This window comes from Notothenia rossii (assembly GCF_949606895.1).
Source record: "Notothenia rossii genome assembly, chromosome: 4".
Lineage (NCBI taxonomy): Eukaryota > Metazoa > Chordata > Actinopteri > Perciformes > Nototheniidae > Notothenia > Notothenia rossii.
In genome coordinates, this window is record NC_136902.1 from 23,721,140 (window position 1) to 23,865,318 (window position 144,179).

The 144,179-nt window shown below is 40.2% G+C and overlaps 1 protein-coding gene and 1 long non-coding RNA gene across 16 annotated transcripts; one reads left to right on the top strand and one right to left on the bottom strand.

The window, feature by feature from the left end:
- Window positions 1–9,099: 9,099 nt before the first annotated feature.
- On the top strand, window positions 9,100–56,977 carry chl1a (cell adhesion molecule L1-like a). Of its 15 annotated transcripts, none has more exons than XM_079676759.1 (32): window positions 23,727–23,880; window positions 26,040–26,220; window positions 26,702–26,810; window positions 26,957–27,141; window positions 27,260–27,382; window positions 29,356–29,526; window positions 29,813–29,851; window positions 30,055–30,169; window positions 30,743–30,924; window positions 31,031–31,165; window positions 31,634–31,774; window positions 32,411–32,522; window positions 33,133–33,296; window positions 33,839–34,004; window positions 34,540–34,664; window positions 34,863–34,967; window positions 37,237–37,434; window positions 37,854–37,924; window positions 38,024–38,246; window positions 38,443–38,478; window positions 39,171–39,286; window positions 40,994–41,198; window positions 42,142–42,264; window positions 44,102–44,284; window positions 48,274–48,312; window positions 49,553–49,615; window positions 50,052–50,165; window positions 50,434–50,595; window positions 50,935–51,114; window positions 52,332–52,404; window positions 52,592–52,661; window positions 56,505–56,630. In XM_079676759.1, exons 1-31 carry the CDS (start codon window positions 23,866–23,868, stop codon window positions 52,659–52,661), a joined length of 3,924 nt encoding a protein of 1,307 aa, XP_079532885.1. In that variant the 5' UTR covers window positions 23,727–23,865; the 3' UTR covers window positions 56,505–56,630. The 15 variants fall into 15 exon arrangements, with proteins under 15 accessions (XP_079532898.1, XP_079532885.1, XP_079532887.1 ...); XM_079676761.1 differs by having other exon boundaries at window positions 50,935–51,066; XM_079676772.1 differs by lacking the exons at window positions 23,727–23,880; window positions 52,592–52,661 and adding an exon at window positions 9,100–9,421 and having other exon boundaries at window positions 56,505–56,977.
- Window positions 56,978–78,296: 21,319 nt separating this feature from the next.
- On the bottom strand, window positions 78,297–78,772 carry LOC307036800. Its single transcript, XR_013807467.1, has 2 exons — window positions 78,521–78,772; window positions 78,297–78,432 (listed from the first exon to the last, which is right to left on the bottom strand). It is a non-coding gene; the product is annotated as an uncharacterized lncRNA (long non-coding RNA).
- Between the last annotated feature and the right edge of the window lie 65,407 nt (window positions 78,773–144,179).

Genomic DNA, 144,179 nt, shown 5'->3' on the forward strand with positions numbered 1-144,179 from the left:
TTGTGACCACTGCTCCTTTTTGGTTTTCCCATGTGTGGAATATTGTGGTTGAGAAGTGACCTTTGTGTTGTATTATTTCACAGTTTTTGTGACTGATGCACCAGCAATTTGAGCAGCGATGACTGTCAAAAGAAAAAGGCAGCTTCACAATAGCGAGTAATTTCTAAATTGAATACCAACCAGCACTATGTGCCAGATTAATTGTACCAGATCTGAGAATCACAGTTTTTACAATTAGTTTTCAAGCCAACATATGACAGCTGAAACAGTCCAAATGGTCTCCGACTTTTACGCTTAGCAGCAGAGCATGTCCCTCGCAGTAATTTGGGGTTTAGTATCTGACTCAAGGGCTCTTAAGCAGTGTTTCTGGTCTGTCTCTGCAGCCTTCTTGCAGTTGATAGCTTGAAACGTTTAATGGCTTACTCTCCTCACACAGCACCAGGAATCAACCCAAGTTTCTTACAGTAGTTTGTTGGTCAGTATCTCTACCTATGGGTGAACCTTGAAGTTTTGATAAGATTAAATTGCAATAACATCATCATCTCCCGACGCCTTTATGGACCCGGTAAAAGGTCCCTAAATCTCGAACTCGCAGTGCAGACAGAATTAGACTCACTGCCAGTGGCCTTGCACTGCTGAGCGGAAAACATTGAGAGAGGAGCAGGTGGCAGCAGACATTACTGCCCACGTCCTCATGTCATCGGAACAGACATTTTCAGCTCAGTCAGTCATAAATTCATCCAATGGCCACACATAAAGTGATAACGAAATCACAAAATTGCTTTAATATTTGGGTTTCAGTCAGGCTGGGGGGAGGGGGAGGTGTTACATGTGGTAAAGTGTGAAGAGGAGATTGGTAAATGGAACAACTTGCCACGTGTAATGTCCTGCTGTCATATTTTGGGATACTTTATTTGGCGGCATAAAGGAGAAGCACAGATTTATATAATTTGTTTCAACAACTGAGGGTCCTTGTATCCATAGAGACCGACAAGCCTCATGGACCGCATTTTTAAACTCACCAAGGCATCCCCAATGTTTAGGTTGTGCAGCTGTTCCATTTATTTAAGCAGCTATAAATGTTTTAACTATAAAACTGTTGTGGGGGATGATACCAGAGTACTCTCACCTGAATATTCATTACCTATAAATATTTGAGCTCACGTTTCACCAGCTTCCCATTGACTATCTGGTATGTGTGTGTGTGTGTGTGTGTGTGTGTGTGTGTGTGTGTGTGTGTGTGTGTGTGTGTGTGTGTGTGTGTGAGTATGTTGTTTGCGGGGTTCAATTTTGCGGCCCAATATTAGGTTGTCTGACATCGGCAATCAATAAAGCTATTGAACCAACAAGGTCAGCCTAGCTCTCATGAGATTGCCAATTGTTCTCTAATGTGAAGCTGCATGCATCTACACAATCACACATGGTCCTTGGTCTGCTGAAGTATTACATTTTCTTGTCTTTAATGTTTGTGAAGATGAGATATGGACAGGAGAGAAATATACTATTGTGAATATGCATTTCACTTAATGAAAACAAATGAACTGAGCGAATGAATGCATTAATATTTATTATGTAATATAAAATTAGATTACATTATTTTAGTACATGCAGATACCTCTCTAATACCTTGCAACGAGATTTTGCTTATTTAGATTAAACCCAGAGCTCTAGTAACAAAAACAAAACACACCTAAATAAGTGAAAATATATAATCTTTTACAATCTATATCCTCTTTTGAGCTTGCCCCAACTTGCTAAACCCAACAAGGGCCATCTGGGTGTGCAGGTCCTTAAATTAAATGTTTGCCTCCTTCATAAGAAAAGGAGGCAGTTGGGAGTCGTGTTTACTTTCATTTTGAGAGCATTAGAGGCTTATAGGTGAACCCTGCAGTAAAATGGAACAAACAATGGGGTTGTCACACAAATGGGTTGTCTCATACTTTTCCTCTCAAGAGAGGGCTCCTAGCCGATGCTGCTGGTATTGTTCACACATTGTTCTCAAGTGTTCAATGATGAGATCTATCCTAGGTGATTAAGAATTTGATACGGACAGGTCCAAAGTATAGACCACTGTATGGATTTTTCTCCTGTAGGCTAGCTCTTCCTAATGAATTTTTTACCTCTCTACGTGTCAAAGAGACAACGATCCTCTGCACTTAGCATACATTAAAAGCTACAAGCATATAAGCTTATGAAAACAGAATTTATCTCGGCTGATTATGAAAGATGTGCTTTAGTTGCAATTATACACCAACACAAAACATGCAGTACAAAGCACCTCTCATCAGCACACTGAAGAAAGTGCAGACACATAATCAACCTCAAACAGCTGGTTACAAAAGACTGCTCTGCAGTTCTCAAGCGTTAACTTGCAAATTTTTTGGTGACAAATGATGCAGAAATAGTGTGAAATGGCAATGTTTTTTAATTATGGCCACCAGGAGCAGCAGTACATCTGCTTGGCTCTCATTTTCATGGGTGATCATTAGCTGGTTAAGGGTGAACACATCTGTCTCCTGATGCCTTCGTCTAGCTTAGCATTAAAGATGTCAAACACATGAATTATTCAAACATCGCAATTAACATAAAGGATCACTTAATGGTCCACATGCTGACTTACGAGTGTACATGTTATAGAAAATCTATATGCACTGTTAGGGAACTGGTGTATTTTTGTTTTATAATAATCATTCTTTCTGTATCCTCCACAGATTTTATTAGGAGAAACTGCATGAATGCTTGCTAGGCCTTGAATTTGCACCAATCAGGACAAAGCTTATATTTTTTGGAATAATGTTTTTTCTGATAAACGGCTATACCATTTCAAAAACTGTGATTTTAAAAAGGGAAATAATTCAGCCGGAAAGGGCTTTTGTACCAGTTTAGAGAAACTAGTTTTGGCTCTTTGACCAACACACAGTTCTGCAACAATACACTAACCTATTTATATGTGTATGGCAAGTAAAATATGCAAAATAGGTTCTTCCCTTGTGGTCCTAAAGTGTGCATGTAAACACACACAGCAGAGCAATGCAACAAAGCATACATTCAACCCTTAGTCACACATTCCCATTGTGCACATGTATTAAAGTAATTTAACATTTAAATTCCTTTTTTTCCCTTGGGCGAGCTCCCTTTTAATAGTGTTAAGTGGTGATGATGTAACATCTTGTATTCCACCGCAACCCTGATATTACACACATTCTCAAACACATTCACACCCCTGGGTCTTGAGTCAATACATGAAGGCAGCTGGCTTTGATTGCACTTATCAGTCAACTTTTATTCCCAGTCCATGTCCATTTAGCGCCCATCGCAATGCTGTTATCTTGTTGGGCAGCATACATGCCAGTACAACTGAATTTGAAATCTTGCACTAGGTGTTTGATGTTCCCAGTGAAGTCTACACCATGCGATTGGCCATAGAATAAATGCATGTTGTCTTATCATTCTCCTCTGACACAAGTCACATGTAGGTTGCAGTCGAATAGTCCACATTTTTTTTTTTTACATATAATTGTAACGCAATACATGATTGTCACTAAAAGCCTTGTCTCTATTAAAGGCATAAAAAGACAGAAATGTCAATTTGTTTCTTTAATATAAATGTTTCTTGTGTTAAAGTGTCCAAACTAGGCTTTTCTGGATAAGCGCATGTTTAAAACATAGTCATTGTCCATGCCGGTTTCAGTTGGATTATTTTTAACAGTTGCTCCGATCAGATCGGTCTCCTCCATTTTGTAGATGATTTACTTTTGAATCCACATAAACACATCGGCCAAATACGGCTTACTTTGAGCATGTGTTTAGTTTAATCCCTTTGTGAATTGTTTCCACTTGCACCATCCTTTAATTTCTTCATGCAGCGGGAATCCAAATGAATTAATCCTGAGTCCAATAACCATCAAAGTCACTCCAATAGTGCTCCTTAATTACACTTTCATCCTCCTATAACAAAATACTTCACATTCATCCAGTTTGTGACAGTTGTTGTAGCATTTTTGAGGAAATTCAAAAGGATTTAGGAAAAAGAAATTGCGGTGCTTTGAGAATCCGACTGCACTTTCACTATCCGACATATTTATGATGTGCCAGCGGACATCATGAATGTGCGTCTGCTGCTGTGGGGAAACTACAGTTTTCTATACAGCGGACTACATGATGTAGAATAAGAACGAGGGACTACTGTAAACTCATCTAGAGACTCTGCACCGCGCTCTGATGCTGTTGTTTTATGCTTTACGAATGTGGACAACAGAGAAACATATTCTTCATGACAAAAGTTGTAATTGAAATAAAAAAGGAAAGTGAAACTTATGCTCGTCACCCTCTCCCTCCGGTCCACATTAATACAATGACCCCAATACGTGTTATTGTATGAAAAGATCTTAAAATAAATACAAATGTATGTTAGGAAGGTTCCTATGCAAAATGGACTATTCGACCGCAACCGTATCTCTGTAGGATTTCCTTCAGAGAGAGCACAGCATTGTCTCCTCCCTTTCAACACCCATTTATTTCATTCTGGCACTCTTTTATGAATTTGACACTTAAAAGTAAGGTTGATCAGATTGGATACGGCAAAGAACACCTGTGCTCTGTGTTCATAAAGTGAAAATGGTATACTGAAGAGAGAGCATGCAGAGAGAGATCCCTGTCATCTTCAGGTCAATGCGCCCACATGCTGCTGGTTGAAATCTACTGAAATACAAAGAAACAAAAAAGATTGACAATTTCTAACGGTGAGCAGAAGTTCAGCCTTGCACTATTGGTAATCCTTGAAGCACTGCTAATATTCTCAGTCTGAATTATAGCCTTGCAATGGAATAGGACTTTCAGTCAAAATCAAATGGCAATGAAGAAACCTGCTAAAGTGTTGGTACACAGCTGAAATGAAACATAGACGATAAGATGATTCAAATGTATTTTAAACCTTTTTGATCAAGTTAGATATCTATCACCTAGAGAAACCAACATGGTTCAATTTCATGCTCAGTTAATATAGATTAGTTGCACCAATCATCTGATAATAGGTGTCAGAATCAAACGGAATAACAACACAGAAAGAAAAAAAAGCGAATTGAAGGTCACCAAGAGTGTTACATTACATGTCATTTGTTAGACGCTTTTATCCAAAACTTACATACATTCAGTACTGTGGACAATCCCCACAGGAGCAATTTGGGGTGAAGTGTCTTGCCGCAGTCGGACTCGTACTTGCTATCCCCTGATTCAATGTCCAGCACACTACTGAGCCACAGCCTCCCTGTCACTTGTTTGATAAGCTCCACTAAGGCACCAGGGAGCACAAAGTCCTCGCAAGACCATGGTGAAGACTAGGACGAATTGTTAGTGTCCTTAACTGCATATGGATTTGGTGATTGAATATGTAATGTTACTCCACGACAAATTGAAATGCACTCAGAAGCTCCCTCTAGTGTTTCTCTCCAATAAATAAAATATATGCACGACAGATCCAGTATAACAACCGTAGAATATTTATTGCAATTAAAAAATCCACACTGATCATTAGGATTCAACCAAATCTAAACCCTGGGAGAAGTAGTTATGGTGCAGCTGGTAAACAATGTGTTGCATGCTCAAATACAAAAGAGGAACACTGTCTTCAGCATGTGATCCAAACTGTGGCACAGTATCTGTATAGTGGACAACATCTTCGGAATATCAAAAAAGGATAAAGGTTGAATTTTGATATGGCTTAATCAGTCAATTTACACATCCCAGCTTTTCTTAAATCGGATGTAATGTTCCTATTTGCCCAATATTTACTAAGATTACGATCGTTGAATAATCTCGAGCTTTCTGAGTTTGCTAGAGAAAGGCTGTGAAGAAAATACTCCGGGTATGTGTTTTTGCTTCCCTGGAGTGCAAGGCCATCGGGGATGGCACTAGGGGGCATCGTTATACCACAGGAGGAAAGACCTGCCACCAATCAAATATACATCCATTACTATGGCAACTAGGTTTCTGCACTTCTTTCTCTGTGAAATAGATTTTGCATGTTTCTCAAAACACAGGGCAGAGGGCAAAGTGAACTACCATTTGGCTTGTACATTTTGATACAAATGAATTGCTTTGACACTTGAATGAAGAGTTTGGTTGGTTCACATTCATTCTATACACCACAGAAGTACCTCTGTTAATACTTTTTGAGACTAGAATGTGAAGAGGAATTTATATATCTGCACTTACCAGAACTCAAGTGCTTTCAGCCAGAGAGAAAACACAACTTGGGGTCAAGATTACAGGTCAGTGCATCACAATGGTCTTTTAATGGGTGAAAATATGTGATCTCCAAGCTGTGCTATACAATGTCTCTCTCTCTATGGAGGGTAATGTCAAGGTTCAGGACGCAGTGTTCACTGCTGCATTAAGAGTTGTTTGAAATGTAAGCATTTTTTCTATAGCGGTGCAATTAAGATTGGCCCTGGAATGGAGCATGGCATAGACAGCTTGACAGTGAAGAGCTTTATCTATGATTTATAGTGACATTTATTATTTGGTGTTCTAGTATATTCACAGTCCATAAAAAGCCCCAAAAGTCACATCAAGGACTTATGAGATTGAATTGCAGGAATGTAAATGTTTTTGTCAAACATATCAAAGCACATAGCAGCTGTTCTGTACACAAAACACTTAAATATCATAGGGCCTTGCTACAACAACAAAAAACGAATATTAACCTTGATTGCCGCAGTATACCTGGAAATTGCAATCTTAAATTGTAACTCCAACTAAGAGTACGTGTCAACAAAGTTCTATTTTTACTCCAGAGTTTATAGGAGAGGGAGTCTCCTTCACTGTGTGATTTCAATCTCTGATTACACAGTACGTTTCAACAAAGAGTAAATTGCTACTCTACATCCAAGACAAAGCTAAATGTATTGTTGCACACTTGAACATAAAAGGGGACTTCCATGCGTCCATACGTTTAAAATAAATTACTTTTACGTCATTTGTTTGGGAAATAGTCTACAAAACACAAGCATGTCACTGCAACGTAGGCCTATCGGCATACTGTCAGCTAGGTGTAATTAATTATGCTTCAAAAACATTCATATACATTCTTAACCTGCATAAAACTTTAAATATCATCCGCAAAACACATTGTACGAGGATATTCATCACAAACGGAAAACTTGTTAAAAACAAGCTACAGGTGGTTGTTCAAGCACTGTTTCAAATGGCACGTATTTATCGAACAGGTAAAACTACGGTAAAAATGCGATTAAAAAAAATATCATGTCGGCAATACAGTAGTCCGTTACACTTCCATTAACTATAAATCTGTGCTACTATAAATAGCTTCAACCCTTCTGCTCACCTGGAAACATATCATGACGTCTCTACCGCTTCTGCGTCATACCTGTAGGACCCCGAAGCTGACCACAGATATTTGTAATAAATGTGGTTTATTATGTCACAATATCATCCAATATACTGTGAGTATTTTACAGCAACAAGGTTGACTTGTGAAAATGAGATATCAAATTATGATTTTATCACCTTCTTGATGTCTTTTGATGTTTGCCTTTATGCATTATTGCCAGAGATAGGCCTCCATGAAATAACTATTTTAACTATTTTCTTGAGTTCTTAATAAGTGGCCTTTGAAAATGTCAAATGAATAAACCCAATTTAAAGTTGTTATATTGAAACGTTTAAGTTTGTTTTGTCTATCAAACTGTCCATATAAATATAGAGCAAAATGTAATAAATATTCATGTTTCAGAAGCCTTAACCAGTGATTTTCATGAGACAAAAAATACTGACTGAAATGATTAGTTGACTATGTTAAATAATGCACTAATTGTTTCACTCCCTCCATCAGATAGAGACTTAAAGCTGCTGATGTCATCAAATGGTCTGGATTTGAATCATTCAATAGATTTTTTCCTGAACGTTTTGCATGTATAGTCAAGAACAGCTGAATGGTATGTTTCTCGTTGTATAATTCTGTGTTTATCTCCAAAAAGGCTCTCCCTCCACATTCCTGTACTTATCACTCTTCCAGACACCTGAACAAGCACTTCAGGTAACAGCATGTTTCATCGCAGGGACAGTTAAGTACACAACACATTTTTCCTTCAGTTGGTAAAATTGTGTTTGTTCACCCATGTAGCTGATATGATTATGTGAGTGTGAAAGTAAATGAACTAAAATGTGTGTGTGTGTGTCTTTCGGTACAAACACTATACATGTTTATAGCTTCTCCCTCTAAAAGTGCATGATAAATATCATACTCTACAGTAGGATACTTGTCCATGGAACATATCAGAGGTGTAAAATAACTAAGTACATGTACTCAAGTTCTGTACTTAAGTACAATTTTGAGATTCTTGTTCTTTACTTGAGTCTTTGCATTTTCTGCTACTTTGTACTTCTACTCCATTACAACGGTAAATTGTGTACTTTTGCTCAACTACATTTATTTAATACCTTTAGTTACTTTACAGATTTGGATTAATGATGTGAAATATAATCAACACTTAAATAAGACTTTAGTTAACCCTGAAGTAAATTCACAATCTACCCTGCAGTAGTATTCAAAATCATTAAAACTGTACCTTTACCAGCTCTGATAACACTTTAATGCATCAATAATTATAAACGAAACATATCATATTTATTATTCTGAAATGGAACTATTTGTATAATGAGTACTTTTACTTTTGGTATTTTCAATTGTTTTGTTATGTTAATACTTTTTCTTCTTTTACTTGAGTAACATTTTGAATACAGGACTTTTACTTGGAACAGAGTATTCCTACTGTGGTGCTTCTACTTTTACTTAAGTACAGCATCTGAGTACTTCTCCCACCTCTGGCAATTATTATTGTTGTACACTTTTACAAAGAGAGGATAAAAGAATGAAAGTCCACTCAGCAGACATTCCTCCCTTTGAGATGTAAAAAGTGACAGTATGAACTGACTTAAATAAGGAGGCGCTCTCCAGAGATGACGCGCTCTCGTGCCTTCCCCTTGATTGGCACCCGACATGTTAGCGCACGTACACGAGCAATGAAATATGCCCACACGTTTTTGTATACGCGCATATTTTACTCAAAGCCCGTGGGTGCCGGCCGCTTATAGTGTATGACAGCAGTCATTCCGCGCGCACCCTCCTCGCAGCCACTGCGTGTCCTTTGACCTCTGTCGCTTTTAAAATAGAGAAACGACCTTGTGGAGACTTCAGTCATTTGCAGTTGTTGACTGATAAGTTTTAGGCTACACTCAAAGAGTTACACACGTTGGGCTTGTGAGGTTAAAAAATAAACGAAATAAGTTTATCCACACCAGTTGTGATGTTTGTCACATCCGGGACTGAAACTTGTCATCACTTTTTCAATTTGGACGCGACGAGCTTCTCCTGAGGGAATTGAAGACGACACTTCGATAGGTAACACACTTTTGTTATCACTCCAGTTGCTTGTCTTAGGGTAAGCTGCACAACACAATGAGCTTCTAGACAACTTAATTGTGTTTTTATTCAGGTTTACGTAGAAAAAATACGAAAGCGTAAAAATACAGGCACATGGTGAGAAGTCAAAACTTGTAAAATGCAAGTAAAATACTTTCATCATGCAGCCTGAACTTTAAGGAAGTATGTTGAACGTTTTGTTTATCAGTTGAAATCAGGGGCAGTTCACAGATGAAGACTTTACCTGTCAGCAGTCAGATCCCTGTGCAGCTCAAAAACAAAAAAGAGTCTCTACCTCATGCAGGTTTTGGGAACCCAAGTATGAAATCCTGCAGTAAATGGTATCAAAAAGCCATAAACAAAAAGTATGGACAAGTTCTGACTTTTATCTAGACTCTTCATGTCTGTGCTTTAGTATTTTCACTGTGTGCCTTTCCCTCCCTCTGGAGGCATTTTATATACACAGTTATTTAAATTATATATTTTTTGACACACATACAACTTAATAACCTATTTATTTGTAATATCCCATCACTTATTTGATCTAATCTCATTTGTGTTTATAAATATGTTCTGAAATCACCATAATGTAGCTATTTCAGCTGATTTTTTTACAAGGATTTTCAGGTTTAAACCAAATCATTTTCACACCTCAGTCAAAGGTTAATGGATTTTGTGACCCATGGTTTGTTAAGGGGTCAAAAAGTTAGACATTTACAGAGTTGCACCAATTTTTACTCCGGTTGTTTACAATTGAGATGTTCTGTCTTATTCCAGTCCCTTACAGAATGTGCAATTAATTTGTTTTATAAGACTTAAGCTTTTCATTGACAGTGTTTTTGAAGTTGTGAGACTTTTAAAAATGACATAAACATGAGGCTCTGCAGTCCTGTGAAACTAATTTGCTCACCTTTCAAAAACCACCCTGCCTTACATGCATGCAAATGCTTCATAGTGGGACCACATCTCTGTGTGTCTGTTCTCCCTGCCTGGCCACTCAGAGTGAAGATGAGTAGTGGCGGGTCAGTTGCCCAGAGCATTGGCCACGATAGTCCTGTGAAGCCGGCCCATTCAAGTCTCTGTAGCTTTGTCATAGCCAAATGGGTCGAGCCTCTCATCTCTCTTTCTTTGTGTGTCACAACTTGACTGAAAAGTGGTAATTGGGAAATCCTGGGATCCTCACTCCCTGGGGTGATGTCCGGGGCAAGCTTTCAATAATTACATTTACAGTACAACAAGTTGTTACATGAGAAACAGGTCAGCTTTTAATTTCAACCGTGGAAAACATCCAGTATTGTGTTCATTCAGGCGTGGTGTGATCTCGCTCAGATTTCCTCTCTCCACATGTTCAGGCTCAGTCTGCTAACTCAATTATAGCTGAGGATATTTTATCATCAGCCATTTAAAAAGGCAGGGTTGGCAGTATTGATGAAATGCCATAGTTGAGCCGTTGAGTGACAGAAAAGTAATCAGCAACAACTTTGATAGATGATTCAACGTTTTAGTTTGAGCTTTTTGAATGTGAATTTTGATAGATAATAAATACTTCAAGTAATCCCAACTATTGTTTGCAAAATGTCGACAAATTAAAAATTCATTGTGCATATAGTTTCCCTGAATTCAAATTGATGTCTGCTATTCCCCAACAGACTAAAACCCCCACAGATATTCTGATTAGTTACATATACAACAAAGAAAGATTTAAACCCTCAAAGTTTAGTAACTGGAACCAGGAACTTTTTGAAATGTTTTTCTTAAAAATTACAATGAGGTTCTTACAATACTGTAGCTGCTGATGTTTGTTGTTGTTGATTTTTGCAGCTCCAACAGTCCTCTTTAACACACTGATATTTCTGGCTCTTCGATTGATTTGATTGATTGATTGATTGATTGATTGATTGATTGATACATTTATTTCGAACAAGTAAAATAAATAATTACAAAACAAATGTTGCAGTGCATAGTCATGTAAGAGAAATCAAAACAAAAAATGACATTTACAACACCAAAAACAGCATTAGCAACATAAACAGTGCCACATCTACTGTTCGAAAAGGAGTGAGAAGAAGTATAACTTATTTAATCTCACCCCCTTGTCCCTAAATTATTTATTTATAATCTATAATCTGCAATAATTATCATTTGTATGCATTATTATTGATATTATTAGTATTATTAATATGCTTTACCTGTTGATTGGCATATATACATATACATACACATACATACACTGATATACATATATGCACACATACATATACACACCTACATACTCACACATATACACATACACATAGTCAAACACCTTCCCCATCCTTGTACCTCGAGAAAATAATTTCTCTGTATTTCCTCTTGAATTGGTTAATGTCTGGACATCGCTTTAGCTCCACATTCACACTGTTCCATAATTAAATCAAAAATTCCATCTTCTTATTCATCAGTACTCTGACCCCGGGCAACCTGAACAAACCCGCAATAAAAAAAACAAGCTAGCTTTATTGCGTCTGCGATTTTTAAAATAAATTCAACCTTTACAATCTACAAAGTGCCAAATTTCTCTGTTGGATTGGAAATTAGAGCGTACAGCAATTGTCGCGATGAAGATGATATTACAGCAGTTTCATGTGGTGTCGCTATGGTGATCAGCTAAGAATCCCACCTACTCTTAGGGGAAATATCTGCAGTGGAAAACCAAATGAAGAAGGACTTCACTAAAAGTGAGTCAGATTGAGTAGAGCGGCAGCATTCAATGGAAATTATGCACAAGAAACGCAGTATCATGCAGGTTGTTTTGACTTAAGGGTTCAATATGTATTGAATTTCCAAATCCATGGCTCACCTGCATTTTCTGCTTTATTAGAGTCAGAGAAAGGATGTTAAAATCTAAATGTCAGATGGTGAGTGGTTTGTCTGAGTGCACTTATACAGAGGCAATCGAAGGCAAACTGACTCGAGATTCACCCTGGAAATGTTACAATGCTTTGACACTGAAATGGAAATCAAAACGTTCCAAAGCAAATAGCTCCCCAGTGGCAGCCCAGAGAGAACATACATGCAGAAGTGTCCCAGTAAATCACTTAACACTGTTTTCAGAGGCTGTAAACAGCATCAACCTGTGACAGGTATGTCCTGCATGTGTTGCCACATGCCAGGCATGCTGTCTCCTCCTCTCCACTTCGCCTTGCAGAGGAAAAATAAGATATATTAGTCTCACAAAAACCTCTGTATTTGTATAACTGTAGTTTGATGGTATATTTACTGAGTTCTGCTCTAGATTAAACACTGGTTTTACAGGAGGGTTAAACTAACACCAATCTAGATAGATAAATAGATAGATATACTCTATACATTATTGATTCCAATTTTGGAAATTATTTTGTTACAGAAGTGTCAGTGTGTTCAGACATTAAAAATAAAAATACTTAAAAAGTGGAATAGAGAATTAACAACTACAAATTTAAAGTAAAAATAAAATGAAAAATATTATATAAAATATCAACAATATAAACAGTATAGAAAGTCTGGATAATTAAAATGTTCTAAAAAAGTAAAAAATACTTCCGTTAGTAGCAGGAATATATGCTTACACTACAGGAGCAGACATACTTGTATAAACATAGGATAGTATAAAATGTAAAGATATACAGAACATTGCAGATTGTTCATAGTTACTACAGTAGGAAGGAGAAACTCAAACACAACACAACTTGAAATTTGGTTAAATAAAGCATGAATATGAAATATTGTGCCAAGCATATGTATGCCACATTATGTTATTGTATAATGCATTAAATGGGTTTGAAATGCAGCTAAATGTGTTGTGTCGGAACACAGTATATTTAGCTGCTGTCAGCATCTGAGCAGCTCATTGTTATCCATTAGGAGCAGCTAGTGCAGGGTAAGAGTCTTACCAGGCAGGGGGTGAGATTCTCAGCCACTTAATCAGGGATGCGATGGGAAGAGTAAAACTCCATGCCAGTCACTTATAGCCAGCCACATTATGCTGTCAACATGCCACTGCATACAAAAATATAACCTAACCTAATAATCTAATTTAGTGGTGCAATAAGCCCTCGATCGCAAATGACTTCCAGAGGGTTTTTAGATTATTAAATGTTTGCATTTGCTTTTATCAAATTCTCAGAGCCACTAGGAATTGATTGCTGTGTTGGAAGTGTATTGACGAGGCTGACACAGTTGGGGATTCTCTTAATTAGAAAGTATAGGAAGGGGAGGCAAACAGACAAGACAAACACAAAATATAAAGCAATTACAGTCTTCTCATCCCAGCAATGCAAAAGTCGTTAAACAGCCTTAAAATGCTCCATTATGCCATGTGCAAGGCTCTCTAATTGCTGCAGGAACAATTACTGAGTTCAAATATACATATTCTTCCTAACACACTAAATGTTTACCATGAAATCCTTCATGCATTACTACACTCGATTCAACAAAATCGTCTGTGGGAAACAAAATGCAAAGAGTGCTTCAAAGTAGAGGCAGAGGCAAAGGCTGCAAAATATCTCTTACTCCCGAAAGCAAAATAATGATTTTGAAAGAAATGTGATTATGTTTGCTTTTCTAGAGAAGCACAATAATCACATATTTTACATATCAATAGCCTCGGAGAAAGCATTCATGTGAATGAACTGTTTAAGGACTGTTTAAGAAGATAATGTGAGAAAACTGCATACATGAATTTAGCAGCCTGGGCTTGAGAATGTGAGATAACAGCTGTCAGAAACAGAGTGTCATAATTGTTCTTTGCATGTTTAAATTATGTTGTAACTGATTTAACTTTTTGTATTTGTCCAGTCTTTAGTACCACAGTGCAATACACATTATACCAGCCCACCCCCAAAATAAATAATGGTTAAGAAAAATCCAAATTGGAATTTTTATGTCTGGTAGGTAGTTTTGCTGTGTCGTTCCCATGGTCTTTCCTGCTGTGAGTTTTAGTTTGTGTTGTAGCCTAACTCCCTGCTTCTGCTCCATAAAAGGACACATAGGAATCTCACTCCTCGCTCGATAGTCTAATGATGCCTTGTTGGCTTTGATCGGAAGCTGACCATGAAAGAGAAACTTAACGGGTCGAGCACTGATGTGTGTATTTGGTGAGGGAATTTATTGCTCTCCTCCGAGGACAGCCAGTCCACATTTGGAATGCTCGTGAAATATTCACAGGAGTCACTGACACAGGAACTCGCTGCCATCAACACTGTGGTTTTAAAATAGAGGAGTCACTGTCAGACACTGATTGTGTCTTCAGCCTGTCTCTCCTGTCCGCCTTTTCACATTTGTTGACGGATTTGGTAGCATCGAACTCTCCCGCAACAAGGGCTTGTATCCTGTGGAAACGTCTTTAAAATTCCCAGTAAATCTTTCCAGCATAGATACCAACACTCTTGTTACCATGGTGTCTGGCTTTCTGCCTCACAGCTCTCGCGGCTCCTAACAACCAAGAGCAAAGGTCATGACCCCTCCAGCAGACAACTGTTTAGTGAAATCAACGCCTCACACAGGGGGCACAAATAACTTTGCACCCCAGTCCGAATTGGAGCAAGTGGAGTTTCTTTAAGCGCAGGAGGTGCAGAGGATCTGGCTTGGAGGGCGGTCATGTATGCTGTCTTCAGCCTCCCTCCACCCCCTGTGATGCACTTCCAAGAGCTTTTGTACCAGCTCAATTGACAATAGGCACACATTCCTCCTAGCAAGTGAGGAACATGGTTTGCTGGCATTTGAAATGCTCTTCACGGCATTCATATGGACTCTTGCTTTTGAACAGTGCCCTCACTGTTGAGACCCCTCTTTCGGGACAAACGCTCACTTTGAGATAGAAATATAGAGAAAAGACGTGACATATCCAGCGCATCATCTTGTTGACAGTGACAACGTGTCCCAGTTGCAAGACTATGAAGTAAACATCCTCTCCATGTGTGGTCACCTCATGCAGATTTCTGAGTGGATAACTTTGTTTTGTTTTGGACCTGTAACGACGGAGCAACTTTAGATCAAAATCAAGACCTGTCTCACAATCAACACCTAATCTGAATTAACAGGGAGAACCATTTCTGCTGAAAATATAATGCTAGGAGAGGTCTCCTGTTTTTGAAAGGAATAAAGAATTTAGCTATGACTCACAGTTTTCATGTCCGTACCTGTTACCCTGCTTTTAGGCTGGGAAAAGACACCACTGATCAGAGACTAATAAAACATGTCTATACGTTGTATTACATGTAGGATTTACAGTGTTGGAGAGTATTGTTATATAACTGCTGCAGCTGACTATATTAATTAAACATGTTGTCTATTAAATGTTGTAAGGGTGAGATCTTGTAGTCTGTCATCTATGAATATAATACAGTTCATCTAATTTCAGATGCTTTAAGAAGCATTTATTTGGAACTTTTGATGAAAATAGCTTTTACATCATCAATCTAAAGAGCAAAAATGGAAGTCGTGCTTTTAATTGTATTGAAAATATTATCATTAAAGCTTATTTTATAACCAATAGAAGCTGCATCTGCACAGTTTCACCCTTATGCTGAGCATGCAAGTGTTGTAAGCTTGTTTAATGCTCACAGTGTGTCATGGTAATATACAGTAAGGCAAGGCAAGTTTATTTATATAGCACCTTTCAACACAATTCACAATTCCCAAGGCAATTCAAAGTGCGTTACAAAAATGAAAGACATTAAGAGCATTAAGAAATAGTGCAGTGGAAACGCATTATAAAACGGCATTTAAAAACAGTCATTAAAAATCAAAGATAATAAAATATACATCAAAAATACATGAATAAAAGTTAGTGTAAGTAAGATATGAATAGTTCAATTAAAAGCAGCAGCAAAAATAAATGTCTTCAGCCTGGATTTAAAAGTTGTAGCAGCCCTGCAGGATTCTGGGAGTTTGTTCCAGATATGTGGAGCATAATAACTGAAAGCTGCTTCGTTGTTGTTTTATCTTGATCATGTTTCCGCCAGGCCTTTAATAGGCCATAGCTCTATTTTTGTGGCACACCATGGGAGGATTAACTCTGACCCTTGCACTCAGCCCAATGATTTTGCTCATCTACTTCTGTTATTCCAAACAACGTTCTCTGAATTGAATGTCTGTCTTTCCGTGCTGCTGGAATTTGATTCATATGCTAATGAGCCAAATTCCCATGGATTTCGCTCTCCTGTGCCGTAGATATCACCCTCAAAACTCCCTGCCTCCCCCCTCTCCCTTTTCTGTCTGTCATTGCCCCTCTCACATTCCCTCACTTTCATGCGTTCACAAGGTCATAACCTCGCTTACAATAATCTTACACAAGACTCTTGTAATCAGTTCTACCTTAACACCAGATGTGTATGTCCTAAAATGTAAAGTATTTTTAAAAATAGCAATGAAAACAGGATAGTTTAAAAAAAGAATAATATACATCCACTTTTATTTGAATGCAGAAAGAAGTGATTTTACTTCTAAGCAAATACAAACAAAAATGCTTGGCTTATGATTGATGATTATCAGGCCATGTAGAGATTCAGGCAAATCAGCATGTCTACATGTCTGAAATTCTCTTTCCAATCAATAGATAAAGGTGAGGCAGTTTGAAAATTCCCTTGATAAACCTTTTGTTTTAGGGGGGACTTTGATTCCTCGTAGACAGGATCTGCACAAGTCTTTTCCAAACAAATAAAGGGCTATAATTTTACCCTGGCCCCAGAAAATAGTAACAGAAATACGTTTTGATTTAATTGTTAAGGAGAACATTGTGATCCTAAATGTGGCATTCATCTTTATTTTACAGTGTGGTAGATGATCATTATGATGCCTTTAGCTTCAGATCGCTGTTGCAGATTTAGGAAAGAGGTTAAACAAGCATTGTATCCAATATGCACACCCTCACACACAGTCTATATGTTGGCAACTTCTTTGATCTCTATAATGTCTTTATTATGTATTTAACCAACAGCCAAAAGTTGGAAAACACATTCACACACAGTCTGTAGTATTACTGATAGTAGAATGGACGAAGGGTGTGCTGCAGCTCTCTTCCGAGTGTCCTCCTTTATCCTGAAAGTACCTGTGTGTGAGAAAGTAGGTATTTAATAATTGTTTGCCTGTGGGGATGTTGCAATCTCTGGCTTACAGTAAATAGGCTTCTGGTGATACTTGGCTCCACGTGTGAGACAATCCTTAATGTGTTTAATCACAATCTGCCAACAAGTTCCTTGTCTATATGGATACATTTCATAATCGTGAGTGATGTCTTTTAATGTGGCCTACCTTGAAAACAATGTCATCTGCATGCAGACTGATCCGGGCCACCCTGGCCTCCAGAATATTTTTTTCTTTGCACTGTCACTCTTCTCCGTACACCAGCTCCCAAACTTCCGACCCAACATAGTGAAACCCCTAAAACACTCTTTAATGGACCCTTTCATTTGGGAGCCCAGACCAGAACAAACACTTTTATTCATGATGTTCCAAATATTCAAATGAAGCAAGGCCCTGACACTTTCACAGGGGTACTTCTGTCGTGGGCCTGTGTTTGGCGGCATTGGGGCTATCACTCTCACTGGGAGATGCAAGGTACAACTCCTATGTTTCCTGTCCCAAGAGTCATTTAAACACCAAGCGGATGAGTCTCCTCCAGCGCCATTGGCTCTGTGCCATCGCATTGATGTGACAAATTAAGGCCAACTGGGTGAAAAGTTTTCAGGAACGTCACATGAAATACTGCTTTTAGTGCAGTGATAGGAGCACATTTGATCCACCATCAGTGCCTATTCTGATAGAATTACCTTGATTGTGTTTTTTTAGTTGACCTCTCTCGTTGATCGAGATAACAGGACTCTGTGCATTATGTGTAATTGGTCTATTTTCTTCATTACCATTCCATTTAAAAAAAATGCTAATCAGGTAAACAATGTGTTTTGAGTCGTTGTCAGAGCTTGTTTGGCTTGTCATGATGTTTAAGGAATAGCTTTTAAGAGTACACTTGGGTGAGGTGACTCTTGAGCATTATTCTTTTGACATGTAGCAGATGATTCATAACTCATTTATTGATAGGGCTTTCTTTGGAAATCATTTACTAATTTAAGAGTAACGTAGCCGCAGTAGATGCCATGCTAGATAATTGGCAGCATTCCATCATTCCAGCATTTGACTGTGTATCACTCGTAACTCCACTACCGAATGCCAGGTATCATATTTGTTTTAATCTACACAGATTATACACGGTACCTCTTAATGTCACCCACACTTATGGGATTGGAGCCTTGGCTCAGAGTCCTTTTATCCAGAAAAACAGATATTAGGGTATACTGTAAGTACTACTCTTAATCCTTTTCTGACTTGTTTTTGAGAAGATACTAAGCTGCAGGTGCAAGCCATTTGAAAACAACACATTTGGGTGTTTCCTCCAAGTGACAGGGAAATCGCTCTTTTCTTCTTTCCTTTTCTTTTAGTCTACTTTATACTTGAGTAATGACATCCAGAAAAACGCGTTTTTGGTTGTTAAAAGGAAGAGTGGGAAAGGACACGTGGGAGAGAGAGAGTGTTCACAAAGGTGTGTGTGCTTGACACAAGACCAGGCAGGTCTCACCCTGAGGTGGGGCTTCATTACTTTCTGCGTCTGAGCCCTTTGGAGATGAAGGTTAATCCCCAGGACCGAACAACAGCTGTCATTTCTAAACATCCTAAAATTACATTTATCGAAACCTGTCCCTTTACGTACATGAAAGTCTCTGGGGATTCACGGCTGGCTGTTATTGTCAGTCAGAAGAGAGGAGTTTAGTGTGTCATCGGGTGTATTTACTGTCCGTTGTCTCAACTGGAAACAGAAAATGGTCTGCCATTATGTGGGGACATAAGAATTTAAATTGGGGGATATATTCTATTGATTGGTATAGTGTATGTTTTTAGCTAAACAAATAGCTGGAGGGCTGATGGCATATTTTAAATTAGTTCTCTAGGAGGAATGCATTGTGTTTAAAAACAGATTCCTCATGTCTTGTGTTATTGTAGCTAATCCATCACACAAATAGACCCACACATAGTCTAAGCACTTTATTAAAAGGTCCTATAATAGATAATCTGGCTTTAACACACATACATCTTCTTAAAACAAATTAAAGTATTTATTCATGTGAAAATAAACCAAAAAAGGTTTTCCGTCCAACTGGATTCAAAACACAGGAGTGGAACCTAAAACAAATTAATTTGAATACATGGTCTATAACTATTGGGTTCATTCTAAAGTATTGTATCATTATAACTTTTAATAATATCTGTATTATGTGTAATCACAGACCTGTAATCCCATAAAAGTCAAACTTTTGCAAACTTAGGTTTGGTCAAAAAATACTGAAGCGATGGAGCTATAGAAATTGTTGATTTGAAGCAAAGATTTTTTGTTTTTGTCTTTTAAAAAAAAGACATTGCCCATCCAACTAAATACCACTTTAGGCCTTCAAGATTATCCCATCAACTAATTACCAGCTTAGTTCAGGCCACAGAGCACAGCACTGCTCCCTTATCCGCCTCTCTGCAACAGCGATGAACAATGTGTCGGGGTGAAGGAAGGTGTGAAGAGGTCTTCTCCTGGCCTGCAGTCTCTAAAGGGAGGAAGCTGAGTGTGACTGTGTGTCTCCACACTGTCTCTCCCTGTGCTGCTAGCTGTGGCAAACTGATTAGGCTCCTGAATGCCACTCTTTGTCACTCAGCACTTTTGCGAGGAACGTGTTTCTATAGTGATTCATGTTGTTAGCCTGTGTCTCCCAACAGATGGATTTAAATTAAAAAATAAAGTTTTCGATTTAATCCATTATTGTATCCCAGTGTTTTCGGTAAGGGGGAAATCTTGAGAAATGGAAAAGGTAGAGTATCTTTGCTGCTCAGGAAATGCCACACCTCATGGTCTATGATTGGGTAACTAGTATTTAAGGTTTTAGTAGCGTGTCAACCGTTTGCGTGCCAGGATGGCTTCTGTTTATAGTGACACTTCACATGTCACTTCACAAAGCACCGTGTGCCAGCGCAGGAACCACTTAAGGCTTAATGGCACTTAAATGAGCGACACACTTCGACAAACCTCCACACAGCACATGTGCTCTGCAAAAGTGATATTCACATGGAAGGATGGAGGAAAGAAAAAAATCCAGTTTAGGTCTCTATAACATCATAATATGAACATTACTTAGGAAATGAAAAGTTATAGAAGCAGCAGTGCAACATTTTTTGATGTTCAGAGTCACAACAGGCTTTTGACTTGAACCTGTTTTGCTTGTGTACAAGTGTAGAGCTTCTTCTTTTAACATAATACTGGAAGCACAGGTTTTGATGGACGCGTTGGATGTGTGTCAGAGAGATGTTTGTGTGAATTACAGGCATACATAATTACTAGCTTGCTGTAGAGCTCGGGGGACCGAAACAGAGACGTCTTATTGCGCCATTAGGTAATGACGAAGACATGTTGACCTGAGGTAAGGGAAGTTGTTATGTTATGACCTTAACTAGCTTAGAACTTTGGCGTCTAGAGGGTCTTCCCTAATGTTGGCATTACTTTCATGGATTGATCTATCAGTGTCTGCAAATATGATACATGTGTAGTAAGCGAGACTCCTTTCATCTACGGATAAGCAGGGCAATCATACAGTATTGTTAAAGAAGCCTGGATAATACGCCTAGCTAAAGAGTTGGTATCTGCCTCGGAAAAAGTAATCAGTCAAGATCTACAGAGATCTAATGGTTTATGTGTCAGCCAAATGACGTTAGACACATGAACACATGAGGGATTTCCTGAGGCAGCCAGGATATGTGCTTGATTACACTTTCTTTACAATCACATTTGTTTAACATCATGCATTTAAAGAATGTTACCTATGGTAGCCCAACCCTTTGAATTTAAAGTGTGTACATTGGTAAAACACAGTCCACATGATTATAATTAAAGCACTCTAGTATTTGTACATAATAGAGTTTGTCTGGCGGCTGGTTTATCTCTGTCAGTCCCAGCTGATGTTCTGACTTCTGAAACCTCCTCCATCATTGCTGGCGTTGTCTGCGTTGACAGCATGCTATGTTGAGTAGTTTGTCTGCAGTCGTATATCTGACTGTGTGGAGCGGCTACACCTAGTGGAGCACTCTCTGAAATATTTTCCTTTGTGATTTTAGACAATGTTTGAGAATGTAATGGAGTCATGAATGGGTCACAACCTTAGCTTCCGTTGAAATAGATTTACTGTACAGGTGTGTCACGGTGCCCTTCCGGCCTTTTCTTTGATTATACTCATTACAAACTTGCACATATATGTTTATAGATATTTTAATTGCGTCATATGCTATCAAACATTTCCTAAGTTTGTATGGAAGGCATTTGGTAATTGGTATTTTGTGCACTTTGCATAAAGACGGTGGCGAAAGACCAGAGGCAAGGACTGTTGGAGAGGAAATGCCTCATGACAAAGGCATGGGGCTGGGACACCTTTTCAGTTCGTCACCACAGGGGGGTGAGATGTAGATTTGAAGTAGGAATTCACAATTGAAGTTGTGTCTCGTTCGTTTTAACATTCATGTTAACTTGACAAAAAAAAAGAATCTGGTCATGAATAGAGATCCTTAAAAAAGTCATATTTATCCTCTATAAGTTTGTGTATGTGTCTGGTTGTCATCTGACTGCGGTGATATATAATTATATATTTTTTAGTAGTAAATATTTTATTTCTTTCATATAAGCCTAATTAGGGGGCTTAACGTTTGCTTTTATTAATTTAATCTACATTCTTAGTCTTAACATTCTTCTCGTTTGTCCATAGAAGAGAAAGAGACACTGAGCATGAAACATATCAAAGGACAAAATAATTCAAACTGTCTTTTTTGAAACTCCTAGAGATTGTCATCAATTGTCTGATTTGGCAGAAATACATATTTATGGAATGAACCCCCCCCCCCCCCCCCCCCCCCTTTACGAGGACATGCAAGTTGCCTCTTACTGTAGGTTTGTTCCTCTGTGTTTACAGAAGCTGTGCGCTCTTAAACATGGAATAGGTCCATTTGAGGTGATGACAGCTTAGATGGATGGCATTATATGTTATGTCAGGCAATCAATCACTGGTTTAAAAGGAACGGCTTTCTAGTCAATGCAGTGTTCTTATACGCAAAGAGATAAACCGAAAAATAGTATCACGTTTTACAAGACTGTTTGATTTTCTTTATTAGGCAGTGTAAATACATTGTTTTCCCTTGAGAACTGCTCCCCAAAGCTTTTTTTCTAAAACCATTAGTATCCCATTCTTCACTTTAGAACAGTTCATCTCAGCGTTAGCAGGGAGCGTGCACTACCTCATTTCAGGCTTTAATATACTGAGCCGTGAATGTCAACACGTTTCCTGCTGGTTAGATTGCCCTGCAGGGCAGTGTGAGCATTGCTTATCGGTGCGGTCATTATGTCTCCATTAGGCTTAGAAAATGATGTTGTAGAAACACTCCCCATTATTCCTAAACACAATGCAGATCTGCTAACACTTTTAACTCACAACGGTGTTTGATAAGCCACCTACAGTATATTGCAAATTCCCTGCTTTACTCCGTGGAATATAAATGAGGCCTATTGAGAAAATAACATGACCTTTTTGGTGGTGACCTTTTTGCATGTACGAGATATTTACCTTTACCTTCAGGAGAGCTACTTATAATACTCAATTATTTCTTGACATGTTTTCAGATAAGATTCCAATAACAATCTTTACAAAAACTTAAATAGAAAGGAAAAGCCAAATCATAAAGCTCCTAGTGGGCTGCTATCAACAATTGTGTGTCTATTTCTGGCATGTACTCCCATTCCTCTCTCTATCAATACCCCGGAGCACTGTGTGGAAAAGAAAGTACACAAAAACCGTGGTCCTCTGAGAGAAGATGACTCCCGTCCCTACCCTTTAATTGGATCCGAGACACATTGCATAAAAAATCATCGAGATGGAACTGGGTGTAAATGGGCGTGCATTGTTTGTGGAAGGCAGGATGGAGGGATCTAGGAAAAAGGGGAGAGATAGTGCAGAGAAAGAGATGGCGAGACATGCCTGAACTTCCTCTACACCAATTCTTTAATGCTCACTGAGAAGCCCCGCAGTGCAGGCTTTGTCCCCTCATTGTCACAGGCTTATAGAGCCTCTTTGCCAAGTGAGAGGCTTTGGCGACATATGTCACTTCAGTGAGTCTCCTGTCGCTCCTTTAGCCGCTTGAGTGTTGGGGCGGGCAGGGAGGCGTGCCTGTGCACCATGAGAGGAACGACGTGAGGTTAAGGAGGAAGGACAAGTCAGATATGTTGGTTCAGAGAGAGTTGCTGGAATGATCTCTTGATGGTCCTGCCCTGTAAAATGTTTTGTATGGACTTGTAGTTCAGCTGCACTCTGATAGAAGTGGACTTAAGATGTAGAATGACTCAGAAACCAGTAAGTAGAACTGTTACTTCATGTAAAGTGTTCTGCCATTTTTACTCCCTGTTCTGACTGTATATGTATTTGAGTAGTAGTGTTGTATAATAATACGTGTTCAGATGATTTATGCTTTACTTTACAGTCTTTAATTTGCAACGATATATCGTAGTCTGTAGGGGTGTGTGTTTGTGTGAGGCCGATTGAACTAAGTTTGAGTTCAAAGAAAGGGAGGGGGTCATTGTATACAGTGTGTGTTGGCAAGGATTAGTCATGTAGTCTCACTCTTCGTGCCCTAGCCAACTATTGGTTTGACACAATCCCTGCAGATTTGTGGCTGTGATCTGCCATGTGTTCAGGTAACAGATCCCTCGACTTCCCAAACAAATGCTTTGTGAACTGTTTATATAGTGACTCCACCCCATTTTATGCTCTAAGGATTTTGCCTTTCAAACAGACTGTTGGTTTTGTTTAATTTATGATTAAAGTGATTTTGTGGTTTTCAGATCTCCACGTGCATGTGGAGTAGTATAATCTGTCTAACCCACAAAGTTGCTTAACTGGCAATACACTATGTCTGCTGTGTTTGTATATAAATTGACTGGTTGTTGGTAGGATTAATACAAATGTGGATAAAAGGTCCCACTTCTCAAGTCACTGGTGGACTGTGTACCTCCTGCCTATCAAGGACTCTGCATGTCCTGCTGGGCTTATGTGATTTTCTGTCTGTGATTATGTGCAGGCGTGCTCATGTGTGGGCCTGTGTGTGTAAATTATAGCACACAATAGCACCAGACAGAGAATGACAGAGGCTTACAGCTTTATTACAACATGAACATGCATGTTTACCCCACTGTGACAAACATCTATCCAGCTTTGTTTACCATTCAATCCGATTGAGGATAATCACAAAAAAGTCCTTATTGCAAGTACTACTCTTCCACAATCTCTGAATTTGTTTAATTGATTCTAAATTGAAGCAGCTTAATCCTGCATCTAGTCCACAACAATTACCAAATTAACCTTGCTCACTGAGAAGGGGCAACGCATGCAGCTTTGCGTCCTTAGAAGAACCCAGAGCAGCACTCAGTCACTGTTAAGCAGCGTACTGTATGACTGCCGGGGCTCCCTCTTTCATTCAGCTGATAGCAGGATTAGCTGGAGGCTGGACCCATTTGGCATTGCCAGTGCTGCCGTCACAGTCTCAGCACTGTGAGAACTAAGCCGTGAAATACTAACTGGCTTAGACCAATTTATAGTGTGCCATCTTGGATCTAGCTGTCGTAGCAGAATGCAGCTTTGTGCCAGGTGGGTTTACTGTAAGCATGCTATGCCATGTCACCAGCCAGGCTTTACAGTTCAAAGGGTAATCTCCAGGCAAGTGTCGGGCTGTGTTGTGCTACGAGATCACAACAATGATGAACAAATCATTCTTAATAGTACAATAATATCCTCAATGGGACATTTTGAATACATTAAGGAAATGTTCTTTAAATGGGCCTTTTATTATAGAATATACGTTTTTCTTATGTATACATGAAAAATCCAAATGTATTTATATACAAAGTACTGATTTTGATAACTCTAAAAACATAATTTCCAATATTATGTATTTCCTTTCTCTCTATTACTACATTTGAGTGTTAACCCTTCCAATCCATTTATAAATGCCTTAAAGTTACATTTTCTAGCAAGAATAAAGAACATGTTTTTTTTCCTGAGGTACAGCGAGTTGAACAGGAGTCGTTCAAGTATTTAAAAAAGGATAGGTATTGAGTAAGATTTTGTTTGTGTATTTGCGTTGTGGTTTTCTATACTGTCACTTGACAAACACAGTATAACGTTTAAAGTAAACAATGCTAACTTAAATGGAAACTTTGACCATTGTAAACCAGGTTTGTATCGTTGCAATGTTGTTGGTATGTACAACTGAACCATGTTCAGCTTCCTCAGTGTTACTGCCGGTGTTAACTCCCCTCAGTGACAGGCACAGTTTCCCTATGAGTGTGTTTGTTCACAGCTCATTTAGAGAAAAGCATCTCCCCCTCTGTGACGTTCATTAAGTGCAGCATCTCTGTGAAAAGAACATATGCTTGTGATCAAACTGTTGTTGTTTTTCTCCAACTTTAATCAGTAGATTCATCTTTTAAAAATAAATCTTACTCTGACTCTTTCAGGTCCTCTTCCATGTGCCTTACAAATCCCAAGTGACGCCAGTTGATCCATATCAACACGTTCTCCTGATCTCTGCTGTCTCCATCCACCAGTGGAGGGTGATGAGGCTGGTGGGGAGCCTGCAGCTTGTTCTGCTTTTGGCCTTCACCTCCACAGCCACAGGCCTCAACATCCCTCTGGAAGGTAGGAATGTCATGATACAAATCTTGAATATATTATCTTATTTATAAATCAAACTGGTTGCTTAATGTTTAATGTTTAATTTCATCTTTCTGTTTTGGCATTTGTCAAAAAAGTGTGTGTTCTTTTTTTTTAGCTGTCCATCACGCTTAAGTAAATGTTAGCTGCTTTTAAAAAGATGACTAACAAATAACACCTTGGAGTAAATTGTTTAACTCACGAGTGTTGTAGCAGAGGCTTCTTTGTTTAGGTCTGTGAATGCTTTGCAAATGCTGGGATGCTGTTGTAGTTCAGTGTCTATCTCTTTATTTTTCCAGAATGTAGCATGGTTTGCATACAACTTTACCACATTACTGACTTATCAGCTTTATGTAGGGCAGTAGCAAATAATATGAAACAACAGAAGAATATGTGTGTTCTTAATCCGAAATGTTAACGTTCAACACTTTTGTGATCATTTTGTCTTTATGTTTTGTTTTTATAGTGGAGCAGCCACCAACCATAATTAATAGCTCATCTGGTCCCATTATTGCACTTCCTTTTGACAAGTCCATTACCATCCAGTGTGAAGCCAGGGGCAACCCACCACCAGAGTAAGTGACATCAGCATGATCTCTGTCGTAATTAAGCAAATGGCTGATTAAGGATGATCTGTGAGAAAATACCACAGCTTTCAACTTTGTCACATATGCTTCTGTTTATCAGTGATAGATTGATACTGTGTATTTTGCTCCAACAGATACAGATGGACCAAAGATGGCAAAGACTTCATCCCTCCCCACGTCACGACAAACAGACATCACCCAGTTGGTACATTCGTGCTTCACAACAAGCAGGTTGTCGAGTTTCGTGGTACATACCGATGCTACTCTTCTAACAAGTTGGGAACTGCCATGACGGAGGAGATTGAACTTAGAGTTCCCAGTGAGTAACCTTTACACAACAAGCTCACAAATTACCTTAAAAGGATGACTAATGCTTTTCACTGTCACCGGATACGTTTTTTCGTTTTGTTTAATCACTGTTTTTTTTTTTTAATTAGATGTGCCCAAGTTTCCAAAAGAGGTCAATTCCCCCCTCGTTGTTGAGGAGGGAGATCCAATCATCCTGGAGTGTAACCCTCCAGAAGGTGTAGCCCCAGTTAAGATCTACTGGATGTCTATTGGTAAGCAAAGAAGGAGCTGCTGTTACTTGTTACTTTTATGGTGGATATATCTGTTGGTTGATAGTTTTGGACGGGTGACTTTCAAAATGTTTAACATATCATTTACTGTTTGTGTAGAGAAATGTTTGAGTACTCTACTTTTGTATTACTTTCAAATTGACAGCACAAGTACAACTAGGCATTATAATAATACAGAGGATGATAATGCTCATAGCAAAGAAGCTCAAGAAAATTGCAATTATTAACAAATCGGCATGTGTGTCGATATACCATTCTCTGCCGCGCTGTGAGGAAAGGCTACATGTGTTTTTTTTTAAACAATATTATAGTATCACCACTCTAAATGCCATATATGATAGACTATCTTTCCGGTCGGCTTTTAATGATCTATTTGGTCTACAATTGTTTTTGTTAAACCCTCCTTGGAAAAGAATGTTCACCATGATCACCGTGAAAATGCTTCTTCTCCTTTTAATTTGTATGGATGAGCTAGCTTGTCTCCGCTTCATCTGAAAGCCGTAACGCAAAGAGGATGTGGTTGACAAAATCCATCAAACACAACAATATGCATACGTATGATGGATATCATTTGCTCATAGAAAAGCCTTAATGTAAGATGTTTCCCGATTATAGGCCCATTCATTAATTCGCACCATTTGTAATAAGATCAACCACTAGGTTTTTCTGGTGGTGAATTTGCGGAAGTAGAACAGTGTACTTAATTTTCGGGTGACATAGTTAATGTAATAATATAACCAACGTTGTGTTAGTTAAGCATTATATATCTTTTTTCTGCTAAAAGAAACATGTACTACGGTAACATGTTACCCCCAATACAGACTAAAAGCAGTCTGTATTGGGAGTCAAATAAAGACTCTTGAAGCTCCTGGGACACTTTCAGTTGTGCTTCACCTTTGCTTTGTTAATGGTGCAGGTGGTATATTGATGGAGGTCTGTCTACGTCACTTCTACTGAAAGTTTATTAGGGATACAATCTAAAAGCTGGCACTGAGTTTGGGAGAGCCATGTGGTTGTCCTCAGTCTCCACTGGCCATCAGTGAAGTTAAGAGTGACAATAAGAAGGAAGACACACTCGAGGCCCACAAAGTTTCTTCACACCAGCGCCAGAGACAGTGATTTTAAAAAGTCACCTCAGTTCAGTCTGAAGTGGTTTGTCAATATTTTTCTGTCCAATCCCTTGAGAGCTCCTACAACACACCTGTCTGATGTCAGAAAGAAAAAACGGGTTTTGAAGTGGATAGGGCCTGGAGGCATGGAGCAGAGTCAATGAATACACTGGTGCACAATTCTTGTTTAAAAATCTTTAAAAAATAGAAAAAAGTTTACTTTCCTGTGGGTCAAAGAATTGATTTCAAAATACTGCTGCTGGTTTATAAAGCATTGAATGGTTTAGGCCCAAAATACATTTCTGACCTACTGCTAAATTATGAACCATCCAGAACTCTCAGGTCTTCAGGGACTGGTCAGCTTTCTGTTCATGTTTCATTTTTGTTGAAAGGTGCTGTATAAATAAACTTGCCTTGCCTTACATTTTAGTTTCACATGACACATTTTCCAGGGATTGTCTTAACATCCACAGTCCACATGCATTATAAAAAACAAATCTTTTTTTTATGAACATTGACCAAACAACCAATGACTTAAGGCTTTATTTTACTTGAATAATGGATCTGTGGAAACCAAATATGCTGTCACAGTGCACTTACAGTCTTACAGTACCAATTCACCGACTCTATACAAGGAAAAAACGTCACGGCATTTCCATTAACGTTCCATTAATGACAATGATGCAATTTACTATCATGTGACCTAAGTCTCATTAGGAAGCTCTGGTTAAAATCACGCACACTTGGATGCATCATGAATAGCTCTGGTTCACCTGATGGATATATTTGAGATGTTCTGTCTAATTAATCTGCTGAAATCATTGATATAAATGTTCTCTTTTTCAGGTCTTGAGCACATTGAGCAGGATGAGAGGGTTTCTGTGGGCACTGATGGCAACCTGTACTTCGCTTATGCCTTACTGAAAGACAGTCGTCAGGACTACTGTTGCTTTGCCTCCTTCACCAAAATACGCACCATCGTCCAGAAAACCGCCATGGCTGTCATTGTCAAGAGCTGTAGGTTAAACACAATACAGCCAGCAGTACTTCTGTCACATTTTCTATTTGTATAGTACTTGATAAAATGATCTGGGAGCACAATGTATTTTCCATAGACTATTACAAATTGTGAATCATTCCATAAAGGACAGATCCCTGATATCTTCACTCTCTAGCAGGGCTTGTCTTGTCATGTTTATTGCTCAATGATAATCTGTTATGACTACTGAATTCAGCGATATATATCGGTGAAAACAAACGATCACTACCCGTATAATTCTCAAGATGTTTGTTTTTGTTCCAGCGAAACCTGGCAATGAATCTGCTGACAGCGGGGAAGCCAGTGAGTGATATTCACACATCAAAGCCTTCACAGTAAAACACATTCCATATCATGTGAACAGGCAGCGTTGCAGGGTTGATTTGCATGTTGCAAACACTCTGCAGATAATAAATTGACTCCAGGCGTGTGTGTAGTTAACTATTATTTAAACATTGATTAAAAAAGGAGAAATTACTGAAGGAGACTGTTTTCTATGTCTAAAGCAGCTGAACCCCCCCCTGTGAGGATGCCCGGCCTGCTGCTGCCCTCTGGTGTTCAGACAGAGAAGGTGCTGCTGAGGGGAAAGCATCTGGAGCTGGAGTGTATTCCTCATGGATAGTACGAATATGTGCAATATCATCACTGTATACTGTATTATATATTATACATAAATGGCAGATTAATAACTTAATTTAAACTTTAATGTTAATAGTTTCTATACTTACGTTATTTTCATGTATAATATGATCAATGCATTGATAAATTATATATTGTATCGTAGCTGATGAGAGGAGATAACAAATACAAATATTTGTTAATATTACCAGACAAACATTTAATTACCATTAACAAATGATGTTTATACATGCTTTGCAAAGTATTTATTAACTAATTACGAATGCAATATATTCATCAACTTGATAGCCACCTGAAGAGTGTTTAAAGACAGATTACAAACTAATTATTAGCCTTAAATATAATGTTACATCCATCTCCATATTATGTATGCATCAATACATTGTTAAAATAACTTACATTTCAACATTTATAATAATCTGTAAACATTAGTAATTCATATAATAACTATTGACTACTTACTCAACTATCAAATACCATTTGTTTATAGATTTTTTTATCAATCATCCTATTCATCTGCTATTGTGGCAATTGACATGTTTTTTCATGTCGTAGTCCGACCCCGAAGGTAACATGGATGAAAATGGGAGACACGCTGCCTTCACGGAGAAGTGAAGGCAAACATGGAAAGCTGTTGTCCATTTCCGCTGTAGATGAGAGTGACGCTGGGAAATACATGTGTAAAGCCCAGAACTCTGTTGGAGAGGCTGTCCACTACTTTGATGTAATAGTGGAAGGTAAGAGCTAATTATGCATGTATTTGTTGCTGCATTTGGTTTTGCTTGGAGGATAAAGCTGTTTTTAGTTTGTTAATTCAACAAGTGTCTTGTTAACGTCTCCCAGAGCCTCCAAATTGGCTGTCAGAGCCTCCTCAGAGCCAGCTGACCGTGATCGGGACTGATGTTCACATCAAGTGCTCGGTCAGTGGAAAACCATCGCCGGACATTACATGGAGGAGGAATGGACGACTGTTCAAAGGTGAGTGGAAATGATTCTAGCTGTAGTTTTATGCATATTATAACACTGGGCAGGAGGGCGGTGCAGCAAGCAGCTATACACAGCTTTAACCACCAATATTATATTGTTTTATACTGGAAGAGTTTGAGTATTTTTGTAGTATTTTATGTATTCTTACGGTTGTTTTTCTTTGTAGCATATACATTTTAGTTAATTTCCACTGAAGTTTAACTGTGCTATGTGAAGGTAAAGTTTTGTATTCAACTGTAAAATGTCCTGCCTGAGTACACAACTGTCTTTATGTAAAGGGTTTGTGTAAGAAGATTATAAATATTTCTGGAGAATAAGAACAAGGCTTAACATTTCGATATTGAGAATGTTTGTCATATTAATCTAAAAAGAGTTGTTGACTGTAAAGCAAAACCTACACTGATGTAGTCCATTGTTAAAGACTTTGATGATTTATGTATGACTGTTTGTTCCTGTCAGACGACCCAGTGAACAACAGGCGAGTGCTCGATGACACCGTGGTGCTCCACAACGCCAAAACAGAGGACAGCGCCGTCTACCAGTGTGAGGCCTCCAACAGCCACGGCAGTATTCTGGCCAACATTAACATCATGGTCATGAGTGAGTATTACTGTCAAATTTAAACCTTACACAGCCAGTGAGGAAAAATGTATTGTCTTATTAACACAATGGCCAATTTATCAGGTACACCTGCCACTGGTAAATGTTGTATAGTTAGTTTGAGATCAAAAGCATTCCACAGCTCCTTTACATTTTGAGGTGGTTTTATTCTCTCTACAAACATTGTTTTTTCTGATCACAAAAGGTACACATTATCCTCAATCAGCCTGCATTCCATCCATAAAGCCGAGTTTGACTTAGCCATGGCCACTCATAATGACTCAAGTCTTGAGAAAAGAAAACCCTCTCAGCTTCACCTTTTTTTGATAACAGTTATGATTCAGTTCTTCTTCTTAATGCAACCGACATTTGTAAGAAATGTGCAAATGTCTTTTTTGAATGAAAAAAAACCCTCGACATAACTGAAAATGTCAAAATAATTCTCAGCACTTGGGCCTCTATAAGAGATCATTTATCTCTCAAGTATTGCAAGAGGTGTGATGCCTGTTCCTGCATCTGAATTATATCTGTGTTTTCAGTTATCTGCTCGCTTTCTTTCTTGTGGAAAAAAATCACTCATGGGCAATAACTTGACATTTGAGCTGCTGTTATCTCTCCTCCTTACCTTGCTCTTAGATATGGCTCCTTTGATACTGACAAGGGACTACCAAGAGTACGCTGTAGTATTAGGAGGGGACATCCTCCTGAACTGCAGTGTTTTCAGCTCTCCGCCATCCAAAATCTCCTGGTAAGTAATCACCCAGAAGAACAGGTATATTAGTCTGTCCTTTTGAAACATATAGTGATAAAACAGAAAAACTCTATACCTTTTTCAATGTGAGAGGTTTTCTCCAGGGGACAGTACATACCGCTTTATCAGTCAGTTTGAAATCAGTTCATCAGGAATAAACCGGAGCACATGCTCACTGCAGTGAATCACGCTAGCAATGACACACTGCTTCAGGTGTTGGCATGACATAGATGTGACATTTATACTTGTTTAATGAGATAATCCTCCCCCTTGCCTTGAAATTGAGCTAATTGTATCTGAGAAATATCACTGCAGCTCTGCTACAGATCCACAGAAGGGAAATTGGATCTCAGACGATCCATAATACGATAGCTTTACAAGAACCTTTTATGTTTAGCAACATTCAATTCATTGAAATCAAAAGGAACAAATAAATTAGGGCAAAAGAACAAGGTAGAATAAGATACTTAAGATGATATATTGTATGTATGTAAATGAAGTCTTACACCTAAATTACAATTGTAAAAATGAAATGGGCATGATTTACTGAACTTAATCAAATACCTGGAGTTGTTGCATCTTAATTGGCTAAAACGTTCTCTCCTAGGGCCAGAGATGACACGCCGAAAACCATTGATGGGATACACTTTTTCCCTCTAAACGAATCTTTGAAAATCATCAGTGCAGACAAAAAAGACAGTGGGAGATACGAGTGTGTTGCCTCTAACAGCGAGGGCATGTCTGCTATCACTGCTGTGCTGGATGTTAAAGGTATTTCAGTGACAGGAGAAAAAGTCACTGCATACAATTATAAAATATAAAGATATTCACCCAACTGAAGGAGTTACATTTGCAAACCACATCATAAATACAATTTAAGCTTGATTGTTTTTAACCAACGCTGCTGTGATGAATAAAGTGATAACAACTAGGTGGTCTGTAAGGTCTGTTGAAACATGCTTGTGCTAGAAAGCCAATAAATATCTTAGCATCCAGACCAAAAAAATCATCTTTTATTGATTGGCAGTATAAGAAGATGCTGCATAAATAATAATGTGGTGGAACATATTTTGAAATCTATTTTTCATGAATGAAAATCACCATGAAATGTATTGAGCAAAATCCGTACATTTCCATCCAGGAGGCAGTTACTGCGAGAGGGACACATTAATAAACTACATAAATTGGCTGAACTTCAAATACATGCATCTCATTTGTAGCATGCAGGCATTATAAATCATTATTCTCTCTGGCTGCACCCTATCTTATCTTTTTTATGTGTTTTTCTTCTTGGGATTTGTTCTTATCTTTAGACCCTACACACATAGTATACCCACCTCAGGACGTGCAGGTCATCAGTGGCACCACAGCCCAGCTGATGTGCCAGGCAGAGTATGATAAAAGCCTGCAGAGCACCTTTGAGGTGGTATGGAGGAAGGATGGTGAAGAGATCCCACTTTTGTCTGAAGAACATTCCAGGTAGGCTCCTGAGGTTCGATAGTGTTTCCATTCGTTTTCAGGTGTTTTTTTTCTCCTAAGATGGGTTTGTTCTGAGTCTTTATCTCTTTGCTTATCCTCAGGAGAAAAAATGCATAAAAGGTCCCGAAAGCTTTGTGTTTATCCTACTCAGTAGATGGTCAAAGACAGGGGATTTTGCTATTTTTTGTCTACTTAATAAATAGCCTGATTACTCTGCCAAGTCTTTGCTGGCCTGCTTAGTACGTAGGTTGTTATCTAAGAAAAAACAACACATTTTTTGTAAGATTTACTAGAAATTTGGAAAAGCTCTAGCAGAAACTATTGCATTTCAAACAACCTAGAACATATAATCTATAATAATCTAGCACTATGTTCATTTTGATGTAGATTAAGAAAAAGCTTTTCCTATTTTACTTCATTATTAACAATGCAGAGGATTGTGTAGCTTTGCCGGAGGTGCAAGATGCTTTCTGACTGCTTGATTGATTGAACTTGAATTCTATCTATGTACTAACAAATGGGATTTTATGTTCAGATACTTTGCGGACTATGTCATGCTGCAGATCATGAGTGTGAACCTGAGTGATCAGGGAGTGTACACGTGCGTTGCCAGAACCAGCCTCGATGAGGACAATGCCACTGCACTGCTCACCGTGCTGGGTAAGGTGGTTGTGTAAATAATATAGTATGGAATATCATTCATTATTGACTAGACATTCCTTGAAAGGGCTCAGAATATAGACAGTGTTATAAATATTTGAAAACAGTGGGTTGTGGTTTTGATGTCATTGTAATGTTTCAGCTCTCCTCAGATTATAAATTGACTTTTGATCCTGTTGTATTTGTTTTGTTTTGCAGATGTTCCCGATGCTCCCAAAATTGTAGAGATTTCAGAACTTCCGAGTCCGAGGAATATTAGCCTGTATTGGATACCCGGGAGTGATCACAGCAGCTCTGTGATAGGTGAATAGTTATATTAGTGTAGAAGAAGTAGAACAGCTGATGTCTGAAAATAGGTGTTAGTGGTGCTAAATAATGCAACAGAAAAACAACATGTTCTCAGGGGTCATCAACAGCTGTGACCTGCTGTGACTATTAGTTGTTACAATTAAGTGTACAGCCCACATAACGATGTAATTACTTTTTTTTAATGATGGTATTTCAGAATAATTAGAGTGAGGAAAAAAGTTGTGTAGGTTAAGTGAATGGAATAGAATGTTTTTCTGCAGTTACTCTAGAAAACAACATAATAGGATATTAGCAGATACATGATTTCCATGCACACACCCAATTATATTTTACTTAAGTAGCAATAATATAATGTAAAAATAAATGTCTGTTAGAAGTACTCAAATTCTGCATTAAAATTATAATTAAAGTAAAAGTACAATAGTGTTTAAAATATATCTCAATTAGTTCATTTAAAAGTACTCACAACTGGAATTCAGAATCATAAATATAATAAGATGCATTCATGTGTTCATTACCTAAATATAGTAGCTGGTAAGGAGGACATTTTAACTACTCTACATGAAGCTGATTAGCTTATTCCATTATATTTCATCAGAATTTCTGAGAGTATACTTTGTATTATGATTCTGAATCTGAAAAGTAGTAACTAAAGCTTTAAAATATATTCAGTGTAGTCACAAGTACAAAAAAATATAAATGTATACAGTATAACAATGGAAATAATTAAGTTGGAAACAAGTAGCTTGTACAAGTACAATACTTTAATACTGTAATTGTAGTTAGTTACTTTCCATCCCTGCACACCTACTGGCACTTTCAGCTAATTTTGTTCAGTGAGTGCTGTCTGGATGAACAATCCCTAACACGTAAATAAGTTGAACTTTAACACCTAAAGTCTGCAGACTAGTGTTAAACCCTCCATTACAAATGTTCTTTGATACAAGTTCAAATCTAGATGCTGCGCATTGTCATGTTTTCTCTGAGAGTGAACAGATTCGGCTGCATTGATCACTGTTGAGTGCTAACTAAAGTTATTTCACAAGCAAAGGCTGCAAGTGGCAGTGAAGTGTTCAGGAACCTGGCACAGAAGCTTGTGTCTCATTTATACTTCAAAAAGGGTCTCATTTATTTTTGGAAACTTGTGATGAAAAGATTTTATATCAACTGATAAGTGTGTCCTTGTAGTGTTTATGTGCTTTGATTTTTGCTATCTATGATCAGAAATCAGAATAGACATGCCTGAAGAAGGTCCTTTTTTAGTGTAAAATGTGCTGTTTTGTGTTTAATTAAACATCTTGGAGCAGCACACATGAGTTATGAGGCCAGAAATTCTCTAAACGATATCCGTGGATCAGTTTGGCTAAGCACCAAGTGAATTTGTGTGAAGAAATATTAAAATGATCTGATTAATTTGCCTTGGAAATTGCCAAAAGGCTTTGCATGAAATCACTCCCTTGTTTACTCATTTATTTTTCCCTACATGATGAACATTCAGTAACAAGTTGTTAACAGTGATGTTCGACACTTCATCTTTGACACACCTACGTGGCAGAATGATTGTGCACATTTGACATTAAGGAGCAATTGCATTAGTGGATTTTTCGACAAAGAGTGGTTAAGTCTAGTAGTCAAAACAATTATTATAATTCTTGAGCTCGATAACAAACATCTAATGGTTCATTAAAGATGAGCAAGGATTGGAGAGGACTACTGAAAAGGCACTAGTTTGCCTACTTATGCTAAGGTGGCTGTTGCTCTTAATGTTGCCACTGCAATGAATTGTGGGAAAATGTAGAGAATTGAACAGCTCTATTCATGACACCACTTAGATACTGTATGTCTAATATCATCATTTTACTTGGTTAAAAATGTTCTTAGAAAAATAAAATGTATGTAAACCTGAAACTATAACTTTCTTTTGGCCTTTTGGGGTCAATGAAACATTGACATTTCTTAACTTTTTAGGTTGAGTTTAAAAAATGTGTGTACCAACAACCCTTGTGCTAAACCTATAATCAGCCCTGACAAGCTTTGTAATTAACGCACTGATATGAGCAAACTCTAAGAAAAGGTGTTTATGAGAACGTTTGATTGTTCCTTTATTTATTTTGAGAAAGTGTGGAACATGAACTGTAGACATAATGTATGTTGGACTTTAGAAAATAATCAAAGGAGTGTGAAGCATGCTTTCTCAGCTGTAGTGATGATCTGTTGTACAGTGACTGATCATGAGGATTTCTTCTCTCGTCTGTGAGCACAGAGTTTATAGTGGAGTACGAGGAGAGCCAATGGGAGCCCGGAAGGTGGCGGGAGCTACAGAAAGTCCCCGGTAACCAGGCAACAGCGGAGCTGGCACTACATGGTAACATTAACTACCAGTTCAGAGTGTATGCTGTTAATGCTGTTGGACCTGGACCCCCCAGTGAGCCCACTGAGAGACACAAAACACCCCCTTCTGGTGAGACTCGCTCCCTTTAATTACCATGTTCTGCTTTGGGTCTCTGTTGATTGTGAAAGCATGCAAAGTTTTAACAATTTGTGAAAAGTGCAGAGAGTTGCTGCGTGGAGAGGCCAACCTTATTCCACAGGACTTTTTCTAGCAGTGGGGGGTATGGATATTTTTGTGTCTCGGGAGCCCTTAAATCGCCAATTATCAGCTCCAGCACACAATGCTGCTTAATCATGACTCTCATTTGAATATGCTTGTGTGTCAAATAAGAATACTTGTGCTACTGTACAACTACCAAATATTCTGTTTTAGCTGAACAACATTGAGGGATATTTGCATTTTGGCAGTAAAAGACAAAATAGTTAGATTCGCTCAATCATGCTATTTTTCTATATATTCATTATATTATTTTACATTTCTGTTCAAAGCTCCTGAAAAAAACCCAGAAAGCATCAAAATTCAAGGCCATTCTCCTAATCAAATGGACATTAGCTGGGAGGTAAGATTATGGATCTGTAGACAAATACAAACAACTGATATTATTGTATTTTGATTTTTGATTATATTTCTAAGACATCAACACTCTATCCTCTTGTAGCCGCTGTTGCCAATTGAACACAATGGCCCAGGCCTCGAGTACAGGGTGCGCTACAGAAAACTGGGGGTGGGAGATGAATGGAAGTTGCATATGGTCAACAGACACTCCTTTGTCGTGAGGAACACGTCCACGTTTGTCCCCTACGAGATCGAAATTCAGAGCAGGAACAGCCATGGCTGGGGACCAGAACCTAAAATCGTCACTGGTTACTCTGGAGAAGATGGTGAGTGTGATGCAAACTTAAGACTTCCTCAAAAATGTGTACTGTCGTTATCATATTTCAATCTATGTTTACATGCTACTCACTTTGGTTGTTCTTAAAACATACCCTAAGACTGAACTAGCACATGTACAGTAGCTGTTGTTTTGCTTTTGACTTACTTTGACCTCTTTGTTATCAAATCCCACCCCGTCTTCAGTCGTCTTTTGGCATTGTCTGCAGGAAAATGTGTCAGGTTAAGTTCTTTCTTTTTCTCATGCTTTTTAACCCCGTGCAGGTGTGCAGTAGTGACTTTTCCTCCCCCTCTGCTTAGAAAAAAAAACTTCTATGCTAAATCCAGCAGGTGGCAGATAACCTTTGTAGAGCAGAGGGGTGTCAAATGTTCACTTCTGTCTCAGAAGCTGTGGGAGATTTGACAGATCAAAACAAACTTTTTGCTTTGGGCCTATTGAAACCCAATGGCTTTTTCCCTGTCTCTGCTGTGCTTCTCTCATTTCCTACTCCCAGTTCAGTCAATTGTAGAGCAGAAATATAGAGTGTTTTAATTTCATGTTTGGTGTTGTTTTTGTCTCTACTGAAGAAAAAAAAACGACAAATCTGCCTCAATTGGTGTCCTGCTGAGTATGTATTAGTGCAAATACACCGTTTTATTTACTACCAAAACCAGCAAAAAAGCTAATTTCAGCACAGCCTGAACAAGAATAATGACCTGTTATGGCTTCAACATAACAGCTCAGACCACCATCGATGAGAGCGTTTTTGTCCAACATGATTATTTTGTTGTATAACCCTCTGTATCTGCAAGTATTTATTCAGTTTATTTTCTTTCTTTACAGCTGTAAATGGTTTTGTTAAAGACTTGCTTCAAAGGTATCCTGCTGTTAGCAGTCCGTCTGTTTTCCTGACCTTCCTCTTTCTGTTCTCCAGTCCCGACCGCAGCACCACGGGACATAGCGGTGGAGGTGATCAACACAACTGTTTTGAGAGTTAGCTGGACCCCCGCCCCCGCCGCCACAGTGAGAGGTCATCTCGGGGGCTACCATGTACGTTGTTCTTATGGTCCTGAAACCTGATTTCTTTCAGAATGAAGTTGTGTAACTGCAGAATTTCCATAGCAGCAGAGAAACTCTGAATATCAAAGCCTCTTATTAAATATAGTAATCACTATGGTTTATGAGATAAGCCTTGTAAAATGATGAAATCTTGTTTCCATATTCATTTTGCAGCGCTGCTTTTAAAAATATAAATAAACAATTAATATCTGCTAGAGTGCAGTGCACACAAACACATCACAAAAAAAAGGAGGTAGCAGGAGAGGTGCCAATTCACCTCCTAAGCCACCTCAAAACTGCTCCCTTTGTGCTGGCCGGGTACCTGGCATCCTCTCTGATCTGCCACCTCTCCTATCTGCATGGGGTTGCGTGTGTGCATTGTGTAATGTGTGTAAACACAACAGAGTGGAGAAATACATTTCCCTGTGAGGGATTAATAAAGTATGTGTTCTTCTTCTTCTAGAAAGGAGATGAAGTTGTTATAACTTTCCTGATAATCATTGTTGGCACACCAGTCATAATTTTGTTTTAATAAAATTCAGGTCATACATGTTTGAGCAGGGAAGAGAGATCTGAGCGCATCTGGTCCCTCCAGAGACGCAATATGGAGACTTTTTGAAATAGGTGACCTGACGTACTTAAAGCTGTCCGCTTGTGATCGCATGTTAATGCCAGGTCTGAACAGAACCATGCTGTAGGCACAAAGGGGTTATTAAAGTCAAATCAAGTGAAATACATTACCCTGATTGATTTCCTGGTGCAGTTAGATATTTCTTCTAGGTCTCGTTATAAAATATATTCTCCGGTTGAATACCTTTCACTTGCCTCTTGAGTGTGTCAAAACCAGATATAAAAGATAAAAGAGACGCCCCTAACTTTCACAGTTTTTTTTATATAAGTGCTATTTGAATAATGGACGATTGAAAGACAAAACAATTCACAATGTGATTTCACAATAGGGATTGCTTTTCGTTTCTGGGTGTTACATCCCAAAAATCTTAGACACAGCCCTGAACTAAATATTGTAGAGTGGGCTTTAGATAGTAGGGTAACTAAGTAATGCTGATTATATAGTAACACATTAATTGGCGTGTAAAGCATACAACTCAGTTTCCTACAAATAAAAGTATATGTCATTTAAATTCAACAAATATCATCATGGCAATGACCACACAAATAAATCATTATTTCTAAACCTTTAATATTTTGTAAGGTTCCCAAACCTGCCTTGTTTTCACCTTTTTTGTGTGGAATGAGTTTGTGTTAACTAATGTAATCCCTCTGATTAACTCAATAAGAGATTTTTGCGTGTTATGACAGAGGCTTATATTATTGATGTGTAATTTGATTAAATACTTTTTATATCTATGTCAAATCACCTTTTACTTCACTGTCACCTGTGAAGGCATTAACAGTGTCTTATACAGGGACAATGACAACCTGACTATAGGAAACAGTTACTCAGACGCACACCATCACACGAACAAAGCAACACCTCCCATTAATAGTTAATATTTGATGTCTAATATCAGATTTCTGCCGAATTAAAAGGGAAACCAGGCATTAATTGCTGCTCCTCAACTTTGTCTTTGTCACCGTTCTGCCATTATCGCTGTCCTTCCCTTCCCTCCCTCATCTCTTTGCTCTCGGTTAAGACGTGTTCCTCATCACAATCTTCCATTGCTTCCCCCTTTACAGGTTCACTGGGTGAGGAAACGAAGTTTGCTGAATCCGAACAACATTTTGGATGAGCGCCAGTCCCTGTCTTTTCCCGGGAAGAGGACTCATGCCATCGTGCCGGGTCTCGAGCCTTTCTCCGAGTACAGACTCACTGTCAATGTTTTCAACAAGAAGGGCAATGGGCCCAACAGTGACCCGGTCACATTCAACACTCCAGAGGGAGGTGAGGTGACACAAACACACAACATACAGGTGCTCCTCACACACTTATAAATAACTTTGCTAAGTACATTATAGGAATATCAGTCAAGCTTGCAGAAAATCCCGTAAGGAAATGGTGATAGTTTATTGTGATTCAACCAACACAACGATAACTTTTAACAAAAGAACAGATTTAATTTATAGTTAAGTCCTCCTCCACAATTGTTCGCATTTTGTCACTTAACCTTGATGCTTGAGCTTGATGTTATAGCATAAGAAATGTGCCATGTGTCATGCTAGAATGAGTTCATAATAGTATGCTGCTAAAAAAAGGACATGTCTTTGTGCTCAGTGTAAATCAGAGTTGAATGTCTACTTTAAAGCAGGATTTGTATCTGCACAACTGTCAATAGTTTGCAACTTACACAGGTGTAACACAGACACTTGAAAACCATTGTTCACATACACTGAGAATTTATAATGAAGTCGATGCATATTCATAGATTCTCGATTTTTCAGAGGGTCAAAGACCATATCTTGTTAAAAAATAACAAGGACATTTTACTACTTTTTACTGGCACACTAACACTGACACTAATTACAAATAAAGTTGTTTAAGGTATCAAAGCAAGTCTGAAATAAAGTGGGGACAATAATGTTTAACCTGGAGACCAGGAGGAAAAAAGTAATGTGTGAAAATACTTGTGAAAGCCTGCTCCATGTTGCAGCCTTGTGAAAAGACAAAGCTGCTAAAAACAGGCAAACTGTCATATACGCGTCTTCAGTGTGTTAGTCATCTGTTTAACAAACAAGAAAAGGCAAAAGGAAGCTTAAATAACAGAAGAAATATCAGCCATAAAAAGACACTTAAAACAACAGAGAAACATCACTGACCTTTTGATGTAATTTGATCTACTGAAACATGTCTTTATAGTTGTACATTAACATTACTGTCACTCCCATAGCTCCTGCACAAGTGCCAATCCTGACTGCCTCCAACGCCCAGATAGACTCCATACTGCTGGTGTGGGGCCCGCCGCGGGAAGCCAACGGCATCCTTACTGGTTATCTCCTGCAGCACCACCTCAGTATGTACGCGCACAAACACACACACACACACACACACACACACACACACACACACACACACACACACACACACACACACACACACACACACACACACACACACACACACACACACACACACACACACACACACACACACACACACACACACACACACGCACGTGACTACTGTAATTACTCATTGACTTACTCAGTGTCGACCTTTTGCCCTATGTAATGTTTCCCATTAATAGATTTCTCTTTGCTGTAGCTCAAGCTTTATCTGTAGTGCAAGGCGCTGTGTGCGAAGTGTAAGCAAAAGTGTAGCTGCACTGCTGGTGCTCTGCGACATCTTCATATACCATATCTTTGAGTCTACAGGTTGAATATCCATGTCATAACACTGGAAAAATAATACACACAATCAATGACCCTTCTTCCATCTCCTCTCCTCTTTAATGTTATCATACCAGCCACTAGGTAGGACTGTTTAATACTAAAAGCTGCAAAGTGGTCGTAATTGTGCAGCCTGCTTCAGTACAGATTGTGGTTTGACATTTTTCAAAGTGTTTCTTATCTCGTATCCTCCAGGATTGCAGGTTTCCTTTTTTAAAAACAACTACTTTTTAAGTGCCTCTTATTCAAAATTATTTGGCAGTCATTACTCAGTACATTTCCGTCTTCAGAATTAAAACCCACACCTTGAGAACAAATGAATGAAGGGCTTTCATTACTCTCCCTCTGTTTTCAGAGCCTACACAGCCTCGCTGGCTGACATTTCTGAAATCTTTTGTGTAAAATGTGAAGGCAGAGACAGCCCTTTGCCGCCTCCACCAGCACCCACTGAGTCTGGCCAGCTCTTCAATACACTCTGTCCCCCTCTCCTTTCTGCTTTTTCCCATATCAGATGTCAGGCTTTACACAGATATTCCCACACAATGCAGTCCGTGGGTGTTTCTACGTTTTTTGGGTTGAATTGATTCACTCTGCATGCATATCTTAAATTTAGTTTTCTGCTAATTATATGATTAAATGTTATATGTCATCCTACAGTATATAAACATCCAGTTGAGTCATGAATCCGCTGTGTAATTAACCTTTGAATATTTCTTACAACATTCATTAAAAAATGAAATTTCCAGTTTTTTTGTGCTGCAAACAAACATCAATCTTCCCAAGCGGCACCTCAGACTTGGCATATATTCAGTTACCTGCATATCAACATTGGCACAGTAATGAATTCAACGTGGGGGGGTTTCTGGAGAAGTTAGTTGCTTTCTACAGTCTGCACACATACTATACTTTGATCTATAATGCAAGTTTGGTGATACTTTATGCTGCTTGTGATTGCTGCTCCTCTGATTTTCTTCCTACTGCTTTATGTTTAATTATTTTCCTTCGTCTCTTTTCTTTCTTTTTTTTTCACCCATCTTTTCTTTTATCTGCAATTTTTCCCCTTCCTTTTACACACGTTTTTAATGTGTTTTCTTTTTAATATCTCCTCCACATCCTCCACCTGTGTTTCTGTCTCCCTCTCTCCTCCTCTGCTGCTTTTCATCTATTGACACTTGTTTATGCGCTCCCACCCATCTCCTCTTGAGCTCTCTATCTCCTCCTTTCATCTCCTCTCCGCTTTCTTCATAATGTATTCCTCCTCAGCTCACCTGTCATGACACGTATCTGCTATATCACTTACTGCATGAGCTAGCATGACATCTCATCCATTGACTCTCATTATAGTTGTGTTCCATTAACATACAACACGTGCCGACCATGATGACTTTTTTCTACGTGTTTCCGGCGGAGGCTCACTCATGCCTGTTGAACTGACCTGACATCCTTCTCCCTCCTCTATAGTTAATGAGACCACACTGGAGGTAGTGGACTCCCAGGAGACCAAAATCACTGGGGCTGACACCACCCAGTGGAAGCTCCATGGCTTGGAGGGGGGGAGCCTCTACCGCTTCCTCCTCAGCGCCTGCACTGCAGCCGGCTGCGGCCCCCCGCTGACCCAGGAGAGCAGCACTGTAGCCCTAGAACGTGAGTGGAGGAGATCAGTGTACCTGTTGTGGCACTGGGGTTAATGAGATATCATTTGCATTTGCATTGCTTATTGGCAGTGGTTCCCAACCTGGGGGGCGCGCCAAAGACCGCAGGGGGAGCGCCAGGCCTGAGATGATTTGAGGCCAAATATCATATTTAGACTTTTTTTTTTTACATATAATTGTAAGGCAATACATGGTTGTCACTAAAAGCCTTGTCTCTACATTACAATAAAATATAAAAAATAATTGATTAATTAATTTTAATAAAAATTCAAGTTAGTATTAAAGGCATAAAAAGACAGTAATGTATAATTCTTTCTTTAATATAAATGTTTCTTCTGCCTGTAAAGTGTCCAAACCAGGCTTGTAAGCGCATTTTTAAAACATAGTCATTGTCCATGCCGGTTTCAGTTTCGGTCTCCTCCATTTTGTAGATTATTTAAGACTTTTTAATCCACATAAACACATTGGCAAAATCCGGCTTACTTTGAGCATGTGTTTTAAACAGCTTAATGCCTTTGTGAATTGTTTTCACTTCCATTGTTTTCCGTCCTTTAATTTCTTCATACAGCGGGAATCCAAATGAATGAATCCTGAGTCCAATAACCATAAAAGTCACTCCAATAGTGCTCCGTAATTACGCTTTCATCCTCCTTTAACAAAATACTTCACATTCATCCAGTTTGTGATGGTATTTGTAGCATTTTTGAGACCTTTAAACTTGAATTACCGCTGTTACTTTTAAATTACCGAAACTGTGACGCTACAAACTTATACCGTGCCGTTGCAATGTTCTTTGCATCTCTTACATATTCCTGTTTCACTGTCAATGATGACATGATGAAAACTATTTCAATTTCGCCCTTCACACAAATACATTTTGTATTACTTTACAATGAGGAGAGACAATGAGGATAGAAACTGAGCAAACACAAGCACAGAAGGATCAGTAATGTAACAATGGAGGCACAGCATAGCACCAGGATTAGTTATTATTAGATCATTTTCGAATAGAGATGGGAACTAATTGAATTGAAATAAGCAAATCGTGTTTCAAGAGTTTGCGTATAAAAAGTTACGGCTCCAATTTTCATATGATAGTGATTGTAAAAATAAATTAAAAAAAAAAAAACTGCAGCAGAGGACTCACGTGAATTTAGATTTGAGTCGATGGTCCTGGGACATTTCAAGCTTTAGTAAAAAAAAAGCTACAGGACTTATTTTTGTTGACATATTTTTGAAGGACACTCGGAAGTAGTATAGCCCACAAACAGGAGTGGTGTGTTTTGCTTTTATAGTTTTGATTTGGAGTCAAGCAGCAGCATTATGAATAATGTTATCCTCCAACTACCCTTTAAAAAAGAGCAGTGAGAAGTTACTTGAGATGAGAGCATGCATTAGCTTTGTGGCATTTTGCTAGCTTGTGAGTGTCTGTATCCTGGCGGTATTTCACACATTGTCTGAGATGTTGGATTACAGATTAATTTGATTGGGTGAAAAAATGCTATTTTGGCACTGCTGCTGATTTGCGATTCAAAGCTTAGTTTGGACTCAAAGACACTTCTGAATCAATCTGGGGAGCTAGAGATCCAAAATCCTCTTTGATGATGCAATCTCTGAGTGTAGAGGCATTTCTGTTTCTTTTTGTTGGACTTCAGATAGTATTTATTTAGTTTTTCATTGCAGAAATAAAGAATGCAAAGCATTTTGTTTATTTGGCCCAACTGAAATGTATAACCATGTGTCATCTGCAAAGCTTTGAAAATTGACATAACACTCTTTGAAGGCATCACCTAAATGAGGCATGAAAATGTCTTAAATCTGACTGGTCATTATTTCTTGTTGGTGGCTGAACATGATATCTGTAGCACTTGCATATAGTTGATAAATGATGGCGATGGATTTTATATTACACAATCTCTTAATGACCTTCAGTTTTCATCAGGTGGTTGTTCAGGATGTCATATATTTCAACTGAGGGAATTAATGAACTGATAAGTTCATAGAACAAAAATCCCTGTAGGATCCTATCCTGTTGCACAACAAATTGACTTTACACTGTCATCTACACTGAAGCCAATCATTTTTGACATTTTATAGCATTATAGCGTTCAGAAAATGCTAATGACAGTTCTTTAGTTAAAATGTGTGCCTTCTGGTATGTTTCTGCTATCATCATATGGTTTCTTTCACTAGAGTGTGCCAAAGCCAGCTGGTGGCTTTAATGTGTTTTTAGTTTTTTATTAACCTTTAATTTAACAAATAATTCAGGCAATCTGACTAGTATGGGAATCATTACCTGCCACCATTTAGTTTAACTGTTAATTTCAGCCCTCGTAGTACACATTTCTAAGTTGTTTTAATAAAAGGTATTCATTCCTCTCTGGCTTTTAAATTTCCTCAGAGACGCTCTGCATCTTGTAGATGTATGTCCAACCTGAGAGCCGTTAGATGCACTGTTTGTAAATGTGGTTTGGTAGGGGGCTCGGTGGGGAGATAAACAGTTCGGTTCTGAGCGCTGTGCTCAGGGCACGTTAGTCACAATGCACCAGAGCAGATTTATGGATGCCAATAGCACAGAGCAGGGGCACCATCATTCTAGAGTTGATGATTGGGGGTGATGGAGTGACGGCGAAAAAATAAATGTATGTGAGTTATTGAGCCGCGGTTATGAATGGCTCCTTTCAAACTTTACCTGGTGAGCTTTTAATGCTTATTATTAATAAGTCAGGATAAATCATAGCTTCAAAAATGGTCTGGACAAACAGACTGCCGTACCAGAGCAAAAAACAGCCATAGAGTTTTCAGCAGATGCGTGACCACATGACTCTTTGAAAGGCTTGGAACAAAAAAAGAGAGTGGCTGAAGTGAGAGACAGAACAGCATCACAACAGAATGCTGGCGTGAAGCATCTGTGAGAAAGATGAGCAGGAAAAAACGAAAAGAGAAGATCTAATGGCAGAAGAGTGTGGCAGAAAGAGGAACATATAAATATATGATTTAACAAAGCAACAGAGATAAAGCCGACTGCAAACGTGACTAAGAGTAAATAGGAGCATATACCTCCATAATAAAGATGTGTTCATCTTCAATAGAGTCAGTAAAGGATTCAGCAATCAGAGCAGAACAATCTGTCAGTCTACCAATGTGTGATACGTTTTAATCTTCAAAATGTTTACACTGGACAACGTGAGAATTAATACAGGCAACCACATGTGCGAATTAAATGATGTGTGTGTCGTTACAGGTAACAAAAAAGTAAACCAGTGATTTTAAATTAATTCCATGTTACAATGGAAAATGACAAACTCAGTCAGTACAGTAAGCAACAAATACATATACAGATTATGTTGCTGTTCTGTTCTGTTGACAACGTATATACAATGACTGTCTGTCTATCTGTAGACTTTATGACTATGGAGATTTACAGTATACAGTAGCATGATTAGGGTATTTATTTAGCTGTCCTTCCTGAAACTAAAAACAACTAAACAAAACATACTGCATAATATCTGTTTAGCAACAGAAGGCCAACAGACACAGACACATAGCAGCTGCCCACAATTGGTAAAAAAAAGCTGAATATTATTCTTGTTAAGCAGGTTTAAGAAATGTGTGTCGGTGGATATCAGTTGAACAGTCCTTTTAATTAAACTGGAAAAAAACAAATGTGTTGAAATATGTCTTGTTTCCTGCTTGCAATTAGAAAGCACATTTATTGGGAGGAAAAAATGTATGATGTTTTTTTTCTCCACGGAGCCCTCTCGTGGTGCAGCTCTCCACCAGTCATCAAATCAAAATCCACCTGTGTGCGGTTGTATTTATGAGGATGCACTGCCCACGTAATTGTGTGTGTGGGTGTACATGTGTGTGAGTAGGTGTGTGCGTGTGTGTGTTTATGCCTGGTCTATAAACCTTAAAGCTGGCTTTCCATATATCTGTAATCTTCTGCTGTATTTCATTTATTTTTTTATCCCTCTGAAGATTTGTCCCCGACTCCAGCTGGGGCCCCTGTTCAGAGCAGTATGTATTACCGCCTGCAGCCCCTGCGCTGTTCACATAGAAGAAGTAGTTGTAGACATAGTCAAGGTTGTATGTGTGTTGTGTGTTGTGTGTTGTGTGTTGTGGGTCGTGTGTTGTGTGTTGTGTGATGTGTGATGTGTGTTGTGGGTTGTGTGTTGTGTGTTGGGTGATGTGGGTTGTGTGTTGTGTGTTGTGTGATGTGTGATATGTGTTGTGGGTTGTGTGTTGTGTGTTGTGTGTTGTGTGATGTGTGTTGTGGGTTGTTGTAGCAAATAGCTGGCTGTAGCCTCAGTAAAGGTTTGTCCTTAATAGTTGTACGGATATCGTCAGTGTTGGAAGAAGTCACTCACATCCTTTACTTAAGTCAAAGTACAAATACTAACACTATAAATAATTAATACTTAAAATACTCCACTACAAATAAAAGTCCTGATTTCGAATTGTTACGTGAGTAAAATTACAAAAGTATTAGCATGAAAATATATTTAAACTACAGAAAGTACTCATTCTGGACAATGGCCCAATTCAGAGTAATAAAAAGTAAAAAAATATTATCATCTAAACCTACTCCAAGTTTAAAAAATAAAAGTAATTGTCATGCAAATTGAACTTATGAAAGTATTTAATTATTATGGTTATTATACCATCCTGTTTTTATACTTGTAAAAACATTTTAGCATTGTGGTTTTGTCGATGTGGACCAAATGTAGATACTTGAAGAGCTGTGTAGCTTAATAGTATAATTTTGCATTTGACTACATCACCATATCATTTGTTTATGTACAAAGTAACTGAGTGAAAATAAATGTTGTGGAATAAGAAGTACAATATTTCCCTCTAAAATGTAGTGGGGAAGAAGTATAAAGTAGCATTACATGGAAATACTCAAGTAAAGTACAATATGTCAAAAAGGTGAATGTAGTCGGTTACTTTCCACCACTGGATATATTTTTGGGTATTTCCTGACTAACAGCTCAGGAAATAAAGAACATTTCTTTTTAAAAGTTTGACAGTTGCGCTTTGAATTCACATGTGCTATTTAGACCCAAACAGTTAAGGTGTGTTTACTATCATCCTCGGTGTTGTCGCACAGTTTCTTCCATTAATCTAGTTTCCCCGGTTGCTCTAACAATCCTGCCTTCATGTAGTCTATAGAGCTCGCTTGTTGCACAATGTAGAGCATTAGACCTGACAGCTTTGCAGCAGGAATCTAACATCTGAGGTTTCTCTTTCCTTTCAGGCCACAACTGCTCTCTCTCTTTTCCCAGCTGTATCCCAGACAATTCTACTCATCTTCCTTTAGGTATATAGCTCACACTCATACATGTACAGCCAATGAAACCCCTGTGATCTTATCTTGATGTATTGTAAACTTTCAGCTAACAACAGGATTCGAGACATGGAGTCGTTTCAATCTATTCTGATATACGCTCATGTTAGGGTTGGCGTCAGAAAATGTCAGCTTTGCTTAAGAGAGAATGAAGACTAGATGTCACTCCCGCCCACGATCTCTCTATCTACCCTTTATGAGCCAAAATCCAGCTCCACTCAATTAAGTCTGGGGCCCAGCGTCTCCTTTTGAACTGTCGTCTCTTGAAGGGTTTCTGCTAGCTGAACTGTGCTCAAGCTGCAGGGGAACCTATTTGCCTCCACTAATCCTCTTTTCCTGCCTATTTCTCCTTTTCTCTGTGCCTGCCTGTGTTTTATTTTCCTCCTCCTATTTCTTCTCCCTTTATCAGTTCCAGCCTTGTTGAACGTAAGCTCTTATGTGAGTGACACCTTTGCCAAAATCAGCTGGACTGCCATAGAAGAGCAGCAGGACTCGGAGCTTTATGTGGCTTATATGAATAACAGTAAGCTATTTTTCCTGCTAAGCATTGATGGGAATTTTAGGTAACACATGTACTGAGAAAGTTTTATATAAACATATATCATAAGCCTAGCGTCTGTATTGCTACAACCATTATTTCTATGATTACGCTTAAACATATTAACATGCTTTTAAAGTTATTTTAAAAAACGTATTTATATCTCAACAACGATTCTGTGGTTGGCAATAGCTCATCATTTCTTCTTTTTAGATAGCATTGATGCTAATACAGACTTGCTGCTTGTGTGTAGGTGATGGCTTCTGGCGGATTTCAGAGGCTGTAAATGCTTCTCAAAGTTTCCACGTTATTGATGGGCTCAAACCTGGGACGGTGTACACTGTGCGCCTCATGTCCAAGAGGCTGCTCGATAACGCTAGCATTTTTGAAGACGTTATCCAAACTCGATTACAAGGTGAGAGGAGAGAAAGGCGATGCAGTCTGTAGAGTCTAGAGATTCCAGCTCCCACCTGCCACATAAATATAATTGACAAACAAATATCGACTGTGGTGAATGTGTGAGTTTAGTTTTTTTCTTGCATCTCTGTGCATTTTTTATTTCCTATTTAATATTCCTTCAGAAGAGTGTTATAGCTGAAGGGATAGTGAGAGCATCCTCTCAAACTAGAATTCATCATGTTTTTTAAGTCTAGGATAGACTTGGATGCTGTGTGCATAAGGGTTCATACTGAAATAAATCAATGTGTAAAGCACATTTTTGAGCTCTGTGTCTCTTTTCTGTTTGCAAACACAGGTGCTGTAGGTCAGAAGAGCAGTTTTTCCACCCAGGGCTGGTTCATCGGGACCATGTGTGCTGTGGCGCTCCTCACCCTCGTGGTACTCATGGCCTGCTTTGTGCGACGGAACAGAGGTGGCAAGTATGCAGGTACGCCGCCTCCGACTCAGAGACAAGAAATGTTCTCCATGGAAAAAGGTCAGTTAGTTTTGAACTAGGGTTGGGGGCCCTTGTCGTCTCACTTCAGACAGGAGCTGAACCAAAATTGAACTCATGGTATGTCAAATGTATCGGTCTGACTTGGTAATAAGCAATTTAAGGTCTCTCAGAAATCCTTAAACATCACCATTTCTACAAGATGACGCTTTAATTTGAATTTTTTGATTTTGGTTGACCTCCTGAAAGAATTAAAATGTGCGACAGGCCTCAACTCTGACCTAACCCTCTCGACCTCGTTTGGAAATGCTTCCTGCACGTTGGCAAACTATGCATGCTAACCCTGCCAAACCCAGTTTGGTTAACTCCAAATGAACTATCCGTGGGATGCTTGCATCTACAGTTTGTCTACTTCTTTGTGAAGTAATTTGTGTGGCCCTGTTAGTTCTGCTCTGTACCTCTGATTACATACCTTGTCAAGCCAGACGAGTGGGAACCAGCTGGCTTTGTTCCTCGCCTCACCTGTGCAGACCTTCCTCCTTCCCCTGCACCTTTGTGTTGTATCGGAGCCAAGCTTAATCTCACCTCGGTACCTACCTGCCAAGAGTCTCCTCACTCCCTTTCTCTCCTCAACCTGCTCCCCCTTCTTCTCCCTAGAACTCTTACCTCTTTGCATACAGTAGCTTTTTTGACACGATGCACTGAATATTTCATCTGCTGCTTTGGATTCCCCCTTTGCCCATCTAGCTCTTTTCATGAAACCCCTCTTTTGTCTCTCTTGAAAGCAACTGGTATTTTTAAAGCATATTTGCACAAAGAGCTGCTGCATGTGTAGCACTTTGGGTGGACAAACAGAAGAGAGGCTTTCAGTGTGCTTGATAGAATGTTTACTCAGTCATGTTAAGTTGTTCTCAAAAGCTTTTCATTCCTGACTTTTAAAATGCAACTCCTTTATACACTCAAGTAATGGAAATGTTCAGTTCATTTAATCCTTTACACCTACCAAACATTAATGTTGAGCTTGCTCTAGCTGTATTCTAAAAATCTTCTGAGAGAAAAATCACTGACGTTGGTAAAAATGAACAAAAGGGTGGTGCTATCATTTGAGTTATTAATCTTTGGAAAATGTTAACGCTCCAATCCTTTATTTAATCAGTACTCATGACCCAGTCTTACAAGTCATATGTAACTCCAACCACGAATGAAAGTGCTGCTCTTTGACATGCTATTGAAATGTGTGTCCTGCCTCGTCCCTGCAGTGAAAGAGAAGGAGGACCTCCACCCGGACCCGGAGTCGCAAGGATTGAATGAGGACAGCTTTGGTGACTACAGGTGAGCTAAACTCCTGCTCTGTCAAGAAGAGCTGCAGTGCCAATGTTTGCTTCAGAAAAGGACATAACGTTTAAATGTGCTGAGCTGGAGCAGCATTCATCCAGCAACCCAATATGTTAAATATTTTCTGGCTGAGAAACTAATGTGTCATGTCACGGTTATGTTTCTTCTCTCCCTTCCACAAAAGCAAAGCACGCGTTCATGAGCTTTACGAGGATAAGCCTAGGAGCCATTGTTCTCGTCATTTAATAGGCTAGGTAATCCCATGGTGTAGTTAACAAGTGTTTGCAGCGTTGTTAGCTAACCTGAGCTTGCACCCCTTTTGTAGGAATGATGTGCTCTTGGTCCCGTAGGCATCAGTAGTTTATTTTGTGTGTTGCAGTGTGTAATAATGAATGAGTGACTATTTAACACAGAATGTTTTATGTTTAGAATACATAATTGTTTGGTTCTGTAATATAATACTACCCCCACTTTAAAGGTCCCATATTATACTCTTTTTGAACAATATATTATCGGTCTCAGATATATACAAAACATGTCTCTGAAGTTTTTGGTTTGAAATACCAAACAGATCACGCATTGTAGCATTCCGTTAACCCGTTTCCGCCCTGTTCCAAAAGTGATAATTCTGTGTCTGTAGCTTTAAATGCAAAATGGAATGCTGCTGGCCACGCCCCTCTGAGAAGTGATTGGTTTAATAGAACACAATGGTGCTCTAGGGGGAAATTCAGGTGATAAGGTGGGCGGGGTTTACCTTGGTTGGTTATACTAAAACAAGTTGTGACATCACAAAGGGCCCAAATCTGATCAGCTCATTATCAGGACAGAAAGGGAGAGAATCTTTTTACACAAAGGGAACACATATTTATTTATAAAAGACATGAAAAAGTGGATTTTGCATAATAGGTGACATTTAAAATACATATATAAATCGTTTTACTTTCAGGCCATACACTTTTATTGCAGAGTTCAAAACTTATTAAAGGTTGTCCGCCTTACACTGTAGCTCAATTGGTAGAGCTGGCCCATCTAGGGTTTATCCCCAAGTGAAGGACCATTTGCAGCATGTCATTTCCGCCATCTCCCCGTTTCAACTCTGTCTCTACAATAAAATAACTGGTTTAGTTAAGTTTAGTTACTTCTCAAGCAGTGTATCCCGAAGGGCTGGAGCTCACATCTAAACATGAAACTTGTTGTTTTGTTTCTGAATTCGCTTTACTGGAAGTAAATGGCAGGATGGAGCATAACGAAGGGTGGTAGTGTGACCTCACTTAGCAAAGCATTTCTTAGACAACAGCTGTAATGATATTACTTATTTAAGCTCTTACATCAGCATCCGACTGACCCCATTAAGGTTATGTTCAAAGCGACACTAATGTATAAAGATGTATTTGAGTACCTCTGCTTAACTGGAGTTTTGACAGACTTACTTTTAAACCCTGATTTACCTTGTGGATTAGTGTGTGCTGTGGAACATTCAAATGAAGGCCACATTTTTTATTGCTTTACATCTTCCCACTGTAAACACGTAAATTGATTAATGATGTATAGTCATTTCTGATGGGAAATATCTTACATTCAATAATACAGGCATAACGAAAGCATAGAAAATGTGTGGAAAAACTGAGCCTTTAAGCCAAAAGCAGACAGCTGTTTTACTTTACAATAGCTCTTGATTTTCTATTGTTTGCATTGTTAAGCTGCTACGGTGACAGTTTAGGGAAATGGGATGATCCTATTTTGCCTGACAGCACTGCAGAAACTGTGTGACAATGGTGTATTTGTTTGTGCACACGCAAGATAAATCACCTAAAATAGCCTCTTCTGTCCGCTTTGATTCTGCTCGTAATCATATTATTCAGTACATGATTACTCACAACTGCCTGGTTGCTGCCAATTGCATTTCTGCGATTATTGCCAAGACTGTAATTCTGTTGAAAAGGAAAGGATGCATTTTCCACAGCCTTGTTTACAACTACATAGCATTTTTTTGTAATAACAATGGAAAACCAAGGGCTCACTGATTACAGTGAAGATTTCCACCAAACGTTAAGCATTGTTATTTTGTCAGGTTTAACATTGATGAAAAACCCAAGAATGTAATATGTAATGCTGGGAGATAACCCAATTTGATCACACATTAACTTTCATTGATGAACATGATTGATGTGATTATTTTGTAATGTTGTGTTACAACATGTAGTTGTCCAAAGTAATACATATTGTGCTGTTGATTTGAACTCTGATACAAAGTTCACGTTGGAGCTCATGAGGCAAGGGAAACTGCTAATATGAGTTTGTGAGATGATGCAGATGTTTGGCTACCTGTTTATAATGCCTCTCATGGTTTCTTTCATGAGCTTGTTCTGCCTACTGTTCCCCCAGAGTGCCATTAGCCTCACTATGATGTTGTTTGCCTGGCTATAGAGCTGGTTTCAGGGCTCTCTGGTGCCCTTTGAATCTCTGACAGCAATAGACCACCCACTGGTATGCCACGTGTCTGGGGAGCTGACAAGTGGTAATTAGGCTTCAGACAATTTCTCTTCGGAGGCAGCCCTCTGCTCTCTTGCCCCTCTGTCCACTGCGAGAACAGCAGGTGTCGTAGCTGGAGCAGGCTGTTAACCAACAGTGTAATGCAATTTTTTCCACAGCTGAATTTTATTTGTACTTTCTTTCATCTTGGCTTTCATCGTCAGTTAGGCAGATGGCAGCCAATGTGGAAAAGCTCTCTTTCAGTCACCTTTACACTAACATAAATACAACTTCAGGTGCAAAGAGGGGGAAATAAAATCCTCCTTCCACATGAGGTTTCTGGGCTGCCCCCAAACCAGAGTCAGCACGGGTCAATGGTGAAACAAATTTAATTACAGTCTGCCTGGTGATGTGCCTCCATCTCTAACCTGTTTGAGAGGCTCCGGGAAAGCCTTTCCACAGCAACAGCTGAGACAGAGCTGGATGCGGACCAAGGTCCTGAGTGAGAGCTGGGGCTCGAAGGCCCTCAGCCCCATTTTATCAGAGTATTCAAAGTCACTGTGGGCGGGCTGCGGCGGCTATTGCATTCCTCTGCTCTTAGATAACAGCCACTTATCTTCAGCGCTCTAGAGTCGCCAGAGAAAGGAGGTTTGATAAGAGTTGAAATGCGGACCTTATGTGGCTTGCATGGTAAACGGCCTCATGGAATAGGAGAGATAAGTTTGGTTATTAAAAAATCCTTGTGAAGGAGACCCGATTTGTAATCTTAACTTGAAGCATATTTCTTCTCCAAAATGCTGCTCGAAATGTTGAGCTTGTAGATGACACAGATGTCAACTACAGTGAGACTCAAAGGGCACTATCACATACGAGACACCTGAGCGTTGTCTCTGAACGCAGGCGCTCCGCGTTATGAATACTAAACCCAAGGAGAGAGAGAGGTTTCCAAACATGGCTGGTTTCGGGAATTAAGAAAGAGAACAGGCAGGGAAAATATCCTCAGTGTTTTGAGGTGACCCTGCGTCTTGTAGTGAGACACCTGCGAGTTGGCCAGTTGCCCAGCCTTAAATTGGCTAATCTCCTCGGCCCTCGTGTGGGGCCCCCGGGAATACAGGGAGTGACAGGCTGTTTGTCTGGGATTGCATATGCCCCACCTCTTACCCTCCTCTCCTTCTGCCTTTCTCAATCCAAACCCCCTCTTCCCCACACACACATACACACAACTCCCACTCGTCTTCTTTCTCACTGCACTCTGGCAATTTCCATCACTGGTTCTAAAGAGATTTGAAATTGCCTTTGGTCTTGAAGCCTTGGCAATTAGCAATTAGTGAAGTGTTTGTAGCAAGCCCTCCCCGCCTCCCTTGTGCTCCCTTTCCCGCTGTGTTGCCGCCGCATCCACCCGTGACTACCACCCTGTATTGATGTATTGAAACCATAAGACCTCGCTTTGTGTGCGTGTGTTAGTGCACCCAAGCATTTAATAGTCTGTATGTACTGTACACGCTCTGTATGCCGGTGTCTCTGTGTGGCTATATGTGATATCGTGTGTCAGCCTCTTAGTGTCATATTGCCTCTGAACATATGCACTGACCCTGACCATCCTTCTGTGTTGTCTTTGATGGCAGTGACAGCGAAGAGAAGCCACTGAAGGGCAGTAGCGTGTGTTCCCTGAATGGCGCGATGGGGGACGGCGTCAGCAGAGACAGCATGGTCGACTATGCCGACGGCGGACGAGAATTCAACGAGGACGGTTCATTTATCGGAGAATATTCCGATCGCAGGCACGGAGGCTCTGTTAGCGAGCCCAGTGGACCCAGACCAGTAACTGCATAAAGCCAGGCTCCAAATGCAACGGTCTACTTCAAATCCTTTCAAGATACTTTTCAAATTCAGCTTCCCTGGCATCAAATATAGCTAGAGTATTTAAATACAGGGGAATAAAAATGACTCAAATGTGCAGAAGTTTGGCTCAGGGACTGGAAAAGGAAAAATACACCCACCATACACATCAAATCAAGAGTTGTTGTATATACTGTAAGAGAATTAACTGTATCTTTTGAGTTTTTCAAGATTATTAAAGTGTTTTTTGTACCTATCAGCCACGATCTTCAGCTGTGTATATTGATTGTTAATTTTGCAAAAGGTAGAACACCAATAATTATTTCCTACGATGAGAAAACTCTGAGGATGACAGACATTAGAAATAGGCCTACATATGCATCTCGAAACTAAGTTGATTCATTTATTACACAGTGGAATCAACATAGTCATAAATTCTTTACTGCCCATTACTGTATTATATTTAAATATGTATATATATATATATGATGTTTTTGTTTCTGATATGTTATAATATGCAAATGTATGACAGTTCAAAATATGTGTATTTTTTATTATATTTTTAATTGTACATTGCCATTAACATCAATCAGGAGACACAAACGTAAACATAAGATTACAATTACAAATCAAAGTATAAAATTACAAGCAACGGTATATATATATATATATATATATATATATTTATATATATATATATATATATATATATATATATTGTAAGTTGTTTAGCAAGGTGGTTAGAGTGATATGTGTATTGCTGCATTCAGCTCTGCAGTGGAATCATGAATGCATTTATCTAAGGAACTTATCAAAACTTTAAATTGGTGAGCTTTCACCTTCAGGCCCCAGTAATGAAGAGGGAGTTTTTAAACTCAAGCAATTTGTCATACTCTTATTTATTTTTGACTTTTTTAATCATGTGCCTTTATTCCGCTGGATATCGCAGTATGAATCACACTACATTCCTTTAAACGATCAAGCAGCTGGGATATTTATTTTCTGGAAATTATTAATGATCAGTACTTCCCTTCCAGTTATTATTTAAACTCGGTGCAATGATTCATCAGACTCCATTTGCTGCTCCTTTTTGTAAATTAAAAAGCATCCACTTATCTGGTAAGCTCACTTTAAAGTTGAGATGTCCTTCCCCTGAACATTGAATGTGAATATAGTCTAGGAAAAAATGTATTCCTGGGTTTTTGGCTATTTACAAAATAATACGAAGCACCGAGTGATATGATAGAAACATGGCTAAATTAAGCTATTCTCAAAGATCAAACACATAGCAAATCCCCAAAATATACTTTTTTATCCAAAATACATGCAGTGAATCCTCTCATGCATAATGCATGTTGCTGAAATATTAATCAAGGATACAAGTAAAGTTGAGATTGGTCCAATTCAAAAGCTTTACTTAACCAAATAAACAGGATTCAGTAGCATTGCCTGCTACAGAGTACTAAAGTGTTTAACTCGCTAGAGGCTCATTTTCTATGTCTAAGATTGACCACTGAGTACTTTTAAGATATAAAGACTTTCTAAAAGAAAGAAGATGTTTGAAAACTTAAGAGATCCAGTTAGATGTGTGAAGGCGTATCACAGAGGACTGTGTTTCATATCGAAGTGAGAATACATTTGGTCCACAGAAACTTTTAACAACTAAACTGCATGTTGTATGAGTTTATTTCAAGATATTAAAGACAACATCCTCCCATACAGTAAACATGAGAAAAACAACAGTCCAAAATAAAGAGAGCTTTGTCTTCAAACCAAAATAAAAAAAAGTCATATGATAGCAAGTCCAGCTCTGAAGTATAGTTAACATTGTAGTCAATCCTTCCTATTACTTGGGTTCAGATAATTGGAACCAGATCCCATGGCTCCAATTATTTGAAACAAAGCAGCGCTCGCTCGCCCCTTCATTTTCGGAGGGAAAATATAGCACCTTTGACGAGGCAGAAATCCCAATTTGCAAAGATGGGAGATGATTGACTCATCCATCATTTGGTGGAAGCCTCTAAAACAGCCCAACATCCCCTCTGATTCACTCCATTATTTCTGAGTCTTCATGGTTCAGTAAGATTTTTTCGCTTATTCACCATCATTATTTGTCCCAAAACAAAGCAAAAGTGAACCACTGTCACTAAAACAGAACATAATCCAAACGCAGGACGATTCACAAAGTCACATAAACGGGTTTATTTTATTTTACATCCTTTCACTCCTTTAACTGGACTTATTGCATATCTCTAGAATACCTTAGAGGCCCTTATCTTCTTTTTTGAATACACAGCACAGCCTCCCTGTAGCCTGTCTATAGCCAGGGCCCAGGAGTTCAAAACTTTTAATCCCTATCTGATCAGATCAGATTTGGATTTTGGGGAGTTCAAAACCAAAAAACAGGATTAGGATCACTTTCATATCCGATCAGATCAGGAAATCCAATCAAAGCTTTAATCTGGATCAAATCTTCAAAACGGGTAGTTCAAACCGACAACACAGGATTGGGATCAGTTTGATCCCAAAAAACTGGATTATCCTGATCCCACCAGAGGGGTGGATTTCCAGTGGATTACCAGAGCAAAATGTACTGTACAATTTATTTTAAAATATGTTTCAATTTAAATAAGATGGCAAAGTTTGTTAACTGAAATAATACACAATTTTTAGCCTTCATGGGAAATACATTTTATTTTTTCCATTTTTGCTCACATTTGTGGTGGCCTATTTTATTTTCAACCAAATGTTGATGATATAAATGTTTATGCTCATAAAAGTATCACAGCAAAGATTGTCAATCACAAATGTAATTTAGATTAAAGTAAAAATATCTTCAACAAAAAAAAAGTCCATCATCTGTCATCACCTTTCAAATAAAAAAATATAATTAGACATTATAGATGTTTCTGCAATGTGGTCTCTTGTCTTCCTTGTATTATTTTTCATGTCCACTAAATGGCGATCGGTAGGATTAAAGCACTGATATTCAGGATCTAGTCCTCTTGAAAAATCGTAATCTGGATCAGGCTGATCCTATCCTGAATTGCTTTGAACTCCAGGGACAACATTTGGCCGACTTGTCTGATCCTGGATCACAAAAAATGGGATTTCAAAATCTGATCGGATCTGATTGAGATTAAAAGTTTTGAACTCCTGGGCCCTGGTGATTATAAATAGGCATTGTAGCCGTAATCAAACCAGACTTTGGATAGTGGAGTTGAAAAGCACTCCATGCCTCATGGCAAGATAAAGGTCATTTAAAGAGGTAATCCCTGTATTATCAGGGATTACACCCTCATCCATTTTAAAATTGCTTTCTCCGGAGAATGTTATAACCTCTAAACAACAACAAAAGATTACTCCAGTCGAATCCATGAGTGTCACACTAGAGATGTCTTGCTCCGCTAAATCTATTTGGAGAACCTGCAGGTGACCCCTTTTATAAAACCTTTCAATAGTCATAATAGCCCTGTTTTGTAAAGAGCAAAGGTCAGGAAGTTTACATGGTTTCATGTTAAATGGAACAGCCTTATTTGTTGCACTGCACACACCCATATATCTGAGTTTAAAGCGGATCACTCCCTTTTAGTCAATTTGATCTGAGCTAATATTTAGGCTAAGTAGCCTGGCAATTGCCTGGTGGGAGGATATCGATAGCATACTGACACATGCTGTGAGTTCAGCCCTCAGCGTTGCATCAATCTTAAACCAACTGAAGACGCTGCAAGGGCACAGTGTAAGAAGTGAAGCATGGAGGGAAGATTTACATTTTCTTCGGGTGCAAGATGTTGAGTCGACGCTGTGAATACCCAGTCAAGAAGAAGGTAACACGGTGGCCATGAAGGTATCATCAATAATGAACACCAGCGAGTTCAACGAGAGGGGAACTGTGATAGGTATTCCAGAGATGCTCCTATGGAAAACCTTCCTTATGTTGGTGGGTTTTAAAGCATTTGCAAAGGAATCTGCATCAGGAGTTGTGACCAATGTCACAGCTCCCGCTTTCTAAAAGGGACAAAGAGTTTTCCAGGGCCTATTGAAAGCAACACACGCAAACACTCTCAAGGATGAGCTTTGAGCACTTCACCATATAAATGGGTTAAGAGTGGGTAGAGAAAAAAGGGGTGGTGTATTGAAGGTTATTTGACTGCAGGCTCTTTATTCAAAACATGCTTCAGCAGCAATGCAGAAGAAGAAAAGCAGCTCAGAAAGATGGCTCATGACCTTGACTCACAATCAGTATGACAGTGTTTTTATCTGGCATATTCCTCCAGCGGCCTTCACTCTTTGTCTGCATATTTTGAAGTGGATATGGGATGAATGGCCACGCTCACCTTTTTTATTGAAAGCCCAAGCAGACTAACAGGAAAAAGACATAGATGTTCAGTCAAGAATGTCTAGACGTACATTCAAGATGCTGCTATTAATACTGTCTAAATGTGCTTTGTCTCTAACAAATTATTCCTGTCTTGTAACTGCATAAACTAAAATAAATCTAAATGCATCAATATCTGAAATGAAAGTTCTTCCAGTCACAGTAACTCCTATCTAATTTCAGGTCTCAGGCGTCCTCCTCCCGCTTCTGCTCATTTCTTTGTCATCTCAACATGGTGCTAGACTCACCTTCTGCTCAAATGTAATTTGTCTCACTAGAATGCAAATGGAATAGGATGATTCTGCATACAGATAATCCTTTTAGAGGGCTATTATTTCCCCGGTAAACTGCTTTAGATGCAAGCCCAGACACTCTCAAATACCAGCCAGCAATAAAGAGAGAGAGAGAGAGAGAGAGAGAGAGAGAGAGAGAGAGAGAGAGAGAGAGAGAGAGAGAGAGAGAGAGAGAGAGAGAGAGAGAGAGAGAGAGAGAGAGAGAGAGAGAGAGCAGGATGAGGCAGGGACACTCAGCCATGGCAGAAACTAATGAGACATACATCGGTAATATGATTACAAAGTCAGCCTGTCTGTGTCAGAGACCAGGGGGGCGCTTTAGAGACATCTGCCTAGAACAAAGTGGACAGTGGCATGTTCAGTTGTACTGTGTTTGCTTTTCATTACTCTACCTCTAAGTGAGTGGCAGCGAGTACAGATGGTGAAAACGATGCTCACGCTGTTACTTTGTCATTCAGATAATGACAACTCATGATGAATGATGATTTGAAGCAGCTCAGGTGTGCATCTCATTCAGAAATGCAGTCTGGGCTGTTTTAGGTCAAAACATCTTGAGTTAGATCTAGAAAAGGATTTAATCGAGACTACTGCCTGAGGTATAGATACGATTCTTGTTAGTGATGTGTGGGTGTTGAATGAATCAAAGAAACAACTTGGCACAAACCGCAATCAGAAGCTCCAAGTCTCTGCGACAGGGCCTTGTGACAATTAACATGTACACAGCTAATGTAACATAATGAAAAATTACTTTCTTATTTGTACATGTTTGAACACTCTCCCACTGTGATGCTTTTAGTGTTATTTTTGGTCCTTGTTAATAGCAACTCAAATGATCAGAACATGAAGTGCAGCAGTGTGTTCTTTTCTTTCTTATCCTTGGCAGTAATCAGACTCTGGTATTACTGTATATAAATAACCCCTTCCTAAAAGAAAAAAAGATAAATTGAGTTTGAAAGCTAACCCTGATATTCTGTTTTTGTCTTATTAAAGTACAAAAGACAGGCTGCGGAAAGAGAGAAGTGGACACAGAGTGCTTTAGAAACTAATCAAAAGAGTTATTTCAGTTTGCAGACGTTTGTTAATAAGCAAGTGATGAGAAGCCCTGGATATCAAACAGATGGGAGAGATACTTCAATGTCAATTTTTATTTTTCCTAAGCAATTATTTTTTTCTATGAATTTGTTCCTGCGGTGCGCTTCTTGTGGAACACCACTCCTGAATTATTCATTGTGCCTTCATTAAAACACCTACATTTGCATAACACACAGGGCCGAATAAGATGCATTAGGGCTTTTGATCCTGGTGTACATGTCAAATAATTTAACACACAACTGGACCGCCGAAAAAGCCCAGAAACAAGGAAAACTTTAAATGTCCCAAAATAAACTAATAAAACTTGGCTAAAAGTTTGAAATGAGAAATTATCACGCAGAGATGTAAGTGGGTCAGAGTGGACCCCTTTGGTGCAATAACCCACTTGAAGAAATAAATAAACCATGATAAAGTATGATTGGGAGGGTTTCTCAGGAGAAGCTACTGTGTTGTGATTTATTACAACAATTATTTTGATGGAAACATTGACAGTGGTTTGTCAAATGTGGTTTTCCAGATGTATCTATAATGATAGAGCAAATTCTGTTACATTTTCATTTCAGTCACCGCAGTTTGCAATCCTACACCAGGCTCACATCTGACCATCCATCATGTTTTGAAAAGCTTTCCAGGTTGTTTCTCCCTGGTCGCAGCAATCAGGCTAATGGGCATAGATTGAATGATAAAAGCTGCATTGGAAAGACAGGTGTAACCACCCGCCTCCAAAACACAGTTACCACTGAACTTCATTAATACTGGTGGCATCAACTGGGGACATGTCAAGACTGAATGCTGTTGCCACCTGCTAAACACACACACACACACACACACACACACACACACACACACACACACACACACACACACACACACACACACACACACACACACACACACACACACACACACACACACACACACACACACACACACACACACACACACACACACACACACACACACGCGCGCACGCACACTCACACACACACAAAGAGCTTGATTCTGAGCCATGCTTCTGTGTGTTTAGGTGAAACTGATTCCGCCTGCCATGTTTCCATTAGTGTAGGTTTAGTGGTTCATGCACACTGAAACATCATGCTGCTTCACATGACATTATGCTTTGCACTCTGCAGCACAAATGCAACAAGTTCACACCAACATATGTGTGAACATTTTTTCATTGTGACTCATTGAAATGCCACCATGGAAGCATAACACGTAGGTGTGATGCATTTTACAGTGCTTGGTTGTCATGTGGAAATGTGGAAACATGCTGGAAAGCTCAAATTAATTGTTATTGTGAGTTGTGTGAGCTGAAGCAAGCCAAAGCATAATGAACCATAAGCATAACAAATGTAAAGCTAATGTCACAAGTTAAACTAGATACTTTGATGCACCTATAAGAAGTCAACTACAACAGTTAATAAATGAAACACAAACTGTTGTATTTTTGAGTGATGCTTTAACATTATATATCGTTTTGAAATGTTATATAGTAATTGGATTTCTACAAACTTTCACCTGCAGTGTGTCCATATCCTAAAATTTCCTAAACGGTATTTTTCACTGGAAAATGTTTGGTTGCAATTCCTCCCTGAGCCGTCCTTCTTGGAATTTTTGTCATGGATAATACCCAATTTACTTTTGTTAGGTTTTAATGTTTCCCTCCAATTTTGTTGTCTTTTTTACATCACAATTTGTTGTGAAATGGCGAGAAAGCATAATGGAAGAATATGGCAAGTATACTGTAACTGGTGCAAAAAGCATTATTTGGCCAGAAATAATCACACAATCGACTCTTAAATCCTGGTAGAACACTAACATGAGAGCCTGGATATTTGGTTCTTTCAATTCCACTCAACACCGACTGATTACTATAATGGCGATGTCCCTCTCTACACCATGAAAATACTTGATCCTTTTGCATGCTGTTTATCACTACTGCTGAGCATACAACACACACACGCACATGCACACAATGGAGCAATAAGCACAGATGGGTTTATGTCTGGGGTTATCTATCTCTTATTGTCTTTCTTTATTTCCATCTTTATTATAATTATGGCCTCTCCTGATGGCACAGTTAAAATGTTTTCTATCTGTTAAAAGCTCAGGCTGATAGACCAACATTGTTCATTGCTGTTACTACCTTACAGCAGCTGCAATGTTATAGACAAACATGTGTCTTTGGTGAATTTCTCTGTAAAATGCTGTTGCAGTACTGCGTCATGTGGATAATAATTTGTATCTTTTGGGAACACACTTACTGAACTCTCAAATAAATAGCTGCAATTAGCAACAGATGATTGATGGTTAGAGTACGGACGGCATCTGATGTCCCTGATGAGGATTTATTGTTCAGTGCAGCACTTAGAGATCTGGGGGCTATGAGGCAGATGTCAAAATGTTACGATCACAGATCATGCATATGATTTAAATTTGAGTGTTGTGTTTAACTAAACGCCTGTAATCAACAACTTATATAATGTTTAATAATACACTGCTGACAGATGTGTGTTCTCCCAGGATTCTCTGCTGCTTTCTCTTTGTTTGGAAGTGCTTAATAAGTGTTCCCATCAACTGGTTTTCCATCAAAGAGTTTTAAAATGTAGGACACAAGAATACATTCTGTGTTCATTTAAGAAAAACTAAGCAAATATAACAGAAATATCCAGCAAAAATAAACTCACACTAATACATATAAGCTACTTTATATGTGTATATGGTTAAACATGCCTACCCTCCATCTCTCCCTTCTGCTGCTAAGTACGTACAGTAGTGCATGACAATACATAAATAAAGATTGCAATAGAAAGTAAGAAGGCGAAAAGCAATTATGCAATGACTGAGGAGTGTCCACAGTGGGTTTTTTATTACAAAACAGACAAGGGGCAGCTAGATCTATTCATTTGTGTTCAGACAGAACCTTTCGTTTTTCAAGTTGAAGTTAATTGGTCATTGCATTAAGACAGAGCTTAAAAGCGGGAACTTCAATCTTCTTTCAGAACGTCAACATTATTTTTTATCAGCTGTAATCAGGATTGATCTACATTTGTGTGAACACTCTGCCTGTGCACTCATCGATGTGGTTGGAAACAGGTAGTGAAGACCAAACAGTCTTTTATGGACTCATCCACCAGCAGTAGTCAGGAAGCCTTCCATCGACTGTTATGTTACCTTTATGTGTTTTGGGGAGTGGCTTTGGAGGGAGGCCTGCAACCAGGAGCTGGGATTTTTTCCTGTTGATTTCTTAAAAATCTAGTTTACCCTTGCTGGTTTCACCAAAGTTGCCAATCAGAGCTTAACAAACATCCCAACAAATGTCAACTTTTGGCTAAAAGTGATGCAAACGCTAGGACAGCTTGCCATCATTTTTTAACTTAAGATAAGGTATTATATTATTATACTTTTTTTATCCCAAGTTGAGAAATGTTTGTGTTGCAGCAGCATTGTACAATAAAATTAAAAAGACCATAAATATTTAAAAACATCAACATCTCAATAGTAATAAAAAAAAGTACAACATATTTCAAAAAAGAAAAAAAAGCTTAGTTATTAAAGTTGGCTATCCCTGAGTGTTTTTGGAAAGGAACACATATAGCATCTGATTCAAACCCTCACAAACATAAAGGTACATTTTAATCTGATATACATCCTACAAAAATAACTCTTTGTTACTATTTCATTACCTTCAATATGATGATTGAGACAATATGATATGTTTTAATTATTAATTCTGTAAATTAATATTTGTTTTTACTTATTGGATATTGTTAAACACTCACGTACCAGTTGGTGGCAGTAATGCACTAAATCGTTGTCTGAACCACAAATACACTTTAAATGAGGAAGAAGTGGGATGAAAAAAATTGGTTTATTTTACATAACATTACGAAAGTCACATGAAAAAGTCATAACAGACTGTGTGAGATTGTAAAAGAATAAAGAAAGATGCAGCCTACCTTGGTGAAGTATCAAAGTGCATCTACTTAAAAATGATTGGCACCAGCTGGCCAGCGCTCGCGTATCACAAATGAAACACACCCCGGTGCTGCAGGTGCATTTTATAGCTTGCTAACATGCTAAAGGCTATAATGTGAGGCAGCAAATTCTGACTGCAGATCCTCGTTTAGGTCAATCTGTTTAGAAACTTTGACGAGCGCAGTCGGACTGGTACAATTATGAATTAACAACACATAAATTGGACCTGGAGCAGATTGGGCAGGACTTCCTGGTAGTTTCAAACATTTCGTCCACACAGGTGAGTGCAAAAACAACAACAACAACAAAAACAACAACAACAACACATGGTAACAAACTCGGTGTACAGAGAGGAGGGTCTCCTTTGCTTATAGCTGATGTGTGTTTGTGGCTGCAGCGACTGTGGAGTTAAAATGTATACCTTACATGTGTGTGTTGTCTACTTTGGTAATGTTTTAAACAATTGTTTTAAACCAATAATGCAGTCTAACGCCATTTACTTTCTTTAGCCTAAGAATGCTTGTTGCATAGTATGGCTCTTTTTTTATTAATGAATGTCTGTTTAGTTTTTTATCTCTTGAAGCCACATAATGGGATTCTATTTAGTTTATAGTCAGCTGCATGCTCAGGCTGCATCTAGTCTATGCATGTGTGACACTTGGGTCCTTGCTTTGCTGTTGCTTTCTTGTACTTCACCAGAGTCAGTTTAAGATATCAATCAGCTTTTATTCTGCAAAACATGGAATAGACACACAGATCCACAGTTTAGCCACAGCACAGTGAGATGTTGCTCCAAAGCTAAGAATCCTCTAACACTGTTAAAGTGATCGTATAGTGGTATCATTTGTTTAGAGAGAAAGGATTCTAAATACAAACATAAAGAAACCCAATAACATTTATTACAAACATAAAACAATTTAGTTTGTAATTGTGACAATAAAGATTAATCAAATTACTTAGATGAACAGTATTCAATAAAAACATTTAACAGCTCAAAATAAACATACCTGCAAACCATGGAATAGACACACAGATCCACAGTTTAGCCGCAGTACAGTGAGATGTTGCTCTACAAATCAAAGTTTCACATCAGTGACGTAAATGCCACATGTACTCCACGACATTAGTGGCTAACTAGTTAGCTGAAAAACGGCTCACTCTCAGTTTATGTACAATTATTTTAAAAAGTGATACACTACGGAATCTAAAGACATTTAGCTAAACATAAAATATAGCCAATAAATGCAGATAGATTATACACAGAATAGTACACGTAGATCCAGAGCTCTCAAGTCTCACACAAACTAGGCTTGTTTGAGACGCGTGCACTCCACTAGCACCCCCCCCCCCCCCCCCCCCCCCCCCCACCCCCTGTTGACATTCGCGATACAGAGGGCTTAATACCACTCAACCCCCCCCCCGTTTTTTTTGAGGGGAGCCAGAAGTTGGAGTACCGAACACCGCTGCCAAAATCTCACTCTGAACTCTGTTCAAAACTTGAGAGCCCTGTAGATCACAATTATTATTATTATATTTACAACTGAGTGAACAGAGCAACAACTCACCCAAAGCTAAGAATCCTCTAACACTAACGGATTCCCAAAATGCACCACATTCAGCGCAACACTAGCTTCCGGCTGCGGCTTTTCAAAATAAAAATAAAATTACAAAACTATGGCTGTAGTCCCAGTTTAACAGGATTTAATAAAACAAACATTCATTATTTACACTGTTACATACACCCCCCATAAATTCTGTTAAACTCCAGGCAAATACTGAACATCATCAAGACAAGAGGGTAAGAAAAAGAAAAACATTTTCTTGTGGTGGCTGTTCGAGGTGAAACCAAATCAAAGACACAAATTACAGTCGATACAAAATCCTCCCATAAGGAGTGAAAAAGGATAGGGAGGTACCAGGCCCAATACTTTTCCCAGACCAGCAGAAGATGCCATTTACACCTTTAAAGCATCTCATCTAAGGCAACACACATAGCATACCCACAAATCTACAAACGCATACAAATACTACTCGGGTATAACCCATAAACAACTGGTAAAATATCCTGACTGCTTAAACCTCAAACATCTTATGGAAGAATGCAAAAACTGAACTAGTAACAGGTGAGGTATCTTCAACCTTCTGTGCTGTCATCTCATATATCAACTTTTTAGGAGGTTTGACATGCCTCCCACATCTAGTAGTGACTGAACCACCACAGCTCGCATGAACACTATGAGGTTGCGTGCAAATAGCATTGGTTTCATCAACAACTTCTGTGTAAGTTAAACGAGAAACACCAACTGAGTCTGGGTCAGTCAAGTTAGCAGCACTCACAGGGTCTGGGTCAGGTGGTAGAGTCACACTGTCAGGGTCGGTTGGTAGAGTCACACTGTCAGGGTCTGAGTCAGATGAGTGAGCATCAATGGCAGGGACTGAGTCAGGTGAGTGAGCATCAATGGCAGGGACTGGGTCAGGTGAGTCAGCATCACTGGCAGGGACTAGGTCAGGTGAGTTCATGAGCCAGTCCACAGTGCGATCGTAGCTATCTTCATTGTCCACATGCACAGACTTGACCACTTCCACATTCCTCATCCCCATTATCTGAGTTGACAAACGAGGCAGGAGTTTCAACCTCGTCTATGAAAGAAAATCAACCGGGAGAAGCAGGTTCCGATGCACAACTCTCTCTTTTCCAGATTGGGCATCTCTTATCCTGTACACGTTAATCCCAGCCCTCACCGACACAACATCATAGGGCGTAGAAACCCACTTGTCAGCAAGCTTTCTTTTGCCCCTCTCACCACGGTTGGCCAACAAAACTCGATCTCCCACACCCAGCGGAGAACCCTTGACTTTGCGGTTGTAAAGCCGAGCATGACAGGCTTGCTCATTAAAGCCGTGATTTTGAGAAATCCTTGCAGCTTTACACAAGTCCTGTCTCAACTGAGAGACAAACTCATTATGGCTGACCACTCTTTCATCCTGAAGCCCATGCTGGAACACAATGTCAATAGGGAGACGTGGCACCCGGCCAAACATGAGGTAAAAAGGGGCAAAGCCGGTTGTCTCATGTACTGTGCAGTTGTAGCAAAAGGACAGCGTCTGCAACACCCGGGGCCACCTGGCTTTCATTGTTGGGGGAAGGGTTCTCAACATATTCCCCAGCGTCCTGTTAAAGCGTTCTGTCACGCCATTACCCATGGGGTGGTGAGGGGTGGTGTGTGACTTTTGCAACCCCGCCACCTCCAAAAGGTCCTTAATCAGTCTGCTCTCAAAGTTGGCACCCTGATCTGAATGGATTCTCTTGGGGAAGCACAAAAGAAATCATTCCATAACCGGCAAGCAACATGTTTTGCAGACTGACTCCGACAGGGGAAAGCATATGCCATTTTTGAGAAATGGTCACTGACAACCAATACATCAACTGTCTTCTTGTCACCAAGTTCAGCTCTCCAAAAGTCAATGCACACCAGTTCCATAGGTTCGGATGTCTGAATGCTTTCCAGAGGCGCCCGGGCTTCGGGTTCAAGTGTTTTACCAACAACACATCTCTCACATCGTCGCACATGGTCATTTATGTCTCTTTCCATGCCAGTCCAAAAAAAACTTTCCCTAGCAAGGGACAGTGTTCTCGCACGGCCCTGATGACCAGCAATCACGTGGAGGCCAAGGAGAATCTGAGGCTTGAGATCATCCGGCACAATGAACTGGAAAAGTTTTTTGTTCAGTCGATGGCATGTTCTCATTCTGTACAGAATTCCATTGTGGACTTTAAGCTTTCTCCAGTGTCTGAGGAGTTTTCTGACGCCGCCTGGTTCAGATGTTGCCTCGCGTCTGGTAGCTTTCCTCTTTTGATGCATATAGAACAGGACCCTGCTTATGGTCTTGTCTTGCTCCTGGAGATTCAAAAGCTGGCTCTGAGGAATAGGAGTGGAAGAGTCTTCCTCAGGCGACTGTGGCATTGATAAGTTAGCACTGGGTAGGCCACGATCACCATGAGCCCTCAATGCAGCTGACACTTCTTCTGAGCTGATGGAACTTCCCACAGGCTGGTGAACAGGCCCAGCACCAAGGTCAGATGACGTTGAACGGGTGCCTTGGACAACCTGGCAGTTGTTTGTCAGCCGAAAAACATCCTGCACTGTGCCCTTGACAACTCCATTGACTTTGTCCGGTAGTGCAACATATGGCTCTTTCAACAAGCGGTAACCAACACATGACTGGACAAAAGGCTCACGGCTCAAGGCATCTGCAACAATGTTTTTAACACCCGGAACGTACTTAAGATCGAAGTTGTACGCTGCAAGCTTGGCCACCCACCTTTGTTCACAGGCATCCAAATGGTTTTGTCAGAATGTACGAAAGGGGGTTGTTATCTGTCCAAGCGGTGAAATGTCTCCACTTTAACCAATGGCTGAATTTGTCGCACACAGCCCACTTCAGCGCCAAAAACTCCAGCCTGTGTGCTGGATAGTTCCTTTGAGACTGGGTCAGCGTCTTACTTGCAAAGACGACAGGCCGTGCAACTGTCTGACCAGGTGACACTTGTGACAAAACGGCTCCAATACCATCAAAAGAAGCATCAACAGCGAGGATGAAAGGCTCATTGAAGTTCGGGTGAGCCAACGTGAAACCATGAGTGAGCTCACTTTTCGGAGTTTGTAATGATTCCTGACACGCAGTCATTAGACGTAAGAGCTGCTGGGGCAGAGCACTTTTTCTTGAATTTCTTGCCTTTCTTCGCATGTGATTGAACTTGTCGGCCAGAAATGAGTCTGAAAAGAGGTTTGGCCTTCGCAGAGCAATCTGCAATGAAATGCTGACAATAGAAGACCATACCCAAGAATGACCTGATCTTCTTCCAGGAAGGCGTGACACCAGTGTGCGAAATACGGGGGGGTCCGGGGGAGCTCGACCCCCCCGTTTAACACCTGAGCCCCCCTGAAAGCCTCAACAGCAACATTTAGGGGGGGTCTGAAATTATAATATGTATTTGTCACTTGCAATGGTCACTAAAATGTTTTTAAGCCTACTATGTCCAGTATTCATAATTCAAAACATTTATTCACAAATAACTTCTATTTTGGCTGTCAAAAGCAGAGCCAGCCGCGTGACACGGGTACGCTGCGTGACGCGGACACAAATTATGCAAATTAGCCATGCGCGGCAAAGAGGAGAGAAAGACGTTACATTAGAGGACTCAAATGTGTAAGAGAAAGCTAAACCAAAGTGTTTCACTCGCGCACTTTGGGTTCACATCCAAAAAAGTGACACCACGAGATGACCAAGAGACACCCAGAGATGATGCTGATGACGCAGCAGCTAGCACAGCACTCGCTACCAGAACCGTTAGCGAGTCGGGGGCTCCTGTCCTGCCCAGTCACTCCCCAGAAGGAGGTGAAGTTGAGGCAGAGCGCTCAGAAGACGCAGCAGTTGCGGAGGTAGCTGCTACTGCTGCTAGTGACTTTCCGCCGGGTGGTTGGACAACGAAGCAGGTGGGCGAATGGAAAGACCGCAACCCTTGGCTTGACATTAAGGCTGGAAAGTTAGGATGCTTAGTGTGTAGGAAAGCAAAAACGTTGCTACTCTCAGAAAAGGGACCGGGTTTACACCTCTCGGAAGAATGGATCAATGGTGATGTTACTAGCCCTGATGCAAAACAGCTACGAAAGAAGATATACAAACACAGGGACAGCCAGGCCCACACAAGGTCAGTGGAAATAGTACAGATGAAAGACAAAGAAACCCTCCCAAACTGTTTCATTGATGTACAGTCCGATTTACTCAAGAAAACAACAGTCTCGTTTAGAACAGCTTACACCGTAGCAAAGGAAAGGCTATCTTATAAAAAGCTCAACCCCCTCATGACAATGCAGGAGCTGAATGGAGCCGAAGTTGGGAATATCCACAAATCTGACCATGCATGCGCAGAAATAATAAGTCACATTGCAAAGGAAATGCGCCGCAAGTTCGTCTCTAATGTGAAAGAAATGGATTCAAAGGTATCAATCACAATTGATGAAAGTACCGTTCACAGTCGTCCCTATCTAATCATTTACGTAAGATGTGATGTCAGTGGTAAGGGGGATGTAGATAATGTTTTCCTGGATATAGTGGAACTCACAGATGGGGTCGATGCTGAATCAATTTATAACTCGATGATGGCGAGTCTATATAAAGCTGGAATGGATGATGACTTTTTGAAGACGCACCTAATAAGCATAGCCACCGATGGGGCTGCAGTGCTCACGGGAAAAGCCAGTGGGCTTCTCGTCAGACTCAAAAACAATTTTCCGAACGTGCAGTCTGTACACTGCCTGGCGCACAGACTAGAACTGTCAGTCAAAGATGCTCTTAAAGATGTGGGTGGCACTAATCACTTTGAGATATTTATTTCACATTTATACTCACTCTACAATCAGTCAACCAGGAATTCCAGATTGCTGAAAGAAGCAGCGGCCGAGCTCAACATGGAAATACTGAAAATAGGTCAAATTTTCACCATCAGATGGGTTGCCAGCAGCTTTAAAACAGTAAAAGCTGTATGGAAAGATTTCCCCGCACTAGCACTCCATTTTAAAACATCCAGTGAGAACGCATCACGTAATGATCTTGAGAGGCAAAAATACAAGGGACTTCTCAAGCACCTAACCAACTCAGGATTCGTGGAAGATTTGGCTGTCATGAAAAACATCCTGCGTGAACTCCAGAGCCTGTCTCTCAAGCTGCAGAGAAGAGAAATGACACTTGTGGACTCAAGTGTCTACATCAAACAAACCATCAATGTTTTGACCGCCATGAAGATGACCGGGGGGAGATCAACGAAGAAGGCTGTACAAGGCGTCTCATCGGGCTTTTTTAAGGACGTAGAGCTGACAGAAGGCAGGGGGAAAATAAACAAGCCTCGTTTTTATGAATCGGTGGTTGCTACTCTAACCAAGCGCTTACCGGAGTCAAGCTTGGTCCAGACGCTCAAAGCTCTTGATAAGCGCTTTTGGCCAGGAGAGCGGGAAGACTTGACTTTGTATGGCGAACAAGAAGTACACCATCTGGCTAAATCGCTTGGAGAACCAGCCGGGGACGCCGTGGGGCAGTTTAGAGACTGGAAATTGCAGGGCACTCCACCGGGCAAAACACTGGAACGGCTATGCATAGCAAGTCGCACTTACCTCCCCACGTCTGCTGAGTGCGAGAGAGGCTTTTCCGCCGTGAATAACACCGACAACCAGAGCCGCAACAGGTTGCGCGAGGAGAGCCTGTCTTCGCTTCTGTTTGTGGACCTAAACGGACCCCCTTTGGACAAATTCGACCCAGTGCCGTTCGTGAAAAGCTGGATTAAAGCAGGACATCGTCTCTCTTCTTCTTGGAAACCAGGACGGCAACGAGAAGAAGTCGAGCCAAGGCATCTTTGGTCTATTCTCACTTAAGGTAAAAGACTATTTTTTCGATCTTTGCTGTGCATAAGATGAGCGTGTGTGTATGTTCTGTGTGGATTCCGGGGTTAAGAAGAAAAGCATAATTAGCCTTGGCGTTCAAGTTGGTGTGTGTGTGTGTGTGTGTGTGGGTGTGTGCAGGCCTGCCCCTCCCTAAACGCAGATCAAGCAGTGTGTGTGTGTGTGTGTGTGTGTGTGTGTGTGTGTGTGTGTGTGTGTGTGTGTGTGTGTGTGTGTGTGTGTGTGTGTGTGTGTGTGTGTGTGTGTGTGTGTGTGTGTGTGTGTGTGTGTGTGTGTGTGTGTGTGTGTGTGTGTGTGTGTGTGTGTGTGTGTGTGTGTGTGAGACCAGCTCTGCTCTCATTTCCTCGCATAGAATCGAAAACAGATGGTTCTTTAACGGTCGCGTATTCATTCATATGAACGTTAGAATATATAATTATTTTACAGCGCCCCGGTTGAGAAACGCTGCTACTACTGATTGTCTTGGATTGCATCCATGAAATATTGTATAGGCCTACTGCATATTGAGAAATCTTCGACCGGTATATTGCGCAATAAACGGGAGATGGGGACCCCCCGATTATTGACGGGTATTTCGCACACTGCGTGACACCATCGCTCTCCATCAACTCTGCTTCCCCCACATCAGCAATGGTCTTCACTTTGTCAGGGTCTGTTCTCACCCCATCTGGAGAAACAATATGACCCAGAAACTTAACTGAACTCTTCAAGAGATGACCTTTCTTAGGCGCCAGCTTGAGGTTGTGATTTTTCAGATGGGAGAATATCATTTCGAGACGTTCAAGAGCCAGCTGTTCATTAGGGGCAAAAACCATCACGTCGTCAAGGTAACAGAGTAAGCTGCTGAAGTTTCCATCTCCGAATATTGACAACATCATCCGCATGAAGGTTGCGGGACTGTTGGACAGGCCTTGAGGCATCCTATTGTACTCATGGAGGCCGAAGGGTGACGAAAAGGCTGTGTACTTGTTGTGCTCCTCATGAAGTGGCACGTTGTAGAACCCAGAAGTCAAGTCCATAGTAGAGAAGAAGACATGGGGGACACAAATTGGCAACAATCATCTGCAATGTCAACTGGTGTAGCCAGAAGTCTCCAATAATCGTCAGACTTTTTCATCAGATGTATGAGAATCTTGATAGCATTACTACCAACAATCATGTCGTCTGTTTTTCCAGGGATGACTAATGTTGGGATGAGCAACTTGAACCCATAGATTGTCACCTCCAAATCATAGACTGCTGTCGGGTAGATATGGTGACCACCAGCACCAACAACAACAATGTCATCAGCAGGACTTCTCTTCAAATCAGGGCATTGCTGCAAGAGGCGTGCAGCTGCAGCTTCGCTCAGAGAGCATGACATAGAGCCACTATCAATCATGGCTTTCAGTGGAACTCCACTTGCAGCACTAACATTTGTGTAGAACAAGCTGTCGGATTTCTGAAGTTTCTGCGTCATTTGGAAAATGACAGTCTTTCCAGACGGTGCAAAGGAATAGAGAGATTCAGACAAAGACTCCAAGTCATCACTGTCACAGCTGGGAGGGTCACTATCATGATCCACACTGTCCTCCCTGAAGTGCGGACCCATTCGTTTTCCGACTGTGGGGGAGCCGCAGGCGGCGCACGACCAGGACAAGTAAGCCTAGAATGGTTTGGTGAGTGGCACTGAAAACAGAGTCTATGGTCACGACAGTGGTTGAAAGTAGAGTGAGCAACGTCATGACAAACAGAGCAAGGCGTGTCATACAGCCCTTCAATCCTGGGACGTCTTGGGCCAGACTGTCTGGCTGGACTCGACTGAACAGGCCTCTGCAGAAGCACCTTCTCCAGCATGCCAATAAGGCGTTCCAGGGTAGCAGAGTCTGTGGCATGTGCTTGTGGTGCACCCTGTTCCCCGGTAGGTGGTAGGCTTGGGTGGTATGACGGTATTACGGTATACCAGGATATTTCGAAATCCCGTCGGTATGATTTTCAATACCGTGACGTCACAGACTGTGCGCCAAATCACAGATGCGTTTCATTCTATTACACTGACATGGAGTTTTGACAGGGACGACATTGGTTGTAATGCACAGCACGCGCCAGCAGAGGGCAGGGGTGGGCAGTCCGTCTTTCCCGCTCTCAGAGCTCAGCACAGAGCTGAGCTGAGCAAGATGGCGGCAGCATTTGCCGGCCCCGAACTCGGAGACATGGTAAAAAAGAAAAATGCCTCTGCGCCTGTTTGGGACTATTTTGGGTTTACTCCCAATGAAAAAGGTGAGCCAGTCAACCCCGACAAAGCTGTGTGTACTATTTGCCATAAGAAAGTTGCAGCAAAAGAGAGTAACACGTCAAACCTCCATTCACACCTCAAAGTGCATCACCCAATAACTGCTGGGAAACTGAAGACATCCTCAAAGAGCAACGTTACCGCAGCCAAGTCCACGAGTCAACCAACCATATCGGGTGCTTTTGCTAAATCAACAAAGTACAAACAAGATAGCCAAAAATGGAAAACGTGCACGGAGGCAGTAACAAGATATATAGCAAAAGATATGGTATCCTTTCGTACCGTAGAGAAAAGTGCTTTCCGTGATATGGTCAAAACGTTGGATCCTCAATATGAATTGCCCGGAAGAAAATATTTCTCTCAAAAAGCCATACCCAGCCTGTACAATAAAGTTTGGGAAGAAGTTAAATCGCTTGTGATGGAGGCAGGCAACTATGCTTTAACAACCGATATGTGGTCATCACAAAACATGGTACCCTACATGTCTTTGACAGCGCACTTCATAACATCTGACTGGGAACTGGGATCAAAATGCCTTCAAACCAGCTTTTTCCCAGAAAACCATACAGCCGATAACATCAGTGGTGGAAAGTAAATGAGACACGCTTACCGTTGCTGTCCATGGTGGCCCGCAAATACCTCTGCATATATGGCGTTATATTTGTGCCTCTATCCTGAGCATGCAATGAAACATGTTGAGCCTAGAGAATGCGATTGAGCGCACACTTGAACATTTTTGAGCAAATATATTTTCTCTCATAAAACTCCTGCTCTGTGCGCAAGCAGACCGCTGCACGCGCTCTCTCTCCCTCGCTCGCTCGACCTCTCCACCCTGTGCGCGCTCAGCTTTGCCTGCCTGCTCGCTCAAGTTGTCACACCGTTACAAATGTGCCACGAAACCAACCAATCGGAGAACTCGAGAAGATCAATTCTGATTGGCTGGTCCAGCACCATGTAGAGAGAAGAGTTGCGACAGCGGAAGTCCAAAATGCTTGATTGTCACGTGGTTCAGAGAGACTCAGAAAGTTCCCGGAAGTTTGTGGCGGGCCATTTGAATCACGATTTGAATGCATTAATAACAGGATAGAAATGCAATTTTTGGTAGTTATTGGTCAATAAAGGTTTTGATTTACAATATGTATACAACATATCGATATGTGTATGTAGTTACATCAATGTGTTTTTGTTTTTTTTAAGTAAAATGTGCTAATATTTGAGGATTAAGACAAAATAAGAAGTACTTTATTGATACCAATTGGGGAAATGTTAACGCGGCAGCAGCAAAAGACAAGGCATTGTACATTAGACAGTTAAAAGAATTAAACAATCGAAAATGTAAACATCTTAAATAGAAATAACATAGCATTGCAAAAAGTAGAAAATATACATGAATAGTGTGAACAGCTATCTTACCTGTTAACATACATGTTAGGCTAACGTTGCCTTGGTTACACAGCCTGTTCCTGTTGTTTATTGCTTTTAATTATTTAAAACAAATATTATCTTCTTAAACTTGTATGAGTCAAGAACATCACATCCTTATTGATATATTTAGAGGGAGGGAAGGAAGGTTTCAAAATTCTGATTAGAATCATTTCTACCATTTCTTTAATTCATGGTGGTTTCAGTAATCCTCTGGTAATTGAGGACATAAGTAATCTAAATGACTAATGTAATCTTTATGACTTTCAGAAAGGACAGGAGACCGAGAGGTGACTATCAATGATTGTCAACTGACAGCACAATGAGTCAAAGCACTAGCAGCAGCAACAGCATGATGATGTTAAATGTGTTGTTTTAGGAACATCCATTGTAAATAAATGGAATTCAATAAACATTCAATAGCATGCGTGCAGTTTGTCTGTGCCTTTTCCTCTGTGTTGTCCTGGCATATAGTCTCCCCCATGGTTTGCTGTGCTGCTGGGGGATGCTCCAATCACTCATAGAAAGGAGTACACATGTACGGCTTCCCCACTGACACAGAGAGGAGGAAAGAATGGCTGGCTCAAGTCAGCAGGAGCCTTTTAAATATCACTAAAGACAACAACAGCAACAAAATATGTGAGGTAATCATATTTTTCACAAAACGAAGACCACACCCTTGGGAAGCTTAATGTCTTTTTAATCAAAAATAAGGAACAGGGAGAGGCTTGCAAAACTCTGGGAGTTGAGACTCAGGCTCAGGGTGAGGGTCTCATTGCAGGTCTTCAGGCTCCATTGAATCCCCCTGGGGTTCTTGTGCTGAGAGAGGGAGACAAAGACAGGAGAAAGGGTTAGATACATCTCGCAACCTATAGGATGGGAAATGGCTGACCTATTTTAAACTTACCTTGTATTTTCACTCTAACTTAAGTCCCTCTCCCTTTGCCATCAATCCAAAATCAGCTGAGCTGCAACATAATACAGAAAGGTAATAATCAACAGAATCACAAGGACATAATATGACTCTGCTAAAAACACTCACCCATAAATTACGTTTTTGTTTACCTGTCTCAAATATCCACTCTAAATCCATATCAATAGCAATGTATCACAAAAATAGCTCTCTTCCTTATTAGTGTGCAAAGTTAACTATGCTAGCTTGAACTCCAAAATGGATATCCTCATTTCACCACCTCCACCCACTACAATCACACGCCCCAATGTTATATTTAACTCCCTCCACCCCGGATAAAAGCACGTTAAGAAGCCCTTTCTCTCTAATTCCACAACGTTGGACGGAATAAACATTAAGAGAACGGATTAATAGGCTGTTCATGGTTAACGTGTGTTGCTAACTTTATCCGGTCCTAGCCTAATCTGTTTAGTTGTCCGGTTGAAAATTAACGCAAGCTCTATGCCCATTGTAGAACAGGAAACAGAAGTTGGTCCAGGTTCTGGTCAACCCAAAATTGTGATTGAGAGAGAAACATGTTTGTCATTCTGCCACCTCTAATGCTTACAGCAAGTAATCAATACCTCAGAAGGGTTCATGGCGTACATGTAGGCTACGGTTTGTTAGCTGTTTGCTTAAACTACCCCTATAGCTAGTGATGGCAGTTTGACACTGAAGCTTCGAACGGAGCTTCAACCCTGGACTTCCTATTCCATAGAAGCAGTGCTTCGAAGCTTGCTTCAAATCACGTGACATGTGACGTCCGAAGCAGCAACTGCTTCATTTCCTGAATGAATCAACTCACTGGTTCGCCGTCCAATCAGGTGATTCAATGCACTGCCTCGTCTCAATTCTGACAGGTGACAGGTTGAAACAGTTTCAAATTTGAGCGCTTCAAAACTTTATAACCACTCTAAACAATGCGCAATGTGTGGGTTGTTGTCGTAGTTTGCATTGTTGCTGTTGAGTTGTTGTTGGCATTGCATTTGAATTGGATCATTATAGAGCAAGCCAGGAAGAAAAATAGGTCGTTCTGGCTCGTGAAACACTTCGAAATGTGGAGAAGTTGTGAACAAAAAGACAATTAGTAATATAAAAACACTTTGATGGTCTAAGGAATTGATAGCCCAGTGGATAGAGCCAGTGGCCAGGATGCGGCGATATCCTCCGCGCAGCTGGTTCAAAGCTCGGAATAGTTAAACTTTTAATCATTGCTTTTCAACTTTAATACTTTAATAACTGATAAAAGGCCCTCTCCGCCCAAAAAAATGTCAAGCACTCTCTAGTCTCTTCTCAATAACCCAATACACACTATTATCAATCTTTAATTGCAAATAGAACATGATATTCAGTCTTAGTGTGTGTGTGTCTATCGAATATTTTTCAAGGCAAAGATGCGTTAAACCCACTGCAGCCTTGCACTTCGCCAGGAGAGGTTGCTGTAACTGAAGCTTCGAGAAATGAACCTATTTCCGACACAATTCTCCAAGTGGTTCGACGCTTCATTCAAAGCTTCATTTTGCCATCAATACCTATAGCTATGTTGCCGGCTAGCAAACTCAGGCATTGCAAACAATAACGTGATATCAGAAAACTAGAAATGTATAACTCATCTGACACTGTGGTGTGCTATTCTCTTCATTCGAGTCTGTCATGTCCTGTAATGTCAACGACGGATGTGTAATAAGAACGTCAACAGCCTGATGGCAACCGAAAATCCCTCTCTCATCTCAGATAGAAGATATGATTGGAGACGACCAGCCAATCACAATTGACCTTCTCGAGTTCTCCGATTGGTTGGTTTTGTGGCACATTTGTAACGCTGTGACAACTTGAGCGAGCACAGGCAAAGCTGAGCGCGCACAGGGTGGAGAGGTCGAGCGAGCGGGGGAGAGAGAGCGCGTGCAGCGGTCTGCTTGCGCACGGAGCAGGAGTTTTATGAAAGAAAATATATTTCTCTGTGCTCAAAAATGTTCAAGTGTGCGCTCAATCGCATTTTCTACATGTTTCATTGCGTGCTCAGGATAGAGGCACAAATATAACGCCATATGCATATGTGCGTCAAGTGCAGCGTCTGAGCATATTTTCAGCACCGCAGGGAACACGGTGACACCACAACGCGCACAAATAAAGCCAGACAAAGTAAATATGCTTGTCTTTTTAGCAAGGAACCTAGATTGAGGTCCGCGAGATAGATGCGCCAAATGTGAATTTGATTTGCCTTTTCATATTCGGCTACAAACCATATAGTTTATTCCCCTTATTTTCATTCTCCGTTGAGAACATTTATGCCATTGATTTATTTTTTTCGTATTAGGCTACAAACCGCCCTATTTATAGGCTACGGGGATTTCATTTTTAATTAGGGCCTAAATTTAAGTTATTCAGCCTTTTTATTTGTATAATTAGGCGGGCCCTATTTTTCTATCTTGCTTGTTCAGCTAAAAGTGCCATTTGTACTATTTTGCCCTTATTAATAGGCAATTCATTTTCATTCTCCGTTGAGAACATTTGAACATGTGTTTGCATGTGTGTAAATAAAGTTTTCTTAAACATATAGAAGTTGCAACTGTTTTTTATTGATCGAAACATTTGACGAATTTATTACAACGGGGAAAAAATTTAAATGAAACACATTTATTACAACAGGGATGATTTAAGACCTATATTATGCACACTGTGCATTAGCCTACCATATACGATATGGAATATCCAATATCTTTTTTTTTTATTATTTATGTATGATAATATATTGTTAACTTAGCTCACAATGGAAACAACGTCGGAAATCTACAAACGTGTCCTGTATCCTATCTCAAAATGTGCCATTTGCACAATGTGTCATGTATGCAGCCCTTGTTTTGCACTTGCGTGCACGTCGCGGCTGCATTTTACACCGAACATATAATATACCGTTCGAAAAATGTATTTGCCGCCGTTCGAACGCCACCTCACTCAAGTCGACCCAAGTCATACCGTCATATACCGTATACCACGGTATGATGTCAGCAAGGTATGACGGTATGAAAAAAATGATACCGCCCAAGCCTAGTAGGTGGCATGTGTGGCATAGGGGTAGTGTGCTGTGTGTTCACCATTACCTTCTCTTCAGTTACCTTACTCATCCTGGATGTCTTCACTGAGTGATACTCATCTAAGATGTCCTGAACTCCATGAGCAGTCCATTTGTCCATCGTCCTGGACCGAAATGTCATAGACAGCTCAGGGGAGGGACAGTTCCTTATGAACATTCGAGTTACTTCTTTGCAAGGACTATCGAGCGTCTTGCCCTGCTCTCTAAGACGCTCAATGGCAAGGTCCACAGCATGGTGCAGCCTGAGCCAGTAGTCAAATGCATCCTCACCTTTCCCAGGCAGTGTGGTGTAAAAGTCTGCTAAAGGGAGCTGTGAGCATGGTGCAGAGTCAAAGTGCTTTCTTAGGAGAACATAGATAGCTTCAGGTTCACGTGTGATCAGGGGCGGCGCCAGGGGGGAGCTGAAGCACTCCCCAGGATTGTCAAAGCACCCCCTAAGCACCCCCAAGAAATATGTGTTTAAAAAAAATAAAAAATTATTATCATTATTTTTATTAAATTAAATTAGAAAAATTATTGATTACATCAATGCAAATGTGAAACAAACTCATTTTTGACCAAAAACATAAAGCCAACACAGGTGATATGATTAGGCCAATGGCCAGCACCCATTAGATTTTTGACCTACCCATAGGCTAAATTACTTTGTGACACTTGAGTGACTTCCTGATAGCTAGAGCGCCAAATTATTAGCTAACGTGGATGTTGAGCAAAGTGAAAAATTGATCGTTTTTTCGTCCTAAAACGTCCACGTGTAAGCGAGAGGGATTCTGAATCTGCACATAATAGGCATCGTGAGGCAGAGGCTGAAGGTGTCACGGTCACCGACCAGGAGGAGGACTAAGAAAAGCCGTGGGAGGATGGAGATGAGGAGGAAGGAGCTGAAATGCCTGGCCCCGCGGCTGCACCTGCTGCTGCTGCGGAGGAGGACATAAGTAACAATCCCCAAGAGGGCCCAAGACGGCCAATTCTTCAAAAATACCCCACACGGCCATTTGGAAATCAGCAGAGATGTTTCTATAAAGGCTGGATGGATCAACATGTATGGTTAGAATACAGCGTGTCCAAAGACGCAGCGTTTTGCTTTGCTTGTCGGCACTTTTCAAAACGAGTGCACGGAGTGCAACCAGCATTCATCTGCAACGGGTTCAACAACTGGCGAAAAGCATCAGCGACTCTGAACAATCATCATGAAAGTGCGGCGCACAAGTTTGCTATGGAAACATGGAGTGAGTTTAAACAAAAACAGACAAGTGGCTCAAAAATAGCAAACATGATTGACAAGGGACATTCAGCTTTGGTTATGGAGAACCGAAAGTACATGCAGGCCGTGGTTGAAAGCCTTTGCTATACCGCTTGTCAGGGAATCGCACAGCGAGGTCACAGCGAGGGTGGGGCTCCTCTAATAGGGGTAATTTTATCGAGCTTTTGCACCTCATCAAAATGTTTGATGTTACAGTGGATACAAAATTGGCAAGCAATCCATCAAATGCCAAATACACTCACCATGACATACAGAACAAATTATTTGATATAATGGCTGATATGATACGAAAATAAATAAGTGATGAGGTGGGGGAGGCAGAGTACTTTGCTGTTTTGGTGGACGAAAGTAAAGACATTAGTAAGAAGGAACAGATTTCAGTGATCGTGCGGTATTTACAGCCACTGACGGAGACGTTGCATGAGGAATTCTAGCATTTCACCCCAGCAGATGGGTTAGACGCAGACTCACTACTAAACAGAATAAAGCTTACACTCAGTCAGTGTAATATAGACTTAATGGTTGTGTTGGCCATTGCTATGACGGAGCATCTGTAATGTCAGGATGTAACAATGGAGTGCAGGAAAAGTTCAGGAAAGAAGTGCCACAGGCAATTTATATACATTGCCATGCTCATAGGCTCAACTTGGTGCTGGTAGACTGTGTGCATAATGTCAACGCTGCAGCAGAGTTTTTTGAGACACTACAAATGCTCTACAAGTTTTTCTCTGGGTCAGTGGTGCACGGTCTGTTCACGAAAAGACAAAAGGAACTCGAGCCAACAGCACAGTGCGTAGAACTCAAGAAGCTGAGTGATACTCGCTGGGCATGCCAATATACTGCAATCTGGGCAGAAAACTCTCCCAGCAATACTGGCTACCCTGCGTGACATCATCGCCCTGTCAAATCCACACCGGAGGACAGAGGCGAGAGCTCTCAGTGCAATCATGGACGAGACATTTGTTGTACATCTCATTATTTTCGAGGATGTATTCAGAACAACCAAGTTCATATCGGATCAGCTTCAGTCCGCCACTTTTGATCTTGAAGTAGGGCTGGGCGATATATCGAGTTTACACGATACATCGTCGATTGCACTACAAGCGATGTCGTAAATGACCACATCGTGAACATCGAGTATTATGTTGTCAAATCAATTTCCCGCCGCGGCCAAAATGAGCTTTCCTTTCTCCCTCATAGACAGTCACACACGCAGGCACACACGCAGGCCCCGTCTAACTTGCACACAAACATTACACACATGCACAGTGACAGAGAGCAGGGCTCGACATTATAAATGGCCCGCTGGCTCGGAAGCACTATTTAGACACCCCGGGCCAGCATAACGTACTTTCCACTTGCCCGCTCGGGCCACTCAAAATATTGCTTAAAAAAAAAAAAATTGTCCAGTGGTATAGGTATTTTGACAAGCAATGTTGTTAAATTGTTTCGTTTATTAACGCTACAACATAGCGTTTCGTGAGGTGGTTGTCGTTGTTGGGTGAAGAGAAAACAGCTGTTTACTGCGGAGCCAGCGCGAGCAGGCTCCCGTTTGCCCGTGAGCGCCAGGCAAAAAACTATCTTCAAATAAAAGAAAGTCACCGGAGGAGTTAAAGGAGAGTGACAGGTAGCATGAGAAGAAGAGGGAGAGAAAGTTTCAGCCAGCTTGATCGATGGAGTTGTTTTCTAGTGGTGCAGTGACACGTCCTAAAACCCTTTTATAATCTATCGATTAGATTTATGATTCGAAAATTATAAAAGTAGGGTAGACATGTGAATATTATCCGGCTGAACAAAACGTGCGTTTATCAAACAGGTTTGTTTTCCACAGACCTTATTTCCAGCTATTTTCCAAAACCCTATGGAGAAAACCCATTGCTTTTTGTCGAGGGAACCAGCAGCTTACTTCCTGGTTTTAGGACGCGTCACTGCACCTCTCAATATGATGCCAATATAAACAAGGTCTTCTGTCGGCTCTGAACAATCAATGCCGACCTATACTGACAAGTAAGTGAAGAGTAGACAATATAAAAGGTATTGGCTATAGGGAAATGTCCCAGCAGTTTAGGAGAATGAAGGTTCTAATCTAATCTAATACATAGCCATTACATGTCTAACTCCTGATAATGACAGGAAGACAGAAAGCGCATTATACTACTAATAATAATACTACTCATAATAATAGCAGACATTTTTTAACAATGACCACAATATCATTATTTTAATAAACCAAATATGAACAATTGAGGAAAATGAGGAAGAACTGATGATTCAAATGTTGTAGTACAAGTAGTAATGTAGTTAGTGCATACATTACTATTGCAACAAATGTGTTAATTTTCTTCATTATTAGTCGATTTTTTTTAATGCAGACATATGTTGCAGGGACTACTAGAATCATCCTACTGGCGTGACTGTAAACATCAAGGGGTTAAATATTTTTTTTTTATGTGTTTTAGAGGACATTTCAGAATATCGCGATATATATCGTATATCGCGATATAGTCAGTAAATATCGCGATATCATTTAGAGACCATATCGCCCAGCCCTATCTTGAAGCGGCAGATGATCTGGCCAAGTCTGTTAGCACTGCCATATCTGAAAAGCGGACAGAGGACAAGTGGAGGGAAATCAGAAATGAAGCAGAAAGTCTGTGCGTGAAGGCAGGAATTGCACCACAGACGCAACGTGAGAGAAGGCGGGCCCAGACATCTCGACATCTGGAGGGGTTTGTAGTGGAAGCCCCGTTAGAAAGAGCACGCTTAGAAACAGATGACCTGAGAACACACTCGTTCTCTCCTGTTATAGACAGGTTGTTAATGGAGATGAAACGTCGCTTTTCAACAGAAACCAATGAAGTACTGAGAGTTGTGTCCGCCCTGAGCCCCAAATACACATCATTTCTGGACAAAAAAATGATACTTCCCATGGCCCGCCACTATGGAATCAGTGAGGAAAACCTGTCTGCAGAGCTTTACCAAGTTCGCCGGCTGTTGCAAAGAAAAGAAGAACAGGGACATACTATCACCAGCACCAAGGAGTTTCTATCCCTCATGAGGCCCTACAGAAATGCATTTATAGACTTGTACAAATTGATATGCATATCTCTGACACTTCCCGTGACCTCAGTGAGCTGTGAGCGCAGTTTTTCTTGTCTGCGTCATTTGAAAAACTACCTGAGGAACACCAGTGGGGACTCTCGAACCAGTAACCTGGCACTGTTGGCTATAAACACAGTGAGAACAAGGGCCCTGGACAGCGACAAAATCATTGATGCATTTGCCCTCAACCACAACAACAGACGCATTGCTTTGTTATGAAGACGTCTAATGGTAAATTCATGATGATGCACTGTTGCCTATTATAAATGTAATGCATTGATGGTTGAGGCAAACATTCTGACTGTTTATAGTTATTTCTATGTGGCCTACTTGTGTTTAATTCTATGTTCAGAGCCAGTGTGTTAGGCTTGTGCACCTTACCCGCTGTAACAGTTGTAAATATGCAGTGGTGTTTGTTTGTACATCATTTAAATTAATATAATCACACTAGTTCTGTGTTCTTCGTTTATTTATGTTCAATACCTGACAAGGTCGGAGATCAGTGGGCGGAACTTCTGAAATGTAGTCACTATACTCAGAAGATTATACACCCACCCCCCTTTATATTGTCCCTCACGTTTCCTCTTCCCTTTTTGTTTTTGTAAATGTTTCCACGTGAGAGGAGTCACTATGAGGGATACACAATGTAATACTGATTTGTTATATCTGTTGTCAGCTTGTCAGTGATTAAAAGGAAATCGTCTAAACTGTATGCTTGCTCGGGTCTCATCCATCCATGAACAATGCAAAACACAACGCAGAGACCGCTTAATGTTGCTCTCAAAGTGCACCAATTGATGCATTTAACTTCAATATTTAAAATAAAATCTTCACGCCTTCATTGTAACAGTCGCGGGTGTACTGTGTGTGTGCGTGTGGGGAGTGTTGCAGTAGAAAATTCAACTGTAGCGCCGGTGCATTAATGGGAAACCCTAAATGTTTGAGCACCCCCTATGAAACGTCAAGCTACCCCACAGCACCCCCTAGAGGAACGCTCTGGCGCCACCACTGCGTGTGATGTCTATGTCACTGTTTCTGGTACCAAACCTGACTACGTCTTTTGCTTTGCCTCTTAGATAGGTAAGGATCTCCTCAGCCTGTTCCTCAGGTCTCAGGTTGTTTTTCCTAATGAAATCCCTCATGAGTTCCTCCCACTCTCTGACCGAAGTGAAATCAGAGCTGTCTCCTTTAAAGCATGGGGGATCTTTTAGCTTTCTGTGGGATACAAGCTGCACGTGAGAGGCACCAAGCACGTTTGAAGTCGACATGTCAACATTTACTGGTGAGGTGGCAGTATTGGTCAGAGGGGCACTAAGAGATGGGCTTAGCTGAGTCATAATGTTCTGTACTACTTTCTGATTAACCTGCTGAAGTACATCTCCCATCTGATAAGCAATCTCAGTAGCAAGGGCATCAGGGCTAGGAATAGCAGTGCTTGCATAACGAGGCTCATGTAAAATGCCTACAGAGGGGCTAAAAGAAGGGGCTACATCCCTACTGGCCAAAGTGAACCCTGGCGTACCCTGACTATCCCCCATTACAATACCACACCCACAAACAGGGGTCTCAAACAAAGCAGAACCCAACATTCCCCTCCCCCTGCCAAAACTAGTTCCCCCCCAGATTAAAAGTCATCACGAAAGATAAAAACACAAAGATATTCAAAATACAAATGTCAAGCACAGATCAGTCGCAGAAAAAAAAAAAAAACTAAAACAAACAACACATGAGCTATATATATATAGAGCCAAAGTACTGTGTCCACCTGACAACACGGAGGAGCAGCAACAGCAGAAACAGTCCTCGGGCCGGGCTGAAGAAATCACTATCCAGCCGGAGAGTCGACGGGTCACGGCACCAATGTGAAACTTGGGTCCTGCTTTGCTGTTGCTTTCTTGTACTTCACCAGAGTCAGTTTAAGATATCAATCAGCTTTTATTCTGCAAAACATGGAATAGACACACAGATCCACAGTTTAGCCACAGTACAGTGAGATGTTGCTCCAAAGCTAAGAATCCTCTAACACTCTTACAGTGATCGTATAGTGGTATCATTTGTTTAGAGAAAAAGGATTCTAAATACAAACATGAAGAAACCCAATAACATTTATTACAAACATAAAACAATTTAGTTTGTAATTGTGACAATAAAGATTAATCAAATTACTTAGATGAACAGTATTCAATAAAAACATTTAACAGCTCAAAATAAACATACCTGCAAACCATGGAATAGACACACAGATCCACAGTTTAGCCACAGTACAGTGAGATGTTGCTCTACAAAGGAAAGTTTCACATCAGTGACGTAAATGCCACATGTAGGCCTACTCCACGATGTTAGCGGCTAACTAGTTAGCTGAAAAACGGCTCACTCTCAGTTTATGTACAATTATTTTAAAAAGTGATACACTACGGAATCTAAAGACATTTAGCTAAACATAAAATATAACCAATAAATGCAGATAGATTATACACAGAATAGTACACGTAGATCACAATTATTATTATTATTATATTTACAACTGAGTGAACAGAGCAACAACTCACCCAAAGCTAAGAATCCTCTAACACTAACGGATTCCCAAATTGCACCACATTCAGCGCAACACTAGCTTCCGGCTGCTTTTTTAAAAAAAAATTAAAAAAATGACAAAACTATGGCTGTAGTCCCAGTTTAACAGGATTTAATAAAACAAACATTCATTATTTACACTGTTACACATGGAATATTTGTGTGGCCATTTTGAATCTAAATCCAACTAACCCTTTACCATAGCTGTGCAAATAAAAGTCTGAAAAAATGTCTTATAAATGCAGACATATTTCAAAGAGGTTTGGACTTGGACTTAATTATATGAACTGCTTGTAGTGGTTTCACTTAATTCATATTAGAACAATTGTCTTATATTGTGACTAAATTAGGAGACATTACATTTAAAAGCATTGTACTTATGTATCTACTAATTGTCTTAAAGAGATACTTCAATATTCACAATGGCAATTACCCATCTATTGTTCCCTAGTGGTGTGGTATAGAGTTTCTGTCTTTGAATTTATTCTCCTAGGTTTCTTCCTCACCCACCCCCCCTCGTGTAAAACGTTTTTGTTGTGTTTGGGTCAAGATCTGGTGCTGTTGGACCTATAATGCCCACTGTGACCTTTTGGGGCCATATAAATAAACTTGATTTGACTTTAATATGCAACACACACACACACACACACACACACACACACACACACACACACACACACACACACACACAATGACATATTCATTGCCACCATTGCTGACATTGCGTAGAGTCTGTGGAACTTGCTTCCCTGTCAAACTCAACCTGTAATGTTCAATTTGACATCTCTACTGTCCATAATAAGAAGTTAGGGAGTTTGACTTGTCTGAGCTCATACTACTGAAGTTCTTATAACTGTTCACACTCCAGTGGTTGCAAGCTTCCCTAAGGATCTGTGTCCTCTGCATCCTTCAGTCTCAATCACCTCATTTCATTTGCCGCCATTATACTCCATCACACCTTATATCTCCAATGTGACTTCAAGGAACCTAATTTGCCCTCATTGTCTTGGTGACATGCAATGAGACACAGCAGGGGCGCCACTTCCTCAATTAGTGGTCAGTCATCCTCCTCTGGAATCCATCAAGTCCTGCCTTCCTCGTTTATCCGCACTACACCCGTCTTCTTAACTCCACATTTTCTGCCTGAGAGAAATCCTCCCTGACATGCACGATTACTAGAAAGCCTCTCACTGTCCTTCCCCATCATACTTATTCAGCTGTGATGGAGCCTAATTCTGCTCTACAGAAGGCGGAGTGTGAAATTCGGTCTTTTCATATATACCATTTGCTGTATGTGTATTGGACATATTTGCATGCTTGAGACGGCAATTTTCAGTCATTTCTCCCTCTTTTATTGATTCGGGCATATAAAAGAAAGTGCCCTGAAGAAGAATTATGAGTGTCTGTATAAACACTTAATGATGTTTTTGTGGCTCTGCATTGGCTGACACACATTATCCCCCATGCTAAGCCAACAGACCATGCCAGGACTTGAAGGAAAAACCATGAGGTACAGTATCAGTGACCTCTCGCTCCCTGAGCGTTTTCTTGCTCCAGTAAAGAGCTCTACTATCACACCTAGCGGGTGTATTCATTAATTTGTGATGACTCCTGGATGGTGGGAGCGTGTTCAGACACCATCCAATGCTCCTAGAGAAGACAATCACTTCATGCGTCAGTTGCTAGCACCTCGACTGGGTCATGTCACTGGAAATAATCTCCACACCTTTTTTAGTTACAGTACATTAATGCTGCTTTTGTCCTCGGACACCAATTTTCTCTTGTGTGCTGCTGAGTGCTGGAGGAAACAAGAAGGGCTACTGGAGCATTGCTCCCTGGCAGCAGAAATAAGCTCAGTTTGCAATATGGAAAGTAGCATTTTTTTCAGTTTTATTGTGTAAGCATTCAGTTTATTTGATTTATCGTACAATAGGTACATTTGTTACCTTGTAGCTTCTTTTTCCGGGGAGTTCTTTACAGATTTTGCTGCGTAAGATTCAGAGAGGAACTCACAGGGAGCAGCCTAGATTGTATAACTCTTCATCAAAGACTGAATAAATAGTAGCCTTGAAGCCCAATGCAGTGTATTATCCTATTAAATGTTATGAATTACCCGCTGCCTTACATAACCAGTATTCCACTAGACCTGGTGGTGCAGTGAGGCTTGTGGGTTGGCTTATTCCCAGTTTCCTGAAAATGGTGATGAAGAAGATGAATGGAGATGGTAAATCTTATTGTCATTTCTATTATCTTTTATTGAAGGACCATGTGTTTCTCTCGTCTGAGACAGTAGGTAGCTCAGCGGTATATACTGTTTTTGGAAAGCATCCATGCCACTGAGTTGAGTATAATCAGAAAACAACACAGCAGGTCATAAAACCAACCCGCTATCAGAGAGAAATGTGTTGTCCGTTCTGTGGCGCTCTCTTTCTGTGCAGAGTACAGGGAAAACTTTCCAGATCCTTCAACACAATTACAGATCTTCTTCAATACTTGGGCACGGGGACTTCATGTAGTCCTCCATAGAAAGTATAATTTAACTAATCTCCGTAGTCCAGTTACAATAACAAAGGGGAATTTTCTTACGAATGCTGTTCTTTTTTTTATTCACTGAATAATTGGCACATTCATTGTAGTTTTCCACAGCACAGTGAAAGGAGTTGGTTGGTTTATGTAACATTTCTGTCTGCAATATTTAACCGGTGGTAAACAAATTATCCAAATGTGACTGTTATCCTGGCTATTAGATACATACTACTGTCACTGCTAACCTTTGTAATAAGCACATTGCCTAAAAACAGCAAACTACAAAATAAATAATAATAATATATGTAAATGCTAATAATTAAAACTTCAAAGTGTAGTTGTAAGTCTGTTCTGCATCTGTAAACAAAACCCCACAACAACAAGAGGCGCTTTCACACCAGAGTACTTTTCCCCGTACTTTTCCCTTTTAGTTCCGATAGTTCCTGGGATTTTGCGTTCACACCAAAAAGATCCGGAACTAGAACTTAGTACATGAGAACTCCCCCCCCCCCCCCCCCCCCCCTTTTTAGTCCCTACTAGAGAGCAGGTACTTTCCTGGGAGAAAAAGGTTCCCCTTTCTGATTGGCTGGGCGAATTGCAAACCACACCCCATAAAACTCCGTATTGCATTTGCTGGCAATAGCATTATTAGCATTAGCATTAGCCCAGTGCACCAACGGAGAGAGACTAACTGTAGGTGTCGGCGCTCTGGCGATTTACTCGGAAGGCCAGTCCCCAACTCTGGGGAATTCCGGCCGGGGATTTCGGGTGGCAGTATACACCGTGAAGTTCTTTGCGGCCTGCCAGTAAACCCAAAGCAGAAGAAGAAGAAGTGTCGTCAGCAGCGGTGTGAACGCGATCTTAGTTCCGGGAACTAAAGAGTTCCGATGAACTAAGTACGGCAAAGTACTTGGTGTGAAAGCGCCTATGGCTTCCTAAATGCAATGATTATATAACAAATATAAAGCTGTTTTATTATTTTTTGGTCGGAAGACAGTACTGCAAAGTAAAATGATTCTTAGATATACTTGTTTGCATGTCTGCTTCGAAACCAATTTATTTTAAAATCATTTTTGGAGAAATCTTATTGAAGATTAAATTAAAGGATTATCACTCAGTGAAACTAATTATTCTCTTTCAAGTTTGAAGTGTTAAGATTGAAAAGATGAAAAGAGTCGGGAAAAAGTCACCAAAGAATCAATACTATAAAGCATCGTCCGCTTTCAAGCTCCCACACTTTGAATTGCTCATGATCTGCCCTCAGTGGTAGGTTTTAGGTTTGTTTATGCATTTTATCGTCTAGCACTCAGATGGGAAAATTACCTGGAGAAAGTCTCTGGTTGATCAATCAAATATATAGTAAACAAGGCAAACAGTTGGTTAAATAGAGAGGATATGCCCTGCAGCAGTATATATTTATTCTGAGTGGTTCTCTCAGGCTTTTCTTGAGGCATTATATCCAAACCTCTACACTCTGGATTGGTGTGCAATTTCCACTTGAAGTGCGAACACAGATAGAGGAACCTTTTTTCAAAAGGTGACAAAGCAGAAATCTCTTATCAGAGTCCTCTCTGTGATATACCACGTTTTAGACAGAGGGAATTATGGGCTGTGATCGATCGGAGAGAGAGAGGGAGAAGATACCCTGATACAACAGAGGCGGTTATCAGACCAACTGTAATTTCAAGCATGCATTATTCAACAACGCTTTAAGATCTGTGAAGCTTCAAGATTATTTATACTTTGAAAAGCATTGGCAGGGCAATTGCAGCCATGTCCTGTGGAGCCCGGAGGTAATTTCTCAGCATTTTTTAAAGAGATACAAGTTTTCCATATTTGAGCATGCACTTCATATATGATATAATGCTTTTCAAACATTATTACTTCAAACTGACTGTAAACAATATGCAACATTTCAACAAGATGACAGCATTACTGAGTACAAATATATTTTATGCCACATTTCCAGAAACCTGATGTATATCCCAAGAAAACAGTAGTCAGCTTTGTTGTGAATGCTTGTAGGCTATTTTTTGCAGTAGTCACTGTGTGTCCGGGCCTTACATTCATTATGGTGATTATCAATGGCAGCCAGCGATGACTCCTGCATGCTGTGTGCCCACTGAGCCGGCATCACAGGGAGGGCATGGCCCGAGCACTGGGGCTTGCATTAACACGCACTATGTTGTCTGCGTGTGCGCCATTCTTTATTTGTGTATATCTGCCAGTGCTACAGGCATTGCTTACAAATATAACTCTGGCTCTTCCTCTCACTGTCGTTGTCCTTTGTGCCTCTGTCTGTGTCGGGGCGCTGGATGTGATGCAAGGGCTCAGTAGCTGTAAGCGTAAACATCTCTCCATCTTCACATAAAGACAAACAGGGGGGCATTCTCAAGTAGAGGGACACACTCATTCAATCTTCAACTATAAAAGAATCCCTTCCATCTCCTCATTGATATGCGTGAGCTGAAACAGCAGCTTGGAAAAGAACAGGCGCTCCGTTTGCCGTCTCATTTGTCTAATCCAGAGATGGGGTCGTTACTAAAAAAATGTAATATATATTACATATTACTTTTTAAAAAAAGTAATATATTACACTACTTCGTTAATCTCTCCATAAAGTAACTCATTACTTTACTCGCCGAGCAAGTACGAACTGTGCATGCGTGAGTGGCAATAACTCTCCTTACCAGCAGGCGGCGGTAGTGTGTATTCGTCATTCAAAACAGGCAACAACCGGAAGACAGAAGAAGAACAGACTACCTTATATAAACAAACAACAAATAGCGTGTGCGTTAGCTTCACCTTAGCATGTGTTCTTTGCAGGTGTTTGTTGAGGTTTGACGAGGTGTTGACAGCAGTGAATAACAGCTTCTGGCCTGGACACAGTTTGCACCTCACCGTCAGATTCCTGTCTATTATTCGGAAGAACTCAAAATAATGGGCATACCCCCACCCCTCTAAAGTTATCACTGACTCAGCCATGTTTATGCAGCACTGCACGTGGAGATGTGGACGCGCAAATCACGCAGATTACGTAGCCTACATATAAACCTGCGGCGGAAACCCCTCTTGTCAGTGTGATTATGACTGATTTTAGTAAGTAACGAAGTAACGTGTGTCGGGGAAATGTTAGTAACTGTAGTATGATTACTGAATTATAAAAGTAGCGTGTTACACTACTCCGTTACCGACAAAAGTAATATTATTACAGTAACGCGTTACACCCAACTCTAATCAAACATCACTGCATAGGATTTATCACACTTTGTCCCCTCTCTGGGTTCCTGCCTCTATTGCGGCTTTCACACCAGCGCTTTTCCCTTTCTAGCTCCGAGCTAGAGCTTTTCTGGTTCAGCTCCGGTTTCCCTTTTCTGCTCCCGCTCTGTTCACACCGCCCAGAGCCCGACTGGTGCAGCCGCTGCTGCGTCATGAAGTCACCGTTTACATCGCTGATTTGCTCCACAACGACGCTCACAACAACAACAACAACGGGTGACTGCCGGACTGCAGCGGCATTTACCGACCGCTGCAGTGCTGGCTGCTCTTCCTCGGGAGTTTATTCTCCCGTTAGCTCCGGGTTAGTTAATACTTTAGAGCCGCCTCTCTAAAGTATTCACTGTCTGACTGTCACACAAGCAGCTGATACATATCCCCAATTCCCCTTAAGTATGTGTGTCAGTCTGAATTGACGCTGTTTGGCATCACAACGCTGTTATTAAAGTGTCTCTGGTATAAAATGGGTGATGTTAGCATAGCAACCGAAGGTAAACTGACTACTTGCTATTGCTATCCTATTGTGGCATGAGCCGTTTTCTACAGCACATGTTACCAGCGTATTTTTCATTATGATTCTACTTGTGATAGTCGGACACGACAACCTGTGCAGCCCATGTACTGATTCCATCCGATAGCTGCTATAATACAAAACAAAACATCTGCCTGCTCTCCACAATGATCAATAACAGTGAACGGATGGTCAAAGTAAGGTGCAAATAAACAGAATCACACAAAGCCTGGTTAGTGTTGCCTGACTTTATAAAGTGTGTTTCTTTTTATAACATCAACATTGTTATATTATATTTTAGAAAACACTACAGCATTTCAGAAAACACTTCAGCATTTCAGAAAACACCACAGCATTTCAGAAAACACTACAGCATTTCAGAAAACACTTCAACACTTCAGAAAACACTACAGCATTTCAGAAAACACTTCAACATTTCAGAAAACACTACAGCATTTCAGAAAACACCAATGCATTTCAGAAAACACTACAGCATTTCAGAAAACACTTCAACATTTCAGAAAACACTACAGCATTTCAGAAAACACCAATGCATTTCAGAAAACACTACAGCATTTCAGATAACGCTTCAACATTTCATAAAACACTTCAACATTTCATAAAACACCTCAACATTTCAGAAAACCCTACAGCATTTCAGAAAACGCTAAAGCATTTCAGAAAACACTACAGCATTCAACACTTCAGAAAACGCTACAGCATTTCAGAAAACACTTCAACATTTCAACTTTTACGGAAAGGGTATTCCTTTAGGGAGAACACTTCTTGTTTGTGATTGGACAGAGCCAGCCAGAGAAGCACTGTTGTGATTGGTTGTTTTTGCTGCCAATCAAGAAATGACGCTTCGTGATTGGTCAGCACCAGACAGCGCAACATGTCCCAAAACATCAGCCGTTAGCTGTTAGCACACAGAGCTCAAAGCTCCTCATATTTGTTCAGAAACTGGACAAAAGTTAAACATGTACAAAACACAGACTGTCTGTGTCATTGCGAATACAGTCGCTGCTTTACTTCTGTCTGTATTACGTTGTTGTGAGTGTGGGTGGAGCAGCTACAGGTTAGTTAGCCTGATCGATCCAATCTCCATTCAGAAAACACACATTTTAAAATGTTTTTCGCCTGGCGTCTTGTCTGCACACTTGTCAAAGCATTAATTCATGGTTTTTACTAACCGGTATCAGTTACCTCGGCATCATTTTGAAACGTGTATTACAATTAAATCATGGTAAAATATGTTAATTTTGTTGTAGTTGGTTTCTAACACAGTGTTTACATGGATATAAGCCCCGCCCCCTCTCCAGCGCGTCTTGATTTTACATGACATTACATTTCATTTAGCTGACGCTTTTATCCAAAGCGACTTACAATAATCGATTCGACCAAGAAGATACAAACTTGAAGAAAACAGAATCATTAGGTTTCATAGAGCCAAACCATTTTAAGTGCTACTCAACAGGCTTTAGATAAGCCAGTCCTTTTTTAGTATATAAGTGCTTTGTTAGTATGTATAGTAAGTGCTTAGTTAGTATATAATTGCTTTTTATTTATTTATTTAGTTTGTTTTTCATTTTATTGCTCGAAGTCTGCGCCGGAAGATGTGTAAGCTTTCTGCTGTCCTGATGTCAATGGGGAGCTCATTCCACCATTTTGGAGCCAGGATAGCAAACCGACGTGTTTTTGCTGATGGGAACTTAGGTCCCCCTCGCAGTGAGGTTGCAGCGAGCCGTTTGGCTGATGCAGAGCGGAGTGCACGTGCTGCTGGGGTTTATGGTTTAACCATGTCCTGGATGTAGGAAGGACCAGAACCATTCACATCATGGTACGCAACTACCAGTGTCTTGAAGTGGATTCTAGCAGTTACTGGAAGCCAGTGAAGGGAGCGGAGGAGCGGTGTGGTGTGTGAGAATTTAGGAAGGTTGAAGACCAGACGAGCTGCTGCATTCTGGATGAGCTGCAGAGATCGGATGGCACATCCAGGTAGACCAGCCAGGAGGGAGTTGCAGTAGTCTAGGCATGAGCGGACGAGAGCCTGGACCAGAAGCTGCGTCTGGGTCAGGAGGGGACATATCCTCCTGATGTTGTAAAGAGTGTATCTGCAGCAGCGGGTTGTTGCAGCGATGTTTGCAGTGAAGGACAGTTTGTTATCTACTGTAGGGTCACACCCAGATTCATTGCAGTCTGAGTCGGGGAAACAACAGAGGTGCCGATGTTGATTGTTAGGTCAAGAGTGGGACAATCTTTTCCCGGAAAGAAAAGCAGTTCAGTCTTGTCAAAGTTGAGCTTGAGTTGGTGAGCAGACATCCACTTGTTTGAATGACAGGAGTAAACACAGCTGACAGCCGCGGTGGAACTCGAGCGATTAGAGTGATGGGAATATTCGGAGCTTATCTCCATGTAAATACTATGGTAGACTACAACAAAATGAACATATTTTACCGTGATTTAATTGTAATGCACGTTTCAAAATTATGCCGAAGTAACTACATACTGATACCGGTTAGTAAAAACCATGAATTAATGCTTTGACAAGTTTGCAGACAAGATGGCAAGCGAAAAACATTTTTAAAAGGGCTTTCTGAATGGAGAACGGATCGATCAGGCTAAACTAACCTGGAGCTGCTCCGTCCACACTCACAACAACGTCGTCACACAGATAGAAATAAAGCAGCGACTGTATTCGCCATGACACAGACAGTCTGTGGCTTGTACATGTTTAACCTTTGTCCAGTTTCTGAACGGATATGAGGAGCTGTGAGCTCTGTGTGCTAACAGCTAACGGCTGATGTTTTGGGACATGTTGTGCTGTTGGGTGCTGACCAATCACGAAGCGTCCTTTCTTGACTGGCAGCAAAAACAACCAATCACAGCAGTGCTTCTCTGGCTGGCTCTGTCCAATCACAAACAAGAAGGGTTCTCCTAAAGCAGGGGTGCCCACACTTTTTTGGCTGGTGAGCTACTTTTGAAATGACCAGCTAACCGAGGTCTACCAACCAAAAATAAAAACCCAAATTGCAAGGGTTGCTGAATAACATTATTTTTACATGGGATAACTACAATAGGGCTGCAACAAACGACTAATTTGATTATCGATTAATCTATAGATTAATGAAACGATTAATCGACTATTCGGACTACTACTGTGTGCCTTGCACAATTTCTCAAACGCTCTTATTTAGCCATCAACTTTTAGATTTAGTTTGAGGTTGTTTTAGGCATGTGGAAACTAACAATGAAGACAATAAAGATGAATACTTGATTCAAAAATACATATATTATTAAATTAACTTAACAAATTGTGAACAAAATTAACATTGCTTTTTATTTGAATTAAATAAATAATATTTCACATCAAAAGAAACAACAATGTTTTAACAAATCTTATTAAATAATCTGATGACAGAACTGGAAACAGAATAGCTGAAACTTTAACAAAATAAATAACTCAGTTACCTCTAATCATTAACCCATGTTTGTATAATGTAGTTAACTCCGTGTGTTGCTGCTAGCATACATAACACCTGACGTGGAAACGTTACTCGTGGATGGGGCTACAGAGCTACTCGAAAGACAGTCGAACCCGGTGCATTCCTCCGTCCGAATGTGGTGCACTTTTGCTAAATGTTTAGACAAATTGCTCGTGTTACCGCCCTTACATGCTAAACACTTTTGGTGACGAGCATTGTCCACCTCAAGACGGGTAACATGTAACCACACCTTGGAGCGCTTCTCTCCACCATCTCCTCCGTGTGTTGCTGCATGTAGCAGATGCGTGTGTGTAAACTGCCCCGCCCCCTTGCAAACAGACGGGGGAGAGAGAGATCTCTTCTGGATTGGAAAGATAGAAAATACACCGACCATAGACGCATTTGTTTGTCTTTTTGCATGTTAGAAACGAGTTGGCGACACTAAGACTAAGAGATAATGTTTGTGTAGCAATAATACATGACCTTTCTCTTTCTCAACTCGCTACTCGGAGGGAAGTCGCTGTCATATAACTTGTGAACACTCCGATAATGCCTCTCCACGTTACCTTTCTTTGGCAGAGCGACGCTTGCTTTACAAATAAGGCAAATAACCTTTGAATGTGACATCACAAAAAAAGATTCTCCCTCCCATTCTGTGTGGAAGTGGTATGTCTTTAGCTTTTTGCTCGTTCCCGCACTCATTTTGTTGTTTGTCTCTCCCGGCACTTGACTGATTTTGTATCGCTTTGCATTCTGTGTTAACAGACTGGAAAGCAATAGGTCGCTTTTTCTGTCAATCAAGTCAACTCCTGAATTAAGTGGCAGGGAGGCCAAAGGAGGAGGGATCAAAACCTGTTTTGTCTATTTTAACGGAGCTGGATTTTTTTTAATTTATGAATGACTCGCGATCTACCAGCATTGCCCCCGCGGTCGACCGGTCGACCGCGGTCGACGTACTGGGCACCGCTGTCCTAAAGGAATACCCTTTCCGTAAAAGTTGAAATGTTGAAGTGTTTTGTGAAATGCTGTGGTGTTTAGTGAAATGCTGTAGCGTTTTGTGAAATGCTGTGGTGTTTTTCGAAATGTCGTTGTGTTTTATGAAATGCTGTAGTATTTTGTGAAAGGTTGTTTTGGCTTGCACTTCAGGGCCACCATACATATCTATACACTGGCATAAATATGGAGCTATCCAGCCAGATGCTGGTTGGATTAGTTTAGTACAAGAACTGGAAACAATTAGTCTGGCTAACAAAAGTAACACAATTCATCTCCATTTTAACTTGTATACGATATTTATAAATTAAATATAGTAACAGACGTCACAAATCTACTTTATTATTGTGTGTTTTGGTATGACCGCACATATTAGAGATAACAACTTTGGTCTCCAAAAATAAAATGGATACGGCATGCAGGTGGAATAAAAGCTTTAGGAATCCAAACTACAACATATGAAAAGTACCCTGTATCAAGATTGATGCAAAACAAGTGACATTTGACCTTTTTACAGAGATATAGAAAAAGAAACCCACTTCTGGGGTCATTTGGGTGCATTTTCCATATCTTTGGCCCCCTTCGGTCGATTTTGATAATTGACACCTCTTTTTAACCGTTAGAGCCAATAGAATCGAGGGGAAACCTCCGGGTTGAACAGGTTAAGGAAGATATGGGATTAATTAAAAGCTCTGTGATCTTCTCTTTTTTTGTTTTTATAGTGGCATTACACCACTTTTCTTTGGTGTGCAGCGAATTCAAAAGTTTGTCACACTAACAATTTTTTTAATCAATTATAAATATAGTAACAGAAGTGTAAAAACTACTTATTATTGTGTGACTATTTCTAGGTCAGGTGCAATGAATTCCTGAAGTCTCAGCCAAGGCTGGCAACCTCAGTTGAAGCAACTAGATAGGAATTCAATTAGCACGTGCAATGTTATAACATCAACATATTAGTTGCACTTAATATAAATTACTTGGCAGGTAAATTAATACGTATTATCTTGTCATTCCAACAGTTTAGCCCATTGCAAATGGAAGTACTTGTACTGTTACAATTACTGATGTAATGTGCAATTTTCCAGTAACACAAATCTATCACTGTAGGAAAAACAAAATAAAATATTGTATATTTTGACATAGGCCCCTGTAGAAATTCCATACAGTATAGATGTAGAGATAACAAATATATGAATTGTAGAAAAGGGATCAGCAATAAATGAAAGCTGGTGCTAGTGTCCGAGCATGTAAAACAGTTTGATTCAAAGTACTATCCTGATGTTGAAAGTTGCTGGAACATTTATTTAAGTGCAAAATGAGTGGCTGCTCATGCAGGAAGAACATCTGTCGCGGCCAACTCTATCTGTTAGTTAGTTAGTTAGATATGTTTTGGTATGACCGCACATCTTAGAGATCACAACTTTGGTCTCCAAAAACTAAATTTGCACGGCATGCATGCAGGGGGATTGGTAAAGGTCACGAGGATGATATGGGATTAATTGAATTGTGGCATTACACCACTTTCCTTTGGACTGCAGGGAATTGTAAAGTTTGTTCTTCTAACTAATTAAATCTATACATGTCGGCCACGCATAACTAATTTTAGGTTTCATATTCAGAGACCTGACAAGTGCAAGATGTGTGACTAAGTCAAGTGATAGAAAAACATAATGCAATCGCATGCAGAAAGTATATTTTTGTGAAAATATTCAGGTTGCATCATTATATTTCCTTCTCCTTTCTTAAGGATATGGTATTGTGTATTGCAAATTGGGAAGTCTTGTACATTATATAGCCTCAAAGAAAGGTAATACCTTAAATAAACGCATCCATGACAGCTGTCACAAATCCCTCTGCTACAAAAAAGATCAAGAATGATCTTATTATCTCCTTTTCATACATTTGCACATTCAACATTCACCCAATCTTTCCTATTGATTGAAGTGTTAATCACGTTTTGTTTTATTAGACAATAAAGGTAGGCTAATATTTTCACCACATAAATCCATCCTGTGTTGCTATGGAAACTGTGAATGTCAGCGTGTGTGACTGAAAGTCTTGCAGGCATGATGGCTCAAACATCACTGGAGCTACATCTTATCAAAACTCCTCGCTTGTTAAAAGTTTGTGAGACTTTGTGCCTGATCTCCATTCCTCTCACTACCAATCAATGTGCTTGACATTTCCTCTTATTCGGTGTGGAACTCCTGGTTACAGACTTTAAAAAGTCTAGAGAAAAATGTGTCAATTAAGACGTTCTGCAGGTCATTCTCATGCTGTTGCTTTATCTTAAATGGCACTATCTTTTGGTGATGGATAATGCAACACTTAACTTTTTGACATATAAGAGTCTCTTATTTAACTGTTTCACTCTCTCTAAGTCATTGTCTCTGCTAAATGTCTGCATTTTGAATTGATGCACTGTGTGCGGGAGACTCTTACTTACTCTGAGACTAGATATAAATCAGATGCATAACTGCCTTTACTGCTCGAGTGAAGCTGCTGCACGTGCTCACATTACGTTGTAGATACAAACTGACCTCACCAGAATGCGTGACTCCACCACGACTCCTTAACACCGCATTGCGTGGTGGATTCACGAACTTTGCTACATTTACGTGTCTGCACCACGCAAACAACCCCAATGTAAAGTGAATGAGGCTCCTTTGTCGTAGTGCACACACGCATTTCTTCAATGTCCAGCAGTGAGTTTTATTATATAAAACGTTTTTTAAATCTACTTTATAGCTTGTAGTAACTCACGGGAGGCTTCTTTTATTTTATTTGTATTCATAATTATTTGTATTTTTCGTCAGAATGGCAACCCTGTCTCCTAAAAAATACGTTCCCACAGAACTAAACTGCATTCTCAATAACGTTTAGCTAATGTAGAAACGTATTTTCTCCCACGTTACGTTCCTTATGAACGTATCTGAAATACGCTTATTTTCTACATATCTTTGACATTTATTGTCTTGCTTATGATAATGATAATAGTCATTTATAAATATCATTTTAGAGCACACATTTGAAATCAGTAGGCGAGGCTGTAATTCGCCAGCTGTTACTCTCATGAGCGAGGCAGAAAATAATAGTTTTATCATGCCAAAAAGCTGCTGTGTCGTTTATTGCACCTCAAACATTAAAACAAATCCAGAGTTACGTGTTTCTGTAGCCTACTTCCTCTAAGAAGAAAGGATAGTAAAAGAAGAAGAGCTCTGTGGCTTCAGGCTTGATCGCCGTTCACATGATAGCGTTGCCTCTATAACTGAGGGCCCAACACTCTCTTCTGGCGTACAGCGGGTCCAAGTACCTGAGGAACTTTTCATACCTGCAATTGGTTAAAACAAGAAACAATTATCCAAACAGTAAAGCTTAATCACTTCATTACATTAGGTGTTGGATGTTATTTGATAAGAATAAGTCAATTTCTCTCATATGGCTAAACAAAACATCACTAAATTGTCTGCATTAAACACTAACCTGGCTGCAACTGGATGCCCTCTTGCCTCGCTGTAAAGCCTATCCACACTGCCTATCTCCTGACAGTAAAGCATCTCTTTTACAATGGCAAAAAGTGCCGGTCTGTCTCCGTGAGTGACCCCACTCTCCTTGCTCCACAGCCACCTCCAAACGGCTTGTAGCAGATGGAAGGAGCACAGGAGAAGTGTGGCCTTGGGAAATGCTTTTCCCAGAGCTCCCCTCTCTGCCCTACAGTCATCTGTGATGACCAGTTGTGGCCCTTCGTGTCCCCTGCCAGCAAAGCCCTTCTCTCCAACAACTTGTTTTAGCTGTTCCAGCACTTGAGCAATAGTCTGCTCATCCTTAGACTGGCAGAGGAGAATGCCCAGAGGGAGGCCATCTGCACAGCTGTGGGTCAGGAGGAGGAATACCCTGCAGTTCTCCCTGTCCATATTCCCTGAGGAATCTATGAAGCACAGCTCCCCACTGTGCTTCAGTTGGTGCACTTTCTTCATCAGTGGAGAACACACAACCACAAGAGGAGCTCCCTGGGAAGTTGTTCCCAGGAGAGCACAGGTGTCATTACATTTATTGTTGTAAATCTACACTTGAAGCTTGAGCGCTGCCAACATCGTGGGACCTGTTTGCGTGCCATACTCCTCCCTACACACCTTGTGGAACAGTCTGGGTGGAAAATGAATTAGTTGGTATGGGTGTCACTTACATGCAGTAGAAAAGCGTATTTGTATTAACTGAATACATCATAGTTTTTATTGTATATCGTTATTTATATAGTGGGTAGTAGGTATCTTGAACATGTTTCCAGATGTGATACCCACCTCTGTACATAAGACAGGTCAGGGCAAATCTCCCGGTTGGCCGACACGTACACATATCGCTGCCCATACTCCATTTGGAGGTCGTGTTTCAGGACCGCCAGTGCAGATGTTGGAGTGTGGCTAATTTCAAAGAGCCTTGTGAGTATGCTGTTTGCCTTTTCCCCAACATCTCGGTGGCGGATGGGATCCGCAACAAAACTATTGTGGTTGTGCCTGTTTATTAGAATAACCTTAAATGGTAGGTCAGGCATGTGTGGGTCTTCGGTCCTATAACATAAATCAATATATATATATATCAATTTTATGTAAAAAAAGCTAAACGTGAAATAATAAGTATGTGGATCAGTAAACTCACTTCATTTCCCCACGAGTACTCTTGAGTGTCGTGTGCATTTTTGCTTGACAGCAGGTGTTCTTGCTGCTTTTGGCTGCTCTCAGGTTCACCCTATGCTGACACTTATAACTTGCCTGAACAAAATAAAGCAGATTTATTATAGTGCAGGTCAAAGTAAAAAGGATCATTAAAAGGTAACTTCAAGAAAAATCAACAAGACAACACTTACTTTGAAAAGCACCCGCTTCCCCAACCTGGGTCGGGTAACATCCACCCTCCATGTCACCCCTGATGACCCCTTCAGCTTTTCTACCCACTCCTTGACCTGTTCCACAGTGTGGACATCCAGCCTCAAAGTGGCCTCAAAACCAGTGTGGTCCACCAGTGAAACCACCTCTTCATACTGGCACACGTGGTATCTGAACTCACCTGGTAGCCAACCCTACAAGAAAACAGACAACTATTAATTAAAATCCACACACATAATACTGTGTCAGCTCAGAAGTTGTGCCATGATCTGAAGAACTAAAGAGGACCATGAGGTTTAAAATGTACTGACTTTACTTAGAACTAGAGTAGAATACACATTATACTTGCAGGCTTAAAAAGTCTGAAAAATAAAAATCCAACCCTCATCCCTCATCATCACCCCTCTTCATGTGCTTGCATGTTATTCTTTGTAATGCCTTGTCTTTTATCTGGACAATAAGTCTGTTATTAAGTGGTATAGTTTAGATGATGATGATGATGATGATGATGATGATGATGATGATGATTGTTCTGTCCTTGATGTGTGTTTTTTGGTGTATATCTGTTATGTATGTGTTTCTTGGCTGTGTTTTGACACCACCTTGTGGTGGCTGGTTGACACTGCTCCTTGCTAGTGGTTTATTGGATTCCTGTTGCTAGGAGAACGAACTTGTTTGTTTCCGAGTGCGCTCCACGTGTAGCTTGGATTGTTTTCATGAACGGACATCTGCTCTCCATGGGCTGTGCTTCGTATTTCCCGCTGGTTCACGCATCGTCTGTGAGTGTTATTGTCCGACTTAATGGAAATATGTTGTATGCAAATGTTTATGTTTGTAGGAATGCAGTGAGTATTCCTTGCGGCTAAGCAACTAGCGGCTAGGCTGGTTAGCCTCTCAGTTTGTGCACCGTAGCTCATTGTGTGAAGTATTCTGTTATATTGTAGCTCGTCAGTCGGGCAGTCAATAATAAACTGTTATGTCTGTATTGTCTTTACAGTTTCACCAAGTAAAGAGACTTCAGTAAAACTGACAACTGCGCTGGAGTTTTCTTTCAAATGGTTTAACTGGATGGATAGCTAGCTCAGTGCTAGTGAGACTCTTACAGTGAAAAGACGGCATTACAGCCAGCTCCGGAGACAGGCTTCCTACGGAGCGACACCAAGAGCTAAGTGGCTAACTCAGTGCATATGTCCAGTCTTCCCGCCAGCGTATCTCTTCATCCACGTTATTAAATTCACAACCCAGCCATTATGGAAGAAAATGACAACATGGATAAAATAAGTGTAAATGCACACTCTGTCATCATCCAGTTCAAAGGCTAATTTAGCACTGGCTATGGCTATGGCAAGGGCTGAAGCAGCACAGGCTAGAACATCACACTCTAAGCAGGAAATCGAGCTAAAAGTTGAGCAAGCACGCATTCAAGCTACTCTTGATGCATTACAGGAAGAAAAAGAGAAAGATGCTGCCATAGCTGAAGTAAAAATGTTGCAGGCTGGTTTACTAGAGCTTGATGTTGAAGAGGCCAGCAGAAGATCTAATCCAGTGTCTCAACACTTTAAGTACCAGCGCACCGCTGCTTATGTGAAAGAGCAAACCAGCAGCATAGGTGGATCGCCTAGCAAAATTATTGACATTGTTGCCCCCATAGGCCCACACCTAAATGAACCACCACAACATAGTAAAGGAGAGGATGTTAAGCCTACACAGTCCTACTCACTTAAAGGCCTTGCTCAAACACAAGCTGCTGTTTCTACCCAAACTACGCCTCACCACACACTAACGGCTCCTCGACCTGGTACACCAGCATGGCCGTGGACTCTCAATAAGCAGTCTCCATTCTCTGCTTATCAGCCTAACCAAGGTACGCCCTATGAAGCCAGTTACCACAACCCTCAAACCACTAACGATCTGGCTAAATATCTTGCCCGCAGTAACTTAGTGACATCAGGCCTCACAACATTCAACGATCAACCAATGAATTATTGGGCTTGGAAAACGTCCTTCCAAGTGCTATTGCTGGGCTGGATCTGTCTGTTGTAGAAGAACTCGACCTGCTCTGTAAATATCTGGGAGAAGAGTCATCAGATCAGGTGAGGAGAATCAAGGCTGTCAACAGCAGACACCCTGATGCTGGACTAATGATGGCCTGGGAGAGGCTTGAGGAAATATACGGCTCACCTGAGGTTATTGAACAGGCTCTCTTTGACAAGCTGGAAAGCTTCCCCAAACTGACCATCAAAGACCCAAAGCGACTCAGAGAGTTAGCAGACCTGCTGTTAGAGCTTGAGGCTGCTAAGAGAGATGGCTCCCTCCCAGGTCTGTCATATTTGAATACTTCCAGAGGGGTTAAGCCCATCATCGAAAAACTCCCATACAACATCCAAGAAAAGTGGATATCTTATGGTTCAAGATACAAATGTGATCATCATGTCAGTTTCCCACCTTTCTCTGTCTTTGCAGACTCTGTTCGTACAGAGGCAAAAGCTCGTAATGATCCCAGCTTCAACCTCTCCATGACAGTTCCTATGGAGAAAAATAGTACGTGGGAGAAATCCACGAAGATGCCTGTATCTGTTCACAAGACACAAGTGTCGTCTACTGACAGATATGAAAGCAGAGAGGATAAGAAGCTAACAGACCCAAACAACCATTGTCCTCTGCATGAGAAACCACACCCTCTGAAGAAATGCAGAAGCTTTAGAGAAAAGAGTCTAGAGGAGCGAAAACAGCTCTTAAAGGAACATTCCTTCTGCTTCCGGTTCTGCTCCTCTACTGGTCATCTCGCCAGAAACTGCACGGCTGAGGTGAAATGTATAGAATGTGGGAGCACGGGTCACGTGTCAGCACTACACCCAGGACCAGCAGTCTGGAAACCTAAGCCCTCTCCTCCCTCTTCAGAGCACGGCGGGGAGGAAGACAAAGCAGACCATCAGGTCACATCAAGGTGCACACAAGTGTGTGGTAGGGGTTTCACCAACTAATCGACTAGTCGACTAGTCGACTACCTTTACCACTAGTCGGCGCTGTAGGCCCTAGTCGACTAGTCGTGAAAAAAATTGAGGTAAACGAGGTGCTGCAAAATGCTCCAAAACACGTCCGACATTCTTATGTATGGCAGTACTTCAACGAAGATGTAACCAACTCCACAGTGAAGTGTCAGTTGTGTACAGCTGTACTGAAGTACAATACAAATGCATCTGCTATGCGCAACCATCTGAAGATCAGACACCCGCTGCCGACAGCTAGCACTAGCAGTAATGCTAGCACCAGTGAGCAACGGACCGGCGTCAGCACTGAACAGAGGCAAACGAACAGCAAGAAAACACGGGTCAACAGTGATGCGGATGATGAGCTATGGGATTACTGCCAGCGGACACCGCATATCCCCACAATGGATAATCCACTGGAGTGGTGGGCAGAAAACGTGCACCGCTTCCCCCGCTTTCGAGGAGCTACCTGGCTATTCCAGCCACAAGCACCTCGAGTGAGAGGGTTTTTTCCCTGGCAGGCAACACTGTCACCCGAAAGCGGTCAAGCCTCCTTCCCTCACATGTCGATGCGTTGGTGTTCAAACCAAACCAAAAATATGGAAAGGTGGACGTTATCGTGGAGGACAGCGAATAAAGTGTTGCGCAGTGGATTTACGTGGCATTTATGTAAACAAGAGTTTTTTGCTGTCGATTTTGGTGAGTCCAGTTACTGTTTGTTATTTACTCAGCCATGTAACACAAATTAAAAAGCAGTGTTTAATGTTACTGTATGAGTTCCAATATAAAATACAGTTGTACACCTCTCTTTGTGTGTCTTTATTATGACGTAACGACTAGTCGACTAGTCGACTACTATTTTGAAAAATGTGTCGACTAGTAAATATTGGTAGTTGTGAAACCCCTAGTGTGTGGTGAAGGTGTGAGCGCACGAACATGCTCAAAAATATGCCTTGTAAGTGTGTATCCAGCTGGTCGCTCGGAAGAGGCCAAGAAAATGTATGAAATACTGGACGAGCAGAGTAATCGTTCCTTGGCATGCTCTGAGTTCTTCAACGTTTTCAAAATCACAGGGCCTTCCTTCCCTTACACACTGGAAACATGCGCTGGACTAACTCAGACAACAGGGAGAAGAGCTAGTGGGTTCACAGTGGAATCAGCAGACAAAAAGCTAAGCTTTCTTTTGCCTACATTTTTAGAGTGCAACCAAGTTCCCAACAACCGCTCCGAAGTCCCTACGCCAAATGCAGCTCATCACCATGCTCACCTGAAGTGCATCGCCGACGAAATACCACCTCTCGATCCTAACGCTGACATACTCCTCTTGCTGGGCAGAGACATTCTCGGGGTCCACAAGGTCCGTGAGCAGATAAGTGATCCAGACAACGCACCGTTCGCCCAAAGGCTGGACCTGGGATGGGTTGTCGTTGGTGACGTGTGTCTAGCAGGTGCTCACGAACCACTAGAGGTGAACAGTTACAAGATGTCTATCTTGGAGAATGGTCGTACTAGCCATCTGCAGCCACGCAACAACCAACTCAAGGTAAGAGAAATCTTGAATCAAGCCCCTGACTACACCCATCATCCAGCACTGACCTCTAAGTTCAACACAGCAACACATGATGCAGACAGTCTGGGTCAAACCATCTTCACGCGAACTGCCAACGACCAAAAACTAGCACCATCCGTAGAAGATATGAAGTTTCTTAAGATCATGGAAGCAGAGTTTCATCAAGACAGCTCGAATAGCTGGGTGGGACCACTACCTTTCCGGTTACCAAGACAGAGGCTGCCTAACAATAGGAAACAAGCACAAGATCGTCTTGCTTCATTGAGACGCACGCTGGAAAAACGGCCACAGATTTAAGCCCACTTTCTAGAGTTCACAGCAAAACAAATACGGTCTGACTGCGGCACTAGCTTCGTCGGCGCTCCTCAAGAGTTGCAAATGAAGACTACAGATCCCATTGGCAACAACGTGGAGAAGTACCTGAGCATGCAGAACTGCACATGGGTGTTCGACCCGCCACATGCGTCCCACATGGGTGGGGCATGGGAACGGATGATTGGCATCGCTCGTCACATTCTGGACTATCTGCTGCTTGAACAGAGGAAGTCTTCTTTGACGCATGAAGTTCTGGTTACGCTCATGGCTGAGGTGACAGCAGTCATCAATGCTAGACCTCTCATTCCAGTATCTTCAGATCCAGAGTCACCTCTCATCCTCACCCCAGCAATGCTCCTGACCCTCAAAACAGGCTCTACACCAGCTCTTCCAGGTAACTTTGAAGAGGCAGACTGCTTTAAAGAACAGTGGAATCAAGTTCAGAGCCTGGCGGACACCTTTTGGAGTAGGTGGAGAAAAGAATATCTCAAGACTCGTCACAAGTGGCGGTCTAAGAGGTCAAACCTTCCAGAGGGGGACATTGTTCTCCTGAAAGACAATATGGCTCAGAGAAACGAATGGCCTATGGCCACCATCACAAGACATTCCCAGGAAGGGATGGACTGGTTCGTAAGATCGAGGTAGAGATCTCCAAGGACAAGACCAAAGGTCCTTGTTCTTGTCCTGTTACAGAAGTGGTCCTGCTTCTGTCTCCAAAGACTGATTCTTGTTGATTTATCTGGGGTTTAAAAACCCCAGGCAAGGAGTGTTCTGTCCTTGATGTGTGTTTTTTGGTGTATATCTGTTATGTATGTGTTTCTTGTCTGTGTTTTGGCACCACCTTGTGGTGGCTGTTGACACTGCTCCTTGCTAGTGGTTTATTGGATTCCTGTTGCTAGGAGAACAAACTTGTTTGTTTCCGAGTGCGCTCCACGTGTAGCTTGGATTGTTTTCATGAACGGACATCTGCTCTCCATGGGCTGTGCTTCGTATTTCCCGCTGGTTCACGCATCGTCTGTGAGTGTTATTGTCCGACTTAATGGAAATATGTTGTATGCAAATGTTTATGTTTGTAGGAATGCAGTGAGTATTCCTTGCGGCAAAGCTATTAGCGGCTAGGCTGGTTAGCCTCTCAGTTTGTGCACCGTAGCTCATTGTGTGAAGTATTCTGTTATATTTTAGCTCGTCAGTCGGGCAGTCAATAATAAACTGTTATGTCTGTATTGTCTTTACAGTTTCACCAAGTAAAGAGACTTCAGTAAAACTGACAACTGCGCTGGAGTTTTCTTTCAAATGGTTTAACTGGATGGATAGCTAGCTCAGTGCTAGTGAGACCCTTACAATGATGATGTGTAGGTGAGGCATTGATATGAGCAAACACATCCAGTGTAATTTGATGTTCATCATAGTATTGAGAGATAGGTCTTATCAGATACCTTCAGCTGCGGGTACTCCTGTATATTGTTCTGTGTGCCTCCAGAGCACACTAAAACACAAGGTCTGAAAGCAAAGAAAAAGAGCCTATAGTTATTCAGGTACTACTTATACTTGAGTATTTCTACACTCTGGTACTTGTACCTTTACTCAAGTACAAGATCACTTCTTACACCTCTGGAAAGCACTTTTATGTAAAGGAATACATTTTTATAAATGTTCCAACATTTCATTTTTATATGGCAAAACGTTAATATGTTATTAATGTTAAAATAGACATTTATAACATATTATAAATGTCTATAAAATATTAAATAAACGTTAACATGTTACATGACAAACAAAAAAACGAAACATTATATATAGGCTATATTACAGATGTTTGCTAATGTATCCCTCTTATATCCATCAGGAATTAATATTAAATGATGAATTAACATTACCTCAGCACTGCATAAGTGTGGTCGTCAGTCATATTGACAAAGATATTGTATATTATGCAGCGTTTATAAGGACGGTATTTTGCTTGTCAGATTCATTGTCAGATTCAGATTTCGCGGGTGTGCCGTACGGTATTTTGCTTGTCAGATTCATTGTCAGATTCAGATTTCGCGGGTGTGCCGTGTCTACGTAGAGCTCTGTCGATCCTTGCGTAATGCGGAAGTGGGCGTAGTTACATCTAAACTGGGTTGGAATAACGATAGACGCAGACGGGAGCGTTCTCTGAGATCAGCTGCTGGGGTCTCAGAAGAGGGGGAGAAAAAGAGATCTCCCTCCTCCGTGTTTTATTCTTATAGAAGTAAGAAGAGAAGCAATGGGGCAGAAACCCTCCTTTTTACGCAGTGGTCCAGAGATAGACATCAAACGGCGACACATATTCAGTTGATATTTACTTTGGCATTAGGGCAGGGATATCTAGATACTTTCCAAGGTTTGACATAATGAATTGTGCTACTTTTAAAGCAAGCAACGATGTTTTCAAATCTGTAATCAAAAAGTTCCTCAAAAGCACTATCGACGCAGTTCCTGCCGTTGCTACGTTAGTTCAAACAGTAACAACGGACTATTTTTCTTTAGCGGATGCATGTCAATTTAAATAAATACATACAACCAGAGGCGTCAATTGGGTATGGCAAGGTATGGCAGCTGCCACACCTTGGCTCCAGGGGAAAATGTAAATGTTCGTTTTTAAAAAATAAATTTATGGAATTACTCTGTGTCAATTTGTATTGATTATTCTATTATTTAATACATATAAATTAAATACAAATGAAAATCAGAACAACACAATCGATTTCTCTAGTCTAGATATTATCTTTCCCAATACTTATCGTAACGTATCCCCCCTCCCTATCTTGAAATGTGGTATCTCCTGACGAGAAGCCGCCGGAGGTCAGAGCGGGTCATGTTATCGCGGTTTTTTTTATTTTTCGGCTAAGCTAATTAACTAAAATGAAAAGAAAGCAAAGAACTTTAGAATCTTTTTTTATCAAAAAAAAGGCAGGTGAAGGTGATGGCTCCAATGTTGCCCCAGCAGCAGAGGGAGAAGGACCAGGTAGTGAAGGTGGGATTCAAGCTGTTAACGAGGCTGTTAGCCACTCCAGCACCTGCGCCGGGGATGCAGATGCTAACAGGGAGACGGAGACTACATGCATGGAGGCTGAGAACTCGTCCACACCGACTTCTCGAATTGAATCCGAGTCTGAGTCCCCACCAATTTCTCAGATTGAAAGAGCTGGATCAGACGTGGACAGCGATAAGGAAGGTCAAGGCCCAGGTGCAGCAGCAGTAGCAGCCTCTGGGTCAACTGGAGCAGAGAAGAAGGATATTAGTGGATGTAAAACAGACGGACTCAGGCGTCCTCGTTTGACCCACTTCCCAACTAGAAATGGAAGACGCTTTAATGTCAGTGTGTATCAGGAATATGACTGGGTTGAATATTCTGCGCAAGAAGATGCAGTTTATTGCTTTGCATGCCGTCATTTTGGAGGAGCCTCAACTTTAACAGGTGACAGGCATGGACTGCGTGTGTTCATAGACACTGGATACACATGTTGGAAGAACATGAAAAAAAATCTCCGGGATCATCAAGGGAGCAGTAGACACAATTGTGCTGCATTAGCGTGGTCTAACTTTAAGGCTGTGATCAGCGGACATAAGGAATCCATCGCAAGTCGGATTGACGCAAACAGGACAGATGAGGTGCAGGAGAACCGGGCTCACGTCAAATCCTTGTTCAAAATCACGACATTTCTGGGAAGACAGGCCCTCCCTCTCCGTGGCCACAACGAGAGAGATGAGGATGAAAATAAAGGAAATTTCCTTGAACTTTTGGACGTTATTGCAACAGATGACAGGAACGTGAAAAGCAAACAGGAACGCAGGTATGCGCACTATTCTTCCCCAGAAGCCCAGAATGATATGGTGAGAGTTATTGGGGAAAATATCAGAATTATAATCATAAATGAAGTAGGAGAAGCACGGTACTTTTCAGTGTTAGTGGATGAAACGAAAGACCTGTCTAAGAAGGAGCAGCTGGCCATTTTGATCCGTTATGTACATGACGGGATTATAAAGGAAAGAGCCATTGGAACCTATCACATGAAGGACCTGACAGCTGAATCCCTGGCCCAGAAAATAATAAAGGAATTATCGAGTTTAGATATTCAGCTGTGTGTTGCACAATGCTACGATGGTGCAAGTGTTATGCGGGGTAATGTGCGTGGAGTGCAGGCTTTAATACGTGAAAAAGTGCCGCATGCAGCGTATATACACTGTCATGCACATAGACTAAATCTTGTGCTTGTGAGCTCGATAACTGAAATACCAGAGATGGCAGAGTTTTTTGGTGTTGTTCAAACACTATATACTTGTATTGCAAATAGCAATACCAGACACATGCTTTTCATTGAGGCTCAAAAGAAGTTGGGACACAACAAAATACTGCACTTGGAGCGCACCTGTCCCACTCGGTGGCTGTATTGGTATAGGGCTCTACAGAAGATAAAACTGCGCTACGAGGCTATACTAGCTGTGTTAGATGCCACTATTGACGCTCATGCAGAGGGTTCAACTGAAGCTGCTGGACTTCGGACAAATATGCTGACAGTCACTTTTGTTGTGCGTCTTCATGTCCTAGAAAAAATCTTAAATCTCACTTATGGACTGTCTGAACAGCTTCAGACAAAAGACATTGCAATCACGATGGCTTCCAACCTCATACGGAGTACTAAGGCCCAGCTGGAAAAGATGAGGTCAGATAAAGAGTACCAGGACACACTGAGCAGAGCCAAGGCATTTTCCACAGAGCTCGGCCTCCCAAGCAGCGACACTGCCCCTCTGCGACCAGCAAGAGCACGGAGTGTGTCCAAAGCCTTGGCAGGGTTTATTGTCGGATCATCCAGTGGCCAGAGACAAACAGGAGATGACCAAGAAAAAAGACTATACTTTGAAACACTGGACCGCTTCATCTCTGAGTTAGATCGCCGATTTACAGATAATGATGAGCTACTTAATGCTATCCAGGCATTTGATTGTTCATCTCCCCATTTCATGGATGTAGTTAAAATGGAACAGTTTGCACAACTCTATGATGAACTGATCGATACCACCCTTCTCAGTTCCCAGTGTCACACAGCAAAAGCTTTCCTTGAACTTGAGATGAAGGAGGACGTGGAGGAGGAGAAAAACATAATGCTGGCTTTGACACGACTGAAGACCATGTCTGTCGCTTTTTCAGAGGTCATCAAGCTATTCAAGATCGCAGCAACAATTCCTGTCTCCACTGCATCCAACGAAAGATTCTTTTCCGTTTTAAAAAGAGTCAAGACTTACCTGCGGACCACCATGAGCGATGACAGGCTCACAAACCTCATGTTGATGGCTGTTGAGCCTGCTGTCGTAAAATCCCTGGACGCAGATGAACTCGTCAATAACTTTGCTGCTTTGAGGACCCGCCGTTATCCACTTGTGGAATAATTAATAAAGTTCATCTCAAAGTAAGATACCCAAACATCTTATTAATATGATTTCTCTTTCTCTTTTCTTCTCCCTCCCTCCCTCTCCTCTCTCCCTCCCTCCCTCCCTCCCTCTCCTCTTTATATTTGGACTTTAACAGTTTACAGCAGTTTACCTGGTATGTTCACGTGATATTGTTGCAATTACATAGTGAATGAAGTGAACAGAAAGAGTGAAATTGTGTCAGAAAGGCTATTACTGCTGTCTAACCCTGCCGCTTGCTATCCATGGTGCTGAAAACGGATGCGTAACGGCGCATTTGACTGAATTGATTGATTGACGTGCGTAGTTAAGTGTTTGTGTCTATAGTTACTTGCGCTAGTGGGATGTGAGTGAGGCTGCATTTGAAAAAGTTCAAATTTTCCTAACCACACAGAAAAGCTACATAGCAGACTTGTTACTTTTGTTATGATTATTTGCTGGGCATGTATATTGATTGATACTGTAGTTAAGTCATGTGACTAGTAACCTTGCCATACCTTAGCTTTGGCTGAATTGACGCCACTGCATACAACTATTTTTTAAATCAATAAAATAATTTTCTAAATCCATCAAAGCATTTCAATTAATATTGGGAGTCATTTCGTTACTTTGTTGAGAATGTCGCCATGTAATAAGCAGGATAATGTGCACATTGCACATTGCATAATGTGCCTTCATGCCGATCTAGATCCCTCCGCAAAAAAAAAAAAGAACCGGCTCCCGTCGTTCAATTAAAAGAACCGGCTCAAAGAGCCGGCTCTTTTTCCTCGCGACCGACACATCACTACAGATTACCCAAGTTCCTCAGCTTGAAGCTGGTTGATTGGATGTTTTAGCCGCAATTTAATTTCAAACCTTTATTTAGTCAGATTGGTCCCATTGAGATCATAGATCTCTTTTCCAAGGGAGACCTGCAGCATATAGGTTCCAGATTAAACATAAAACAATAAAATACATCATACATTATATTTACAGGATACATTTACATAGTTATAGACATTTACAAGTGCCCATAGTATCAACGAGCATTTCATTGCAATGCATCTTGGGATATGATGTTAATGCGATATGATATCCGAAAACATTTTTAAAAATTATAATAATACTTTATTCCGAGTGTTCTTGCTTTTCTCTTTGGAAGTCATCACATAACTGCATTGTAATACATGGTTCGGCTGCATTGAATATTACACATCTTTCGTAGTTCTTTATTTATAGAGCCCTGATGAGAAGACTTCTGGACAAACAGGAGAACTGCCGCCAAAACTGAATATGTGACGTGGATCATAAATATATCAACAATTAAACAACATCTTGCATTTATTTTCACAAAATACGTCTCCTTGCAGTTTCAATAGTAACTCGGCTGACTTTTATATTTGATCCAATTGGTAGATAGGTTATATTTACACCATAAAGATGCACAGCTGATAGAAAAGGACTTGTAGTTTTTAAAGATATTACTGATATTCTTTGAATATAAGGATGTAAATACTGAGTTGAGAGAATAGTCAGGGGATTTGGGTGATGGGAGAGACATCTATGGAATCACAATTTCAATAGCTTACCATTAAATGACTGATATGCCTTTCTGTCTGTGATGTTTTACAAATCAGATATTAATGTGTAGAAGTAAAACATGAGAAATAGTATAGCAATATCCTGTAAAATTATGTAAAAACATGAATAAAACTATTAAACTACACATCTTCAGATGTTATAAGTGTCCTACACTAATAATACAAAGTTATTATTAGTATGCTGTGTGTACCTAGTGGTTAAAGCACGTTATTTAATTGTTTTTGTTGAATTATGTTATTTTTGTTGAATAATGTTATTTGATGAAACAAATATTAAGAGTACATACTTTCATAGGGGGAAAGTAGAAGGTCAATGATAGAAATATAGAATATAAAAAATCAAGAAGATACTGTAAGTGATCTCTAAAACAGTTTAGTGCTGGATGTAGATATACAGATATTAATAGGAGGATGTGCAAAACAGAAAAACTAATTAACCTTTATTAACCCATTTAAGAATATTTTAGGTTAAGGTCTTCTTTCAAATAAGAAAAAAGCTTTGGGGGTATCTATCTACAGATAGATATATTACGTCTGACAAAGTACTTAACGTCTAACATATTGCTTTCCTGCAATGTTAACTATGTGGAAGCACTTATTTTAACTGATATTATACACATTAATTATACTCTTATGTATGTAGATAGTATAATAAATGTGCAGAATTGGACAGTTTAATGGTGGAGGTATACACACATATTGATAGATGTCTTGTAATGCACTGTTGCATAACTACACTGTAGTTGTGTATATGATATGTCAATAAACCTTTGGAAATCTTGAAAGGGATGTGCAAAATAGCAATTATATACAGTTTTTAATTAACTATAAGTAGTGAATAACGAGTAATTAATATACTTTATAGAGATCTGCAGATAAATGTTTCGCCTTCTCAAGCACCAACTATCAAATATCTCTCCTGATTCTTGGCATTTGACATGCATTTCACATCACCTTTCCCTGAATTTTAATCAGGTGTAACTAAAGTCTGCTTTAAGGGTTGTCTATATTTCACATTTTATTAATCAGAATCTGCAAAGTAACGAAAATAAATGTAGTGGAGTAAAAATACCAGGTTAACCTCTGAATTGTAGTGGAGTAGAATTACAAAGTAACAATGAGCTGTCATGTGGGTATATACAGTATTAATGTTTACAAGCAATTTTCACCCATTTAGTAATTACATGTTTTAAGTGTGTTCACACGAATGTGTTTCCTATCGCCTAAACCTCCAGGGCTGTACACAGTTTAATACTGTCAACTTCTAATTTTGGGAAAAACAAAAACGTCTTTTAAATCTACAATTCCCAGTAGAGACGTGCCATAGAGAACATGTTGCGAAACATAATAGCCAGCATGTGTAGTTCTGGGGGGCGTTCGAGTCCAGTTTTGAATAGTATGCCGTGGTTTCGTTCCATTTCAAAGAGCTTGACGCTAGGCGTAACCTTGGAGTACATGCCACTCCAACATCCAATCCCATAGTTTGAAGATTAATCACGGGGTTTGTCAACGGGATTTTAGTCCCAAACGATAGCTGGGGATTATGAGTATAGTGTACACCAGGGATATTCAACTGGCGGCCCGCGGGCCAAATCCGGCCCGCGGGGAGCTTTCTCGTGGCCCCTGGAACGCACTCCATATTCCAATATAAAAAAAAAATTCTAATTACAGAATTTATTTTTATAATCATTTAAATAAATGTAAATATATGTTCGCTATTATGTTATCCGAATTAAATGAGTCCAAATTATTTCTCCTTCAATAGCTCTTAAAAGGCAATCTTGCATTGGACTGATCAGCGTGTAATTATCGCGATATCGTGTCAATTTCGTTACTCTCGTTACTGATCCAAAATGAGCGGAGAGAAACGGCGGAAAATTGACGGTGAAAACCGACACTTCAACCCCAAATGGACTGATGATTTTGTATTTATTTTACCATCGCACGCCAATCCTAGACCTTTATGTTTAATATGTCAAATAACTGTTTCAGTCTGCAAGGTTGCTAATGTGAGGCGCCACTATGAGACCAAGCATGCTGCTAACTTCAATGCTGCTTACCCGCCTGGTAGCACAGCTAGACGTGGTAAAATAGAAATACTTAAATCTTCTTACACTGCATCAACCACTATTCTTACAACTGCTTCTACAGCCCAGGAAAAGGCCACTGCTGCTTCCCTACGAGTGATGTTCGCTTTAGCCAAAAAGAGAAAGCCATTCACTGACGCTGAAGTTGTGAAGGAGTGTACTCTTGAGATGGTGGATGAACTTTTTGCAGGAGATAAAAACAAGGAATATATAATGAACCGTTTGAAGAAAGTACCGCTCTCTGACACATCGGGAAGTCGAAGAGTAGAGGTACTGTTTGAGGACTGTTTTTCAGCATTAATTGCCGATCTCAAATCGACAGAGTACATGTCACTCGCTGTCGATGAATCGACCGATGCAACAGATACGGCACAGCTCTCGGTGTTTGTGAGGTACTTCGATGGTGACGTTTTTAAAGAGGAGTTGTTATGCCTTTTACCACTGACAACCAGCACTACAGGTGAAGTGATTTTCGCTGCAGTTTGGAGTTTTTTTGAAGAGAAAGGTTTGGATCTAGGTAAGATCAACCTTCTCGTTACCGATGGCTGCCCGTCCATGATTGGGAAAGAAAGGGGCTTTGCATCTCGCTTATGTGCAGAGCATCCCACAGTGAACACACTGCATTGCATCATACATCAATCAGTTCTGTGTGCGAAATTGTCAGGGGAGTTGAAAGAAACAATGGAGACTGTCGTAAAAATTGTGAATCATATTCGCTCGACGTCAGGTCTGCAGCACCGACTGTTCAAAATGCTGCTTCAAGAGCAGGAAGCCGCATACTCAGACCTATTGCAACATAACGATGTCCGCTGGTTGAGCCGAGGACGTGTTCTCGAACGTTTCTTTGCACTGCGAAAGGAGGTGAGTGAATTCCTCTCAAGCCAGAAATCAAGCAAAGCTAAAGACCTACTTGCACGCATGCAAAAGCCGGATTTCATTGCACAGATTGCCTTTTTGTGCGACCTCATGGGCCACCTAAACACACTCAACCTGCAGCTACAGGGGGGAGGGTTAAGTGTGGCTGAGATCATTGAGAAGGTTAGTGCGTTTCGGGTGAACCTGGACCTCTTTCTACCTGACGTAATGGGGAGGAAGATCCACTTCCCAACACTACGCAACGTCCCCGTGAGCAGCGCAGCAATGGCTGGAATGAAGGGACTTTTGAAAAGCTTGGCTGAAAACTTCACAGAGCGATTCAACGACTTCAAGAATCCAAAACAGGTTCTTTTATTTGTGCGCAATCCATTTGCGGTCGATGTTTCCGGGTCCTGTCCAGCCGAGGCGAAAGCCGTGATGCCCGGTATTGACGAGGCTGCATTCCAGCTGGAGTTGGTGCAAATTCAGAGCTCTGATGTGCTGAAAGCAAAATTCGGAGAAGAGGGACTGTGCGAGTTTTGGGCTCATTCTACTCATCAGTTTCATCACTGCCGGAGACTGGCTATCTACCTGTTAACCATGTTTGGATCTACTTACATATGCGAGTCCGGATTTTCGACAATGAACTTGATAAAGAATCAACATCGCAATCGACTCACGGATGAACATCTCAACCAGTGCATGCAGCTTGCTCTGACCTCGCACCGACCTGAATTCAGCAAACTGGCTATGGCTCGGAAATGCAACTTCTCACACTGATTTGTCAGGTAGCTTCTATTTTCATTTATTTTGTAATGATGGGACGCTGCCTATGCTTGCATCTTTGTTAATCTCGGACTTCTAGGCCTCCTCTGCCTCTTACTGATCGCATTTGCTATCCTAGGCCTAGCATTGTTTTCTGGTATTTGTTGCCACCCAGCATTTTGGTGTTATAATACACAAATCTATATGGATTCATTAGAATAAAGTAGCTGTGGTATGGGGGGGCGGGCGTGGTTTAGCGGCAGGTTGTAAAGCAGGGGGCGGAGCGGCTAATTGCCTGGGATTGACGTAGCTGTCAAGTGGATTAGAATGATAGGAATGCGGTGGTATTTAACCACGTGTGTTTTTGTTCTCTCAGTAGGAGACTGGCGGACAGACGGAAAGACGAACGTTACGCCAGGACGAGAATCCAGACCCCTGCCAGTTATCATTTGCCCGTTGAGGGATTGTTCTGTTTTAGCCACCTCGGGAACCTTGTGTGAAATAAATATCCGTTTACCCGACTGCGTCTCGCTCTCCCTCCTTATATTCCGCAGCAGACCACAAATCTGCCACAGTAGCCTACATTACTATTTTGGTTGCCTATTTTACTACTACTACAATAATAATAACAATATCAATAATAATAATAATTTATTATTGCATGGTTGGTTGTACAATAACAATGGCATTTGTTCATTTTCATTGTCAGTCTTGTGGCCCTCGCCTTCAAGACATTTTACAATTGTGGCCCCCTTCCTAATCTAGTTGAATACCCCTGGTGTACACTGTAGTGTCTTCGGCCATCCTAAACTGAATTTTTTCTCGGACATCATATCGCATTAACAACACCACATCTGGCGTCACAGAGATCTTCTGTTACTGTCCTTTCTTCTTAGAGGAAGTACAGAAACACGTAACTCTGGATTTGTTTTAATGTTTGAGGTGCAATAAATGACACAGCAGCTTTTTGGCATGTTAAAACTATTATTTTCTGCCTCGCTCATGTGAGTAGTAGCTGGCGAAATTACAGCCTCGCCTACTGATTTCAAATGTGTGCTCTAAAATGATATTTATAAATGACTTTTATCATTATCATAAGCAAGACAATAAATGGCAAAGATATGTAGAAAATGAACGTCTTTAAGATACGTTCATAAGAAACGTAACGAGGGAGAAAATATGTTTCTAGAAGATATGTAGAAAATAAACGTATTTGAGATACGTTCATAACGAACGTCGTGGGAGAAAATACGTTTCTTGCTAAACGTAATTGAGAATGCACTTTAGTTCTGTGGGAACGTAATTTTTAGGAGACAGGGTTGCCATAATACATTCTGACGAAAAATACAAATTATTATGAATACAAATAAAATAAAAAAAGCCTCCCGTGAGTTACTAGAAGCTATAAAGTAGACTTTTAAAATGTTTTATATAATAAAACTCACTGCAGAACGTTGTAGAAATGCGTGTGTGCACCACGACAAAGGAGCCTCATTCACTTTACATTGCGGTTGCTTGCGTGGTGCAAACACGTAAATGTAGCAAAGTTCGTGACTCCACCACGCAATGAGGTGTTAAGGAGTTGTGGTGGAGTCACGCATTCTGGTGAGATCAGGTGGTGTAGATATTATTGGAATCTCACCCTTCATTAGTAATGCTGACAGATAACGGCAACTCATGTGATGTGGTGTTGAATGACCCTAAGTTAATTAGCTCTGATATTCACCAGCTATATTTACACTGGAATTTTTTTCTGCTCATTGTAAATCTCACCAATGAAACCTTGATTGTTGGATGTGTAGGATTTGAATCAAGCTAGCTGCACCATCAGACGTGAGAAATTGCACACAACAACATCTCAGAACATTACAGACAATCTTCTCTTTCTGTATCAGCTCACGGTTCTCAGTGTTGGCTTTATGCCCGCATATATCTCTACATTTTCATCTGGCTTTTGAATCTGTTTAGCGGATCCTTACCACTTTGAGAACACAAAGTCTGACCCAAAGACAGAAGAAAGCCACGGTGTGTTATCATTATTAACCTCAGTTTACCCCAGAGGAGATCACATCTCTTCACAGCTACAGTATTGTGTTTCCTGCTAACTCGCGCCTGAAACACTATCTTAGCAGTGATGAGCTGTGAAACTTGCTACCTGTGAATCCTTGGTCATGCAAAATTAAAAGAGGAGTCGAGTATTGACCGAGGTTCCACTGGGCTTTGGAACATGTAGAAATCATACAATATGTAAAGATGTATTTATATAAGTGTAATTAGATAGCGTTGCCTCATGTGTTTTTGCTATGCATTATTTGTCTCATTTTCTCCTTTATCTGAATTTTTGAGAAAAATGCTCTTTTGTTTTTTTTCCCTTTCAAAAAAAGCAGTTCTCTTGAATAAGGCAAAAACACACTTTTGTGGAATACATTGTATTTATTATAAGCACCACATTTTGCTCTGCAGAAACAACAAAAAACTATTCTGAAAACAGACACACTGACAGGAGGATATGAGAAAAAAACCTTTGCTCTTTCTTCTTTTGAATCCAAGCCACTTTGTTTGTTGGATTTTGTGAGAAGCAAGGTCAGAATTGCTGCCAGAGATTTCTATCTCCTCTATTTATGCGTTTGTATTTTTGTCAGGTCTTTGAGAGTGGATGACTAACGACACACATGGATCGACAAGCCGCAGCCCCAAGCTGTGAGAAAGATATGATTTATCCCTGTTATTAACCTGTGCTATTTCCCTCCACACACTTATTCAAATTCACGACTGAATCCATCTCTTTCCCTGAGCCATTTCTTCATCAGTGCTTTTGCATTCTCCCTGTTTTGATCTATATTCTAGGATAAAGATTTGCTGTTTATACAAAAGAACCATTTAGATGGCACCTGGTAGTGTGGGAATGGATATGAATCTCACATGACAATGTATTAGATTAAAAGCAGCGTGAAGTGTGAGCTCGAGGAATTGCTGTGCACAAACTACACCAACGAATGCACACAGGAGAGTCTGCTGTAGTCGTTGGTTACTGCTTGAGATCCCAACATCACACAAATGTAATTTGTTCAATCTAAACTCTAGAGTTTTGTTTTTGAGTTTCATGTCTTTATGGCTCTGATTCTCAGCAAAAAGCCCATGTAGGTCGGAATAGCACTCCTGTATTGACAGGTCGGCAGTGGGTCAAGATGTATTGCAGCCTCCACAGATAGTTATAAACCTAGCAGTCTGTCACTCACTACCTCCACTGTTTACACTGATGATAACTGTGTGCGGCATGGGGAGGCAAGTTTATTTGTAACACTGACAAACACTGAGGTATTTAAAAGCGCTTTACATGAGAATAATATGTATTTGTTGTTTTATGTTATTGTTTTGTTTCGTTTTTCAATAACAAATGTATTTAAGAGAAAAAATATATATATACAGTGGGGCAAAAAAGTATTTAGTCAGCCATCAATTGTACAAGTTCTCCCACTTAAAAAGATGAGAGGCCTGTAATTTTCATCCTAGGTATACCTCAACTATGAGAGACAAAATGAGAAGAAAAAAAATCCAGAAAATCACATTGTCTGATTTTTAAAGAATTTATTTGCAAATTATGGTGGAATATAAGTATTTGGTCAATAACAAAAGTTCATCTCAATACTTTGTTATATACCCTTTGTTGGCAATGACAGAGGTCAAACGTGTTCTGTAAGTCTTCACAAGGTTTTCACAAACTGTTGCTGGTATATTTGCGTGCAGATCTCCTCTAGAGCAGTAATGTTTTGGGGCTGTCGCTGGGCAACACGGACTTTCAACTCCCTCCAAAGATTTTCTATGGGGTTGAGATCTGGAGACTGGCTAGGCCACTCCAGGACCTTGAAATGCTTCTTACGAAGCCACTCCTTCGTTGCCCAGGCGGTGTGTTTGGGATCATTGTCATGCTGAAAGACCCAGCCACGTTTCATCTTCAATGCCCTTGCTGATGGAAGGAGGTTGTCACTCAAAATCTCACGATACATGGCCCCATTCATTCTTTCCTTTACACGGATCAGTCGTCCTGGTCCCTTTGCAGAAAAACAGCCCCAAAGCATGATGTTTCCACCCCCATGTTTCACAGTAGGTATGGTGTTCTTTGGATGCAACTCAGCATTCTTTCTCCTCCAAACACGTCTAGTTGAGTTTTTACCAAAAAGTTCTATTTTGGTTTCATCTGACCATATGACATTCTCCCAATCCTCTTCTGGATCATCTAAATGCTCTCTAGCAAACTTCAGACGGGCCTGGACATGTACTGGCTTAAGCAGGGGGACACGTCTGGCACTGCAGGATTTGAGTCCCTGGCGGCGTAGTGTGTTACTGATGGTAGCCTTTGTTACTTTGGTCCCAGCTCTCTGCAGGTCATTGACTAGGTCCCCCCGTGTGGTTGTGGGATTTTTGCTCACCGTTCTTGTGATCATTTTGACCCCACGGGGTGAGATCTTGCCTGGAGCCCCAGATCGAGGGAGATTATCAGTGGTCTTGTATGTCTTCCATTTTCTAATAGTTGTTCCCACAGTTGATTTCTTCACACCAAGCTGCTTACCTATTGCAGATTCAGTCTTCCCAGCCTGGTGCAGGTCTACAATTTTGTTTCTGGTGTCCTTTGAAAGGTCTTTGGTCTTGGCCATAGTGGAGTTTGGAGTGTGACTGTTTGAGGTTGTGGACAGGTGTCTTTTATACTGATAACGAGTTCAAACAGGTGCCATTAATACAGTTAACAAGTGTAGGACAGAGGAGGCTCTTAAAGAAGAAGTTACAGGTCTGTGAGAGCCAGAAATCTTGTTTGTTTGTAGGTGACCAAATACTTATTTTCAATCATAATTTGCAAATAAATTCTTTAAAAATCAGACAATGTGATTTTCTGGAATTTTTTTTCTTCTCATTTTGTCTCTCATAGTTGAGGTATACCTAGGATGAAAATTACAGGCCTGTCACGCTCCTGGGTTCATGTCACGGTTGTGGTTCCATGTCATGTTTTCCTCTGGGTTATTGTCTGGTCCTTTTCCCTGTGTTTTTCCTCTTGTCATTAGTTCCCTGGTGTCTAGTTAACTGATTGTGTTCACCTGGGGCCCTTGTGTTTCTCCTCCCCTGCCCAGCTATTTATTGTCCTGTGATTACCCTTCTGTGTATTTAGTCTTGTCTCCTCCTGTGTTCAGTGTTGGTGCTTCTTTTGTTCGTGACTTAGTTCACCGGAGAGTGTTTTGTTTGTTCCAAGTTTACTCTAGACCTTGAAATAAAGGTGTTATCAAATGTTATGCGTTTGGGTCCTACCTGCTTCACTCACCGTATCAAGGCCTCTCATCTTTTTAAGTGGGAGAACTTGCACAATTGGTGGCTGACTAAATACTTTTTTGCCCCACTGTATATATGTTAATAATTTTGATTTTGGGAGAAAGGGTGGGATTACATAATTTTAAAGTTCTTCCCACCCTTTTTCGGGTGTGTAATTAAGTAGATTATTTGTTGATATATAATTTAAAATTAGTAATATTTTTGTATATCAATTTGACATTGCTCAATTTTGTATTGTATAATAATTCTCATGTTACATTTTTGTATTATTGTTTTACACATTCGAAATAAATCAAATCAAGCAGAAATGCCTTAGAACAACTTCAAAGTAAATATAGGAAAAGAAAAAAAGGACAAATACATTTTAGTCTTTGCCCAGATTTAATTAAGGGGATTAAAGTGCAGCAGCTAAATTAATTAAATGAATACTAGTATCAAAAGTATAATCACGAATATCAAGTATTGAAATGTAAATAATTTGTTTTAAGAATGAAAGTACTGAATGCCGACGTGACTGGTATACTATTAAATGCAACTAATGATTATTCAGATAAAGTTATTAATTTATATATTTGTGATTAATCTATTGTTTTATGTACATTTTCCATCTAATTGTATTACAAAAGTTAAATGCAAAGGTTCACTTTTATGTTTTCTATCAGTGTGATTTCATTTGTTTCTACTCTCCGTTATGTGCATAGAGCCCCTCTTAGGATCTAATTAAATTGATATGATCAGTTTACAATTTATTTATGCTAAACCTGTTTTCGCTACGTTTAATTTATCTTATAAACTTTTGATTTGATATTTTTCAGTAATATTACAATTTTGAATATTGGTCACGTTAATGATGGTTAAGAGTTTAACAATTCCAATGTATCCCTCTAAAATATAATGTGCCATATATATGCTTGCTGCTGAAAGAGGGAAAGATTCAGGGTCAGTGAAAGAGTCACAATATATATTTAATTAAGTACTTATTACTGCCATTCAAATATATGTATATATTTAGTATTAAACCGTGACAGACTGATAAATGTTGTTGCAGTATACTATATTTTTTTAAAACGGCGTCCGTCCCCACCTTTAAAGAATCCAACGGAGTGCAATGTGTTTTTGCAATGTCTGGACTTTTGACAGCGCTGCCTTTTGCAGAGACAGATTTAAAAGAATCATAAATCCAGTCGTGAAACCAGTGGTGATATAAATAGTTGTTTTATGCTGTTGTAAGTCTAACGGCTCCATTTCTCTCCCACCTCCTGGCAGTTGAGGCATGTTCTCAGTGACTGTAACAGCCAGAAAAATTCATTGCAAGCATGACCTGAAACCCAAAGCAGCCATCAGGGCCCTAAAAGAGCTTTATTCTGTTTTGGACTTTATTATTGGAGTTCCACTTCCATGTGGGTTTATCCTTTTCTTTTCAGTTTTTCCCTGCTTTCTTCCCCCCACTACAGGCTTCTAAGCAATTTGCTTTTTAAAACTACAAAGACAAGTGACCACTTATTACTTACATGGTCAATAATCTCTCAACTCCCAAGGACCAGAGGATACAAGTGTTTTGCACAGAAGTCCCCTCATGATGCCGAAATTCACAAGTGCCCCAGTTGCAGCGTGTTATTACATCTACTTACGGTATGGAAAACAGTGCAGAAAGGAAACGTGTCCTTGACACAGTTATGTTTATAAATAATATCGCTTCTCACTGGAAACCTGTACACATGCAGTATAAAGCTTGGTCTGCTAAGAAAAACCTTTGAAACTCCTGAATGTTTTATTAGCAGCAGAGAAATTGGGTAATTGCTGTGCGCCTTCTTTAATACGAGTGCCTGAGGACACAGCTGGACACCTGAGGAGTGCTCTGAGTGAGACTCTGTGCAGTAGAGGCTTTCTCTAATTCCATGTGAGCATATCCAAACAGGAGACCATATTTTATAATCATCCTGCTTTAAAACGGCTAGCAAAGATAGACTGAGCATAATGATTTGTAACCCATTTGGTTTTAAAATCACTAAACAGTGTTTGATTCTTATGTGGACATCTTTATAAAAGGCTTGCAAGAGTTAAAGCTTATCAGTTGCTTTGCGAGTCCCACACACACTGAGGAAAACCGACAATTCACAACAAATTTAAGTTTCCAAGATCAACCCCCAAGTAATTATTAGAAACTCTTTGGAGCGCTGTGGTTTGAAGGGTGTTTTGACAGGCACGGTGCATTTGCAAAGGAAGCTAATTGACTTGCAGCAACTAATTAATTCAAAGGTTGCAAGGTTGCGATAACGGTGTAATGAGAGAAGGGAATGTCAACACCAGTTGATAATAGCCGTGCTAACTATAGACGAGATAATGTTCGACAGCTCTTCTATGGGGAACTGGGCTTCCAGATGTAAAAACAGGTGGTGATGACACAATGTGGAGGCAAGAGAAATCTTCATAGCCGTACGACAGGTTAATTCAATTCAATTCAATTCAAGTTTATTTATATAGTCCAAAATCACAAATCCTATTTGTCTCAGAGGGCTTCACAAGTCAACAAACACAATTGGCAATGTAAAACAATGTAAAAACAACAAACATATCTTATAAGATCAATGTGAAAATTACAGGTTACAGCTTAATGTTACAGTGGACTCGCAACAATTATGTTTATAGTTAAAAATAGAAGTGACTAATATCACCATTTATAGGCACACAAAAAGTTGAAAGCCTTCTACAGAATAAAAAGCAAACAATTACTTAAATATATTGGAAAGATGTCACTTAATTGACTTAGTTATTTAAAAAAAAGGCATTTATAAGGGACTTAAGGGACTTTATTAAAAAGCTCCTCCATCTGTGTACAAATTGAAAAATACCAATACTGAAAGTCATGAAGCTTCTTTCATTCCACAACCCCATGTAAGCACTCTATGAAAAAAACTGAATTCAGTTTCTGAAGTTTATTGCCACTCTGACTTGACATGCAGTATAGGTGGATGAGGCTCTCACATTGGTTGTAATAACACTTCTCTGCATTGACTACACCTACCTGTTGTAATCCAAACTGTCAAAGCCAATGCTGGCTTTCTCAGTGCCGAGGCAGGCATTTCCACCTGAAAGGTAGCGGACCCTTTAATAATACCATTCACTGAAACCTCAAGCACTCAACTTGGATAAGAAAGTTAGAAGATTTTGCAGATTGACCAAGTGGGAAAATAAACAGTCTACTGAAACTTTGGTACTTTATTTGCATATTTCGCTGTCAATAATGCATAATTAACTTAAGAATCACTCCAAAAAATATATTTTTTATTACATTACATTGCCTTTAGCTGACACTTTTATCCAAAGCGACTTACAATAAGTACATTTGACCAGGAAAATACAACCTTGAAGAAAACAGAATCATATAAGTACATCAAGTTTCATAGAGCCAAACATTTCAAGTGCTACTCAACTGGCTTTAGATAAGCCAGCCCTTTATTAGTATATAAGTGCTTTGTTAGTAATTCTATCGCTCGAAGTGGAGTCGAAAGAGATGAGTTTTCAGTCTGTGCCGGAAGATGTGCAAGCTATCTGCTGTCCTGATTTCAATGGGGAGCTCATTCCACCATTTTGGAGCTAGGATAGCAAACCCACGTGTTTTTGCTGATGGGAACTTGGGTCCCCCTCACAGTGCGGGTGCAGCGAGCTGTTTGGCCGATGCAGAGCGGAGTGCACGTGCTGGGGTGTACGGTTTAACCATGTCCTGGATGTAGGAATGGCCAGATCCATTTGCAGCATGGTACGCAAGTACCAGTGTCTTGAAGTGGATTCTAGCAGTTACCCGGAAGCCAGTTTTATCAAACATATAAGCATAAATTAAATCAAATCAAATCAAGTTTTATTTATATAGCACATTTTTATATAGCACATTTTTAAAATGATTTCTGGTCGAGCCAAAGTGCTGTACATACAATAAAAATACTTTACAATAAAAACACTTTACAACAAATACAACGGCACAAATAAAAAATAACACACAGGGGAATGTCAGGAGTCGTGCTCTGCTCAGACTAGAAGGCCAGAGAGAAGAAGTGAGTTTTAAGTGTAGATATAAAAACCCCTAGTGTCTGAATTAACTAAATTAAATGAAAACCTCTAATGGGTTAATTATTATTTTCCACCCCATACCGTGTATACAGTAATACGTACCTATAATCCATACCTATAAGGCCATTGGTTAATGTATGACATGAATAACTGCCTTTTGACATCTAAAATAACAACAGCAAAAGCTATGACATTGGGCTTTCTTCTCAGCCAAAACAGGACTCAGTCTGTTCTTATAGGGACAGTTGGGGCCCATTTGGTTGACCATGCAGCGAGGCTGACCTAATTGGCATGTCAAAAAACACTCGGTCTCACTTTAAGCAAAGATTAATCCTCAAGGGTAGAAAACCTTGGCGTGTTTCTCGTCAAGGCAAACAACTAGATAAGCCAGATAAGCTACCCTGAAATTAAGTGCATTTTAAAACACATTGTTCCCCGAATTTGTCTTGAAAGACAAGTGAAGCTGAAAACCTCGAGAGGCATCATAGCTCAATCATGTTTTCCTCAGCTTGAACATATTTTCTAATTATGCCTTGTCCCCTTTGGCTGACAGAAATGTTTTGTGAGCTGGTTTTAGTTTTTTACTTTTTTTATATGGGACTCCAGACAATTAGGGCTTATAGTGGATTTGCCTCCTCATGTATGACCCTAAGTTCTTAAGTTGCGTGATGGGAAGAAAAAGCTGTGTTGAACCCAGTTGTTATGCTCTTCATTCTTGCTTTTATATGCTTTGTTTTGCTTGTCCAACTGTCACATCAGATGGGGGATCTTTTTTTTCCTAAGAGAGTGCTGGGGTGAAAGTGCTGTATGATTGTAAGGCCACTGACATCAGTTTAACAGCGAAATGTCAAGTTTTTGCCAAATAAACCTTTAAGATTGTTATAGATTGACAAGCTAAGATTATCACAGTGGGTACACTTTTATTAAAATAGCTATCATTCTTTTCTTAATGGAAAAATAAACTATTATTCTGACTATTCCTAATGGCCAGATTTCCGACAAGAAAATGAGGAGACCAGGGGAAAAGACAATCTGCCATGCCATCTTGAGTTGGTGTCTGAAAAGTAACACCCATGCTCTGCCTCCTCTTCAGTGGCTGCATAAATAGCTGCTGAGATTGCTGATTGATAATTATCCTTATCTCCCAATGTCTCCTGTTACGAGGAAACAAATTATAGGAGAGGGAAGCTGGCAGGCAGAGGTCAATGCGAGGACTTCTACATTTCATCTGGCAAACATTGAGAGATGGGGGTGCCACAGAGTGACAGTCTCCGACCCCGAGGTGAGATCTGAAAGGGATGATAAAGGCAACTGACGGAGGGAAAATTGGCAAATAATTACAAAGGCTAGAGGGGCACATTTTGTCTCACCCTGTCCCTTTCTCTCAGTCCTAAAACACACACAAAAACACACAATGCAACAACAGTGACAAGGCATTGTGAACACCCACAGGTGGCCACTCAAATGACTTCTAACTCCTGTCCTCCCATTATACCGGCATGCTGTTTACTTTGTTTTGTACCAGGAAAAATATTTTATGTCATTATCCTCCAGAGGTAATGTCCTCCATTAAAACCGTATCTGTGCTGGAGAAGCTGCCAAATTGGTTCCCTTTTTATATAGCGGCTGCTGGTTTAAATTACATCAAGGATAATGGCACATTTGATTTGATGTCATGTTTGTGAGGTTTTTTCACCTCATTGTTGGTTGGAAAATGTCATACTGATCCGATGAAGTTTGATTTGTTATTTACTGAAGTAATGGAGGTAGACTTCAATGTAATAATCAAATAGAAAGATGAAAGAAGGCAAAGCTTTTAACTTTCATCAACAGCAGAGAGCATTTCAAAACAAGCCCTTATCCATATAGGAATCTACATATTATTATTTCATACCTCCTCGATTTACTTCCAAATGCAGAAATCAAGAGTAGTGAGTTTGCTTTTATGTATGGGTGTGCAGCCTTTCTGAACTGAGTTAACCTCACGTCACAGACCAGCAATTTATGCTCACATCTTTATGCATCTTAAGTGTTTTTATTGCCTAGCACTAACCATACCTTAAAATAGTAATCCATTGATGTAGCATTGCCAACCATAACACTGTGTGAATACCAAATTAATGCAACAAGAACAACAAGAGTTGTTGAAGTAGTAGTGATAGTAGTGGTAAGTAGTGGCCTGAAAGCTGACTGCCAATCACAACTAGTCAACTACACAAATACATTTATTTTTCAACAATTTCAGATGGCTAAATAAACATTTTCTATAGCTGATAGTGCTAAAATATATAGAGGGACATTTTTCACCTGAACTATCTACCTGTTCATTTACCCTCATCAATTATTTCTCCTTATACCATGTTTGTGGCCTTTCCTCCTTCTTTTTTTCCCTTCAAACACCTCTGTTACCCATTAATCATGTCATGAGTCTCTCATTGGACTCCCCCAGGGAGGGCTGAGGGGATAAGAGGACTGAACTGCACTTGAACTGGAATAAATGCAGCAGGGCAGATAGACCAGCTGAACCAAAGCATGTCTTAAGGTGTGTGTGTGTGTGTGTGTGTGTGTGTGTGTGTGTGTGTGTGTGTGTGTGTGTGTGTGTGTGTGTGTGTGTGTGTGTGTGTGTGTGTGTGTGTGTGTGTGTGTGTGTGTGTGTGTGTGTGTGTGTGTGTGTGTGTGTGTGTGTGTGTGTGTGTGTGTGTGTGTGTGTGTGTGTGTGAGAGAGAAAGCAAGCGAGATTAAAGTGCCGTGCTTTGTTTTGTGTGTGTGGCTCACTGGCAATACAGTCGAAAAGGTAATGCCTAAAGTATATTCTTAATCCCAAACATTGTTTCTTCTTTCATTTACAACCTCCCTCACTGATTCAACCTGACAGAAGCGAGGTGGGCGCAGATTTATCACGTTCTGTTTCAGAAGTGACGCCTTGATACACGCAGTCTTTACCCAAAAAGTGAGAAAGATGGCAGAAGACAGTGTTCTTTTTAAACTAAATTACATGTAGCTGAATAAATCTGAGGCATGTGATCTGTGGGGGGCTGAGCTGTAAATCTTGACTGACTCAGAAGCTGAGTCCTCTCACTGGATGCTCAGTTAGATTTATTGTTCTCCACACATGAGGTTATTGTTTTGTCTCTGTGCTGTTTCATGAAGGAGAAATAAATGAACAATCGTATGCTTGTTTACTTGATCAATTTAAGATGGCTGTGTTCTCAGTGAGAAACAAAACACAATTTAAAAGAGTAGTTCCACATTTTGGGAAATCCAGTTATTGGCTTTTTTGTCAAGAGTTACAGTAGATGGAAAGATAGCTATCAGTCTTACGTGGCTATCCGTCTGCTTTAATATGAGGCCTCAGCTAGCAGCTGTTTAGCCTATATTGGTGGAATTGCTTAAAGCTACTTATTCAGCAATTGTTAAAAGTGACACAGTATAGGTAGTTGAGTTCGAAGATTAAATCATACATAAACTGAACACCTCTGATAAAGGTGTGAAGTATTACCAAAAGTAGAATTGTAGAGTATTATAATCCCCAATGGAGAAATATGAAGTATAACAGCATACGGTAAAATATGAAGATCTCTAGGCAATCTTGATTAGCAGCTTACTGTATGTTTGATTTCTCAATTTCACTGTCAGAAAAATAATATACTGAAATTAGAAAAACAATATATATATATATATATATATACACAGTGGGGCAAAAAAGAACCACACGGGGGGACCTAGTCAATGACCTGCAGAGAGCTGGGACCAAAGTAACAAAGGCTACCATCAGTAACACACTACGCCGCCAGGGACTCAAATCCTGCAGTGCCAGACGTGTCCCCCGGCTTAAGCCAGTACATGTCCAGGCCCGTCTGAAGTTTGCTAGAGAGCATTTAGATGATCCAGAAGAGGATTGGGAGAATGTCATATGGTGAGATGAAACCAAAATAGAACTTTTTGGTAAAAACTCAACTAGACGTGTTTGGAGGAGAAAGAATGCTGAGTTGCATCCAAAGAACACCATATCTACTGTGAAACATGGGGGTGTAAACATCATGCTTTGGGGCTGTTTTTCTGCAAAGGGACCAGGACGACTGATCCGTGTAAAGAAAAAAATGAATGGGGCCATGTATCGTGAGATTTTGAGTGACAACCTCCTTCCATCAGCAAGGGCATTGAAGATGAAACGTGGCTGGGTCTTTCAACATGATAATGATCCCAAACACACCGCCCCGGCAACGAAGGAGTGGCTTCGTAAGAAGCATTTCAAGGTCCTGGAGTGGCCTAGCCAGTCTCTAGATCTCAACCCCATAGAAAATCTTTGGAGGGAGTTGAAAGTCTGTGTTGCCCAGCGACAGCCCCAAAACATCACTGCTCTAGAGGAGATCTGCATGGAGGAATGGGCCAAAATACCAGCAACAGTGTGTGAAAACCTTGTGAAGACTTACAGAAAACGATTGACCTCTGTCATTGCCAACAAAGGGTATATAACAAAGTATTGAGATGAACTTTTGTTATTGACCAAATACTTATTTTCCACCATAATTTGCAAATAAATTCTTTAAAAATCAGACAATGTGATTTTCTGGATTTTTTTTTCTTATTTTGTCTCTCATAGTTGATGTATACCTAGGATGAAAATTACAGGCCTCTCATCTTTTTAAGTGGGAGAACTTGCACAATTGGTGGCTGACTAAATACTTTTTTGCCCCACTGTATATATACATCGTTACACCAGTGATTCCTGGGTTCATGGTACAGTATGGGCTGCAACAATTCCTGATCATGTTACAAAGTTCAGCTCAATAAAGCAATGATTCAGCACTGATCCAGGCCTAGATCAGTAACGTTATTGATAAAGAATCCAGATGATCCAGCTTTCCTTTATTGATAGAGGTCTTGCAAACCCAAGACTACGGAAGGTAGCCCTGATTTTAACCCCAACAACACACACCGCACTCATGGCATTGACATGGAACATATTGGATTCCATGCTGGAGCAATCAGGCCAGGACAGCAGCATTGGGACACCCCGAGACGCGACCAGGAGCCAGGATAATTAACATTTATTGATACATGACTGCTGTAATCCTGTTTGCCCAGTGAATTAAACCAGCTCATTACAGGCTTAATGGTGGGTAGGGGAGATAAATAATAGATGCCAGTCCACTCACTGGCACTTTAGCATGCATCAGGAGACCCCTCCACCACTTCCCCCTCCCCCTCCCCCAGCATTCCTGACATCAATTTGCCCTACACAAAGTCAAGACATCCTCCCTTTGAAACCAAGACTGACATCACCACTTCAATCCAATCAAGTGGTCTCATGTGGGCTTAGTTTTCCTGATGGTAGATTTGGATAAAAGTTCAGTTGGGTACTTAATCAGGAATGTGAACACGTGCAGGCACATTTTCAATAAAGTGAGGATGTTACAATTAGCAGCATTAATGTTTATGTTTCAGCTCTTGGGAGTGTTTCATTATTAACATAAAGATTGAGAGAAAAAGCTCTTAGTAATTGTCAATACCGAGAATGGGTGTTGCTGTATTTTCCCTTCCCTCTCCTAATACTTAGCGTAATACAAGGTTTACAAGTATTATATAAGTTATATAAAGTGTACATTTTAGGGGAAGTTACTGCAAAGCATCCTGACAAACAGATTATGTTTTTGATGTGTTTCTTATCTCCTGTCCTTCCCGATTTGTTCCCCCTCCTGACGGCATAACTTTCCCCCTCCTGCTCCTCCACCTCCCTCCTGTTACCCCACATGAAACGCTGCCTTATCAAGCTTTAAACCAAAACTCAGTGCATTTTCATGTGCTGCCCCGCCTTGCTAAATCCATTCAACTCAGAAGCTCAAAAACGCTCAAGACTAGCAGTTTGAAAGGAAATGGTAACGGCTGGATGTTTTATTCCTTTATTTATACATAACACTGCAAGATCCAGCCCCATCTTACTTATTTTTTTATTTTAAGTGTCCAAAAATATTTCAGAACATAAACATTAAAGATGTATTGTGCTTTGATAAAAGATCTAGGCTACTTTTTTAAAGAGATGCAGCACAAAGACGTGTCATACGCTTTATTTAAGTGTATGACCCTCAACAAATATAACTTCTGATGATGAATAGAGTATTTAATTATATTTGTATGTATTATATTATGTACCTTTTTTTCTGTGAACATCAGTTTAAACACAATTTTCTGTACAGTTTATACAAGTGAAAACATTTGTCTTGAAAATAATGTTATTATACATAATTGCAATAAACTCCACATTCTCTCAAAACATAGTTTTTTAAGGAACTAACACTGGGTTAGTTCCTAAGTTAGCCTGGGGCACATTCAACACATTCAACACCTTTTCATCACAGCTATAACATGAAAAGTTAAACCAGTGGAGGTCAGCAAAACAAGAGCTTTGCTGGTGTTCAAGTTATTTTTAATGGATCATTTCTGTCCATTGCCACCTGATTTGCATTGCTTGTTCTGTCGGGAATGCTCTTTAAATTAAAACTCTGCTTAAACATATAAGAAGTCAAATGTAGACCTCCTCTGCCTCCTGGACCAATCCCATATGATCAAGGCAGCCTGTGTTTGTGAGTGATTTGTGATGATAGTGTGGCGCCTGCCCTGCGTGGGAGAAGTCTCTCTTTCCGCTGAACAATTGCTTCTGTTAGTGTATGACTATGTCCCTTCTCATTTTTGCTGAGGATCATTATTACTCTATAAATCTTAATAAAAGGCTTGTTGTTGGATTCATGCGCTGTTTCTCTTACGCAGTTTAACGTTTCAATCTTCTGAGAAACCATTTGAAAGCTGTTCAGAGACTATAATATTTTGTCACTATCTCAAATATTGTAATAAAAAATTGAACTAATATCCAGTCACTAGCATTGATTGTATAACTTTTATGTGCTCCATCACAGTGTGGTGCAGGATTATCAACCCTTGTGTACAATTATAGAAAAAAAATGATAACCAACTACCTTTTATGAGCACTAGCGAGATGCATTTATTTTCTGTTGTTGTATAACAGAAGATGTGAATTATGCAGATGGAGATTTCACCCAAGAATAGAGATTGTCATGAAATCTTACTTGCAGAATGTTTTCCAATTATCTTGGATAGTTTAAACGTGTGAACATGAAGACATTCCTCAGATGCTAGAATCAAACAGGATAGATGTTCGCTCAAAACGAGCTGGAGTTTTCCCCAGACAAAGAACCACTGACTCTGTAGATTTGTGTGTTGCTTTGACAGTTTTTACTAAAAGGAATCCTTTTTCACACCAGCAGACAGGAGCTCTGAGAAACACCTTTTTAAAATAATCATCGTCCATACAAATGCTTATTCACTTTGCACTGAAGCAGGTCTAGATTGCACCTCAAAGAACTGAGCTCCAATTATCCGTCATGGTCAAGTTGGGCTTGATGTAACATAAAGATCTGAGGCAGAATTCTGTCAATACACTGTGTTTTGTTTCCTTAACCTCAAAGTAACTAAGGTCGGGAGGACATTTCAAAACATGTCTCAAGAACACCGACAGCATTCAGCATTTCAGTTGTAAGACACATACTCTCATTGTCCTCATTATGTCACTTCTGACATTTGCGATGCTTTTGCCTGTTTGTTTGTTCTGGTTTGTATTGTTTTCCTCCGGTGCCACCCATGAGGGTCTATCAGTATCAAAGCAACACGTCAGAAACCTGACACACATCTCAAGACTTTCCCCAACACTGCCGGGGCTTAGAGTACACTGAAGTGAGAGTGAAGCAGGCTCTTGGATCCTATTAGAAGGATATGTGTTATATAGTATAGTTATACAGTGCAAGTGCATGTATATGTATGGGTAACATCAACTGTATGGTGTCAGATTCAATTTTCTTTTTTACCATTAAGCTGATACACCAAAGTTTTTGAAATATCCTCAGATATTGTGGCTAGAACTGCCATTATCCACACTTGTGAACTGAATGCAACTTTTCTATCACCTTCATGTCAATGCAAACTAAACTGAACCTTTTTTTTGTGTGGCAATAATACAACCTTACTTAACATCAAATGCAAATGGTTGGAAACCTTTCACAGAAAATTGCCATGCTTTCCAGCTTTCTTAGATATCTAAGAACGCTGCTGCTACTACAGCTGCCAGCTTTTATAAAAGAATAATACTGGAATAGCACCCTCTGGTTCCCAAGTCCCCACTGACTAAGCTACATGTCCCCTCCATCCTTTATATAATCTCATTGCCCCGTCTTTTACTTCTAACTCTTTAATATTAACAGTTAGAATTGAAAAAATGTATGTTAAAAACAAATATGTGCAACAATTGAAAAGAAACGTGTCTTGATGTAATGTATTGACCAAGTAACAATGAGATTAGTTTGATAGTTTATGAGCAGTTTGAAAAAACGAAACCGCATTCAAGCCCAGTAGATGGGTTTGTCTGATCATCAGCTCTCAGTTATTACGAGCAAGACTGTGTGACTCCTCGGTAGTTGTGACTTTGACAAGTCCAAACTCTGACAGGCCGAGATAACTTTTGGAAGTTGTGGCAAATTGGTATCCCCTCTATGTTGGAACGATTTAGCAATTCCAATCCCTGTTGGAAACATCACTGCTGAGCGTATTATTGACAATGGGTGCGTTTTTGACATTTTACTTCTTCCAGTTTTCTATTTGTCAGAACTTTCCTTTTTGTCCTGACCTGCAATCTTTTTCCTGTCGGACCATCTGTCCCAGCAGCTCTGAGAAAAACATATTCAGAGTCAATTTAAGAGGATATGTTCTGTTTCTATTACAGGAAATAACTACATTTTAAGAGTGCATCTCGCCTTTGTTTTTTTATTTATTCTAAATTAAGTCTTGCTCATAAGAAAAGTATAATGAAAAACAAACACGCAAGGTACAGTATAAAGGCACCACTTCATATATAGCTATTCTACATTAGTTATTTATGTTCAGTGGGAAGGAAGTGGTATGTGGAGGTCAGTGTTTTGGATTGGCCAATAGGCATTTACCTCGTTAAGTGCTGCTGATGTTGATTAGAGCTGGTTTAACGGAAAATATTACTATTATTATTACTTTGCTCATTTGAGGCATTTTGAGTTCCCTAACATTATCCATGTCTTTACTATACTCAAGTCTTCACATACTGTTTACTCCTTATTTCTTCTCATAAATAATAACTCAATACTTGTCAGTCACACAAATGTACCATTAGTTCATCAGATTGCACGGACACCGTTAAGCGTTTGGCTGTAACTGGCCGTAAGAGTTTATGATTGGGTATCTTGTAAAAGGCTCACGCTGTTTTGTATTTATTTTCTAAATAAAGCTTTAGAGGGATTTGACCTTAAAATCCATAGCAGAGGCCAAGCCAATCCACTAATCAACGTGTTGAAGATGTTATGGGAAACTTTCTGTTAAAAATACCTCAATATCTTTTATTCTTGAAAGAAGAAATTGGGATAATTCATTTAGTGCAGATTTCTGCTTTATAATTAAAAGGCTATTTCCTAAAAAAAAGGAAACATGAAAATCATGCATGTTCATTTTGTTTAAAAACGTATTTATACCTACATTTTCCTCGATAAAGAATACATTAATATTGCAATGTACATTTAAAAAAAAACAGCATGTGCAACAAAGGTAATAAATGTGTAGCAAAATACAACGCACCTCATTAAAACACTTGTTAAAATTATCCACCTATCTAACGAACTAGCAATTATCACTACATACTTGCACAATGTGAGATCATTCTATAATCTTCCTAATCTTTTCCACTTACATTTGTTAGAATTCATTCTATATGCAATATAAACACCTACTGTGTGTAATAGTACATTTAGTTAATATCTACAATTTAAATAATAAACGTTTCATTTTATCCCTGTTCGTCAAACAAAGTGCTGATAATGTAGACTGTAGTTCTTTTTTTGTAGTGGGACACATTAAAAGGATGTATTTCTCAGAAAGAGGACGAAGAAACACTCAAACAAAACATGAAAGTAGAATACGTTTGTGCCGCCTCCAGTCCCAAATTGCACTTTAGTGTGAGAAGCATTCTGGTCAAGATGAGTGAAATACATTTCTCTTTGATCCCAGTCTGTTGAAAAGAAGCAAAAGCCTTTATCTACAATTTAACACAATAAAACCCATTCACTGTTTCTAACGTTTACCCATAAGGATTGTTCTGCTAAATTATTCTTGATTAGGCTGATGGTGGAGACAGACAAAGGGAAAACCCTGGAATAAATCATTCCACCTAACAAGTAAGCAGCACCTAATTTACTCAATCTTAACACCCACAATTATTGCTGGTGGAAGAACAAATGTAAATGACAATCAAATGTTGCATTAGCCATGCTTCACAGATTTTAACTGCGCAGAGGAACAGACGGAAAATGGCGGCTGAATTGCACTGCTGCGAAGTCATTTTCAAGACAAATGCTGGTCAATCTCTGCTGAGCAGCAAAACAACATGTGTCCAACAGCTTTCCATTTTGAAACTAATGGAGCTGTTGAGAAAATAAGTAAACCAGAATGACAACAAAACAGCTTGTAAGGTGCGATGATGATTAACTCCTGCATGGCGGGGTTATATAAAGCAAGAACTACACGACACACACATGAACAGGTCCCACTCACTAACCTTTCAAGGGAGCACCTGCACAACCTCCTGTGTTTTAATCATGCAGGGATTGATCCAGCTTTCCTTCACCGGGTGTCTACCCTCAGAACTGGCCAATTGAAGTAGCCAGGTGCAGCCTCTTCAGAGTATCTAACACAATAGCCCTCCAATTGCTGTGTTCTCACCAACACCACAATCATATGCAACCAATTATTCTGCCTTTTCACACTGAATGAAAACATTAAATCCAGTATCCAATTTTTATCCTTTGAAATATGGTGTGTCCGGCTACTGCAGTAGACTCATTGAAATGCCACCTTTTTGCTTTCTTTTCTCGGTTTTCTTTAAACGGCATAGAGTTCTGAGGGATCCTGCTGCTCTCTTCTGCTTTAAGGAGATTGTTGGTGTGTTTTAGCTTACAGAAGTGTTGTTTAAAAGTAAACTCTACCATGTGTTCAAAGGATTTACAGTGTGTCAGGAAAAAGATAAGAGAAAGAGAAATCACGCTATGATGTTGTAAGGTCAGGCCTCTGACCCACATCAATGCCTTGGGGCTATCCATCCCAAAGTCTGGGTTAGCTGACAGTTGATGGGACTGAATGGGGTCAAAAAGTGAGGTTATTGGGATAAACACCACATCAAAGTAGAGCTCTTTTGTGTCTGTGCGGTAGCGTGACCTATTGCTACTTTGTTGCTGCAGCTGAACGTGACGCATAATGGGATGCATCTGACATTTCCCACAGCTAGACAGGAAGAGCACCAATCCATGCCAGTAACAACCAGTATGCCACAACATCCCCACAGTGTCCGCAAATGCACTATACAATCACAAACAGCATCTGTTCAATTACGTGCCATTAAATGATTAGCTGATGTTCATAAAATGAGGCCATCAGCAACGATGTCACACCGCGTAATACACACCTTCTCTCACCACTCAATGACTCCACAGTCAGCATTGGCCGCCTCAGTGTACCAACCTATCTAATCAACCCCCCACCCCATCTCCACCACCACCTCACTCAGCCATTCTTCTGCTCCATTGAGCTCAAAGCCACTCGTGCCCCTCTTGTACTCTACTCAAGCAGAATCATTGGCAGTGACAAACATCATTATAATGTTCCTCAATGAGCGCTCCACCTTCGACTGCATGTTGTAGCCTGGGGGGCGGCTCTTCTCCTGAGTGGGATCTATATGTGCTGACCGTTGTTTGCATGCTCGCAGTTTGACGACTACTCTAGTGACTCACACACACCCAAATCACTTCCCCGTCCACCTCTGCTTCCAAATTATTATGCATCAGCTGAAAGATTTTGGGGGGGAAACAACATCACGCAGCTTTTTCATTATAACTTTGTGAAGTTTGAGTTGCTATTACATGACTGATTGTTGAGAAAACAAGTTCATAAAGCCCTCGATTATGCTTCTTGCTTTTTGAGTGAAAGGCACTGCATAGTGATTTAAGCAATACAAAAATGTTTTTGTTAGTTGACATTTTCAAACCAACAGTACCGTTTTCAGCAGGGCATTGATGCCACAATGACTCAGTGATTCAAGATAAAGCAGGATTGGTACAGCTTTGGGAAAAATGTCCTACTCCATACAAATCATACATGAATGAATTAAATACATGCATGAACACATAGGTCTTTTAAAAGACACATATTTGTCAATAGATTACAGGGAGCCTAAGCTGTTTTGCAACGTCTCTCTCTAGATAGGCCACAAGGCATTACAAAAAAACAAATTATGAATAATAGTTGTATACATTTTAACAGAAACTCAGAACTCATGAAGAAAACAGACACGAACAGATACGTCTCTCTTTCATTTTAATGTTATGTGGAACAGTATCATAACAGTTTGTGGAGCTGCTGCACTTTTCATAAAAATCTCAGCATTTGTCATAAACCATCGTTCTAATAAAATGATAAATGTGAAAATATATTTGAATATTTCAACAACGCAGAGGCAATAGCCACATACTAATGTATGTGTGTGATCATGTTGACTTTATCACAAAATGTTCTCATTTATTGCTGTTTTTCTTAATGCAAATTACAGTGGCTCTGTAATTTAAGAGCCCTATTATGCATGAAATATTAATCTGTGGTCTATAAGCGACACACTGTCAGTCTGTTGGGGGCTTAAGTGTTCATCACCACAAAGCTGTGCTTGGAGTACGTCTCCTACACACTGTTTCAAGTATTAACGCTGTGGGTCCTTGTGAATTTGTCTTAATTCTGAGCTTCCACAGAAAGTCGTGCATGTCCATGGGCAGTCTTTTTTATATCCTAAGCCATTATTTCCTTGATGATTTGTAACACACGTTATTCTGACAGCTACATTAACATTGCTGAAGTCACAGACATAAAATTGATATTGGGTGTGAATAACAAATGTCTGGCTTCCTTTTTGTTTCTGCATCAAATGGAGGTACATCAATGATATGGCTCTGGTTAGGAAGCATGTGTTGACTTTGACCTTTCCTAACCTTGGCATGAGGATGCTGTGACCAACTGTGAGGCCGTCTGTCTGTCCCTCACTGGGCCCTTTTCTTTAAGAGACAGGCCTGGAAATGTTGCCAACACATTCCTTTTTATTCTCATAAACTCTATCCAAAAGAAATTGGGAACGATGGAGTTATTATGACAATATATTTGTTTCCAAATGTACCAGCATGTTTTAATAACCACAGGAAAATTCAGACCAATCTGTGACAGCATGGGAACATAATCTTGTTTATGCTGACGTTGTAACTACCTTGTGCCATTGTGTGGTTCTGCTGTTCCTTTCTGGGACAAATCCGGAGGAACAGATGTAGCTGTTGTCCAAGATGGAAGCCCCTGCAGGGCGGCGCCAGTACCTTGCTCTGGGATCATGTGTCCACTCTGTTACCGAGTCCAAGAGGTGTGTGACACATTTGTGGCAGGTGGATTGCCAGGTATCCCAGTTGGAGGCCAAGCTTCCATGTGCTCAGAACTGGGATATTGTATACAGTATTGTCCAGCAAGTTCTTTAAGCGGTCATCAAAGTGTGTATGAAGGACTGAAAGAGCCATATAGGGAATTGAAACAAAAGCAGCCCCATGTGTCCAAAATGCTGAAGCTTTGTATTTTTAACTGTGTGTTTCCAAGCCCCTCTGCACAATACATGTTCATTGTAGCTTTTATCAAATATTTTCCCATTGTTTTTCCTCAAAAATAGGTGATGCACTTAATAATATATGTACAGTAATGTAATCACATATTTCAGAAGTTCATGGTAAGAAGCTTCATTTGAAAATACTGTACACTCTGATTAGAATGTGAAAACATATTTACCCTCGAGGCAGGGAGAGGCTAAGTGGCATGCAAAGTGGAAAGGTGACATGACTCCTGAAATGTATAATGTAAGCGTGTGTGTGTGTGTGTGTGTGTGTGTGTGTGTGTGTGTGTGTGTGTGTGTGTGTGTGTGTGTGTGTGTGTGTGTGTGTGTGTGTGTGTGTGTGTGTGTGTGTGTGTGTGTGTATAGGAGGCAGTACACCTGTAAGCCCTGCACTCACTAGAGCAAAGCCTATTAGAACAAGCATAAGACATATCCCTCACACTGTGTGTGTGTGTGTGTGTGTGTGTGTGTGTGTGTGTGTGTGTGTGTGTGTGTGTGTGTGTGTGTGTGTGTGTGTGTGTGTGTGTGTGTGTGTGTGTACAGTTCACAGACACACACACACACATACACACACACACACACACACACACACACACACACACACACACACACACACACACACACACACACACACATATATATAAACCCATCTCAGACAGAAAAGACATTGCACTGCGCAGGTATGAATTACCATTTTGATCATACCCACAGCAGCCGAGATGTCATGCAAACGTATTGTTCTGTCTAATGCTGAGGTCACCTTCAGCAAGTCAACAAGTCTAGGTGTCTGTGGCTGTGATGCTTTGTTCTAGGCACAAAAATGTATTTATTATCCACTGCAAATGCTTATTCATCAGCAATTGACAGCACTGAATCCGGCGACTGTCGGGGATAAATTTATTGTCGTGCTTCATGCAGAGGTTGCTGGGTTTCGAGAGATCTAACTGTGAATACAAGACGAGGCATTCCAAAGTCCACTTAATGCAACAGTGATGCTTTTCCAAGCACAACGTTTATTTCTAATCAATTCTAAAAGATTAGTCATTCCATTGACAGTCCTATCTCAGGCTTTTTTGTGCATTGTCCAATATTTGGTGCAGATTAAATATTGATTTCTATACATTTTTGGAACATAGTGAAAAATGTTCCC

Bases quoted from the DNA above. Each gene is read 5' to 3' on its own strand.
- chl1a (XM_079676758.1), top strand. The intron at 27,383-29,355 runs GTAAGCAAAGAA...TCTCTTTTTCAG, and splicing joins GATCTACTGGATGTCTATTG to GTCTTGAGCACATTGAGCAG. The intron at 52,405-56,504 runs GTGAGCTAAACT...CTTTGATGGCAG, and splicing joins GACAGCTTTGGTGACTACAG to TGACAGCGAAGAGAAGCCAC.